At 43.0% G+C, this 144179-nt stretch overlaps 2 protein-coding genes across 8 annotated transcripts; one reads left to right on the top strand and one right to left on the bottom strand.

Annotated features, from left to right (window-relative positions):
• The first annotated feature begins 64399 nt into the window (after window positions 1-64399).
• POU3F2 (POU class 3 homeobox 2) lies at window positions 64400-84277 on the top strand. 4 transcript variants are annotated; one of them, XM_082217066.1, is made up of 2 exons: window positions 64400-65568; window positions 78081-78222. In XM_082217066.1, the coding sequence occupies exons 1-2, from the start codon at window positions 64513-64515 to the stop codon at window positions 78111-78113; spliced, it is 1089 nt and encodes a 362-aa protein (XP_082073192.1). In that variant the 5' UTR covers window positions 64400-64512; the 3' UTR covers window positions 78114-78222. The 4 variants fall into 4 exon arrangements, 3 of the variants coding, with proteins under 3 accessions (XP_082073192.1, XP_082073191.1, XP_082073190.1); XR_014218141.1 differs by lacking the exon at window positions 78081-78222 and adding an exon at window positions 83152-84277 and having other exon boundaries at window positions 64402-69419; XM_082217065.1 differs by lacking the exon at window positions 78081-78222 and adding an exon at window positions 83152-84277 and having other exon boundaries at window positions 64402-65568.
• Window positions 84278-95587: 11310 nt separating this feature from the next.
• On the bottom strand, window positions 95588-123954 carry FBXL4 (F-box and leucine rich repeat protein 4). Of its 4 annotated transcripts, none has more exons than XM_082216646.1 (8): window positions 123824-123954; window positions 119453-120053; window positions 117314-117671; window positions 114688-114932; window positions 109703-109916; window positions 105049-105120; window positions 103260-103572; window positions 95588-98155 (listed from the first exon to the last, which is right to left on the bottom strand). In XM_082216646.1, the coding sequence occupies exons 2-8, from the start codon at window positions 119941-119943 to the stop codon at window positions 97992-97994; spliced, it is 1857 nt and encodes a 618-aa protein (XP_082072772.1). In that variant the 5' UTR covers window positions 119944-120053; window positions 123824-123954; the 3' UTR covers window positions 95588-97991. The 4 variants fall into 4 exon arrangements, with proteins under 4 accessions (XP_082072772.1, XP_082072773.1, XP_082072775.1 ...); XM_082216647.1 differs by having other exon boundaries at window positions 123808-123920; XM_082216649.1 differs by lacking the exon at window positions 123824-123954 and adding an exon at window positions 123733-123751.
• Between the last annotated feature and the right edge of the window lie 20225 nt (window positions 123955-144179).

The raw sequence follows: 144179 nt of genomic DNA, 5'->3' as shown, positions 1-144179 counted from the left end.
TCATGTCCCTCACTCCAGGCTACATCAGATTATCTTGTCCTAGCTACATTTAAAAAAAAAAAGAGGGTACAACCAAGATAAAACTGAGCACACATAAGCCCAGTTGTTCATTACACTAGAAGGCAGGACTAGAACTAATGGACTGAAACTGCAGGGATGTTGATTTTGGCTAAATATTGGGAGAAACCTCAAACTATAAGGGCTATTTGACAGCAGAACACATCGCCTTGGATGGGCAGAAGCAAAGGGTGGGCGGTTAACTGGAAATCTCTGGAGATATTTAAGCAGAGGCTGGATGGTTATCTGTCAAGGATGCTGGAGCTGCATCCTGCACTGGAGATCCTCCATTGAGTGTTGACCAAGATGACTTCCAAGGTCCCTCCCTACTGTCAAGTTTTATTAAATCAATGGGTCTTAAAAGTGCAGTCCTATGCACATTTACTCAGAATTAAGTCCCACTGTGCTCAATAGTACTTCTTTCCAGGTAATTGTGGGCTGCCTCCTCAAGTGATTCATTGTGCACTTAAGTCCAATTAATTTCTATGGGGAAATAGCATGGTAGATTTATTTTTTACATATATAAATTCAATTTTTGTTTACCCTAGGTCAGCAATCTGTTCCAAGTGTGAGTACTCTGATGAATATACTGAGCTTCCCTACCTAGAATGGCTCTTTCCTTCATTTCAATCCAGAGAGATGTTCCATATGTGGCTTAGGTTCAAGGCATGGATTAGATCTCTCTTCCGCCATACATGGAAGAGATCTGCTTGCCCAGAAGTACATATGGCTCTCTAGACACGGCATTTACATCTAAAAGCAAAAATTATTTCTGTTATCCCTTGTAAAACCAGCCAATAAGCTAAACTCAGTTTTACAGAACTGAAACTATGCAGCCTAGCTCAAGACCCAGAATGCGAAAAACAAGACATGGTCACATACTTGTTTTCAGTTTTGGGACAAGTGTGCCAGGGAAATTGCTTCATTTTTCTCTGGTTGGCTTAATATCCTGTGGAACCCATAGTCACTGGCACCAGCTTAATATATCTTAACCTTAAAAAACTAATGCAGTTCCAATGGCATCAGACCAACGCAAGCAGGAGAATCATATACAATCACATGTATTTATTAATGTCTTAACTTACAGGTCAGTATAAATTTATTAAATGTGCAAATGCCTTGCACTTTCAGCAGGCTCCAGAAGTTTCCCTCAAACTCTCTTGGCTCTTACATCTGCTGCATCTAAAACTCCCCTATGTTTGTGTCAGGGAACTGACATCAGAGGAAAGGGAGGTGGTAGGGCTCCCAGAGGCTGGGAGAGAGTCAGCAGCTAAAGCAGGGACCAGCAGGGGGAGCGAGGGGTCTCTGGAGGAGGATCTCAGTAATGCTGAGAGAGACGCAGCAGCCAAGGCAGGAACCAGCAGGGGAGAGAAAGGGGTGAGAGGCACGTCCAGCGAAAACAGCGGGGAGGTGTCAGAAGCAACCGTAGGGAGACCCATACTTCGCCGGAAGCTGCCACGTCGTGAGTCCAGGAGACGCGTTTCCGTTAAGGAGCTTCATTGCTGGAAGCGCTTCCGCAGGCAGCCACTGTCAGACTCTACTAGTGACTAGAGCAGACATGTCTGAGGAGCTCTGTCACACACAGAGGTTTGTGGAGCCGCACAAACTCTGAGGGGGCACAATTTTAAGCACAAGCAGCTAATCATCCCCTCACAGCAGTCTGACAGTCTTTGTACGCTGCCTGTGCAGGAGAAAGCATCATGAGCAACCCAGCCGGAACCGGAGAGGCAGGGGTTGGAGCTGGTCCAAGCTTGGAAGAAAGGTATCAAGCTTTGGAGGTCCAACTGGCGCTGCAGACGGCGAGGCTCAAGGAGAGAAGGGCTCAGGATGCAGACAAGAAGGGGAGAACCACTCAGTTCCCCAGAAAGGTACCAGGATTGGTGCAGAAGTTTGGGGGGGACCCCAAGGATTACCATGCCTTTAGGACAGAGATGCAATATGCCCTTAATGTGCAGTTTGATGAGTTCCCTGATGAGGAATCGCGAGTTGCTTTCGTAATTGGGCATCTTGAGAAGGGGGCGCGAGACTGGGTTCGACCCCTGATGGCAACGCACAATGATATCCTAAAGGACACTATGAAGTTCTTTCGTGCAATGGATATCATGTTTTCCAGCGATATTGAGGAAGGGGTGGTGCGCAGACAGCTAATGGCTTGCAAGCAGGGAAGCCGATCTGTCCGTGAGTACTGGACTGAATTTACCATGCTGATTCACAGATTGGGGTGGGATTTATCGGCGGCACCCATTCAGATGCTATTTGAAGAAGGTCTTTCTTCGGCTGTGAAAGACGAGCTGTCCCGGAGCCCCAGGGCGGTGTCTATGGATCAGCTGACCAAATCTGCGCTGACCATTGGAGCGCGCCAGGAGGCAAGAGCCTTGGAGAGGCGGGAAGGGAGAGGGGAACGTTGGAAGGAGTTCCGCATTCCAGACATTCCTGAGCCAGCTTTCCCGCCGGCAGAGCCGATGGAAATCGGAACAGCGCGCGCGCGCGCAGTTTCAAAGCCCAGTGAGGGGGCTAAGAAGGAGGGAAAAGGAGCCCGGAAATGCTATCTCTGCCAACAGCCAGGCCACTTTGCCAGAGTCTGCCCCCAGAGGAAGGAATGGCAAGGGATGGTGGGAGCTGTTGAGGGGGGAGAGCAGGGAGAAACGGAGCAGGTAAAAGCCAACGCCTGGTTGCCACAGTCAGGGCACTGCAGCCAGGCCAAAGAGCAGTGAAAGTGCCCGTGCCAGAAGCTCCTCGACCTGCTCTAGTGATTGAAGTGTCGCTAGAGCTGCAAAATGGACACCCCCTAAAAATAAAGGCGCTGTTGGACTCAGGCAGCTCCTGCAATTTTATGAGCAAGGAGTTTGCTGCTGAACACCAGATACAGACGATCCCTTTAAGCAACCCCCTTCAGGTGACCACGATCGATGGCAGGGAACTGTTGGGAGGAGGAGTCAGCTTGCAGACCGTCCCAATGATAATGAGGGTGGCAAGGCACACAGAACTGATAGCGTTTAATGTGGCCACCTTGGGAGGCGCTCCCATTATTTTGGGAATGAGCTGGCTAGCCCTACATGATCCGCTGGTGGGCTGGCATCAAAGAGTGGTTTCCTTCGGTTCAGCACATTGCTTAGAACACTGCAGGGGGGAAAAGGGTTCAGCAGGGGCCCAAGCCACCCTGGCAGGGACTGAAGTAATGGAGAAGGTGAAGGTGCCACCACAGTATGCAGATCTCAGCGACGTGTTCAGCGAGAAGGAAGCTGACCAACTACCCCCGCATAGGCCCTTTGATTGCCAGATCAATTTACTCCCTGGAGCACAGCTTCCTGTAGGCAAGTTGTATGCCATGTCAGACAGGGAAATGCAGGAGTTGCGAGAGTTCATTGACAAGAACCTGAAGAGAGGCTTCATCAGAGAGTCCAAGGCAGCGGGGGGTAGCCCAGTGTTTTTTGTGGATAAAAAGCACACGGACAAGCCGAGACTTGTATGTGATTTCAGGCGGTTAAATGCAGTGACAGAGCCGGCGGCTTTTCCTATGCCCAGGATTGATGATATTTTGACCAGGGTGCGGAAGGGAAAGATTTTTACAAAGCTGGACCTAAGGGGGGCGTACAACCTGATACGTATAAGGAAAGGGGATGAATGGAAAACCACCATGTTCACCCCTTTGGGGGCATTTGAATACCTCGTGATGCCTTTTGGATTACAAACAGGCTCCGCGTGTTTTCAATCGTTCATGAACCACGTACTGGGGCCTTTGCTCTACAAGAATTGCGTGGCCTTCCTAGATGATGTGTTGGTGTATTCGGAGAATGAGGAGCAACATGTGAGAGACGTCAGAGAAGTGTTGAGCAGGCTGCAAGCCAACAGGCTGTGGGTGAAACTGGAGAAGTGTCAGTTTCATACCAAGGAGGTGGAATTCCTGGGGTACCGCTTGTCAGACAAGGGGTTGGCCATGGACCCCGGCAAGGTTCAAGCAGTGCTGGAATGGAAAACACCCAAAACCAAGAAGGATGTGCAGAGGTTCCTAGGGTTTGGAAACTTTTATCGTAAGTTCATCCGAAACTTCGCCCACCTGACGGCGCCCATCACGGACTGTCTCAGCAGTAAAAAGAAGTTTGTTTGGACGGCGGAGGCGGAGCGAGCGTTTGAGGAACTGAAAAGGGCCTTCGCCTCTGATGAACAACTTCTGCATGTGGATTTACAAAAAAAGCTGAGGGTTGAAACAGACGCATCTGACAGAGCCATAGGGGCGGTGCTTCTTCTGCAGCCGGGGAAGGAGGAGTCAGAGTGGCGACCGTGTGCCTTCTTTTCGCGAAAGCTGAACAAATCCGAGAGGAACTACAAGGTGTACGACCGGGAACTTCTTGCGATTCATGAGGCTTTCCGGAGATGGAGGCACCTGCTAATTGGTGCACAACATAAGGTGCAAGTGTGCACGGACCATAAGAATCTAGAGTATTGGAGAACTGCGCGAGTGCTCAACAAACGGCAGTTGAGATGGGCCCAGGAGTTCTCCAAATTTAACTTTGAGATTTGTTACGTGCCAGGCCCAGAGAACGTTAGGGCGGACGCTCTCTCACGCAAACCAGAATATTTGGAGGGGGAGGGAGCACCCGAAGAGACCCATGTCATTCCAGAGGACCGCTGGGTGTGTGGGGCGGCATTGGTGGGGCAAAGGGAACTGGTAGAGGGAACGGTGCAGGATGAATACGCCCAGGACAAACTCAGGGGTCTCAGGAGGGAGGGAGACAAACCCGGGGGTTTTGAGGAGAGAAACGGGGCGTTACAAGGGAGCGTTATATATACCTGAAGGGGAATTGAGGGAAAAGGTACTCAAGCAGCTGCACGATAGCCCCACAGCAGGGCATTTTGGGCAACACAAAACCATGTGGCTGGTTACCAGGGAATTCTGGTGGCCCAAGGTCAGGGAAGATGTGCGGGAGTATGTGAGAGGGTGTGACCAATGCCAACGAGCCAAGGGGGAGAGGCGGGCACCGGCAGGTTTATTAGAACCACTACCCACGCCGGAAAGACCATGGGAAGCAGTGGCAATAGATTTCATGACTGATCTGCCAAGGTCCAGAGGGAAAACAGCCATCATGGTTGTGGTAGACCTGTTAACCAAGATGGCCCACTTTATAGCCTGCTCACATGCGGTCACAGCGGAAGAAACCGCTAAATTGTTTGTGGAAAATGTGTTTAGGCTGCATGGCGCCCCCTTGAGGGTGGTTTCTGACCGAGGGAAACAATTTACTTCCAGGTTCTGGAGGAAGCTCATGAGCTTATTGCATGTAGAGGTGAATTTCTCAACTGCCCGTCATCCAGAAACCAACGGGCAGGCGGAAAGAGCTAATGGTGTCCTCCAGCAATATTTGAGGTGTTATGTGAATGACAGAGAGAATGATTGGGTGGAGAAGCTGGCGTTGGCAGAATTTGCCTACAACAATGCAGAGAACGTGTCCACGGGGATGAGCCCCTTTTTGGCTAATCACGGGTGTCATCCCCGAGCCTTCCCAGGGGGGGAAGGGGAGAACTGGAGCGTTCCAGCTGCAGAACAGTTCGTTGAAGAAATGGAAGCGATCCATCGCCAGCTCCAACTTAAACAGGGCTAAGGAGGAATATAAGAGGCAGGCAGACAAAACCAGAAGGGAAGGGGAAAGCATTAGGGTGGGGGACCAGGTGTGGCTGTCCACCCAAGGGTTACCATTCAAAGGGGGTTGTAAGAAGTTAAGACCCAAAAGGCTGGGCCCATTTGAAGTCACGCAGCAGGTCAACCCAGTGGCTTTCAGACTCCGGTTACCGAACCACATGAAGCTGCACCCAGTGTTCCACAGGTCGTTGCTGTCACCGTATAAAGGGGACAGAGAAGGGAGGGTCAATAGGGGACCAGCTATGGAGGAAAAAGAACACAGCTACCATGTAGCGGAGATTCTCGATTCCAGGTGGAAGGGAGATCAAGTAGAGTATTTGGTAATGTGGGAAGGGGAGCCGGAGTCGGAAAACACCTGGGTCATGGCAGAGGATGTAGATGACGAGGTTTTGATAGAAACTTTTCATCAGAGATTCCCTCGTAAACCTCAGCCAGTGGCGAGGTTCCGGAGGGAATACTTCGCCACCACCGACGAAGAAGAAGAGTTGGAGGGGTTCTCTGATTCCGAGGCGGAGGAGGATTCAGCGAGCCGGAACGAAGACCGATGGAGGGAAATGTTCGAGACGTCTGAAGATGAAGAGGATTCTTTTCGGGGTTTTAGCTCCTCACCGCCCAGAGGAGAGAGTAGGGGCGGGGGGGAAGGGGGCCCTGGAGGGGAGGTGGATGTCAGGGAACTGACATCAGAGGAAAGGGAGGTGGTAGGGCTCCCAGAGGCTGGGAGAGAGTCAGCAGCTAAAGCAGGGACCAGCAGGGGGAGCGAGGGGTCTCTGGAGGAGGATCTCAGTAATGCTGAGAGAGACGCAGCAGCCAAGGCAGGAACCAGCAGGGGAGAGAAAGGGGTGAGAGACACGTCCAGCGAAAACAGCGGGGAGGTGTCAGAAGCAACCGTAGGGAGACCCATACTTCGCCGGAAGCTGCCACGTCGTGAGTCCAGGAGACGCGTTTCCGTTAAGGAGCTTCTTTGCTGGAAGCGCTTCCGCAGGCAGCCACTGTCAGACTCTACTAGTGACTAGAGCAGACATGTCTGAGGAGCTCTGTCACACACAGAGGTTTGTGGAGCCGCACAAACTCTGAGGGGGCACAATTTTAAGCACAAGCAGCTAATCATCCTCTCACAGTTTGCTATTTCTTCCTGATCTTCATCTTTTCTCCTTTTGCCACGGAAGCCTCAACCTGTTTAATTAACAGTGATCTCAGTATGACCTTCTGCCATATGGGCAGTACTTGGTAGAATTTAACAAATAGGAATCAGCACTGATGGTGATGTCCTGGCCAATGAAATGAAAGATCTGGATGGATGCGGAATATTAACCTACATGTATTAAGTGCATGGAGGAGATGTGATGACAGATGTCACTGCTTTGCTAGCCTTATTCCTGGTATCAGTCACATCACTGACCCATCCCCTCAGTGTCAATGCATGAGGAACTCTATGTGCAAGCAGCTGCCTGCACACAGACTGCCATGAGTTCAGGACTAGCTTTTGATTGGGAGTCTCCACTCCCTGATAACCCATCCCCACTCCCCTTCCTGGAATCAACCCAGTGGTCATTGAATATAAAGATACCTTATGCCAGTTATACTGCTCCAGTGAACCATTTAGATCAGCATTTCACGCTCTGACTGACAGTAGAATTTAAGTATCATAGGCAGCGAGTTTTCCCAGCTCTGTAAGCCAAGATGCTTTCAAGTAGAAACATCAGGATCCGAGCAAAGCGATCATTCACTTCCAAAGCAAGTGTTCTACAACTAAGCTATGGCTTCTCCCTCAAGTAGTAGCTGATTTGTACTATAGTCTGATACAGTGGTACCTCGGGTTAAGTACTTAATTCATTCCGGAGGTCCGTACTTAACCTGAAACTGTTCTTAACCTGAAGCACCACTTTAGCTAATGGGGCCTCCTGCTGCTGCCGCGCTGCCGGAGCCCGATTTCTGTTCTTATCCTGAAGCAAAGTTCTTAACCTGAAGCACTATTTCTAGGTTAGCGGAGTATGTAACCTGAAGCGTATGTAACCTGAAGCGTATGTAACCCGAGGTACCACTGTATTTAAATGACATCCAGGAGCTTTGACATCAATTTGTGAGGGGATCTCAAATTTCAAACTTGCATGAGAAAATTCTGGCCTATTACTCATAGCTACCCAAGGTGTTATAATCTAACTTTCAATTGTGAGGGTTTAATTTGAAATGCCAAGCAAATGTCAAGTTCTGGTGTGTGGATTTCAGCTTTGGCTGAGCCTGTGTACGGGTTGAAATATTAGTCATGTGTTCAGTTTCAGCCAAAAAGAAAAAATTTGGCCATACATTCTGGTTCTGAATGGCAAATATTTCTAACAATATCTATGTAAAAATTTCGAAGTCATTTATCTGATATCATTCTTTTGATATTAGAAATTTTTCCACTATTTTAACTTGGAGGGTGTGGAAATTCTCAAATTCCCAAATTCTACATTCTCAAATGCAACATTTTGCCAAGAATGGAATCTATAGTTGACACAAGCCATGGTTTTTTTTGTGAGAAATGCCTGTAGCTCCAGAACTTCAGAATCCTCTCAGGGTTTATGAATAAATATAAGCCATAACATTTTTTTTAATGCTCTGAATACTCTCACCCCCCCCACTATATTGTTTTTAGGAAAGTATAGTGCATTTCATAATTTTTGAATTTTCTGTAATGTTGGATTAGATCATATTAGATAATTCAGAGTAGTGGTCTGTAGCATATTGTTTAAAGAAAAATCGTGTTTTAAAAACTTATTTATCCTTATATGGAATGAAGAGCAGCTTTGACATTCCTAGCAGACTACAGTGTTGTTTTCACTGCTGAGTGATTTCTCTATATTTCCCAAGTAAGAGTGAACATCAGAGGAAGTCTAAAATCCAATTGATTATCCACATAGTGGTTCTCATTCTATAATACACCTCTTTAGAATTATGTCACACTGTGGTTATATTTAGATCACAAAACCTAAGGACATATATCCCTTGAAGATGGATAAACAACCAGAATGGATGCCTTTTCGCAACAGGAAATCTTTAACACCAATTTTTTTAATGGAGAGGGAAGAAGGATCTAATGCAGATGATATTCCTCCAGGTCATCAAAGTAAAAGGTAAATAAATGTATCACAGAGGCAGAAAAGCAAAGCACAATGATTTAATCAAAAGATAAAGTATGACAGTCATCACACAGCAGTTCATCTTGTTTCATAGCTTCAGACAAATTTGAAACAGTAAAGACCAATTAGCTTGACTAGTGAGAAATTAATAAGGAGGAAATCAAGGTCATTCAAGACTAATTTTTCCTGATTGTTTCTCCTCATTTCACATCTAAAACTAGGGTGGTGTGGATGGGTGGATATGGGTGTTGCTGTAACCAAAATCCCACAGTACTTTTGAATTAAAATGTTCCTGCTTGGAGTAGAGATTTTGCTGAATGTGATAAAGTCCTGGAGGCCTTTTTTTTTTTTTTTTTGCATGTTTTCTTCTGTAAAAAGCTCCCTAGAAGTATAAAAGCATAGAAACAAAAACAAAACCAGCATGCAAGGAAAGGAATTGGCTAAACCCATTTCCCCATGCTTGCTAGTTTTATTTATGATAGAGACACCAACAAAAACAAACTAGCAGCTCCAGTTACAGGACAAAGGAGATAACCATGAGTTGTCCTATCTTTACTTGTCCAGCAATTTTCTGTCATTTTAATTATTTGTTTTATTTTTCAAGCAAAATGCACCCATGAATACACTGATGAAGGGGACTTAATCATCAGGAAGTTTGTACATGTAGCAGCAGAAGCATATTGCTATGCATTGTCTCTGAACTTGGCCTAGCCTGCCATTTCCATTCTGACCACCACTCAGAGCTGGCTCTACAATTAGGCAAAGTGACTTGGCCACCTCAGGCAGCATATGCTGACAACAACAACCCCTGACCATTCCCCTCTATTAGAGGCCAGAGCTATTTGTGTTACATGGCATGTCCTACCCACCCTTAAACTAGCCTGCTGCCTCGGGTGTTGTGGGAAATGCCACCGTATTACCAGTGGAATAGGGAAGGGATACCATCATCCTTCACCTCAAGTAGCAAAATGTCTTAAGCCAGCCCTGGCTCACTTTGGTAGCACTGTGGTAGTGTTAAGCCAAAGAGGAGTGTCTCCACACCATCGTTCTGCCCGGACACTGAGGTCCAGCGCCGAGGGCCTTCTGGTGGTTCCCTCGCTGCGAAAAGCCAAGTTATAGGGAACCAGGCAGAGGGCCTTCTTGATAGTGGCACCTGCCCCATGGAACACCCTCCCACCAGATGTCAACAAGAAAAACAACTACCAGACTTTTACAAGACATCTGAAGGCAGCCCTCTTTAGGGAAGCTTTTAATGTCTGACAGACTATTGTATTTTAATATTTTGTTGGAAGCCGCCCAGAGTGGCTGGGGAAACCCAGCCAGATGGGTGGGGTATACATAATTTTAAAAAATATTGTTATTACTATTATTAAAGACATCTTCCTGGGCTCTGTACTGAAGCATAGATTCAATGTGGATCATTGAAGTTATTGATATAAAATCTCTATTGTGACAAATGTTTGATTCTCCCCACCCCTCTTTTCTTTCTTGAGCTACTCCTTGGGCTGGAGAATGTCAGTCTTTCCCTAGAGAATATCCACTGTGGATCCAACCCAAAATATTTTAGTACTGTTTAAGGAATCAATGGGCTTAGTCTCTATTCCTTCCAGTCTCTTAGCCTTTATTTTCCTTCAACACCAATATGAACTAACAACAGAATTTCATTTAGCATAAAGTGTGCTGAAATTTCTCCAAAGAGGGGGGGAAATGTTGGAGAATTTTACTTTCCCCTTTCAGAATATGCAGGAACATGCCCCCCACCCCCACAATTTCACCACATACAAATAATGGGGAGACTTTTGAGGGGTCATTTTCATTATGTCTTACCTGCCTTCCCAGGCTCTCTGCAAAGCTAGAAGGGCAGCCAGTATAGAGTAGAATTTGGTGGTGGTCAGTCATCAGGACCTGGGACAGCTCACTGTGATTGCTAGACAGGCAACACTTAGAGATCATTCAACATTTAGTATGTGTGATGCAGCAGCACTAGCATCTTTTATAATCACAGGTAGTGGTGGTGGGATGACAATTATTTGGGTCACAGCAGTTGGGAGAGGGAGATTAGCTTTTCCCTCCCCAGCTGTGGTCCTGATGAACATGGTTTCTTTGAAGCTTTGTCAAAGTAGCGTTTCTTTTGCTCTGTTGCTAAGGAAGATTGTCACCAAGTGGGAATGTCAGCAGTAGAAGCTGGTCTGTTGGGGTGAATGGGGCACTGCCCCACCAATCTCAGTCTTACAACCAGTCAATGGGTGGCTGTGCCTCTCACTGGCTTTGGCTCCACCTACTGGTGGTCTCCCCGCCTTCCACCTCACCAGTCCCAAGGGTCACCAGTTACCACTGGTTGCTGAGCTTGCTGGGCACTACTGGGAATGACAATCAGTGAAGCAATACTTCTTTATTCTTTTCAATCCTCCACTTGTTCTCCAGTCCAGGCAATGAAGTGAAGTCATAAGAGGTCTTCAGAGAACTCTAAGCAGGACAGAGAAGAAATAGCGCAGTCACCTACCTATAAACTCTTCTGAAGCATCCCTTGTTCTGGACCTAAGAAAAAGGGCGAGAAAGAAATTCTGAGTGGAGGCAGAGTGAGTGTGTGCATTCATTCTTCCTGACATCTCCCAAAATTTGAAAAACAGGATCAGGAATGCATTTCCTTTCATTCTTCAATGGACAAACTCACCCCACAAGTCATTTTTTCCCCTTTCGTCTTCCAAATGGACTCTCTTGCTATTTCATAGCATCCTTTTTACATTTCCTGTTTTAGCCCTCTTTGCTCTTTTGCTAAAAATAAAATGAATTATGTTGGTGTTGCTGTAGTCATTTAGCAATATCCATTAATTGACTAACTCCTTCCCTCCTTCCCACTCTCCCGCTCCTGCTCCCTCTCTCCCTTTCTACAGGAACCTTTTTATCCTTGTAACAAACTCATGAGACACCTGAACTCAATACATTGCTAGTTGGCACTCTCACAATGCTTGCTTTGAATACTCACTTGTCCCAAAGTTCTAGCCTGGTCTAATTAAATAATAGCAATTATATTAATGATATGAGTTCTGAGCAAGATTTGATTTATTCTTTGTTCTTTCACTGCTGTTGACACAGTATGATTATCATCCAAGATTCACCTGTACCAGCTTTCCTTGCAATCAGACATTCCATATAATATACTAATCATGGGACCTTTCCACTCAGGATGCACCAATCTATTAGTTTCCTTTTCTAGCAATCTCTCATGTTTCTGGTCTTAAGGTATGTTTACCACATTTCTGCATCAGTTGGAGATTTTTTTCTTTCTTTCTAAAAAATCCCATGAAAGTTTGCCAGGATTCTAGTGCACATTTCTGTATGTAATGTGTCCTAATATGTTTGCAAGCAATTTTCCCTTCAATAATGCAGTAATGCATTTTTACATATAATTTCCCCTTAATATATGTATTACTGTATGCATTTTATGGTTGGCGAACTGCATCACAAAATTTGGAGTACAGTATTTTGCAGGATAGATGTGTTTCAGTCCATGTATTGGTTTGGGGAAGTGGAAATTGGGTTGGTTAAAATACAACTGAATTGAATTTATCCCTATTCCGACTTTCTACTCACTGGTTGACGGCATATATTAAAGGATAAAGCTTTTGCAAATGTGAAGGTGTGTGTGTTTTCAGCAGCTAGGATCTGACACCCTACCACATCCACGGGCATAGGTGCCAACTCCCTGTGGCCCTGGTCACCCGAGCACCTACAAAATTCCCCATAAAGGGGCTGGGCACCCACAAATTTCAGTGCCAGGGCCATGCACGCTGAATGGCACCCATTGCCCTGGGCACCCATGGTCACAGGGCCAATTTGGCACTCCTGTCGACAGCTGCATTTCTATAATATGCCTTGCAGACTGTCCATCAAGGATGACACATAGTCTGCAAGACAAGCTGACTTGTCCGCTGACCACTTTGAACCAGTTACAGATAGGTAGCCGTGTTGGTCTGCCATAGTCAAAAATAAAAAAATTCCTTCCAGTAGCACCTTAAAGACCAACTAAGTTAGTTCTTGGTATGAGCTTTCGTGTGCATGCACACTTCTTCAGATACACTGAAACAGAAGTTGCCAGATCCTTCTATATAGTGAGAAGGTGGGGAGGGGTATTACTCAGAAGGGTGGTGGGAATAGGAGATTGGCAGATAGCCCTTGCCTTTTCCTGTAAGACCTATTACAGTCGTTAAGAGTCGTCAACAGGCTCATCTCAGCTATCTGCCAATCTCCTATTCCCACCACCCTTCTGAGTAATACCCCTCCCCACCTTCTCACTATATAGAAGGATCTGGCACTTTGAACCAGTCTGGCTCCACAGAGCCTTAGAATAGCCCAGCCTCAGAGCTACATCTTCAGCCTAACACTTCTCATTGGAAAGGACCCTTCCTGGAGCAGACTATTCCATTTCCACAGTGGCCAGCTAGATGCCTGCTGTTTTCCTCCCTCCCTCCACATTGTTTGATAGACCCTGACAGACCCTGACAGTTGCAAATGTGATCCTTTCCTTATATTTTCACTTTACAGCAATCATGTTAAACCTTTCTTCGGGTGCCCATCAAAAATCTCACACCCTAATGTGCCACTGGTCAGGTAGATAAGCTTCCATGAGGATTCGGCTGAGTCTAGAACCAAATCGGGTTGATTCAGAAGAATCCAGGCATCAGTTGGGCTGAGGCAGCCACAGATTGCAATGGGTCAGGTTGCATGATCCAGGGCTGTTGAGGAGTGGAGTATAGGAAGGAGAGACAGGTGTGTGCAGGAAGAAGAGTAAAACATGGGTAGTGTCACCTCTTTTATTACACTCTCACCCATACTCTCTCACTTTGTGCCACCCCTTCTTTCTTTCTTTCTTTCTTTCTTTCTTTCTTTCTTTCTTCTCTCTCTCTCTCTCTCTCTCTCTCCTCTGTTCTGTTAACAAGTCCTTAACTTAAGGATTATTTCTCATGAGAAACAGCAGCCGCCTATGACTGAGAACCAGTTTAATCTTTCGTGGTTGGCTGTCGCTTAACAATGATGTTACCAGAATGTCACAAACTCTTTTTTTAGTCACAGTTTTGTTGCACTTTGCATATTAACCGATTAAATATAGTTTTGCTTCACAATATGAATTTGTACATGCCAGAACTATATCTGTCATAAAACAGACAAAGCAGCTGAGAAACTGCAAATGGGTGGCAGCAGACAGGGGTGGCAAAAGCTGGCTTTCATTTTTCTGTATATCCATATTTTTGTTTTTGTTTTTCATGGTTGGTGTTGGGTCCTTTATGTTTTCAAATATTTATACAGGAAAAGATTATATTGTAAAACATCTTGTCCTTCTAGAAAGTTGGTGCCTATTATTGGAATGATTATATAAATGGATAAATATTGTGCATTATTCCTCCTCCCTTTTTCTGCATGGATGTGAAATATCTATGTTATGTTGCTGAACTGTGTCAGAAGAAAACCTTGGCTGCCTTCTGTTGGAGAAACCCCCTCAAATGCCTTTGAAGTGACAACTAAACTGGGAAATATAACTGACTCACAGCCTTTAAGCGATCAAGAAGTGATCAAAGCTGTAACTCTGGAACTCAAAAAGAAAAACCCCAATGTACATGCTTAGGGAAATGAGCAAAGCTTACTGCCAGCTGATATTCAAGGAAACAGAGAACAGGAATTGTAATTATTATGGAACACATCTTTTTATGCAGTGGTCATAAAAGAAGGTGAACAACAGCCTCTCTCCCAACTTTTGTTTGGCAAAAACCACCATCAGATTCCATTCCCTGAATCACAAAATAGCTATGACTGTAGAACATCATTTGGGCAACCTTAATTTTCAGGTTGTGATTAGCTTTTCTACACAGAGTGCACCACTCTGGTCTTGTGTGATTGGTGCTTTCTCTGCAAACCTACACAGAGAATTATGTTTAGATGATACTGGACTTAATAGAGAACATGGGTGGCAAACAGTCACTGCGATGATTGATCTTTTCCAGATGTTGGTGAATTACTGAGCTGATGCTAAACAAAGACAGGAAACTGTCTCATGTTCAAATTCTAAAAAAGCAATTTTTCTATCATTAGACAATCCACTGCAGCTACATCCACAACCCATTCCAAATATTAATCTTCCTAATGTTTTGGAAGAACCATTGCTACAACTGCTGCTTTCTGATGCTATTATGCTTTGTGCAGGTGGTTATTGTAATCATAGCTGATATTCGTAATATTGCTCTTACTGCGTATATTGAAAAATATAGATAGGACACCCGCACCACCTCTTTCTCTTATGTCCTTCAGCATATTGACCACAGCTGACATTTCCTAAGAATTAAATCCTTCCTCAATAATGAGCTGAATATGTCGCTTTGAAGTGGTGCTTACTAGACCAGTACTGTGCCATATTGTGCCAGAAAAGTAGCTGTGTATCTTCCAGAAAAGTTCACATTGCCCTGATGGTCACAATAACCCTATGCAAAAGCTCCTTGCTTTCAGTGCAAGCTCAGAGGAATTAGCTTTGAACTGGTTTTCAACTGCAGACCTAAACTCTAGAATATGTGCAATAATAACTGAAGAGAGTGCTTCTGAGTATCTGCAGAGTGGCCTTTCCCTCGTACCACTAGGTAACTTCAACCATATTCCCACATTCACATTTGAGTTTTCAGGGTTCGAAGTTCTAGGCCAGCATCACTTCCTCCACAAACACACACTCTCACGCTGGAAGAAACAAAGCAGTGCTTAGGCTCAAAGTGCGCTCACACTAATCTTATGAGTGGTTCAGCCCAAGAAAAACTTTGATTGTACATGACATGGCACAAACCACTTTAGAAAGGGTTTTGTATGCAAAATTGCAGCTTGTCCTGATGATGAACCACACATATAAAGTGGTCACCCTACTCCCCCTCCCACCCTTACTTCTTACAAGGATGTTGTACTTTAAAGAGCTACGTGGCAGGTAATGAATTGGCAGGAATGGCTTTTGTCAGCATGGAGATGGTAGTGATAGTAAAAGTGACTTGTTGCAGGTTAAATTTCTCTTTAGCTGTTAAAAACAAAAGGCTGGGGGTGGACATTTTTAGCCCGGATTTAAGGCAACAGATTTGCCAGGTCCACAAGAGTTCTTCCTGCAGGCAGGTATGCACTGGCTTCTCCCCTGACAAATTAAATGTTTTATTGATGCTACAGGAGGATAAACCAGCAATATATTTATGGTCAGTGTTTTAGACACACACACAAACAAACACCCAAGATGATGCAAATGCAATCCTTATTATAACTTTGGTATCGCACTCTAAGTTTTTAATACTCTTTCATTATGGGAAAAGCATACACGCGTTAGCAGAGGAGAAGTGCACATTATTAAGGGAAGGAAGGATGAGCTTTACTGACAGACATCAACTTGCTATCTGCCACGGATATATACTACAGCATTAAAGTAAAAAGGCTTCAGGGCAGCAAAAGGATTTATCTAATCATGTGTTTTCTAGCGCTGTGCATTCTTTTTGCCAACATCGACTCTTGTGTACAGCCTAAGGGCCTAATCCTGTTCTCCTTGAAGTCAATAAGAAATTTGCTATTCACACTGATGAGTGAAGCAGCAGGCCCTGAAATACTGCTAACAGGCTGCATTCTTTCAACAGCGATCCAGGTTTGCTTGTATGGTGAGGTTTTTCTTTAACCTACAATTAGCTCAGGTTATTTCCTATAGTATTAAATATATAAAAAGCACATGCACACAGTCTATGTTTCTCTTTATTGTTTAGTCCAAAAATATATGCCTTTTCAGCCTCTATAGGGAGCTGAGTAATGAGGAAAATCAGGGTGATTTGGGGGTTCCCCCCCTCCCCAAGTCAAAGCACAGTCAGCAAATCCTCCCAAATCAGATCAAGACAAGCCACAGAGCATCCTTCCACTCTCTTTTTCTGTCCTTTAAATGCCAAATGGCTAACTTTTCTTAATCTCTGTGTTTCTCTGGGTCCACGGGCTTTAAAGAGAGACTGTACAATATGTTGTCTGTAAAGCACTGAAGAGCTCTGCTTTTTGTTGTTGTTAAGTCTCACTTCTTTACTTAGCCACTGTCCGGCAGTGGCATATCTCTCCTCCCTTGAATGAATATATCATCCTAGCAGCTACAACCAAAATTCACCCCTGGCCCCAAACATTTTCCCATCATTTATCCAGCCTGTCACACAGCTATGCTCCAAGTCTATCCACATGAAGTTTCTGTAGTCAGCTGACCACCAGGCTGAGTCACATGATACTCCAGATGTTCACCTAATAAAATGACAATCAAAATTCAAAACATAGCCTATTGTTTAAAAAAAATAATCTGATTTTAAACAATCTTTTTATTTTTTTTTAAAAAAATCTCTTACCAAATTTTATATACATCTACAACTATATAGAGAACCAGACCTTTGAGTCCTGTGACATTTATGGAACTAGTAGAAAACTTATAATGCTTTTGTGAGCAGAACTATAAGATCATGCAAAAGAAAAACACGGGGGGGGGGGAATATGAGCAATATTCATATAAGCAGGATCACATCTAGACAAGTATAAGCCACTGCAACATCAGAAGCAGAAACTGAACAGAAAAGAAGACTAACGACCTATAATAAAGAACATCATAAAATCCTTTTATGATCACCACTATTCCCCTCTTTAAAAAGCAAGCAACAGTAAAACATATTTTCATATATGAAAGTATATATATTATTCTCTCTGTGTTAAGTGCCATGTTCCATTAATTCAGTAGCAGGTGCAACTCAGAATCATTCTGAATATCAATCAAAACTAATGCCCATGTGATCAGTGAGAAGTAAGTACCATCTGATTTTGAAGCTAAAACATTTGAATCTTTCTCTTAAAGTTATAAAAGAAATGTTATAACTGGGGGTTTTCTCCTCCCCCTCCCCACCCTACCCATCAGGGTTCCTGCAAATCCAGGTATTTCAAAGTGACAAGTAAACTGGAGTTATTTTACTATTTAATTTATGCTGTGAAAGACTTGCATTCATGGGGATACAAGTCCCATTTTATAAGCATCTGAAGGTTATGGGTCAGTGAGCATTCTTGGGCTGTGCTGTTTCTCAGATGAAGTTTCAAGACAACCCCTATCTCTAATGATGGGTCAGGAGCAGGGAGGGGAGGAGGGGAGAGAATATCCCAAGGTTGTCCTGGATTCATGCCAGAAAGAAAAGAAAGGGGCCTTTGTGAATGGACATCTCAAGGCCAGGGGTAAACATGTTAGCTGATACTTAACACCCAAAGCCACTGCCAAAACCGTTAGACGCTGAGTAATCCATGCCAGTTCCTCTGGCCTTCAACTGCCCACGACAATAGGGACAATCTCCTCCACTTATGACACGCATTTCTCCAAAAACATCATCCCAGGAACTCCCAAATTAGCAGCTGCCTCGGAGTATAGAGACTCTGTTTTCATCAACAAAGGTGAACCGTGCAGCCTTTTCCTGCAGACAAGTTGTATCTTTTTGTTGTTGTTCACCTTTACAAGAATATTTATTCGTTTTTGATCATTTGCTTGTATCTATCACTCCTTCAGGAATTTAGCAAAGGAAGACAATACAAACCCGTACAATTCTAAAGAAAACTTGGCAGCTTGGCTTTCGCATGAAGCACATCTAATTTATGTCATGCATTTTGATGTGGCTTTCCCTCTTCCCTCCTGATTCTCTTCCCTGCTGTCCTCACCTGCTTTCTTCTCCTCAGCTTTGAAAAGAGACTTATGCGCCTGGAGCAACATCCACACAGGGCATGTGTGTAGTAATGCCAATCCAGGCTTCCCTACGGTGGAGTGCAGCAACGTGTCTGCTGCTTCAGCAGTACTCACTCACTTATAATGTCCCCTAGGAGTTGACTTACCCCAGGGTCCTATCTAATCACATACCTTCAGCCTCATCTTGGACTCTTCTTGCTGCCTTACTAGACAGTCCTTCCCGTTATATGCATTCTGCATGGACAAGCAGGTATTTTTCACTCTACCTAGGGATTTTATTTTATTTTCCTGCAGGGTCAAGACTAAGGTTATTATATCCCAAACCAGTGAGAGAGAAAGAGCACACACACACACACACACACACACACACACACACACACTGATAGCATCATTGCTGTTATGAGAATGGGTAAAGGCCATTCAACTGCATAAAGTTAATGACTTGGGCAAATTGGAATGACAATTTTATACCAGCTATGACAATCCTAGCCACATTACATTACGAGGATGGAGATGTATTCCAGTGTTTTGACGTAATGTCTATAACTGCTAGCATAAGTCCTGTTTCTCAGAAACACCGCTTTTGGGTTTTGTACCTGCGTTGTGAGGTTTGTGTGGCATTCACAGGAGAGGCCTGCTCAGCCCTTATTTGCTGCGTTTCACTCAAAGAGTTGCCGCGAATCTTGTTAATTTCCATCACATTCTTGTAGAGATCATATCCTGGCATCCTCTTTATAAGCTAACCAGGACTAATTCCTTTAATCACTGCTCATCAGTTTCCTAGTCCTGTTTTTGTTCTATTTGCTCACTGAATTCATTAATCCCCAATGTGCTGATGAAAATAGGTATTCCATATATGCAATAGGTATTCCATATAAACAATAGGTATTCCATGGGTCATGGTACCACCAAAACCCTGAGGCACCATGTAGAGGAACAGCAGAGGGGGACCCCCTTCAGAGGGTCATCTGCCTCCAATATGCTGTCACATTTCAGTCCATTTGTGATTATTTCTCTGAAGTCCCTAACATTCCCACTGGTTCTACACACTTAATCCATCAAGGGAGATCCACCCATATAAGCAGACAGTTTCATATATATTGGGAAAGGGCCCAGCTCACTTAAAATATAATACTGGTGCCTTTGGCATGCATTGGCAACTTAGGTGTGCATCTGGAAGCTGTAAAACAGGCAACTGCTTATTTAAAAAAAGGTGTGTCTCTTTGAGTTGTGTGGAATAAATTATGCTATGAAGTATTTAAAAAGTAGCCAGAGCAAAAGCTCTTAATATACGGGCATTTATCCACAATCTAATTGTGAATGTATCCAAGAGCAGGCCTTGAACTCTATATACGTCTCATGTCTCCTACTGAAGTAAATGGGATGTGAAAGCACTCGGCTCCCTTTGGATCATGCCTAGCATCTGCAGAGTTGAAAATTGGTTTCAGGGAAAGCCCTGAGAGAAGCCTGCATAGCAAGTTTACTGGATGTATTTGTTGTACTTTCCTGTTTCTGAAAAACTGGCATAGAGAGAGAGGAAACGGAGAAGTAGTTCTAAGCTCAGCTGGTGAGTGCCAACAGGATTTGGAGCTATAGCAGAGCTACTAAGAGACAAAAATTAAGGTAGTAGCCTGCTCATGGGAACCCTGATGTTTGAAATACAAAAAACGTACAAAGAAAACCTAAAGCAGCATTCCCTACAGAAAAAAATATAGCTCAGAATAAGAAAATATGAAGAGCTCTGTTAGATCAGACCAAAGAACTATCTAGTCCAGCACTCTTTCTCTACAGTGGCCAACTTGTCACACTGGGATAATATAGGCATCATGGCAAGCAGCCACAGAAAACCTTATCCTCCATGAATCTGTCTAATCACCTTTCAAAGATGTCCAAATTGGCAGCCATCACTGCATCTCATGGTAGTGAACTCTAGCTATACATTTTGTGAAAAAGTAATTCCTTTGTCTGTCCACAATCTCCCACTATTCAGTTTCTCCGAGTGACCCTAGATTCTAGTATTATGCATAATTTTATATATCTCTATCACATCCGCCTTACTTGTCTAGAAAAAGCACCCTGTTTCAGAGCCTACTTGTATTTCTGATGACTGAACAAAATCATGCAGCACTTGAAATTTGGACAGCGTAAAACTCAAACAAATGGGATCAAGACTGAATCACAAGAAATTAACTGCCTATAACCCAGCTGTCATGAACAACTGAATACGTATTGTACATACTGTAATATGTACATAAGTAAATATTGGCCCTATCTCCAAGAACATTTACTCCTAGGCACTGGCAGAGGAAGAGGAGTGCGGGGGGGAGCACACCACCCCCGGCAGCGCAATCCCAGTAGGGTGCCATCACGGCTTACCCCCCCCCCTGGCTGGGCGCCATGCCCCAGGATGCATGCCACGCCCCTGCGGACGCCATGCCACCCCCCACCCCCGGGGTGGATGGCAGCCATGCCCCTGCCTGCTCTCCGCCCCCCCCCCCAGTGCCAGAGCATGAAGCTCCACCACTGCTCCTAGGTAAAGACTTCTTACATCAATGGCATTTTCTTTCCAGCAAATGTCCTGCTCATTGGGTTATCAGCATAGCTGTCAACTTTTTCCTTTTCTTGCGAGGAATCCTATTCAGAATAAGGGAATTTCCCTTTAAAAAGGGAAAACGTTGACAGCTATGGTTATCAGGCAACAGTAGAGATTGTATGTACACCTTTTGCCAAATTAGTACTCAAATGAGAATTGTCCTGATAGGTCACTGATAAAAAATCAGGCCAGCTAGAAGTGATACAGTCCAAACAGGTCAGTTAGAAAATAAATTACTTAAGGTTTGTATCAAGGGTAGAAACAACCTTGGGTGTACAATAGGCGTCTAGAGTCATTTCAGTGATTTTCAGATAGCTATTCATAGTGATTCTGCACTACTTAGAGCAGAATTACTGTGGGAAAAGTGACTTTCACAGAAGAAGATTACACTAGCATAATAGTAGCAATTCAGACCAAGAAGTTTATTCACTCTTGTAATTGTAGTTGGAATGTTTATGAAGGCACTCACTTTCAGAAGAAATAAAGCAATTCTGTTTCACTAAAAAAAATTACAAGTAGTGTTTAATTTATTTTAAAAGAGAAAAGGGGTTGGGGCTAAGGCATCGCATCATCTGTCCTATAAGTCAAGCTTTCTGGGTCTACAGAGTATGGTTACTCAGTGGTGATTGACTGACCCTACTCAGGGTCTTCCTGGTTTGAGTAATTATTTTACATTTTCCATGGCTGAACTCAGCCATTAAAGTCTTGTGGCTGAACCCCAGTATACTGTCTCAGGGCTGAGCTCTTCCTAAAAAATAACTGATGCAAGCAGTCGCATATGATTTTATAGTACACTCCCCATTGTGTGCACATCATTTCATTGTCTGATACATGGCAATGTGATATATACTCTGAGTTAAATCAGGTCTTGGATAGGTGTGACCAAGCATGCTCAGCCCACGTAAGATCACAAACATTAAACAGTGGCAGAATGCTGTCCCCAATTGTCACTCTTTTCTGCTGCTACTATTATTGTTTGTTTGTTTGTTTGTTTGTTTGTCTGTCTGTCTGTCTGTCTGTCTGTTTTTACGAAACCACAACTTATTTATTGATTTTATAAATGTATGTGCTGCCTTTTAGGGCAAGAAACCCTCCCAAGGTGGCTTACAACAATTTTAAAAGCAAAGCAATCATTTAAATACAATTAAAATCAATCAAAATATTCAATTAAAATAATATCAAGAAGGCAGAGTGAGGGCAGAAAGCAATACCTTTTGTGGCAATCACACAGGGTCGTTGTCTATTGATCCCTGTGCCACCACCCAGGCCCTACATGGTACAATACTGAGTCCAGTCAGGGTTGAATTGGAACATAAACTTTTGTTTATTTATGGGAGTTTAACAAGTGTGTGGTTTCATAAACGGTATTGGTCAGTTACAATCATGGGGTGCATATCCAGACCTATAACTTCTGCTACCTGCTCTCACTCACTAAACCACCTCTCAGATATTTACTTGTCTTCCTAGCCCCTAACTATTCCTGACTCAGCTTATTTCGCTACACTAACTCAACCTACCCACAAACTCTATCCCAGTTCACTCCCACTCCAACCAACTACCCAACTCCCACCCAACTCAATGAACTCCTCCCTTTGCCCCTCCCAGAGCTGGTTTTATAGTCCCTCTGACTATAGTCCCCCTGGGTCCTGATTGGGTAACCTGTTTAACTATTTCACCTCCAGCACTCTCATATGTTAACGTCGCACCTTCACTCTGATTTTGCTTTAGATGTCATCATGTATTGCTGGGCTATTACTCCTGTCGCTCCTAACCATTGGCTAAGCAGTGTGGGAAGTGTGGGAGGTGTAGTCCAAAAACATATGGAGAGTGAAGACTAACGAACACCGATGGGTATGCTCAGAAGTGTAACTAATGATTCCAAAACAGAATAATTGAATATCTGTTCAGGATGTAGAGGAAAAGTTTATAATCTCTGGCTTTTATGCTTAATGATAGCAGTAGGCCAATTAGAATGGCATCGCAACAGAGTCTCCATAGTTCAAGGCCTTCATCCTAATTCAGTAAACCTCATACAACATAGTGCTGAAGCTACCAGCAGGACTTCATACACACACCAGCCTGTTTGAGCAGCGAGGACTTGCAATTGCAGCTGAAGTACTTTTAGCCCCACAATCATTTTTCACTTTATCCTAGCAATTCTCAGACAGAAGGGAGAAAGAGAAGCATAAAACTGGGAGTCTGCCATGCCTATAAAACTAATTAGTCACAGCTATTTTGTGGGATGCCAAAAGCAGGATAGTGCATCAGTGACTGTGATAACTGTTTCCCACCCTCCCAATTTCCTGACCACCTAGACCCAGTGTCCATGGAGGTCTGCCTTTGCTCTCTTCATTTCAGTCTACCAAAAAAACCCCAACTCTGGATACTCTTAAACTTAAAGCTTCAAAACTGGTTCCATTTTTATGTAAATCAAACACCAGTAAACATGGAGCATCCATTCTGAATTCAAAGTTTGCAGGGTGGGCAAAAACATATGCAGAGGACACCTAACTCTGCCTTTATAATTATAATCTATATCTATATCTATATCTATATCTATATCTATATCTATATCCTTCATTTTCATGTTGTTTACTGTATGAAAAGAACTGCAAAATGACAGGCTTTTTGTTTGGAATCACCCGCAATTATTGTAAAGGTGAAAGCAGATACTGCACATTTAACAAGGCTTTCCGTGTGAACTAATCACATTAGAATACATTAGTAAGAGTACACATTGTAGGTTTTCCGTTCCCCTGGAAAGGTCATCGTAGATTCTGGTTATATAGCTAAAGAGAGGAAATCATATTAGCAGAGTTATCCGGTGAGCAATTGCATGATAAGTTTCCTTTGATTTGCATTATCTGATTGTAACAGTCATTCTCCTTTTGCTAAATGGGTAGGAAAAGACCTCCAGTGACAATAGAAGGAAGTTCAAAGCCTTTGAGTTTTATTACAATGCACTCATTTTCTACAACTAGGCTAACGACTGTACAGTCCTGATGGGATGCTGGCATGCTTTCTATAAAATACTGAACACTCAGTGAAAGTTTCTCTTATTTTTGGCAAAAGTCAACAGGGTTTCTGCTTCTTCAAAGATATATCAACCCCCTGATGTGCCACAAAAAGAATGAGCTCACTTTCTCTATCCTCTCTCTGGAAATGATTCCTAACTGGAAGCCGCAATTGTAAGTTGTGTTTTCCTGTATAAAGAGGCGACTGGCCTATATCAGAGACTCAAAGAAATGCATTATGCCAGCCAAAAATCCAGTCTTTTTTAAAGATAGATTTTCAGTAAATTTATATATATATATAATATAATAACTTCCCTTAAAAAAAAAATCCATTAGCAACTCTCTGGCTTGTCATCCTTTCCTTGGTGGCGAATCCCATGCCAAGGATCTGTGGACAAAATGATCCAAAACTCACTGGTCAGTAAGGTGTCAATCAGCTCCTCCACACAGAGTGTCTTATGACTCAGGGCATATATATTCCAGTCATATTTATCAAGTAGTCATTATTCCTGTGAAAAGAAGTCCAGGGAACTGTGGTTCTCAGAGAGGCAAGAGATACCTAACAGACAATCTTCAGCATGCCCAAATTACAATACTCTGGATTCATTAGAAGAAACCATGATGGTTGCAATGCTATAAAACCAACCCAGGTTTAAAACGAGGGTGCTAATCTGTAGCTAAGGAAGGGGGAGAAACTCAATACAGATCTCATTTTGAGGGGAACCTAATTTCTGAAACAACACAAAAACCAAACCATATCCATGTTCCAAATGTCATACTTCTCCAGGTTTTGCAAAGCAATTCCCAGCCAAGTCATATGTACAAAAATGCATATACTGGGGTAAACATCATCCCCAAAAGAATCATATATCATGCATTATTTTAGGGGACATTGCTTTGTACAAATGTGTTTTTTAGGCAATACTGCATACAAACATATGTATAGGATAAAGCTGCACTAACATGCTGATAAGTTTTCATGGGGAATTTTTAAAATTAAAAATTTCACTTACCTGTGGCCCTCCAGACCTTGTGAGACTTCATCAGCCCCAGTCAGCATGGATAAGGGTCAAGGATTACTGGAGCTATGGTCCAATAACATATGGATGGCCACAAATTAGCCATCTCACCTTAAAGGGAGACCAGTGTGAGCATTTCAGTTTATAAAAATGGATGTTTGATAGAGTGTGCAAATTACAGATCAAACAACACAGAATATTGGTATATTTATAAAGCATTTCTATTCAAATTAACTTATCATTGAGCCTCAACATTCTGTCTCTCTCTTTCTCACACACACACAGAGAGAGAGAGAGAGAGAGAGAGAGAGAGAGAGAGACCATTTCAAAGTTATTGGCTGACAGTTTTCAGGACTAGCAATAACCATGTATTTTAAAAATCCTTTATGGGGTTCAACTTAATAAAATTACTGTCAGGCTTATTTTATGCTCAGCTGTAAATCTTGAACACTGAGACAAAATCAGAATTATCCACACACAGCAATAGTTTCCCCTTTCCTGCTAATTCCACATAAAACTAATTACTGCCACTTTCTGCTATTACTCTGGCGCAGTTCAACACCTCCTTTAATAAAGAATAGCCCTTCAACTGAACTTATAACATACACATAGAATATAATCAGACTTATTTCACCAGAGTTGTAAGTAAGGCAGTCTAAAGCAAAGGTTCCCAAACTTGGATCTGCAGACCACAAATGATCCAAGACCTTCCTTCAGGTGGGCCACGGTGTGTCCACATTAAAGATTCACGTTGTTTTTTAAATTGCAAATTTAATTGTTTCTTTTATTTCTTATATTGTATTTTATTGCATTGCAATTTGAATTCTAAGGTTAGGGTCCACCAGAATTCCAGTATTTCCAAAACCTCAGAACTTTTCCCAAGAGATGATGATAACTATGATTTTCATTATTGAAGGATTGTCTTGTCACCTTGTAGGACAAAGGCTTTGTGCTTTAGCCAGCTGTATAAGGAGAGGGGGAAAGGCTGAAGCTTTTCCTATCATTCTATTTCATTTGTTATTTGCAGGGCTTTTCTTCATCCAGAACTCACCAGAACTCAGTTGCAGCACCTCTTGAGTGGGTGCCATTGCTATTCTAAGAGAGGGAGGGAAGTGTTCATGGTGACTTCCGGCACCTCTTTTCATAGAAAAATCCCACCTACTCTCCAAGGAGCTTGAAGAAGTATACAGTATTATTTCACCACCCACCGCTATCTGTTTTAGCCTCACAATAATCCTGTGAAGTTCAGGTTCAGGTTCCTGAATCATGTTCAGGTTCAGTTGAGAAATAATGACTGAGCCCGGGTCACCCAGTGAGCTGCATGGCTATGTGGGGTTTTGAAACAGTCTCCCTGGTCCTAGCATAACACTCTAACCATCACACAATATTGCACTATAACTATACGTCTGTGCCAGGAAAATGTCTCCAGTCATTCAATCTGTTCGACTAACTTTAGGAGAGACAACAATATCCTGGTAGTGTATTACATATATGAGCTTCCTGGGGGTGCTCTTTGACCTGCAATGGTAAACACACACACAAATTGACCTGCAATGCTTTTTAAAAAAAACCATTAAAAAATAAATATCATAAGAATAAACAGTGGAGATTGTAAGTTTTGGCACTGTTGCCTCCCTTTGTCAATATTTTTAAGCAGGGGTGTAGAATCTGCAGTCCTCCAGATGTTGTTGGACACCAACTCCCATCACCTCCATTCAATGGAACTGATGACTGGAACTGTAGTCCAGCAACATCTGGAGGTCCACAAGGTCCCTGTCTCTGTAAGAATATATGACTGGTTTATATGACTTTTCTGCATGCCCACAGGTCCATGTGGCAACCATCATGTTTAACAACTGCTCAAATGTAGGAAGAGCTTCATTTGACCATAGGAAGAGTACCACACTACCAGCAGATGGACGGAAGTACATGTTACATATAGTTTTGTGGTTCTTTTTGCAAACTTATTTTGTCTTTTACATTCCACAGCTGTTGAGGCTTCAGCTTTACAGGGAAGAAGTCATGGGGCTTCTTAACCTTTTCCCTTCGCACCAATTTTCCACCCTAAATCCCCCCTCTCAGCTCAAGTTCCAAGTCTGTGGAGAAAAAAACAACAAGGAGCCAAGTGCAGGGGCTTAAGGAGAAGGATTAAGTGCTAATGCAATGTTTCCTGCTTTCTGCTTTGTAAGCTGCCTAGAGAATTTTATTGATAGGCGGCTATATATATGTATAAAATTCCTCTGAAATTGAAGCATTCTCCTGTAATACAATAGTGTAGTCTTGATGACAATCAGTGTACTACACATCAGATTGGAATTTCATCCACGCATATTATTGTGTCCCTCCTATTCCTTCATTGGAAGCTGCCTTATGCAGAATCAGACTTTTGGTCTATTTAGTTCAGTATTGTCTACAATGACTGACAGCATCTCTTATGGGCTTTTAGGCTGATGTTTTTCCCAACCCTACCTGAGCTATAGGTCCCTTCCCGTTAAACAGGAAGTTCAGGGTGGTGTTCTAGTCTCATGACAACCCTGTTGGGAGTGACTTACTGTGTCTTGAGAGAGAATTTGAATGTGGGTTTCCCATCCACACACAACATTCTTGAAAGAGGGAGATTTAAGGAGCAGGTCATGGGAGCCAGTGTGGTATAGCAATCAGACTATGAAGCTATGGTTAGGGAGGCCTGCACACAAAAGCCCTCTCAGCCTAAGCAGACAAAGCTCACTAGGTGCTCTTGGGGCAATCCCTTTCTCTCTGCCTTACCTACCTCACCAGGTACTATATCACTGGAATAAAAACAGGGTTAGCTCCTTCAGTTCCTTGGAGGGAGGGAAGAATACAAGTCTAATAAGTAAATAAACAAACTTGATTCCGAGATGAGCAAGTCCAGAATGGAGAAAAAGGAAAACAGATGAAACATTTACAGATAGGTAGCCGTGTTGGTCTGCCATAGTCAAAATAAAAAAATTCCTTCCAGTAGCACCTTAAAGACCAACTAAGTTAGTTCTTGCATGCACACGAAAGCTCATACCAAGAACTAACTTAGTTGGTCTTTAAGGTGCTACTAGATGAAACATTATTATCATACCCTCCAACATTTCTCTGATGAAAATAGGAATGTCCTAATGGAAAGTGGGACATTCTGGGATGAAATCAGAAACCAGGATAGTACCTGGAAAACAGGGGCACTTGGAAGGTTTGTACTTTTACACTTGCATCTGTTGTATTAGATGGCCATTCTGTTTGAATAAATAAAATGTTATACTTAATCTGACTCTACATTGTTAGAGTATATTCAATGGACCCAAAGAATGCTGAATAACTCAAAAAGAATGAATGCTTTAACTGGTGCTTGCAGCATATCATAAGGGGCCAGAACAGAACCAACAAAACAAATAAAAGAACCCTTGCATTTAATATTGTTTTAAATGTCATTATATGTGTGACAGTCTCCCTGTTCTGTGACTTCCAACAGCTTGAAACATTTTGACTGACACTATGAAAATAGTTTTCATTTCAGTATCATGTCAGGAGATAATGAAAATATTTTGCCATACTGATAATATACTGATTGCTATCTAATATCAAGCTAATGGAATTAGCTTTATTGATACAGAAGTATTGATTTGCTAAAATCTTACACGAGTGCATTTTCAAGACTGAAGCAGTATGGCAACTGAAGTGTTGGCGATAAATGGCTGGATGGCGGCTTTCATCAGATGAAGGATGCAAAACTGAATCCTTAGAGGAGATGTCTAAATCTGGGTAAATTGATAGATATTTAACTATGTTTCCATGTTACATATATTTGTTATAGCTGATTTGGCATGATTTATGTGATATGACACGTGTCACTATCACAACACAGTCATACCTTCGGTTACAGACGCTTTGGCTTGCGCGATTTCGGGTTGCGTGCAGAACCCGGAAGTACCAGAACGGGTTACTTCTGGGTTTCGGCACTTGTGCATGCACAGAAGCACCGAATCACAACCCACGCATGCACAGACGCAGCGCTGCAAGTTGCGAACGCTGCAGGTTGCGAACGTGCTTCCCACATGGATCACATTCGCAACCTGAGCATCCACTGTACACTTTTGGATGATTATCAGCTCTAAAATGAATTGCAGTCAAATGTTCTATATACTCTGCCAGTCTTGAACCAAAGACAAAGAATGGACCAGAACTAGGCTCATCATTTGAAGAAGCAAGGTAGATCTTCATTTCTGTTTGCCTGTATTAGTGTCATTGGCTCTCGCTTTCCAAACTATTTTTCTGCTGACTGGTCTTCTACCTGAGGATAGGTAGGTATTAGTATAAGTCTACTAATAGACTTCTGGATGAGTTGCAGTACATCTGCAAAGATTTCTGACTCCCCTTTAACAACGACAAGATTCTATATTAAACTGTTGAAACAAAGAAAGTGGAAGAGAGGCAGGAATCAGTTGTTTCCTTGTGAACTCAGTTCTGCCACTGAAAGCATTGCTATAGTACAATCTCTAATCTGTAGTAACTCAATTTGTCTGTGTGCGCAGGTTATCCCAGCACATGGGATGCAGTGAGTTCTTGACTCTGTCTCCCAAGTCATTGTTTTGCATCTGGTTTCAATGGGTAGACCTTGTGGTTCCAGGAAAAAAATTCTCACAAGTCTAAAGTCTGTCTACCCCTCCTCTAAGCAGACAGAAATGTGCTGCTTCATGTTTTGCCCTCCTGCCATATTTTATCAACTCGCTTTCTTCCCTCCATTCTGCTTTGCAGCCTTGGCTGGTGTCTAGACTCTGACCCCATACTTCCCATTCCTTGCCTGCTATTGATCTGCTCATACTCCTGCAGAGAAAGCTAATATTTTGCCTGTGATCATTTTATTGCAGTGAACTCCTTAGGTGATTATTATGGATAGAGCCTTTCGGATGATGCCTTGACAGAACTCAAATGATGGCCACCATTTATGTTAAAAGAAAGGGAGGTATTTGTACCACATTGTTGCAAGGAACAGACACTTCAGGAGTTGTTATCTACTGATGGATTTGTGAATCTACTGGCAGACACATTGAGGCTGCTTCCAGGTGACCCATTTATTGAAGATTCATCCTGACTTGTTTGCACAAAATTGGTGGAGAGGTTAGACATCTTTAGCTATTTACTGAGCATGCATCCTGATTCATTTCCAGGATTTCAACAAGCACATGCTGTCCCACACATTCCTGTGCATTTCCCCACCACTTTTCTTACTGCAAAAAGCCCGGCTTGGGGAAGGAAGTAGGTTTGTCACACAAGAGCTCCAAATCATCTTTAACTGCATGATTGCAAACTGAATTTGCCAGTATGTGATTGAATCCAACCCCCAAACAGCAACCCCCAAAAAGCATTTGTGTCTTCCAGGCCTTTTCATTATCAGGGTACTTTCTTCTCCATCACAGCCTTCTCACTAGCAACTCAAGTTCCTTCCCAAAAAATATGCTGCAAACTTGCTTCACTGAAGCACCCTGGGCTGCAGCAAAATATCCCTACATCTATACTATTTGTCATTTTGCATACTCTATTCCAGTGGCAAAACCTTAATATTCCTGTTTCAGAACTTGTTTTTTTCTAAAGCTCAAAATTCTGAAACCTTGGTAGTAACAGTCATTTTAAAATCACCATACATTTTATTATTCTATGTCACGTTTTCATCACTCTGAAATAATAGGAAATTCCTCGGTGCTGTATTTTGCTAAACCAGTGTGAATATAAGAATCTTCCAGTGCTTTCAGTGTTAATGATGTATGCTCCAGTCATAAAGGGCAACTGAAATGCTGGTGGAAGAGATGAATTTTCTTCCTCTAGACAGACATTTCAAGCAGCGAACCCCCCCCCCCCACTGTGATGCAGAAATATCCATGCAAAAGAACAGGCTGGCTTACGAGAGCATGATTACTATTCATCTTTATCCTGATTAGTTTTATATCAAAGGGTTGATTTAAAATCAAGAAAAGCAAGCTCAAATGTGGGGTTAATAATGAACATCTATTTCACGGTTTCAGTTATATGCAGAGATTTCAAATGGTTAAAAAGTTCCACTCAAATATGGAAATGCCATTTTGAACATAAAAGGGGGTGGTTAATATAAAAACAAACCGAAACCAGTGGAGAGGAAGTGTCACAAACACCCACCTTGCTAGCACTTCAGATAATATGCTGATTAATGGCCCTGATGGTATTAAGCCAAACCTCCTGCCATATTGTCTATAAAATAAGCTCAAGACAAAACTACAGATTCAAACAGCCATCGGCAGCTGGTGCCTACTAGATGGGGGTGGGTGCTACTAAGATGTCACGAGTGTGTGGCCAAGTTTTCTCTCAGTCCTCCTCCTTTGCACTTAAGCACTTAAGCACTGGGCTTTTGGACACTTAAGCACTGGGCTTTTGCAAACTTCACCTAACTAAACTTAATAATGTCTTGCTTTGGTTCACAAGGGGTCATTGATGTCACAATTGCTCCTCCACTGAGAGAAAAATTGTGTGGCTTCCACCGGCAGCTACTGAAACTAATAACCACTCCATTCTTCCCTTCTGCTGTCCGCCTGCAAAGAGTGTGCTTTGGTCTGTTTGGAGATATGGTCTTAAAAGGAAAGAACTCTGAGCATGCTCAGAACAGCTCCCGGGTCTTATCCAAAAGGCATTAGACCAGTTAGCATTAGATACATTTCGCTGCATTGAGATATTGACAACAGGAGGGAAGGAGAAGAGTGACGGGAAAGCATCTAAGACTCTTTCTACACTGAAAGGGATTGTGGAAGGATATGTGGACAGCTTTAAGGTTTTAAGTCCCACTCATTTCAGTGGAAGAGATTACTGTGCAACCTATACATGTGTATTCAGGAGTAAGCCCCATTGGGTTTAATGGGGCTTACTCCAAGGTAAGCATGTAAGATTGCAGCCCATGACTCACCCTTCAAATTGATGAGACTTAAAAATGCTTAAGTGCAGCTCTTTCATGTCCTATATTTTCAGAGAGTCGAGTTGAATTTTTGGAGTTAAACCAAATAAATATATATGTGCATTATGGTTATTTTTACCACATGCATATCTTTATGCTAATTTACACTGCATTTCATCTGTCAATTTTTGCCCTCTTGCCTAGCATTCTGGAATCCTTCTGTAGTTTTAACACTCCATTATAGACTTGGCAATATGGGATTGTTTTATATAATCGACACTAACAAATAGGATTTAATGGGCAATTTTAATCATCTTAAATTTTGTATTTTAAAAAAAAATTAAGGCCTAGAGAAATAAATAATTCACTCGCAAGAATGAAATATTGCCCTTAGTTAATGCAACCTATACCACACTTCATCTATTGGACTTACTGGCGGTAACACTATTCCATGTAAGAGATGGATAATGTAAGCCAGGGAGAGCCAATGTGGTATCTTCCAGATGTTGTGGACAACTCCCATCAGCCTCAACCAGCATGACTTGTAGTCCAAAACATCTGAGGCTCCATGTTGACTACCCGATGTAAGCAGTAGCCTGGAACTCCAAGCACACAGATGTGCATAGTTGTGAAGCCATGCATAATGACTTGCTCTGATGCAGCTCTGGGCCTGTCGCAACCTTGGCAAGTAGACAAAAATCTGTCCATGTAGGCTGTACTGCTTGACATGACTTTTGCAAAGCCATTTAAATGGATCATTACTACATAGCATGCTCATATTATTGTGCCAGTGGAAAGGGTTTGGCTGGCCAGAATACTTCATGCTTCATCTAGTACTTGTCCCACCTTATTCCACATTCTGGCTGGAGCTAATAAGGAGTTGTAGATCAAAACACCTGGTTAAAGAGGTTAACAACGCCAAAGCAGAGTGCCAGAGTGGTGCGTGCTCTAGTTATCTCCCGCTTGGGCTACTGCAATGCGTTCTACGTGGGGCTACCTTTGAAGGTGACTCAGAAACTGCAATTAATCCAGAATGTGGCAGCTACACTGGTGACTGGGAGTGGCTGCCGAGACCATATAACACCGGTCCTGAAAGATCTTAATTGGCTCCCAGTACGTTTCTGAGCACAATTCAAAGTGTTGGTGCTGACCTTTGAAGCCCTAAATGGCCTCAGCCCAATATACCTGAAGGAGCATCTCCACCCCCATCGTTCAGCCTCCCGGACACTGAGGTCCAGTGCCAAAGGCCTTTTGGTGGTTCCCTCACTGCGAGAAGTGAGGTTACAGGGAACCAGGCAGAGGGCCTTCTCGGTAGTGGCGCCTGCCCTGTGGAATGCCCTCCCAGCAGATGTCAAGGCAATAAGCAACTATTTTACTTTTAAAAGACAACTGAAGGCGGCCCTGTTTAGGGAAGCTTTTAATGTTTGATGCTGTATTGTTTTTAATATTCAGCTCAGGGCAGCATACATTTAATTTGCATATATATATATTAATGTGAATAAATATATATATATAATGTTGATATACGGTGTGTATATATAATATATATATATTATATATATATATATATATATATATATATATATATATATATATATATATATATATATATATTTGCTTTCGTAGATTTTCACGGGTACAGGAATGCAGGTTTTGGTGTCTTCGGGTGTCTTCCCGTGTAAGAGTCGGGGTGTCTGGGCGACGTTTCGACGAGGTCTCACTCGTCATCTTCAGGCTGGTGCTTTCGGCTTCTTGTTACTGGAACAGAGCAGAATCTGGTGTTTGAGTTCCTATAAATACTGTTGAGGGGTGTGGTGTATAGCCTCCAACGTTCTGGGCAGAGAGGAAGTTCCTAGATTAGTGTGCCTTTTCTTCTTTTGTTCCTTAATTACTTGAGGGATATCTTGAGTGATTTCATCCTGCTGCTGCCAGGATTTCGGTTTCAGCTCTCCAGACGGCTAGACGGATGCTGCACCCCCCTGCAATCCCTACACAGATCTGGCTGGCACAAGGCACAAAACCACAGCTCGCCCCTATACACGAAGCCAAGCCAGAGCACAACTAAATGCAGCACAGCCATCTTCTCAGAAAAACTCTTCACAAGCTCAAGAGGTCAAGACACGAAAGCTTTAGCAACTAATCTACACTTAATGACCCACCCAGTGGTATTCAGAATATCACTCATGAAATCACTCAAGATATCCCTCAAGTAATTAAGGAACAAAAGAAGAAAAGGCACACTAATCTAGGAACTTCCTCTCTGCCCAGAACGTTGGAGGCTATACACCACACCCCTCAACAGTATTTATAGGAACTCAAACACCAGATTCTGCTCTGTTCCAGTAACAAGAAGCCGAAAGCACCAGCCTGAAGATGACGAGTGAGACCTCGTCGAAACGTCGCCCAGACACCCCGACTCTTACACGGGAAGACACCCGAAGACACCAAAATATATATATATATATATATATATATATATATATATATATATATATATATATGGTTCATTTCATTTCAAGTAGTGAGTTGTTCTTGGAGGCATCATTTCAGGGGTCCCCCTTCCTCCTTAGGTGACTTCTAGCGCTGTTCAGCATGAGTGGAACAGACTTCCAATGGCAAAATTGGGATTCCCCATCCTCTCCTATCCCTACAGTCACTGGCACATGCCAAAATCTGACCAATTAATTACCTGCAAAGTACAGTTTCTACAGGAACATGGAATGATGCCAGATTGCTCCCCATGCTACATTCAATACAGCATGCATACAGTCATTTGAAGCCATTTCTGAATTAATTGTGGCCTGGGTAACAGAATTACTTTGTGAGAATAATGGTTTCTGCATTTAAAAATCTGAGAACTTGGGGAAAGCCTTAGAATTTGGTGGGATGTTTTGCTGGCAAGATTCTGTCATGGACAAGCTGGGTAGATATATTTGCCTATGAGCCAGGCCCAAATCGCCTGTATAAAAGCTAAAGGCAGCTGAAAAAAGAGAAAAACAATTTCATCTTAGAATTAAAAACTACACACATCATCAACAATAAAGCATGATCAATATTTCTAAAATACCTAGGTATGCTGTCCAATTGCATTGCCGTTTTTTATAGCATCTGGCTGTTGGTTTGTTTTAGCATGGTTCAGAATACAAGGTAAAGGTAAAGGACGCTTGACCATTAGGTCCAGTCATGACCGACTGTGGGGTTTTGGTGCTCATCTCGCTTTTTTGGTCGAGATAGCCGGCGTACAGCTTCCGGATCATGTGGCCAGCATGACTAAGCTGCTTCTGGTGAACCAGAGCAGCGCACAGAAACACCGTTTACCTTCCCGCCGGAGTGGTACCTATTTATCTACTTGCACTTTGACGTGCTTTCGAACTGCTAGGTTGGCAAGAAGCTGGGACCGAGCAACGGGAGCTCACCCCGTTGCGGGGATTCAAACCGCCGGCCTTCTGATCAGGAAGTCCTAGGCTCTGTGGTTTAACCCACAGCACCACCCGCGTCCCTCAGAATACAAAACACAAAGCAATAAGAGTCAGAACCTAGGATTCTCAAATCACATACTTTCAGAAACAGGACAGCAATAGTCTGGAACTAGCATGAACAATGGCTGGGATTCAACAAATGAGTCCCATCAATTGATGCCCTGTGCAGGGACTTCCACTTGCACAACAGATGTATCCCCTGTTTCCTCCAACCATATTCCCCATCCCCTTTGAAATCACCTTGGGGGTAGGAAGAACTCCAGAACAACACACAGGGAGAGACGAAGGTGAATTGTTCTGCCTGGCATGCCCTGGTAGAATGCCTCCCAAAATGCTTGCCCTGGTGGAATTCCTCCCAATGCTTCAGCAAAAATAAGGCTATACAATCACAGAAGCAAAGAGTGACCCACTGAGAATGCAAAACACAAAATAGTCCCCACAAAAGACCCAGCAGGATAACACCTTTGTACAGTGCCTAAATGTTTGTTTTTGCATTCTGGTGTGCATCAATGTCTGGTCTCAGTCATGGTAGGACACAGGTGGACAACCTGCAGCCCAGGAGCCCAAATTTATGCAGTTCCAATGTCTCCTTAGGCTGCTCAGTTTTTCTGTCCCATTAGAGATCCTGTCTGTTTTGTCCTTATTCAAAATTTAAAAGAACCACCTAAATGAAAGAAAATATCCACACGCTAACACATATTCTGCTCTGGCTAATGCAAGTTGGCAGGGCTTTAGAAGCTGCAGAATATCCATCACTTTACTTCCCTACCCTATTTATTTGGGCACATTGTCCAATAACAACTTAGTTTTCAACAGGATTTTATTCTTAATGGTTGTGTTTTGCTTTTGTATGCTGCCTAGAAGGCTTGATAGTAAAAGTAGGAAAATAAATATTTTAAATTTTTAAAAAATGTATTTTGTTAAACTTGTGCTTTTAAAAAAATCACATGATGTGGCTCAAAAATGACACATGCAAACAACACAAGGATAAAAAATGGCAATTATCCAGATTTCCTCTCTTGGGGAAAGATTTCACAAACATGAATTGAAAGACAAAGTTTGTATGTACAATTTTTCTCTTCAGAATCCACCTGGGAGTAGATGGTAGCTCCAGAAGCGTGAAGTTTATCAGAAGACTTATAAAAGATCCCATGCTCGGTAATACTCAAAGAAAAGAGAGTCCAAGGTGGATGGGAGTTTCATAAAGGTGAAATATTGAAGGCACAAATGCAGACAATTCCAGCAAGAAAGGAAAGTGGGAGGCATCTAAAGAAACCAGTGTGGCTACATAGGGAGCTTACAGGTGAGCTGAGATTTTAAAAGGACATTTATAAGAAAAAAAAGAAAGGGGAAATCATGAAGGAAGAGTATGCACAAGTAGCCAACGATTGCAGGGAGAAGGTCAGGTGGACCAAAGCTCAGAATAAATTCAGGCTTTCAAAAGAAGTTAAAAATACAGTAGTACCTCGGGTTACAGACGCTTCAGGTTACAGACTCCGCTAACCCAGAAATAGTACCTCAGGTTAAGAACTTTACCTCAGGATGAGAACAGAAATCGTGCACCAATGGCGTGGTGGCAGAGGGAGGCCCCATTAGCTAAAATGGTACCTCAGGTTAAGAACAGTTTCAGGTTAAGAAGGGACCTCCAGAATGAATTAAGTTCTTAACCCGAGGTACCACTGTAATTTTTAAAAGGTTTATTTGACTATATTTGAAGCAAGAAGAAGAACAAGCAAGTAGTAGGTCCTCTGCATGCAGAAGACGGAGAAATGCTATTGGGTGACAGAGGAGGTGGGACTACTCAACTTGCCTGAGTCTTCACCCAACAGGAGTGTAGGACTTGAACAAATGGCTTCAAGTTACAATAAAGGAGATTCCAGCTAAACATCAGTAGACCTTCCTGACGGTAAGAGCTGTTCAACTGTGGAATGGATTCCCTCAGATGGTGATGGGCTCTTCTTCACTGGAGGTTTTTAACCAAGGTTTGGATGACCATCTGTCCTGAATGCGTTAGTTGAGATTCCTGCATTGCAGAGCGTTGGACTTGATGGCCCTCAGGGCCTCTCCCAACTCTACAGTTCTATGATTCTATTAAAAAGGATATATAGAGATATCAGGTATATACAACATAGAAGAATATAAAGGAGTGGAACTAAACATCATAAGCCTTCTAAGTTTACACTTACTTGGGAGAAAGAACCACTGAACTCAACAGGGCTTACTTCTGAGAGGACATGCCTAAGTTTCTACAGTGTGCCTTATTTGGCATCATATTCTCTGTAGCCTGCTTTGGTCATTAAAAACATGATGCCATTTTGTTTTTAAGGGGCTTGGCAAACCCAGTATATATGCTCCTTTCCAATTCTAGTCCTTTTTAACATGTAGGAAAGTTCAACTGACTTTCGAAGAATTACATCCAAGGAACTGTGCTTAGGATCACAACCTAATACTCAGACACAGAAGGTTGGCAGGTCAGGTCCCTGAACTGCTATGATGCAAAAACTAGCCCTGTGATAGATTTTCAGTAATGTGCCTGTTAAGTTTTAAGCTGATTCTCACTGTATTTATATGCTTTTTCCCTTGAGTATGATAAACAGGTTAGCAATTAACTTTAGCTTTATGACCTCTAACAGGATAACTAGTTTTCTAATTGTATTTAGTGACAGTGGATATTAGAGGGTAATGTGGTATGGAAATTATAATCACTACAGATTACTCTAGCCTTATAGAAAACCAGATGCTTTCTGCAGAAACTTAAACAGCAAGTATCTCCAACTACTGTGATTTTTGTTCCTTATACAGATGGCTTTCAGTATCTCTTGCCACTCTAGATTATGTTTACAGTGGTGCCCCGCAAGACGAATGCCTCGCAAGACGGAAAACTCGCTAGACGAAAGAGTTTTCGGTTTTGGAGGTGCTTCGCAAAAAGAATTTCCTATGGGTTTGCTTCACAAGACGACAATGTCTTGCGAGTTCCTGCTGGTTTTTTTCCTCCCCCCCCCCTTTTTCTAAGCCGCTAAGCTGCTTATCAGCTGATCCAATCAGCAGATAAGCCGCTAAAAGCCGCTAAAAGCCGCTAATAGCGCTAATCCGTCAATGGGCTTGCTTCGCAAGACGAAAAAACCGCTAGACGAAGAGAATCACAGAACGGATTCTTTTCGTCTTGCGAGGCACCACTGTATTCAAGTAACTTGCTACTTGTAGGATGAACAAAGAGAGACTATAACAGGAGGCCTCAGCAAACCAAAGTTGTGGTCCTTTTTCTATTTATATATGATCCAAATATATTGCCCATACAACTTGCTAACAGATGATCTCATGAGTTTTCAGACAGATGTAGCTCTTGGGTGTATATGCAAGGTGCGTGGACAGCTATTTAGAAATATGTATTTTCACATGTATGATCAAACACTCCAAGACCGATATATTGTTACAAAATATTATATTAAAAAATCCAGGTGTCTGGGGTCCTGGTAAGCTATGGCAACAAAAATCCCCTGACTCCATAAAAGCAAATCCTTTTTTATTGTGGCAACGTATCAGAAAATGCATGAAAGCTATGGATGTAGGCATCAGAAATACAGAAAAAGAACAGCAATGTTAAAGAAAAGAGATCAAAATTACAATAGAAATGATGGTGGAACCACAGAGGTATTAGACTATTATTGAAGAAAAGGATTATTTGGAATAGATTTAAAGTTGGGCTGTGCACCAACAAGAAGATTTTGTTTGGAACCTAATTTGGAGATTTATATAATAGCCAGTTCTTTTCAGACCAATTCACAGGCTTTCAGTTCAGCACAGGGGTCAAAGTCAACTTCATTTCTCCATGTTCATTCATTACTAACAAATAAAAAATGACTATATCTTTCCTTTTAACAAAAGTGGATGAAATTTGCAGGCATAATAAACCCTCCAGAGAGGATAAAAACCTGCCTAATTACAGGCAAATAACTGTAAGGGCTTTGTGTTAGATACCATTACTATTATTATTATTATTATTACTACTACTACTACTATTGAATTGCCTTTTTTTTTAGATTTTTGACTGGAATTGGATAAATTGTTCAGTTGAAAGCTGTTTTCCTGCAAGATTTTGGGAGGGGTGAAAAAGGAATAATGTAATTGCTCCTAACGCAGGGTGTGTGGGCAATTGGTCTTGAAATTGCACACAATGAAGAGTCACCCCTGGTCTGTACAAATAGGTCTAAGGGCTTTGGGCTATCCATCTTTAAAGTTGCTGTTGCGGGGACTTCCGGGGTCGACGCGATCTGGGAATGGCGGATTCCCTCCGAGCTCCGGAGGGAATCGGCTCAGCAGGGGACGGGTCTTTGCCGTGCCGGCGACACGGGGACCCTTAAAACCGCAGGCGCGGAATGCCTGCGGACTGAAGACTCGGCGGGTGCCTTAAACGCCCCCCCTGATTCGCGAAGAGCCTTTTTAAAGGCTGCGGAGGGGATACGGGGGGTGGCGCGGCACTGAGAGTCCATCGCTACCTCTGCTGAGCGAAGCCGCGAGCCATGACCGGAGAGCGCTGACTTCCTTCCTTGAAATTCGGCTGAAAAAACAACCCGTGAGTAATTTGGACTTGGCTTTTAAGAAATTTATCCACTGAATTTGAGACGATCGGGGGATGCGCTAAAAGGAAGTCCGCACCCCCTACCTTGCAGACGATCTAGAGCAACGAAAAAAGAACTAAGCTGGAGTGCCTACCCTGTAAAGGGTGAGTTTTAAAAAAAGACAGTAACTTCCAAGATTTGGAAATTTCGAGCAGGAGAGAGAAGCGTTGGATGTTTTATGTTCTGATGTAAACAACCCCCCCTCCCGGGCCCGGGAGCGTCCTGCTTTGGAGCTGGTTTAAGAAGTGCAGAGTTTGACAGCTGTCAAAGCTGTCAAACGGACTGTTAATAGTGGAAAATTGCTACCTAAGTTACCTCTGGATTAAAAAGAGTTACAATTGATCTAAAATTGTTGGAAATAAAGAAACAATAACAAGACAGAGGACTGTTGGGGAAAAGAATATTAAGTAACCAGATTCCCTCTAGAGGGAATTCTGTGGAATTACAATGGCTGTGGATGGAAAGATACTGGGAGAAATCGAAAGGATGTTTTATTTGGTTGGAATCTTACAAGAGCAGACTACGGCTATGAGTGAACAATTGATGACCTTGACTTCTGAAACAGGTAGTCCTGCTGAATGTAAAGAGGACCTCAATGAGAAAGAATCCACAGCTGAACCAGAAATGATAATAAAAGCAGAGGAGAAGACAAAACAAGAAAGAGAAGAAGTGATGTGGGAAAATACTGAGCAGAAGCTGACGCCTGCGGAATACAAACAAGGAGACTATTGGAGTAAATCTACTATAAATCCACGAAAGATCCAGAAGACGAAAGTGGAGGCCCTGGGAGTCTATGAAATTAAGGAATTTAAAATAAAGAAATATAATTGGGGCCTCCACATAGACTCTGATTTTGATTACCTTCAAGATTCATGCCTTGTGGAAACTCTTCAGCAGCTGTTTGCAAATATGGGAAGAGACTTTGGATTGATGGTGAAAGAACTCTTTCGAGATGTGACGACTGACATAAAGGGTTACCAACAAGACCGGCGGAGAGGGACTGAAAGAGACTGGAGGGCCTCGGACGTGAGGAACCCGGGCTAAGAACTGTTATTTTGGACATGCTTTGGGAAGGGACGCAAACCGGGGATGGGAGGGAGGGAAAAATTAAGTTTTAACAACACTCATGATTATGGGATTTGGTTAAAAAGATCATTATTCAAGACAAAATGGGAAATCGATGGAAGGGAATTGAGGTCCAACTTAGAAAAAATTAATTTTGTTTGCCTTTATAAAAGGACTAATATTAGGATAGGGAAATGCCAATTTGCTGACATAAATTTGGAAATGGGGATGCAAGGGAGGGGGTAGGGGGAAGTCAATGACCAGGGTTAGGAAATAATATTTGCGGGAAAGTATATATGTTTGCTGTTGTTTTTCTTTTTTTCTTTGTTTATGTGTTTATCTGTTTTTTGTGTTCTTGTTTTTGTCTATATAAAATGTGAAAACCCAATAAAAAAAAAAAATTTAAAAAAAAAAAAATAAAGTTGCTGTTGCGGTGGGAAGAGAGACCTAAAAGGTGTTTGCTTTCTGAGTAAAAGCATTCCTTATTATTGCAGAACTACTCCTTCTGAAAAGAGCTGGTGAAACAACTCCCTCTGATTACAAGCTAGACCGATCAATTGCAACAGTCCCTCTCCCCACTCTGAAGTTTGCTCTTCTTTTATCACCATCCTATTCTGAATTTATAGCGATATGGTAAGCTTAGAGGCATTACTTTCACTTTCAGCAGATGCTGTCTGCAGCATTTTTTGATATCTGAATCACTAAGGTTGCTACAAAGTATTTAACTTTGTATTCAACTCGTGCCACATATTAGAAACCCCACTTCACCTCTGACAAACCAAAATACCTCTGAGAACTCCTGCTTTGCTTTGGGATTCAGGATTTGTCTGACTCTGGTGTATACCTCTAAAGTAAAGCTCATTCAACTAGATCTTCTTTGTTGTCCACAGCAAATAAATTAAGAATCTGGCCCAACATTTGTCGCAATTCTGATTCACAAAATTTGACATTACATGATTATTACAAAGGGGTTCGGTAGATGGCTCTTCAGAAAGATAAATAACAGAAATGCTCCTTGTTAACAGATAGCGGGTTGGATTCCCATACTCCCCAAACTGCTTCTTCAGAGGCCTGGGGGTGGGTGGACTTCTGAACAATGTGTGATGTAGCACAGAGGGGCTCTCAAGAAATTCTTAAGAATCACTTGTGAGCTTCCATCAATTGACTTCTCATAAGATACATGTCACTGATTTCAGTTAGACACAAGCACAACTAACTTCCAGCATGAATCCAACGCTATGTGTTCTACTCAAGCATAAGATGAATTATTACACCATTACTGGACCCATAAATGACTCCTGATTCTTAGGGGGTGCTGGGGCAACAGCTGTCCTCATTCAAGCTACTTCAATATTTATAATATATTCAGCCTTTCTTGGCGCAATATTAATTGTTGCCTTGCTACAGAGTTTTGTTTAGTTTTGTTTTTGCTTTTGAAAATGCAGGGTATATAGAGCCCAGAAAAAGTATAGAGAAATGTGGGTCTGTGGTGTTTAGCCCTTAGCCATGTGGAAACTTTTTCTTTCTCAAGAAGAAAACACATATGACAATTTATTATCTTCTGAAAAAGTAAAATGTAATGAAAATCTGAATGATATGAGTGCTGGTCTCCTACAGGTTTTAGAGAGTTTAAGGTAGTGCCTTCTTTATGTCCTGCATCTGGGGATACTGACATGTCAATGCATGGCAGCCTGATAATGGGTTCCACCCAGTTTGTGAATAATCCGCAAAACCTTGCTGTTGTTTCCGTCCCACCTGAGCTAATTTGTAGCATGGTACATCTTGGTTGGCCTACCACAAATGGAAGTCAAGCGTGTCATGCACTTTTCACTTCACTTCACCAACATAATTGCAAGAAATTTGCCACTATCTACTTTTTACTTTTGCGACCTGAATTATTTAAGCCAAGTGGAGCAAGACACTGTTGAAAAGAGATAACCTCCACATGTCATACCATAATTCCTTCTTGGTGGTTGTCCTAACTGGAACAGTGTGTGTGTGTGTGTGTGTGTGTGTGTGTGTGTGTGTGTGTTCTGGGACAGCTTTTTTCCTACCATTATCTACGAAATGTGAAAATCTGATCTTATCGGTTTTAGTGATAAGATTGGTATGATGATGCTTTGTTATTTTTTTATGTTATTTATTGTAAACCCCTCAGATAACTATGCTAATGAGCAGCCCATAAATTGAATGAATAAGAGCTCCAAATTTCCACTGGCTTCATAATGAGAAATATCATTTCCTTGCCACTGAAAGACATTGTTCCTGCTATTTCCTGAAATGCTGATTTTTTGATTAATTTTGAGCATAGGAACGATGGTTTTATACAACTGTGCATTTGATGCTTTGCATACTTTGTATGCCTTGCATACAATTTATAACACTGTACACTGCATTCTTCCAAACCACCAAAATAACTGGAAATTTAACAAATATATATTTCCTTGAATGAATTGCAGCACGTTCAAATAATGACATGCCAAGCAATCTAGAGTCAGAGAGCCTTCTGCATAACAGGAATGCAGAGGTGCTCTAGGCATGCTTCCCCCACCCCCACCAGCACACACAAACACTGTGGTCCTCATGGAGTGAAACAGCTGTTTCAGTTGCTTTACATCATCTAGATCAGATTCCATTATACTACAGAATCTGAGTAATTTTTGTAGAACCACGTTGCTGGATAGTTAAGTTGCATTTAATGGATCTGGGTAGATCTGTGACAGCTTCACCATGCAACCAGCCTGCAATTCTACCCCACACTACTTTACAGCACTGTTGTAAATGTGAGTGGCAATCTGAGCTGGACACATGATGAAGCAACCACACAGCTGCTCTCATCACAATGACGAACTCTGGGCCAGGAACAAAAGAGTGGCTGGAAGAGGCCAACATGCTTAAAATTGTTCCCAAACATATTGTTAAGTAATAGGGTGCCTATCATACACACCAACTCTAGGGTGCTGAGGAGTACTGGTAATTAATTAGAAGAAATCTAAGGGTCTGAAGGACAGGAGGAGCCGGCTTGGTGTTAAAGAGGAATCATGTGCTGATTTGAAACTTAACCCCCAGGCATACATAAACAATGTGTTGTTTATTGCAGAAATTGGAAGATTTCTAATTGATTTCTACCGTCCTACTCACATGCACGTAGTTCCAGTGCTATAAATGGGGAGAGGTGATTAATTGATCAAAATCAGCACTTTCACAAAGGACACAAATATCCTCAACAACATCTTTGAATGAATGCTATTTTAGAGCTATTTTATTCACTTTTGTATTTTGGATGCTTTGCTTTAGCAATTTCCATTTTATGGACCAACAAAAGCAGAGGACAAAGGCAGGATTCCATAGCATAACTCCTATGAGTCTCATGGACCTCAGTGACAAACTTCTTAGTAAATATGGTCAGGATTTCTGTGTATATTCTGTTATCTACGGTGTGTGGTCCCAAATACTACTTGGAACTAAAGATCCACTGAAGTCAATAGGGTTGAACCCCAATCTAAAACTGGAAACCTGGAAATTTTAAAGGGGAACCAGCTCATCCCTGTGAATGAGAGTTTCCCTAATGCCCTCTGTTAATTTCATTAATTTTCTTGCCCTGCAGGAACTGCTTATACATTACATTATAGCTGCTCCTGCTCTGTGCTTGATCCTGACTGGATGGTGGGTCTGGTTTTAGCAGACCGTAAAAAGGCACATGACCCTTCTTACAACAATGCTTCCTTGACTGAGGTACTTTAATATCCTGATGTCCCACAATGGACCATCACTGCCTCTCACCTTAGCTTTCAATGTTACAATAGCCCTCTATGGTATTAAGAATCCATTCCTTTTGTATTTTTTACTTGGGAATAAGCCTGACAGAACAAAATTGAATTTCTCCTGCATAGTGATGCATAGGGTTATACTTGAAACAAATGCCTTGAGCATGCAGTTTTATATGTGGCAAGGAGTTCAATGCACACCAAAAGAAAAAGAAAAAACCAAGGACTTTGCCATGGTTGGTGTTTTACACTGGAAGTCAAGGGCTGTTTTTCTAGACTAAGGCAGAAGTTGGATATTAACAGTGCAACCTTGTGCATGGTTACTCAGAACTATGTTAATAAGGCGTACTTCCCAGCAAGAGTCCATAGAACTGCAGCCAAAGGTTGGGCAGGTAGGTAGAGTTAAATTTTAATATTGATATAAGAGAACTTTATGGGATATAGTTATCATGCCTATTTGCTTAGTGATAGTTTATCCATACCTGCTTACCTTCTGAACAGCTTCTTCCTTACATAAAGACCACTACAGCAGTGTGTTGTTAGATATAAAGGGAAGAAGTAGCAGGCAGTTTTGAGAAATCAATGGAAAGTGCAGTTCATAAGACTCACAGCTCAGTCCTCTATGTGTCTGCTCAGAAGTACCACCCTCTGAGCTCAATGGGGCTCATTCGCAGTTGAGTGGGTATACAATTGCAGCCTGGTTGAGTGACAGCAGGGGTTGGAAAGCTGTGGCCATCCAGATAGTTTGCAACCCCCATCAGCCCTAGCGAGCAGAGTCAATATTCAGGGGTGATGGGAGCTGTAGTCCATCAACATGTAGAGGGTCACACGTTTCCTATCCATGAACTACAGAACTGAGCCTGGTCTTCTTTGCTCCAGAGGAATCTTAGTAGTAGTAGTAGTAGTAGTAGTAGTAGTGGGACTGCCTTGAAGTAAGAGGATTGTGAGTAATATGCTCTACCTCTGGGACTCATTTTGAGACATGAGGTCTCAAATGGGGTACAGCAGGGACCTGTGGCCCCCCAGATGTTTCTGGAGTCCAGTCCCCATCAACATAGTCAACAGGATAATGAGAGCTGGAGCAACAGCATGGTGGGAGCATAAGTTTCCCACCCCTGAAGACAGTGTACATGGAGTGAGACTAGGTGTTCCTTTAAACATGTGGCAGTGCTCATGTTTCAAAGATGGCTTGTGCAATAGCATCATGTTAATGCGCTTGCTTATTTCATATTTTCAACTACAATATTCCAGAGTTTCTGTACAAATGGAAACTGAAGAGGAACCAACCAATCCTACAAAATGTTATTCACCTGAGAAATCCCTACCCTCCTGGGAGCGCTTTTCACCTTCGAGGCAAATTACTCCAGCGAGCATCAAACCAAAAGGCTGGAGAGTTATCAGTGCAGATCAGATGAAACCTAAGACGTGGCAGAAATACCAGCAAGTGTTATATGCGTCTTTGAAAATAAATTATAGTGAAGATATAAGGGTGGAATCAGATGATTGGAGAATGGCACTTTATAAAGGGGGGAGAGACACACAGCTGTCCTTCACATGCGATGATGAGCTTTACCTTAGCAGTTATTTTGTCTAAGGGACATCCAAACCTTTGTTGATTACCTAACAATGTGATCCTATGGACTCTTACCTGGGACAAAGCCCTATTGAATACAATGGTTATCCTTTCCAACAAATTTGCATAGGATTGCATGGTCTGCGTGGTTAGTGTTTTATGAATAGGATACTTTCGGTACAATGTTCAGCATAACTACAGTGGTACCTCGGGTTACATATGCTTCAGGTTACATACGCTTCAGGTTACACACTCCACTAACCCAGAAATAGTGCTTCAGATTAAGAACTTTGCTTCAGGATAAGAACAGAAATCGGGCTCCGGCGGCGCTACAGCAGCAGGAGGCCCCATTAGCTAAAGTGGTGCTTCAGGTTAAGAACAGTTTCAGGTTAAGTACGGACCTCCGGAACGAATTAAGTTCTTAACCCGAGGTACCACTGTACTAGGAAGTCAGGCCCACAATGGTGCTTACTCCCAGGAAAATGGATACAAGATTGCACTCTCGTTGTCAGTAAGCGACGTAAAGATCGATATATGAAGAGTCTCTGACGGGCACTGGGGGAGGGGAATGGGGGCGGGGCAGTCTACCTTATGCGTGAAAGCAGTTATCTGCCTCCCCGCCCCTCCATGATGCCTATAGCTAAAGCTGCGGTCCTGTATCTCACCATGAACAAGTAACTGGCATTTACTCCAGAGAAAGCATTTCTAAGATCGGGCTTAACCGCCGGCGAAAAGTTTGGTTTCTCGTTTGTATTTCGATGCTCAAACCACAAGTACGACAGGGAAGTAAACTCTACAGCGGATGCGCACAGGAAACGCGCTCTTAAGCCTCGAGTGTATCCGACTTCACGGCAAGGTTCCCTGTAATAAATCAAAGCAGCAGCGCTAGCTAGCGGGAGGCGCCATAACCCGCTGCACACAATGGGTGCCTGCCTCGCCTGGGAAGACGAGCTGAACCGCGCAGGCAGAAGAGGAGAAATGGCCTCTTGGAAATCCACAGTGCCCTTGCCCATCTCCATTCTACGCGCGCCTAGACATCAGCAAGTAGTCCCGCTGACCGTGCGAGACGCACTTAATTCACCAGCAGCGCAGAGTCTGCGCAGCGCCCGAAGCCACGTGGGTGAAGAAAACGAGGACCCGCCCAGAGAAGCTGCTTTCGAGGAAGCCTGAAGTCCATTGGCTGGGAGGGCACATGGCGCGGGGGCGTCCAAATGGAGCTGCCGTAGGAACTCCTTCCTGTGGCGATCAAACCTCGGCAGTGTCCGCAAACCAGGCAGCCGCGTCTCCAACATGCGCCCTGCTGCCTGTGCTTTCTATCCAGCACCTCGCGCTCTGTAACGTGGGATGGGAGGTGGGAATGGACCGCACCACTGTTTACTCCGAGTGGAGGAAGGAATCACATTTTTGAATGTTCTCCTAGTTGAGACCCCAGCCAGGAAAGGACTAGGCTAGACTCTTTCCTCCTGATAAGGAGGTCTACACGTGCACCATATAGGTGAAGTGTTGTTACTTGCAGGGCGCTTTTTTTTCACCTGAGAAGTGTTCAAAAGTACGATTTCCCATTCCCACCTGCTGTACACTTCACCTATATGGTGCACGTGTAGACCCAACCTCAAATGTTTTCTAAGCCCCTGACTTAGTTTTCCTTGTTTTGGGGCTCCCCCGCCCACCGTGCCAGTAGGTCTTAGTGAAGAAGACAGCTACAGCCAAATTCATTCAGAGGGCATCTTTTTGTACCAGAATGCCCCATGCTTGGAAAAGTTCACGCCATCATTAACAGCACAGTCCTTGCCCTCGCTTCCTCAAAAGTAAACTCCTCTGAAGGAGGGGTTCCTAGGCAAATACCTAGCGGGTTGCGCTGTTTAACTTTCTTTTTTAGACAAAACGTGGTTGCCCATTCTGCGGAAGTCTTAAAAGCTAGGGGGAAAACCTATGCAGTCTTTCTTGTGAGTAGGTCCCGTGGTTTAAATGCGTGTTGAACAGCAAGGAATAAGTAGGTTTTCCTAAGGAGGAATGCCACTTAAATCACAGCTTTCCCGGAGAGACCAGCTTGGACTGATTTATGCTTGCAGTGCAGATCTACGACGGTGGCAACATACTCCGTGTTTCCCAGCAAGCATTGCAGCTACACTGTTGTTTCTCGAGCTTCCTTCTGCTTTCCCCAGCATCTGCCTAGTATCTCTGTGCACGTGTGTCCTTAGGTCCTGACCTGAGTCCACCTCACTCCTTTCCTCTGTTTCTCATTGTTTTCACCCAAAGTACCGTACACGCTGAAACTATTCACTTCGTCCACACGCTCATGCCCCCCGCCCCGCGTTTATGATCTTTTAATTATTTTTATTTGTGATTCTTGCTGCTGCTGCAGGAATCAAATTCTCACGAAGGAGGCATAACAAAATATTTTCAATAAAATGCTCTTCCCCTGCAAGCATTGCTCTCTCATCACGCCTTTCCCTTCACATCCATTGCTTAGCCTGGAAGTATTCGATCTTTGTGTGGTGGTAAATCCCAGTTGGAGTCCCCAGAGGGAAGAGAGGCAAGTCCTTCCTCAGCCAAGTAGCTGACCACCTGCCCACTCCACTCCACATGCTGGACCCTTCTCCACTTTTTTGAAAAAGTGCTTTTCAGAGAGGTTGTCCTCCAAGAAATACACTTTGTCGCCCCCCAATATTTTTGTGCTGCCCCCACTGAGACCCACAGACTTCAGTTCTGCTTACACCAGCCCAAATTATGCATGTATAGGATGATCATCTCTTACTCTGTCTACCTATTCACCGAGGAATTCAAACAGCGAAATACTCATGCATAGTAACTGTATATGTTGCCCTGTGCACTGTAAAAACCTGTAACTGTGATGCTTACCACAATCTGGTGTTCTCCATATGTTTTTTGGCTACAACATGTTTCAGGCCCAGCCAGTTTCGCCAAAGATCAGGAATGGTGACCCAAACCATCTGGTGGGTACCAGGTTAGGTAAGGCACCATTACCCTGTTTACAACTAGTTTAGCTATCACAACCGATTCCTCCAAGAAATCCTGGAATCTGTTGTGTGACCAGAGTGCAAAACTCTAGACATCTCATGGACAGAAGACCTTCACAGAAGAAGAGTGGGAAACCTTTAGCAGTGTATATGCATAGGGCAAAGTCCAGACATCAAGCACATCCAGGTACCCCCAAGTGTTGGAATGTGAATAGATGCTAGCAGGTGATACATTTATTAGATATTATCCTTCCTTTCTCACATTTGTGACTTCAACAGAGTGCCACCCATTTGCAACTTAAAAGGAAGCTCAGATAGGCTAGTTTTAACCTTTTCATTTAAGTAATCCAGGATGCTTTAAGGTAGACTGGATTCTCCTAGTATTTCCCCCCCCCCCTTTCTCCCCCTTAAAACAACAATTACACAAACAGTCATATAAAAGGTAAAAATGACATTTACCCACTAAGAATACTTGTTGAAGAGTAACAGATACAGCAGGTTTGCTGTATTTTGTGATTTTGTTACAAAGACATACTTAGGTCTAGCTTAACAGGAAGTTTGAGCGTGGGAGCTCGGACTTAGCAAATGTTCTCACATTGCTGGCAGAGTGAAAGAGATGGGAAGAGGAAGAGAGTGTGCCCAGGCAGGTAGGAGAATTTATATGGCTACTCCCTCCCCTGTCAAAGTACAGTGGCAATGTCTCTTAGAGAGTTCTCTCTAGCAAGTTTACAGGAAAGCTGTGAGCTTCAGCTCCTATCATGTGCCTACCTAGCAAAATTGTTGGTTTGACTGCACTTTATTTTCCTATACGAAGTCGAGGGGGGCCTGCTGAAACAAACCAAAGGCCAACCAGATGTCCCCACAGGCAGGGCAAGAAGACAACAGCCCTCTGCCCTTGTTGCTCCCCAAGAACTGGCGTCATTCAGCAGCGTACCACCTCTGAACCTGGATGGTATTTTTGTTTTATTGCATTTCTCTCCCGCCTCTCCTCCAAGCAGCGCAAGGCGGTCTTCCTCCCCGTGTTGTTTTCCTCACAACAACCTTGTGAGTGAGGTTAGGCTGAGAGACTGCGACTGGCCCAAGGTCACCCGAGTGAGTTTCACCGCAGAAGTGGGGGTTTCAAGCCTGGCCGGGTCCTAATCCAGCACTCCCTATAAGCCAGCACCCTATAACCACAATGGCTCCCGCGATTCAGAGCAAGTGGTAGGCTTCTTCTCCATGGATTTACTGAGCCTCTTTTCAAGCCGTCTGAACTTGTGGCCATATTCACTGCATTTCCCGCCCCCCCCCCCAAAAAAAAAAAACGGTGTGGAGAGAGGGAACGTGGAATCGGAGAAGGGGCTGAGGTATAAACTTCCGACCAGCCCCTATCACTCAGCTAAGCTACCCTAATCAGGTAGTTGTGGAAATAATACGACGGGGCTAAATTAAGCGCCTGCTCCTTGGGCTCTCTGGAGGCGCAGTCCCTGGGAAGCGGGGCTGACTCTGGCCTGCGCAAACCCCTCTTCGCTGTCCGCGGAGCCCACGTGACAGGGCAGCCCCCCCCCCGCTACGAAGCCCTGGGAAACTCCGCACCTGTTGTCCTGCGCGAGCGCGCGAACCCACGTGGTCTTTCCCGCCTTCCCTGAGGACGAGGCTGCTGTCCCTTTCGCTACCAAAGCTGAAGGCAGGCACAGCGCGGTCCCTAAAACTCGTCCATGACAGCCTGCGTGCCGAAGCTTTGTTAGAAAGGTTTGGGTTAAAAAAAACATGTATAAGTAGCATATAATGCTCTCAGGACGTAGCTTGAAGGAGCGTTAGGCAGCAACCTCGCTAAAGGCGAGAGATAGATATAAAGTATGTTTTCTAGAGGAGAACTGGGTCAAAGGGTCAAATAGGTCCATTGAATGCTGAGTGTGGAGTAACCCCAACGAAAGTCTTGCTGCGTTTCCCCCGGAGTTCCCCTGGTGTTGTCTTGTCTGGAGTGAAGGAGTCACGAACTTAGGAGAGCGGGCTGGGCCATGAGGACTAGAAACCTTCCCCCGAACTGAAGGAGTTAAAAACACAAGAGGGCGAGTCGCTTGGAGTTGGGTGTGTGAGAGAGATTCCCGTCATTCCTCCCCCCCCCCCACACACACACACAAGCGCCTTCTCCTTCCTGCCCCCAAATCTTTGTCTCCCCAAAGTTGAGGGCCTCGCCATTCAAAGAGTGCGCGCGCGCTTTGTCACGTGATCGATTATGCGGGGCGGGGCTTATCTCCCCCCCACCACCACCAATATGTTATTCAATATTCCCAATATAATCGCGTCGCCACAGCGCTTGGCAAAATCAGTGGTGGCCTGTGCCTCCGAGACTTTGGCGACTGACTGGAGGGGAAACTCCGTCTGGAGGAGCTGAGAGTTCTGCGCGCGTTGTTCAAACCGCCTGAGGGCAGAGAGAGAGAGGGAGAGAGGGAGCGAGAGAGAGGCGGGGCGGTGCAGGGCAAGGAGCGTGTCTCAATCGCCACCGCTGCGAAAGGCCGGCAAGATTGTCTGCGGGTTTTATGAGCGGGCTGGCAGAGGGGAGGTCGCCGTCCTGCCGGATTCTTTGAAGTGTCATTGTAAATAAACTGTTTGCGGAGCAGCCCGGGAGGGATGGGGTTTGCTCCGCGTCTCTGCCCCCGTAGACAGTTTGTGTGTCCCCGAGGAGTAGAATGGAGCTGGGGAGGGGAGGGAAAGAGGAGGAGGGCCCGAGATATTCGGCTGTCCGGTAAGCCTGAACCTGACAACTTGCTCCCTGCGAGAGCCGTTTCTTAAAGAAGGGGAGAGACTCTCGGCACCTAGTGGAGTGATTTGGTACTGGGAAGCGAGCCTTCTGCGTTTTGATTATTACCTTGGGCTGGCAGCTTGCATCTGCTAATTTGCCAGGCACTTGCAGTGGAATTGCTTAAAGAAATCCAGCTGTAGGAACAGGTTGACCCGAGAGTATTCCCTGGACTCCCGTTCCCTGCCGCGCGCCCACTCCCCGCCCCCACCGCCCACCACCACAAACTCCGGAAGAAGCAAAGGAAGGCAGCCTGGGGACTGCTAGAGCTTGCCAAGGCTCAGAGGAAAGAACAGCATGCCCACACCCCTCCCTGATTCATTCTGCCTGCTTGTTTCTTTTGGGTGGGGTGTCTTTTTTCCCTAACACCAAAATCTGGGAAAGGAAATTGTTTGATGTACTAGAAGATGTTATCTAATTAGGGCGTAAGAAATTTAATCTTTCCAGCAAGCAGGTCATATAATTAATGTTAATTTAACGCTCAGATTCTCAGTCATTAATTTTTATTCTCTTAAATGTAGTTTGGCAAGGCCCCCTGATCCATAGCAATGGATTTTACTGGATGTAAGAGCACAACTTGGTCTTTGGAGTGTATTACCGCAGACCTCCCTATCCCAATAACAAGATCACATCATGTATGCATTATTAAGCCATGTAATTGAATGGTCCATAGTTTGCATATCAGACTATTAAAATAATGTGTTTTGCTTTTCTCCCAACACGTAATGATACAGCCTCTGCGAATATTGGGTGATTCTGATAATTATCACCAAATTACTACAAATGTTCTCTTCATTAAGATGATTTCTTTCAAGCGTTTTTATTAAAATGTGAATAATGCATTAAATGACGGCCTGTAAAAATCCCCCCCACCCTCTGTACCAATAACATTCGTCAACTGCCGTTGGAAAACTACACAGACTAGATGCATGCGCGCGCCCGCATACACGTGTACACACACACCGCATTGGATAAGATAATGACTGTCCAGTATAATTAATTAAGAGTTATTTATTTCTCGTTTCAAGTGCCTCGGGTTTCTAGCTATAAAGTTTCACATCTACAGAATTCTAAACCTTGTCGGGTTTAGATCTCACAGAGCAGATGAAGGGGAGGGGGGAGCAAGTTATGACAGACCCATCCTCCTTTTTCGGGGGAGGATAGACAGACAGACAGATCCATTTGAAAACATACTGACCTCTTTTCTTTAATTCTCCTGGGGAGGGGGTGACATATAGGGAGAGGGAAGCTACCAAAACAAAAAACGCACGCCATTAAAACAAACTGCTGGAAGGACCAGAACAGATTCTCAGTGAACTAATTCCCAATTAACTAAGTAACTAACTTTCTTGTCACCTCGAACCACGCGCTTCACTAAAAAATCTTGAGCCAAGAACCTTCATTATATTGCCTTCTCCCTCCTCGCTATTTTTCGAAGCTGAATAGCAAGGCAAGAACTACAGAAAGGGAAGAAGGAAAGAAAAGAACCCATCTCTGCAAAATAAGAGTCTCTTATTTAAAAAAAAAAAAAAACCTGTAAAGAGCTCTGCTGCTCTCCCGCTCTCATCCTTACCCCAGAAGAAAAGGATTGCTGGGTTGTGTCATTGTTGTTTTCCTTAATTAGATAATAAAAAGACAAAGAGGTATGCCTCTGGAACAGAGACAGTACAAGTTCGGGAGAGGAAGAGGAAGTTTCTATGGCATCTACTGTTGTCTGCCCAGAGGTAGCGCTCTCTACCTTGCATCTGGCAACACAATCCCTAGTATATTTTCAAAGAAGTAAGTCTCGCTGAGTTCCACGGAACTCAGACAAGATCGATATAGTAATATTGCTTCCAAGTAGACAGTTAATAGTGCGTTTCGTTTGGTGGCTTGGAGTCAGAATGAAGGTTGAAACAAGGCTTTATTTATTTGTTGCAGAGGACAACGCCAGTCCACTTTGATATATACTTGACGCAAAGCGGATGATAGCCTCGACCTCTAAAACTAGTCGGTGGTGATGCTGCAATCCTATGCCCATTTTATTGGGAATAAGCCCCCTGGGTCTTCCTTCTGAGTTGACATGCATAGGATTGCGTTGGCGTGACCAGCTTTAACCAGGTTGTGGGTTTATTTAGCTGGTTTAGACTGAAAACATCTTGGGAGGGTGACTTATCCTCGCCGCTGGCCGGGTTCCTGCTTCTCCCTAATCCTGACCTGCGCCCTCTCCTCCATCTCTAGTTTGAGGACACGGACCCCTCTTGGGTCAGTGCTGGCGCTTTTATTTTGGTTGGGACTATGTTGTGGGGGGCGGGTGGACTCCCTCTCACAGAAGCTGGGGAGAGCTGAGCGAGGCGAACTGTGTGTGCTCTTCTGTTTGGTTTTGCGTCCTCACTATAGCAACCAACAGTGGGCTGACAAAAATGCACCCTCTCTGGACAATGGGCCGGCCTCCGTGTTTGCCTCCCTTCCCTTCGTCGGCGTCCTCCTCCTCCTCCTCTTCCAAATCCTAGCAAAGAAGAAACACACTCCCCCCCCCCGCCTCCGCTCAGTCCCCGAGCCATTTTAACAATCTTCACAGCGCTCCTGAAACAGAGCAGGGGAGGAAGGGGGGTGTTCCTAATTTAACAGGCTGTCTCTCTCTCATCATCTTCAACACACCCACTACCTGAGATGCACACCCGTGGCAAAGTACCCGCGAGTAACACACTCAGGCAATGTACAGTTGGCTTTTGCGGCGATTTGCAACCTCGACCCTTCGTTACACTGAACGGGCTCCAAACGTGCTTAAGGCTGCAATCCTAATCAGTACTGAAAAGTAACTTCGAGAAGCCACGCTTAGAATCGCAGTGCGCAGACCAGATGAGGCTGGTTCCTCCTGTAATACCCAGCAGGGTAAAGTCAGTTTATCCGGTTCTAGTTATCTGTACTTGACAAGACTTCAAGTAGGCCACTGGCCCAGTCACTGAGTTTTGCGTTTATATGGAAAGCACAAGGGCCGCAGTCCTGTTACCATTTAAAAACTTGGGCGCTGCAAGAGGATCAGAGCCGTCCCCTCCTTTTAACGTGACATGATTTACGCATCGGTCTCTGTTTTGTTTGGTTCACAAAGGAGATCGAGGGGGCACATGCCATAAAAAAGCCAGAGAGAGCGCGAGAGGAGAAATAAATGACGCCCACCACCGAGTTCATTGGAACTGTCTTCGCAGTGAGCGTGTTTAGGGCTGTCTGGGCTGCCACTGTCCACTAAAAGCTTTGAGTGAGGTAGCCCTGTCTTGGCTTTTGCATTTAACTTCTGCTGCACTATCACAGTAGTGCGGTGGGTTGCATTTCTGTTCAAGATTTTGCCCCACTCCCAAGAAAAGAGTAGCCAGCATCTTCTTTTTGAATTCCTAACATCATCATTATCGTTATTATACGGCCAAATATGCTTATTATACGGCCAAATATGCGTAAGTTTCAGTGCCGCTGGCTTTGGGCCTTCCTCGTCCTTCCCCTCACCCCCCTTCCAAGCATAACCTGACCAAGCCCCGGTTCTTTTCTGGGGAGGAATCCTATCACCACTAGCATGGAATCCACTGCTTTCTCCTTTCCCCTTGGATAAAGTGAAGCACAGGAAGACAGAACAAGTCACTTGAGTGCTGCTTTATTTTGTCTCTCTGCGCGTCTTCGTCCTTCCCCCAACTCGCCATTCACGGAAACATAAGAACATGTAACCTGTTCAAGGAAGAATAATTTCCCTGAGTCATGTAGAATAAGAAAGAAATCCTTTCTGAGCTGCATGTATCCCCCCCCCCTCCTCCTTTAATCCTCTCTTAGGAAAATAACAACTTCTTTAGTTGTCAGGGGGAAGCCGGCATGATGGAATAGTCTCCCCCACACCCACCCACACCACCACACATCGCACACGATCAGGAGTGGAAAGGAGGATGTCCTAAATACAATACATAAAGTTTTTATACTATAACCTTTTAAAAGTGCATGTGCAGCGGGGTAGATTTCGCAAATGCCTTGGGTAGACTCTGCTAATGGCAGAATATACTGAGATCTGCTTTGGTCAGAAGTATTTGGGATACATCCAGTAATTTTAGGGACAGACGCAATCTATAACATTCCAAATTTTAGGGAAAGTTTCCGCGGGTAATTTAAGGGCCACAGGTAATTTGAAATAAGATTCATGAAACCCGAAGATGGATGTGTGAGGCATACATCTTCAAACAGTCTGTTAAAAAAGAATAAGGTTTCTCGTGAAAATCTTCCTACACCAGCTTAAACAGAAGCTTTGAGTGATCCTTGCAGTCCCTCTATAGCTTATTCACCTACTTGCCTGCCAAAAGAAATCCCCTTTAACTCACATTGTTAAAAGGGAGAGGGAAGAGTCACTTTAACAACAAAGCCTTTGGAAACGACATCGCATACAAATAAACTCTTCTCCACCAATAAATAGCATCTTGTCTTCTGTCTGAAATTTCAGTACAAACAAGCGACATTAGTTCTGAGTACAGGATTCGCCTCCCAGCCTGATGGAAATTGTCCCCCTTCATTTCCCCCCTTCCCTTCGCTCCCCCCCCCCCCAAGGCCTCATATTCACTACTCCAAATTTAGCAGCATTCCTTTGATAAATTACTCAAAGTAATCCCTGAAACAGCTAAAGTCTGACTGGTTGACGTTCTGTTAGAAGTGTTCGTAGTGGTATCTGCCTATAAAATATTCACTTGCGGACTACAAAGGGTGGATCATTTTTAATGACAAGATTCAGAACCGGAGGATGAAGCAGGGATGGGGTGAGGAGGGTGGGGAAAAGAGACTAATATCCTGGAATTCAAATCACTAATTTCAAGTACTGAACGCAGAACATTCTATCCTGCTTGTTTGAAACAGCGAGGCAGATAAAATTTGGCAGTCAGCTTAGGAGTTGTCAGCGGAATACTAGTTGGAGGAGGGAAAGTGATAAATCTTCAGCGTTCCCCCTCTCAAACTTTTCATGGGCTGGGTGGGAGGGGAAGAATCCTTCTCTTTTCTTTCTTATGGGGATATCGATACTGTGGCAAGTAAGTTGGCCTTTTTGTCTGAGGGAGGGAGAAGCCTGTTCAAATGGTGAGCGTGGGAAGTGTGACCGCGCGCAATCAGAGTTATCAATTTCTGTCCATTCTGTTTAGGCTTCTTAGTTAAATCATGTGTTTGTTACAGCCACCCGAAGGAGCCCCGACTTGAAAGTGTAGCTTTTCAGTCATCTTATAAATGCATCCCTGAGGCTGCAGCTCTTGCGGCTTGAAGGCAGATTTCATTAAAACAGCCCAGCTGCCTCTTTGTGCCAGATCGGATTCTTCAAGCGATCACTTGTGAAGCCCCGGCTTCGGAGAGGGGCGCTTTTTTTCCCCTTCCCCCTTCCTTCCTCCTCTTCACCCCCCCTCCGCCCCCCGCGTTTCTTTTTCTGGTCCTTCTGCGTAGGCCCTTAAAAGTTGAAGTTTCATTCATGTGTTGTTGGGGTCTCTCGCTCTCCACTAAATCAGGCTCATTCGAGCCCCAGTGGAAAAAGCTCCGCCAAAGCGCAGGATTGAATGGTTCCTCGTATCGAAAGGTTAAAAGGGAACAAGATCAAAACAGCCCAGGCTCACAATAGTTACATTAAATGTGTCCTAGGCTAGCACATGTGCGTGCACACATCTCCAGGCTCGGCCTTTGAATTGGAGGGGGGAGGGGAGAAGGGAGAGGAGGGGAGGGAGGGGAGGGAGGAGCAGCAGCAGCAGTTCCTGTGTGCGTCCATCCGTACTGGGCTGTATTACAGCTTCTTCACACCTTAAGCCCATGGTATGGGCGCTATGTCCATGTATTTTAGGATCAAGGGGTAAAAGCGGCAGGACAAGGGGCGTGGGAGAGTGGGGAGGTCGCACGATCCTATGCAGGTTCGAATGGGCGCTAGTCCTACGGACTTCAGTGGGGCTTAGTCGCCAAGCAAGTAGGCACAGAATTTCATACATTTCCCCCTAAGAGGCATGTGTCAGCTGCAAAGTTTTCATTTCTATGCATTAGTGGAAGGAAAGGGCTGTGAGAAGGGGGGAAGGGTTGAGGGGGCAGCCTGCCTCAATATGGAAGACTTTTTAAGATGGTAAGGTCTAACTGGATCAATGCAATCTGTGTGTTGCTTAGGAAATTGCACTGCCTGAACCCAAGTGGATTGCTGTTTTTGTTTTCTGTTAGTCCAGAAGTACAATTAAAGTTTTCATGGCATTTATCTGTGACCAGCAGATGAATCGATAAAGCTTAACAAACTCATTGTTGGTGTCCTGTTGGGATGGTTGACAAGTGAGAAGGGGAACCGTGTTGGATCCCAATCTGTTAGTGGGTGCCTATACCACCACAAAATCTTGCTCGAAATGTCTCGAGTGTTTTCTGTTTGTTTGTTTGTTTGTTTGTTTGTTTGTTTGGTAGGTTGTTTGGTTGTTTTAAATCATTTTGTATCCTGTGTCTTCCTTCTCCCTGCAAGAGAAATCTAGGGTTTGCTGTGAGAGATTCAGTGTTTGCCCACTTAACCAATGGGAGATTTCACAGCCCCAGCTGACAACAGGAGCCTGAAATCCACACAAGGTCCACCTCTGGAACTGCTTTGATTTTGATCCTGCGCTCCCGGTAGGATCAGCCCCTGGAGCCCACCTTTGAACGGGACCTTCTACGCGCGCAGACACACACATACCATTCGACGTCGTCCCCCTCTCTATCTTTCTGTGTATATCCTTTTTTCCCCCTCCTATGGAGAATATTCTCAGGGAGCTATACTGGAATGAAGGAGATATCAAGGAGGCCTGTCAGTTCAAAGCTTTTTAAGGTTTGTTTGAAAATCCTCTTCCCGTCAAAGTAAGCAGCCCTAGTATTTGAACAGCTGCTTTGAACAGTGATGGGCGGGAAGGAGAAGAAGGACTGAGCTGAATGAAGAAAGAAAGAAAGAAAGAAAGAAAGAAAGAAAGAAAGAAAGAAAGAAAGGGGAAAGGGAGAGAGAGAGAGAGAGAGAGAGAGAGAAACCCATTGCAGCGTCTCTGCCCAAGACATCGCCTCACCTTCAACCTGCTTTTCTGTGGGCAGAGAAAAGGAAAGAAAGGCTCCGGGGACCTCTAATCCATCCAGGGTCAGCGCAGAGACAAAAGGGACAGGCACATGAATGTCTCTTTCACACTCCCAGCGCGTGGACCCAAACCGCTTCCAAGGACCCGCTTGGCCCGTTCCGAACTGAACGACGGAGTCTCCGGTTCTTGAAACCGCCCCCTGCCCGCCGCCCGCGCTCTGTGCTCCCTCGGCTGCTGCGCCCTCCCCCGCCCTGCAGTCAGACAACCGAAGCTCCTTTGCTGCTTCCAGCGGCGGCGGCGGCTTCTTCCTCCGCGGACACAGAGAGAGGGAGGGAGGGAGAGGAAGAAGCGAGAGAAGGATGCTTATAAGAAACAATATTCATGACCGGGATAAGCAGAATGATGGAGACGGGGAGGCGGGACTTCTGCTTCTGGCGCCTCCCGAATTTCACCCACTTGCGCTCATCTGAGCACTTCCCCGCTGGGGAAATTCATAGAAGATGTTGATTTCGTCGGTGTACTGTAGGGTGGGGGGAGGCAGGAAGGGGCTAAGAGGGGATAACGATGCATGAAGGAAAAGGAAACTAACCTTTTTGTTCCCCCGCCCCCCTTTTTTAGGGCAACATACTCTTGTTTTATTTATTTATTTTTACCATTCCGTGTTAAGCTGCTCTTTCTAACGTGTGTATGTGTGTGTGGCACGCAGTGGCCTCGTCCAAGGATTTGCAGCACCTGCGCTGTTCCAGGAGGGACGGGGGAGTTAAGCCTGACAATTTAGTCGTCCTGTCCTGGGACGAAAACAGAATCCTGTTGCCTGAGCATCCCAGCTTGCCCGGCTTCCTAACAGCAACAGCTGCCTCTTTGCTTCCAACGCAGACAAATGTGCACACGCACGCGACTGACTTCCCTCCTCCTCAGCGGGAAGAGGAGGACTAATTTCACGTGGCTAGTTAAAGTGTTGACCGGGAATAGAAGGAGGGGTGCCGCTGGCCGCTTTCCACTAATGCCAGGGGTGGGTTGGCCTGTTGGGAGATCTCTCTATTCAAGTAGACTGTCAGAGAACTCGGTGGGAGATGCGCCTAATAAGAGGCCATGGAAGGAGAAACTCACCCCCACACCTTCTTGGCTTTCAACCCTGAAAGAAATCCTTGCAAACACCAGGCAGAACTGAGAAGAGTGCTTCCCTATTCCAAAACTCCTTTAATTGTGCAAACACCCTTTGCTTGTTTCCACTGACTTTCAGTGGTTCAAGACTGCACATCGTGTTCACTTAAAAGCACTTCAGTATGGTGTTTGGGAGGGATACTAGCCCAATTGCGTTGTTCTTGTATGTTGTTCACAGCGTCCAGCTGCTTTGGGCTGATGAGAAACAGTACATAAGTGTTAACAAAGTAAACTGGGGCGAGCTGTGGGAGGGGGAGAACTTCGGTGTATTCTTGTTAACCCCCCCCCCTAAACTATACGGTCAAATTCTACCGCAGCTCCGAACTATTGCTCCTAAAACAGCAAGGAGCGTTAAGGTTGCCTAAAAGGCTATGGCATAAACTTTCCTGTGCTAGATTCCACTTCATCAGATGCATAGAGTACAACCCTAAATTGGCAGGCAGCTATACACACACTGGAGTGGGGCGAGATATGCCCCCGATCCAGGATGAAAGTGGTCCAGGAAACCTTATGCTATAATAAATCTGCTGCAGCGTAATCCTATACATGTCCAGTCTGAATGCCCTTCAGTTCAGTTGGACTTAATCTCAGGTGAGCGTGTAGACGACAGCAGCCTGGTTAATCTGGTTGTTGATGCAACACAGACTGCTATTCTGTGGAAAGGCTGCGGTGAAAGTTATGGCATTGTATAGATATGATTGCATTAAATTTGTTCGAAGAAAACCAAACGTTTGCAATCCTGAAAAGTCTCGAGTAAAGACTTTCCCCCATATAACTTGCATATAAAGACGCCAACCTTCGTAAGTTCTTTTCTTCCCCTTTCTTAGAATCTAGCAAAGTGGCCAGGCCAGGCCACAGCCGCGATGTGCACCCCTTACAACATGGGTAGGCAGACTAAGGCCCGGGGGGGGGGCAGATCCGGTCCAATCGCCTACTAAATCCGGTCCGCAGACGGTCCGGGAAACAGCATGAGTAGAATGAGTAGAATCAACATGAGTATTTAAAACGCATCTCTGGGTTATTTGTGGGGCCTGCCTGGTGTTACATGAGTAGAATGTGTGCTTTTATTTAAAATGCATTTCTGGGTTATTTGTGGGGCATAGGAATTCGTTCATTTCCCCCAAAAAAATATAGTCCGCCCCCCACAAGGTCTGAGGGACAGTGGACTGGCCCCCTGCTGAAAAAATTTGCTCACTCCTGCAACAAGCTAACCCATTGAGTAATTTATGTACGTTGACTTGTATAAGGTGACTTACCTAAGACATACATAAATTGAAGGAGACTTGCACACTTCCTCGAAAGTGTGAGACGTTCCACAGTGGAACAGACTCTCAGGAGAGGTGGCGGGCTCTCCTTCCTTGAATGTTTTTAAGCAAAGGTTGGATGACCATCCCGTCATTTATGTTCGAGCTGAGATTCTTGCATTAAAGGAGGTTGGACTAGATGACACTTGGGGTCCCTTCCCACTCTACAATTTTATGATTCAATGTGCCATTGACACAAAGTATGACTGACTGGCTTCCAAGTGAACTGGCAGCTAGTTGGTCTGAAAGTACTGAAGCCTTCCTACAACCCTTGCTGTGTCCAGAACCTCTCTCTTCCTGTCCGTGTGCATCCTGTTTGTGGAACCTCTTGCTTGCGTGTGCAGACGCCTCTCTCACGCAGAGAAATGTTTCCAGCCAAATAGCCTTCGCTAGGATAATGAATCATGAAAAGAAAAACCTTATGAGAAAAGCTACTTCTCTCTAGTGATGCTAGTAAATCTCCTCCCCTTCCTGCCCTGGTGTGGTATTTCGGGTAAGAGTGTACATTGAGTCCATTCTCTGACCTGGTTGAGTTTGGTCGTAGCACAGCAAAGCTCTGGCTTCTCAAACTGGGGTTCTATCTTGGAGTTCCAGCGAAGTCTGGTGCCAAGTGCCCCGTATTTTAAGGCGAAACCCAGCGTGGTCACAGAACACCACGTATGGTTCTGTCGTTGCTAAACATTCCGGCCCCTTAGACCTCAGCTCAGAAGCAGCAGCATAGCTTTAGCAAAATGCTTTTGCAAATGTTGGCAAGGATGTTATTTACTCTTAAGAGAACCACACTGGAGGATGGGCCAATCAGCATCACGATGCATCTAAAGTTGTGGGGCCACACATAGGCTTAAGACCTACATCGATGGACTTATGGGATTTTGTTTTGTTTCCATAAATGTGCTTAACTGGGGAGGGGGCGATAGCGGGGGTTGTCCCATTCCCTCTCGCCTTTTCGTAAGCTCCTGCCCGAACAACAGAAAGAAAGAAAGGAAAGAGAAAAGTTGCAGGTCTGTAAACATACTGCTGATCCCCAGGGAGTGAGAGCCTCGGCGATTCTGCGAACAATAGCAGTTGGCTTTGCCTCCGCGATTTGCAAAGTGTTAAGCCTTGAAATTCTTAGCGAATCCTAGTTTTGTTCTCAGGCAGCACCTGCTACTGGGACAGTTTGGGGACTTGACAGAGCCTCTCTCCCGAGGAAGCAGCAGCAGCATACAGCCCTCCCCTCCTCGCCCCTTTCGCCATGCAGTCATCTTTCTTTTCCAGCCATTGTGGAGAAGGGAGCAGCAGGTTTATCTCGGATTACTGAGCGCAAACACAAGGAGAAGCGCAAGCGGGGGGGGGGGGGAGAGAGAGAGACACGTTTGGGAGAGAAGAGATATTGAAAACTTGAAGCCCCTTCACTGGCTGCAATTCTATAAATGCACTTCTTTAGGACCAGGTCCCACTGATACCAGTGGGGCTTACTGTAAACATGTAAACATGCGCGCATGGAGGGAGCGAGGCCGTCCCTCTCCTTCTGATGATGTAGACTGAGTAACTGGAAAGCAAGAGTCCCTGCAAAGTTGGCAGGCTGATATTTTCAAGTTTAATATATAAAGTTGCCCTTTCCTGCTAAACAGTATCTGGGAAATGTTGGGAGTCGGTCTACGGACGTGACGAAGCGGTGCGTGCGTGTGTGTGTGTGTGTGTGTGTGGATGCACCCGGTCCGCCTGCCAGCCAAGTCAAGAAAGGCATTGGACGGGAGTTTACAGAGGAGGCTCCCGCAACGAAGCCTGCGATTCTGGCAGGGCGTGATTCGGCCGATCCCGTCCAGTCTGCTGCTTGCCGCTTCCTTCAAAGAATACCTTCCCCTGAAAGGACGAGTCCTCCTTTGTAGCCTGGCAGACGGGGGCGGAGTGAGGGGGAAGGGAGGGCGCGGGTTGGGATGCGGAACGAAAGAGCGAAGCCGTCCTGCGCCTGAAAAGAACCCAACCAAGTTTCGGAAACAATGCGAGCAACAGGAGAGCATCCCCACCAGTAGCCTTAACCACGGCGCGCCTAGGGTCAGTTTGTGACCTACTTGCTTTTCCAGTAAACATAGACAAAGGTGGTTTTCCTATGTGTCTTCTTCTTGTTGCAGTTGTTCTTGCTGTTTTACAGAGGAGGTGAGCATCATCGGGTCTCACACACAGCCCCCGTTATCCGGACTCAGCCCATGTGGCTACAAGCAGAGGAGCTACACTTTTCATCATCATCATCATTATTATTCCCTTTCTTCCGTGTGTGTGTTTGTGTCTCTTCCCTGCCCCCGCCGCCACTTCTTTTCTGTTCCTTCCCCCTTCCTTCCTTCCCTCTCTCCCTGCTCCGAGTTTGATTACAAAGCGAGCGAGAGGGAGGCTGTGCGGGGGGCGTGGTGTCAGCGCCAGGGCCGGGGCCAATGGGAGGCTCCCCCTGTGCCGGTTGCTAGAGGTCTCCACGTAAATCAAAGCGCAGGGAGCCAATGGGGGCCGGAGGGAGGGAGGAGCGGGGACGCGTGCCTTTGCAGTGGGCTCTGCCAAGCGGACTTGCGGGGGAAGCGAGCGGCGAGAGGAGCCCGAGGCGAAAAAGTAGCTGTCAAATGCGCGGCTCCTTTAAGCGGAGCCCTCAGTCCGGCTCGGAGAGTCATGGCGACCACAGCGTCTAACCACTACAGCCTGCTCACCTCCAGCTCGCCCATGGTGCACGCCGAGCCGCCGGGGAGCATGCAGCCGGGCGCCGGCTACAGGGACGCCCAGGCGCTGGTGCAGGCGGACTACGCGCTGCAGAGCAACGGGCACCCGCTCAGCCACGCTCACCAGTGGATCACGGCGCTGTCCCACGGCGGCGGCGGAGGGGGAGGCGGCGGAGGAGGAGGAGGCGGCGGCGGCGGCGGCGGAGGGGACTCGCCCTGGTCCACCAGCCCGCTGGGCCAGCAGGACATCAAGCCCTCGGTGGTGCAGGCCAGCGGCCGGGGGGACGAGCTGCAGCAGCAGCATCACCAGCAGCAGCAGCAGCAGCAGCAAGGCAGACCGCCGCACCTGGTGCACCACGCCGGGAGCCACCACGCCGCCGTGGCCGCGGCCGTGGCGTGGAGGACTGGCGGCGCGGCTCACCTGCCGCCCGGCATGGCCGCGTCCAACGGCGGCGGCCAGGGCGGGCTCCTGTACTCGCAGCCGCCGGGCTTCACGGTCAACGGCATGCTGGGCTCCGGGCAGCCGAGCATGCACCACCACGGCCTGCGGGACGCCCACGAGGAGCCGCAGCAGCAGCAGCAGCAGCCCCCTCACCACCCCGACCACCTCTCCCAGCAGCAGCCGCAGCAGCAGCACCCGCACGGGCAGCCGCAGCAGCAGCAGCAGCACCACCACCCGCACCACCACCACGAGGCGCACTCGGACGAGGACACGCCGACCTCGGACGACCTGGAGCAGTTCGCCAAGCAGTTCAAGCAGCGGCGGATCAAACTGGGATTTACCCAAGCGGACGTGGGCTTGGCCTTGGGCACGCTCTACGGCAACGTCTTCTCGCAGACGACGATCTGCAGGTTCGAGGCCCTGCAGCTGAGCTTCAAGAACATGTGCAAGTTGAAGCCTTTGTTGAACAAGTGGCTGGAGGAGGCGGACTCGTCGTCGGGCAGCCCCACCAGCATAGACAAGATCGCGGCGCAGGGGCGCAAGCGGAAAAAGCGCACCTCCATCGAGGTGAGCGTCAAGGGCGCCCTCGAGAGCCATTTCCTCAAGTGCCCCAAGCCTTCCGCCCAGGAGATCACCTCGCTGGCGGACAGCCTCCAGCTCGAGAAAGAGGTGGTCCGCGTGTGGTTTTGTAACAGGAGACAGAAAGAGAAACGCATGACTCCCCCGGGAGGGACTCTGCCGGGAGCCGAGGACGTGTATGGGGCCAGCAGGGACACGCCGCCGCCACACCACGGGGTACAGACTCCTGTGCAGTGAACTCCGCCGTCGGCGGGGGAGGAGGAGCAGGGGGGAACTGGGGGGGCCGAGCCTGGCCCCTTCCCTCGAACCCCTTACTCCTCCAACTCTTTCGATTGTTTTCTCCCTATTCCCCTTTAAAAAAAAGCAGACAAAACAAAAAAAGGAAGGAAGGCGAATGCACTGAACTATCCTTGAAACGGTAGCAAAGTGTGTAATGAATGGTGTGTTTCTGACCTTTACAGGCGAATAACCAGGCAATGAAGTGCAGTGAGTATATGGATGTGTGTGTCAGAGAAGCGAGTGCATGTTTGCCCCTTCCACCTCTCCTCCGCTCTCTCTTTCTCTCTCTCTCTCTTCCTTGCATCCAGGCGCAGGCAGATAAGAGAGACGCCCCATTGCAAATGTCAAGGCGCTGCACAAAACCTTCCCCCCTCTGGGTATAGGCGAAAGCCGGCCGGCCTTTTGTAGCAGGGGGCCTTGCCCGTTAAATACTTGGTGGGGTCTTCGCCAAAGGCGCCTAGAAGGAAAGCAGGGACGATGATGCTTCGATGCTCTGCAGCACGCTTTGGCTGGGGGTGGGGGGCGCGGATACAAAGGCAAATGTGGTAGGCAGGTGTCATTAGAAGGGTTATGCCGTTCTTGGAGAGAGAGAGAGAGAGAGAGAGAGAGAGAGAGGAGAAACCGTCTGAATTTGCACTGCAAGGAAACAGAAGTTTACAGATCTCTCCCTTTCCTGCCTCTGTCTGGAGGTGACTTGCATTTTGCTCTCTGTGTGTATGTGTTTGCTGGCCAGCGGTGGGACAATGTACAAAAATCCGTGTAAGCCTTTGCCTTTCCTCTTTGTGTTGTTGGACGCGAAGTTTTGGAGTCAGCCTTCGGCGGAGGTCATGTTTAATTTGCTTTTTCTGCCATCATTAACCTCCGGAGTGGGGGAAGCTGGGCTCTCCTTAGGGTTAAGTAGATCTTGAGGGGAAGCGTTAAGAAAAGGACAGAGACGAGAAGGAGGTGGGGGAAGAAACAACTGCCACTTCCCACACAGAGAAATGTGGCTGTGGATATGTATTCCCCCCCCCCCCCAGCTGCAAGGCAAGGTAGGTGTTTGTGTGAATGAGTGAGTGAAACGGAGAAGGGGGCAGGACTGGGGGAAGGGACGTGAAGAATTAGAAACTCGCAGAAATAAGATTATAAGTGTGTGTGTGTGTGTGTGTGAGAGAGAGAGAGAGAGAGAGAGAGAGAGAGAGAGAGAGAGAGAGAGAGAGACCCATTCATGCTTTTCCAGCAGAAAGTGGCACTTTGAAAGAAACTAACAAGTTTTTGTTTTTTTTGAGGGGTGGAGTGTCAGATGGGAGAAAGAGAGAGAAAGAGAGACTAATGCTTAGCTTCACAGATCCTGTACAGAAAGTTCTCTGTATGTCTTGTCCAGCGCTGCTCTGCCCTATGCTGACATCTGCTTTTAAATTTGGAATGGGGTGGGGGTAGAAATTCAGCTCAAGAACATTCATTCTGATCCTTAAGATCGTCACTTGGAAGTAAGTTCCACTGATCTAAGCAAAGGTGCTCAAGGTTGCAGCTCTGGGCTGTGATCTTGAGATGCATCATTTCCATTTGGGAGAAGATAACACTCAGTTCCAAGAGTGACACCCACTTTAGGTGGGACTTGCTTTCACATCATCTGCTGAAAAAAATCAGGATTGAATGTAAGCGGTCTAAGAACTGCAGTCCCATTCATCTCAATGGGAGGTTTCCAACTTACTTCAGCAAAGATGTGGGATTGTATGAAGTACGCTCTGGACAAGAGAGTGGAGGAATTTTAAGCAACGATTAAACCCATCGAAATCAGTGAGGTTAAGACTAAGAAGGTAGCCAGGATTTCCCCCATTGTAATCAATGGGACTTATTTCCAAGTAAATGTTTCTATGGGGATTGCTTTAAAAATCCAAGTACTGTACTTGGTTTTCAGTGGTCAGTATGTGGGAGTTGTGGCCACATGCAGCTGGGTGAATTTCTCTTTAAGGTTTCTTCTCTCATTTTAGATGCATCCCACGTCCTTTCTTGAGACTTCAGCATAACATGTGGCATGAAAAGGACCGGTTTAACTTTGTCGGCCTTTTCTCTTTTCTCCAAAGGGAGCCAAATGAAGGGAAAACAAAGCAACCAAAATGCCATTTTTCAATTTGTCTTTTTCCTGTCCCCTTTGTGTTAGTCATTTAATAGCTGCATTTTGCTTGGTAAAAAATGGTTAACTTTCCAAAAAGCAAAAGGCTCTAGAGAGGGAAGACAGGAAGGGGAAGTTGAAATTGTATATTATATTCTATATTGGGGCAAAGGGGGAGGGGGTAACCCATGAAACTGTGAGAGTGACATATTCATATTTTGAAACATCTACTCAGCACAAAAAGGGGGTGGTCTGTATAACTTTTAAAAAAATAATATTTACAAAGTTTGCCTAGTGGAGTGTTTGAGAATTCTGAGGCCAATGAAATATTCTCTCAGAGAAACTTGCAGATAAACATTGGAGGAAGTAGGTGGGATTTAATAATACTATATTCTTCAACTGTTTTTCTAAGCGCCAGTGTCTGGCATCAGATTTTTTTTTCCTCCCCACTTCCCCTTGAGAAGACAAATACAGCTTTCTGAGAAGCCTATTCATTGGGCCTTTATTCTATTTTTGCAACAGTGTCCCCCCCCCCCTTAAAAAAACTATATGGACACTGGTTTCTCTTTAATGGTATTGAGCTGCTGTCGATTACTGTATGGGGACAAACTTCTTTAAAAATATTCAGGTTGGGGCAGTGGAAGTGGCAAAATGGGGGGGGGCAGTGACACTTATTAATATCTGGGTAAGGTCAAAAGAAGGAGTTTGGAGGAAGCAGATCCTCTAAACCCTCCAATAAGTTTACTTAAAATTTTAAAACAAAGTTACCACACAAACCTTACCACTCTGTATATATGTTTAATATTTGTCCTTTGAAATGCAGAAATAGTTTAAATGTTTTCTTTGTCTATTTTTCTTTTTTTCTTTTTTTTTAATGCTACCCAGGGAAATATTTTCATATCATTTTTAAGTGGGCTGCCTCAATGTATATTTATTTCTTTTAAAGCAAACAGGTTCTGGAAACTGTTTTTTCTGTAGCTTTAAATGAGTAGGTGAACAAACAAACAAAATCTATATGGGATGTAATATTTTTTTTTTTTTGGTTCAGTCTCTTTAAAGAAATACTTTGTTTTTTGGTACATTTGGATGTGCTTGTGGGGAAAAATAAAAGCGCAGAGATCCTTATATATTTATGTTAAAGTAATATTTTATTATCTACATAAAACAGAAATACACAAGACCTTTATAGTTTGTTCGAGTTATTGGCATATCTTTTATTTCCCTTTTTTAAAAAAACAAAAAAGAAATAGTACTGAGAGTGGCGACATAGGTCTTTGGAAATGGGAAATATGTGGGAAGAAATAGAATCTAGCCTTTCTATTGCCTTGCATTCTCTGTCCTTCCTTCTTACTCCATGACATTTTGGAATAAAATGTATGCCTAATCTATTGACAGATTTCGCTGGTATAATTCTGGCAGCTGGTAGAGTGCAGGAGGAATGTGGGCCGGGAAGGAACACTGTTAGGTAGGCACAATTGTCTTTCCAAGGTTCGGCCTTTAATGCTGGAAGCCACCGCAGTGTGTATATTTTGATGCTGTGGGAACCAGTTTCTATTGGAACGCGTGTGCGAAGAAATATATAGCTGGTTGGAGGCTACACAAAATCTAAGCATCTACATGTTCTCATTGTCAGTCGCTGGGCTGGGGTTTTCGATGCAGCGTGTGCCGCTTTGGGCTGCGATCATAAGCTCTCACACTTACTTGGCAGTAAAAAGTTCCATTCAAACCACCAAGACTATATTAAGTTGAAGGGCAAACCACTTTCTCTAGAGTAGGCTGGTTGATATCCCATTGCAGTCCATGGGATTCACTGCAGCACTAACGCCACGGGATAACCGGTGGATGGATAACTGTAGCCCAACGCCTAAGTGTTTTGTTTTTAAAGGAACAGGGCATTATTACTATTTTTAATCAAGCTCTTTTAACGCTAAACATGCGGTTGTTTATCTTGGACTTCCTTAGTCAGTCTCGCTTAGCCATGTGCATTTTGTCTCCTTCCAAATCAAAGTTTTGTCAGGTAGATTGCCAGTTCTTCTTTAGACATTTGAAAGGCTTCCGTGGGCTATGCGACGCTTTCGTTCTTTCAAGTAACAAATAAACTATTCTTTGGAGTAATTTCTACGCTGCAGTGTAGGTTCTACAATAGAGATGCAGCCAGATCCCCAACTGAGGAACAGCTCAGCTGAAGTGCTAGAATCTAACTGGACCCGCGGCCCTAAAGGTTGTCTCTTGGAGGTGAGTTCCTTTGAAATCAATGGAACTTTACCCTCAGGAAAGTGAATACAGGAACTGGAAGTTTAGTTCCAATGGAACCTGGGCTTTCCAACTAAGACTGGATAGACTGCACGCCAGCTCAAATCAAATTGCTTTCGCCCAAGCTGGGTGTGGTTCAGATTGCTAATGTGTGTGCACACGAACAACATTATAGGGGGCGGCTATAATCCCGCTATACATTTCTGTGGAGCTTCTGTTTAGGTCCTTGTGGACATGACTAGGTTATTGGGTGCTACGCCCGTCAATAGCACATTTCCTATTTTTCCCATAGATGTGGGGTGGCATCTTCAGCGTTAGCATGTTTTGGATACTAACACCTTCTTGCCTAGTTTCTTGGCTTTTTAGAAGAAAACTCCACCAACGCCACAGCCACTCCGCCCTAAGTCTTCCCACCACCGCCTTTCCCCTTTTAACGATAGTTTCCAGGCTTATTAGATTTAATCATCTTTTCTAACTCCTAGTCAATATTACACGCGTCCCAAACAGATTCAGCTAAATGATCTTATCAATAGTCTGGAAACGAAGTGACAGAAAGAAGGAGTGTTCTGTGACCGCAGATATGCTGATGGGTAAAATGTTTAAGCTGGGTATAGATTGAATGTCCCTTGGTCAATAGCTCGCTGAATTGTCTGTATTTTTTTTAATAGTGGAGGGGGGTGGGTTGTTTGAGGAGTGGAAAGCTGGGCAGCATCTGCCCTCTGCAGGACATTTCAATGGTCTTGGAAATGGAATCTTTTGCTTCTTCCCCCTGCGCGCGCGCGCCACCCGAGTTTGTGCGTGCGTTTGGAGTGGTGGTGGGATCACGTGCGCGACGCTTGGTTGGGCCAGGTGTGATTTTTAGTTGAGCGCCTGGCTTTCATATCTGAAAGGATTAGTTTGGAAAGAAGCCTTTCCATTCCTCCCCCGCTAAAGAATTTGAGCCTTCTGCCTATATTGATAGAACTGCTGGGTGATGGTTACAGCGTTGGGACAGAGAGAAACTACTTTGGGAGAGGAGCTCACCCAGGGCGCTTCAACCAAGGATTTAGCATTAGGGATATTGAGGAGCATATCTTTAATCGAGGAGGAGGAAACTGGTCAGGTACCGTCGAGGTTCCCTTTCACCGTCACCTTGTATTAACTGTCAACAAGGGAAGTCCTGTTGTTACTTTCTGCTTTTGTGCTCCCCCCTCCCCTCTTAACAGACTGTCACCAAGGTTTTGTGGAAAGAGGAGCTGGTGTTCCAATAATAGCAATAAATACCAGGAGAGCGGTGGGAAGTATTGGGTGCTAGTCAAGGTGTGAGCGACGCTTCTGAACAGCTTCTGAGCGTCTCTAGACAATAGCAAAATAAGGGCATGCCCTCATCTCTTGCAGGAATTGACAGAGATGCGAGGATGTTAGATCTGGTATCAAACTGTGGACGAGAAGGCCCAGTGCTTGGGATTGAAATCCTAATTTCAAAAGTGGCTTGAGAGAGAGGAAGAGAGTTTATCTGAATAAAGAGAGGCATGGGGAAGTTGCAGTGATAACAATCTTTTCTACAAACAATAATAGTTGGAAATCGATTCATTCTTTGACGGAGCTTCAGTTTGGCTTCAATGCCTTGCCTAATAAGGAGGTACTAGGAGTAGAGGCGAACAGGAGATGTATTTATATTTTGCTTTCTTTTCTTTTGGATAGCAGAAAAGAGGGGATGTTTTCCCAGTGTTTCTTTTATTCTAGTGTTTTTAGTTGTTCAAATGAGAAACTTTTCCGTCAGGATGGTCTTTCTTTCTTTTCTTTCCTTCTTTCCTTCCTTCTTTCCTTCTCTCTTTCTCTAAGTTCCACGGTTGATGTTTACATTTTCTGGCCCATGTGATAAATGCATATGTAAACGTTGCTGATTTTTTTTTTAAGAGGTTTTTTCCCACGAGGCCTTTGTATGGAGGCAGCCTGTTTCTGACTACTGACCACCTCGATCCACAAACTAATTAAGTCAATTTCCTTGCTTGTCATTCCATGCGGATTTCAGCTTCCTTGCCGTCAAAAATACTCCCACTTCATTTGCTTGCGATCCGGAGTCGAAAGCAACGCGGGCGCTTACCGCTGCTTGCCTCCTGCCCCCTCTCCCATTTGCTGATTCTGACTTACCTATAAATCCTGGAAGGCAAGAATATTGGCAATAATTTGGCACAACTTGAGAATAATAATAATAATAATAATAATAATAATAATAATACCAACAAAAAAGGCTCACCGTTTCTAAACTTCCTAGCCTGACTTGAATTTTTCAGCTAAATCCTATTGGATTTGCTCCGACCTCTCTGAATGTACAAGAGAACAGAAAGGCCGTCTCACAGACAAATAGAAACCCGCCTCTTTTCTTAAACTTTATTCAGTGTCTTTCAATACAATTCCCCACCCCGCTCGGATCTTAGACTTGCTTCTTTGGAAGTACGAGCCACAGAGCTCCAGGGTTTTACTTCCTGGTAGGTATGCTTAGGATTGCAGCCTTTTACCCACCTGGTAAAAGTAGAAAGGTTACGCGGTATAGATACGGATCTTGAAACTGGGAAAGATTGCAGGAAGTGAACGAGGGGATTTTGGAGCGAGGGTGTAACTTTCACTTGTCAAATGTGGAGACACCAAAGCGTTAACGAAAGTGATAAGTGAGAGTTAGCAGGTGTGTATGCTACATTATGTGTACCATACAACAGTAAGTTAACTGCATATTACTGGAGAAATCAACTTCCTTGTAAAATATCCTTTATGAATGCAGAATTTTATATTTTTATTTTAAAGTTTTAAACAGGATACTGTAATTATGTCTCAAGCGATGACAAATCACCCAGGCAAGGAGAATGCCATGGCATTTCAGTATAAAGGCTGCAGTCAAATCCATATTTTTCTGGATATAAGTCCCATTGAGATCAATAGGTCCTACTTCGTGTGAAGCGCCCTGAGATCTTGGATGAAGGGCGGTATATAAATCTAATAATTAAATAAAAAATAAAACCCTTAGGATTGCACTGAAATGAACATAATTTGCAATTAAATGCAGGCTTGAGGAAGATAGAGGCTTCTCATTCCTGGGCAGGTGACAATGGCCGCATTTTAGTTTGTTTCTCAATCCCTAGATTGTGTTCGAATTTTTAAGACTACACTCCTTACTTGAGTGTAAGCCCCATTGAACGCAGTAGGGCTTTACTTCTAGGCAAAATGCATAGTATCGGGCAGAAATACTACAATCACATGCAAATTCTATGAAATTCAGGTTTAAGATGCAGGATTTAAAATCCCATGAATGAAATAAATCTCACTGAACTCAGTAGGAGTCATTTACAAATAAACATGCGTAGGATCGTGCTGAAAAGCACATTTTTATTGGAAACAAAGTTCTGTGGTGAGAGTTGATACAGTTGAGAGAATAATATGCTTCAGACAGAATTAAGCAGCTGGATCAAACGCCAGCAGAATAGCACTCGGCTGCTTGTGAACCAGCTTGAAGGTCGAATACACACACACACACACACACACGTGCAGATGTTTATGTTTAAAAACCCACAATCACCCTGTCTGTAGCACACTTTAAAAAAAATACTTTAGCTTGACAGCTTATTCTTTATATGATTTTAAAAAATATGCTTGATACTTAAGTATCAAGAAACCGTTAAAAAAAATTAAATTCCTATTAATGTAACTGGCGATTCAACCCACTTTTCCAGGGAAAGTCCCATTACAGTAAACAGGGCTTGGATCGAAGCCACAGCTGGAAAAGAAAGGGTTTTTTTAAATCAATGGAATTTCTGTCTAATTTAGAACTGGAATATTAGTGTAAATAACATTAAAGTCTATTGGCCGTTTATTTGTTATGTTACATTCCAGCTCAGTGCTGGCTCGGCCACAAATCAGCAAACCATGGTGATTTCCATACACTCTGGGTATCTTAGAACGATAAAGGTCGATTTGCAACAGCTTCTTTTGCTTATATTGGCATCCTTGCAGGATTCACCTATCCTTACGGAACTCCTAGGTCTTTCAGAATGGTTATATTTTATCATCTGACACCCTGTTCTCCACTTGCAATGGGGGGGGGGGAGAGCAACAACAAACCATTGAATTGCAAAGGGAATTTCTTTCAGCAAATGCGTGTCTGATATCTGGAGTTTTAGCTAGCTTCATATGGTACCACATTTGAGTAATGTGTTTTGCCAAAGCGAAAAGCTGAAACATAAAACCATAGGGAGAAATAAGTGAGCAAAGAAATTATGCTTTAAAAAAAGAAAAGAAAAGCGGAATAGCTGAAAGGACCGTGAAGGAGACCTCTAAAGGGGACCTCTTAAGATGTCATGGCCTCCTTTCTTTCTCCCGAGTGGGAATAGTTTTTGAACACTGTCTCTAAACTAGTTCCTCATCGTAGTCTAACTAGCAGTTCTGAACAGGGAAGACGTTGTTGAGCTCCCAACGAGTTTATTAATGGCATCGCCAACAAACAAAACACCTCTGCTCTTGTGTATGAGACCACCATAGGCACCTTAATGTCTCTAGTTAGTAGTACTATGCAAACATATTTCGAATTTAACTTGAATGTCAGTCAATGAAGACTTGGCGAGTGGAAATGGGTCTTTCAAAAAGACTTTCAGAACACTTTTCTGCAAAGCTGTTAAAACTCAAGAGCGGGCATTCAGACAACTGACGACCCATAAACTTACTGGGAAGTAAAATTATTAACGTAATAAACGTATTGCTCTAATATGGGATTTGGAATTCTACTAGAAAGCGAGTCTCGTGGATTCTTACGGACATGACTGCTAAGTAAACACTCTTTGAATTGCTACTCCTCTGAATCCATTTCTGGGTGGTAGACATCCAAATATTTTGCCTTGACTGCTGGACTTAGCAGGATACCAGCAAAAGGGGTGGGAGTTATAGGTCGTCCCACAGATCTCGGTAGGTGAATACAGAGGACCAACTTAAAAATCACGCCATTAATGCGTTTTGGACCAGTGGTCCTTACTGTCGAGTAGGCATGCTTAGGACTGCAGTCTTGAGCGCCAAGAATGTGCACGATAACCGTGTTGTCGTCCTTATCACTGCTTTTGCGCCAACCCCGAGGAACTGGCTAGATCTAAAACTGCACTGAATCATGCGAAGGGTGGTTGCCAGGATCTAGGACCAAGGGAGAGACAAGTGTAGGCATCGCTGGCCTTTTGTTGCCGGAAAGAAATTGTCTCCTAAATTCCTAATGCAACGTCCGCCTGCCAGTGACTCGACGATCGAGTCTGGTCTTGTTGCCAGTTTACTGCGAAGCCAGTCCCATGTTATTCAGTGGCATTTACTCCCCAGAAAGTGTGCACCCGATTGCAGATCTTTCTTTTATCCCCCTCGCGCCCCTGCCAAGAGAACAGACCCATTCTGGCCCAGCCTCTCCCCACCCTCCACGCTTGGTTTCCAAGTCTAGCCGGCCCAAGGAACTTCTAAGCGAAAGTTTTCGGCAGCCCGTCTCATTCATTAATTGCCCGTCCCTGCTCGCTTCATTCATGGCTCCTCCAGTCATTCATTGCCAAGTCCACGGAGGCACCAGCTCCTTGGTCAGTAGGGGAGACGCACAAACAAGGATGGTGCTATTTATTTCCCTCCGCCTGTGGATTTCGAAGACATTCAAGCAGGCACAATCATTAAACTAATTTGTATTTGATTGTTTGGGCGGACGAGGGTGAGTTTTATTACACTAAAGCATTCAAGCACGCACGCACCGCTGATTAGCAGTATACATTAAATAAAGTTGTTTGTACACATTGTCTTACCACATATAGGCAGCCTTATTATTCTAATTACTCTAATTAGGGCATTGCAATGGTTTCGATTTGATTTGAGGAGGCATGGATTCGTGCTAGTCCTTTTGGAAAAAAGGAAAACGCTCTCTGTGAGCAGGTTCTCTCACTATTTCCATTAACGCCTTCAAAATGCATCACATTATGGGCCAAATTCATAAAGAACCTTAGGAGACATCAGAATACAGTAGAATGTTTAAGGATACGGAGTCTAGACTCAAGAGAGATAGTATGTGCGTGTCCCATCCCTCTGCATTATTATTATTATTATTATTATTATTATTATTATTATTATTTCAACCAACCTCCATACCAACAATCTGCAGCTTCTCCTACCTGCTCCCCTCCCCAAGGTCTCTCCTCTCCTCTCAGCTATTGTAACGCTCACTTTAGAAAGAGCTATCTTAAGTATATATATTTCTGGAAATCTGTTTCATAAGCTTGAAATGAATGTGATTATTATCTGATATCAGTTCATCAAACGTGTTACATCTATAGGGGACTTATAATTAATTTCTTAATCCTGTTTGAGACTTCTCCCTGCCCATGCATCTCTCCCCCCCCACACAAAAAAGCCAACAGCCGAGTCTGGGGAAGAGATTTTACATTTTAAAAATATATTTCTTCTTTCCCTGTTTTTCTTTTTTAAATGAGCAGCGCTGAAAAATGTCTTTGCGGAAGAGGCATGAATTTGTTGTCTAACTAACCAGCCGAATACAGGGTTCTCTTAAAACAGGACTGTTGCGAAGCTTATACTTCTCATTTAGCAGAAACATTCTTTCCTTCTGTGTTCGTCTGTCTTTTTCCCTAAGAAATCCGGCTGATTCTTACATCCACCTCCACCTTGGGGGAACTGGACTGAAAGAAGCGCTTGCGGTTAGGCGAGTAAAACTGTTCTCCTTAGCTCGCCTGTGCTTCCAACAGTTCTTAAAACTGTGGATTTGGAAGGATCTTGTAGATGTGTTTTTCATACCCAGACTTTAGCTAACTCTCTGTCCCTTAATACATCGCCTCTCTACAGTGGAGCAAAGGGAGAGAGTTCCTGATTGACTTTTGCTGATCACCCAGTTGCTCATGTGTCTTACAAGCGGGCCCACTCCCCTCACCCCCATCCCTTCTTCCATCAGCTGGGAAGCCTAATGAAAAACTGACACACACACCCCCCCCCCACTTTCGCTGATTGTACCTAAAGGTGAGGGATAAACGGCCGTGAGTGTGAGTGTGTGTGTGCCTGCGTGTGTTTAATGCACACCAGGAAAAACCACCCGCCTAACCTCCTTTGTGAGGCTTTGGCTGAGGAGGAGAAGGCGTGTGGAGGCGGCTGGAGGCTTGAGTTCTCTGAGTTCTCCCTTTCAAGCTCGCTCGGGCCTGCTTTGGGTTTACTCTGCAGCTCTTGGTTGCTTTGAAAACCAGGTGGACCCTCCACGGTTTGAGAAGCTCAAGCCACATGCTCTCAGCTTCTCGTCCACCCCCCACCCTCCCCATTCATCCCACCGGGCCCACAAAGAGGGAGCGGAGGGAGACAGAGGGGAGGGTTTGCGCTGAAAGGGGTCCAGAGGCTTCCAGCGCCAGGAAAAAAGGGGTGGGAGGCGGGATGGCCTTGTAGAAGTCGCTGCAGCCCAGCCGAGGGGAAGAGGACGGCCAAGGCGAGGCCCCGGGTTGCAGGGAAGGGAGAATTCGGCTGGGGTGGCTTGCCCGTCTGGCGGCTACTTTCCAGAGGAGATCAAATATTCCTCCAGCGAGCGGGAGAGCGCCTGGAAAGGACGAGGGCGGGAGGAAGGGGCGGGTGGGAGGCTTTGAGCCAGCCAAATGCCCCTCTCTGCCATAACCATTCTCTGCGTCCCTGGATTTATCCTTCCCTGGGGAGTTCATTGTACAACACAGCCCGCCTGCCCTTCTCGCATGAATCTGTTTTGTAACAAAGTCTCCCCAGCGAGTGTATTAGAGAATAAAGCCTCTCTTCCCTCCCCCCCCACCCCGTCCCTGCCCTCTTTCTCCCCAACCCCCTCCCCATCCTTTTGATTCACGCCCCCCTCCCCTCTTTCCCTTCACTACAGCATCTGTTCTGGGAGCGCTCTTCTCGTCCTTAACTGCAGGGAAATAAAAGAGTGGAACTCGGGCGCCCCACAGCGGACACGAGCGTAACTTGCTGTAACAAACAGAGGCAGCGGCCGAGAGGGCGGGGGGGAGAGAATATATACATATAAAAAAAAATCTAGGCGTCTAACCTCCCGCGCCTTGTCCATTTCGGAAATAAACTTGCCGATTAGGATATGTCGGTTTGAATAATCGCTTTTCAAGACAAACCCGCTCATGTCTGAAGCCAGCCTGTAGCAGAAAGGTTAAAAGGAGAAGAAACATGAGGAGGTTTTAAAAAAGAAGAAGGGGGGAGGGGGAGAGCGTCTTCCTCCCGTCATCACCTCCTCTTGTTTATTTCTTGCTTCTCTCCACAGATCTGGAACAGATCGGGGATTTCTGTTGTTGTTTTAAGGCCATATGCATCCTCCATAGTTCACATTGCAACGGGGCAGGATATTGGTTCAGTGAGTCCCTTGGTTTCATTTGAATTGCCTATAAATCTGGTATAATTTTAAAATACAGCCAGCAAGGTCAAAGGTTGCTTTTGTTTTGTTTTTAAGTCCAGATTCAAAATGCTTTCATAGATGTAGTAGCTCTTAGCTTCTTTTTGTTTTCGACTTTGCATTCCCATACATTTGTAATTCAAAATCGTGACATTGGCTGGAAGGTATATTCGTTTTCAAAACAGATCTCTTCTGATTTTCATCCCTATAGCTTTCTGCAGTGGGTGTTAGGATCTGGGCCAAAGTCTTCCAGTGGAAGCCTTCGCAATGCAGTGCCTTTTCCTTCTTCTTTCTTTCAAACTGGGTCTCATTTGTATCTAGAAATACTCTCGAATCTGAAAGCTCCCCACCCCCTTAACAACAAGAGAAAACCCTGTGCTGGATTGGACCAAGAGTTCAGCACGGCAAGCATCCTCTTTGCAGCATGGACCAGACAGATACTTCCAGAATTGCCATCCCCCCACCACCACCCCAAAACCTAAACTATTACTGTTGCTGGGTGCCTGCAAATGGTATTATTCAGAGGTATACTGGCTCTAAACAGGAATGTTCCCTTTAGTTATCCTAACTAATAGCTGTTGAAACTGTTGACAGTCTTTTCCTGGATAGGAAAGCTACCTAAGCCAGAGGTCATCACTACATATTGTGGCAGCAGATTCCATAAGTTAATTATGCATTTGTTCAAGGTAGATATAGAAATTGTCTGCAGTTATTCAGTGGTGAGGGCAATGTACCTCAACTCATATTCTGGATCACTTTTATACACTTTTAATTTTATTTTATTACTTAATATGTCCCAGCATCGAGCCCTGCCACACATTGGTGGGCCGTGCAATGTATTTGTGCCTGCAACAGAAAACAATCATTTCCCCAACAGCTGTTAGGGTTTCAGTCCTACATATGCTGACCATTTAATACAACAGGACTTGTTTTGAAATAATTTATTATAGACCACTTAGAGTTTTCACCTACAGTCAAGCGGTAGATCAATTTTGTTAAATACAACATAAAACCAAAAACCAAAAACAGAGTAAGGATAGATAAGATTGCACAGCTCTTTGTTTAATGGCTGCATGTGTTAATGACTCAAGACAACCTTTGTCAGCTGGGCTCTTTCCAGATGTTTTGGACCACGAATCCAATCAGCCCCTGCCAGCATAGTCATGCTGGCAGGGGCTGGTGGAAGTTGTATAAAACATTTGGAGGGCACCAGACTGGCTACTTTAAGAGGCAATATAGGAAAATGTGCAAAAGCCTTTATAGTAATGTTCAGGCTTTCATGGGACCATTTTACACATCACCAAATGCCCACATAGAAGTCTAATTCAGATCCTATTTTTGAAGTATGATGCATGATCCTATGTGCCCTAAGAAGCCATAGCTGGCAGTCAGTTGTGCTTCAGCTTGTACACACAATGCCTGCATGCAGTTATTTCTACATGTGCTATGATTCACCTATCAGGGTTGTACAATTTCCTGTATGGATGCTGATTCCATGTAGGGATTTTGTAGTTTACTTAAATAATTTATATCCCATTTTTTTAATGCTGAAGTTTAACCAAGGCAGATATGTCTGAACCTGACAGCAGATATGCCCTACGAAAGCACAATGTACTCACAATGTAAGGCAGAAACATACACAGCAGATGTGTGTCTATTTCTAAAGAGAGCGCACTTGCAGATAACTTTTTTACAGGTAGTCAGACAGACCAACCCTTGAAATCACACATACATTAAGCACCGAAAGCTGTGCGGTGCAGGCAGGTGTGGGAATTCTCCTATGCCTTGTGTTACCTATTAGGCAGTTTGTCCCAATCTTCTAAACCAGCAGTGGGAGAAGTTACTATTCATCCAAGTTTGCATATCACATAGTGTGCACAGTAGATAGGTGAGTTTGCTGTCTGCAGCGGAGTCAGGAAGAGTATTGGTGTTGGGTTATTCCGCAATCAGTGTTCCTGATGCATGAATCAGAGCTCAAGCCAGTTTCCCAGCATGTATTTCCCATTCTTCTTAGCCTCTGCATACCTCCACAAAGCAGCTTCTGGTATTCTAGCTGCCACAACCTCACTCACCTGCTCTGCAATGATAAAAAAGTTAAAGGGACCCCTGACCATTAAGTCCAGTTGCCGACAACTCTGGGGTTGCAGCGCTCATCTTGCTTTACAGGCCGAGGGAGCCGCCGTTTGTCCGCTTCCGCAAACAGTTTTTCCAGGTCATGTGGCCAGCATGACTAAGCCGCTTCTGGCACAATGGAGCACTGACACCAGAGCAGTGCACAGAAATGCCTCTTACCTTCCTGCCTATTAATCTACTTGCACTTTTGGCATGCTTTCAAACTGCTAGGTTGGCAGGAGCTGGGACTGAGCAACGGGAGCTCACCATGTCGCGGAGATTTGAACCGCCGACCTTTTGATCTGCAAGCCCAAGGCTCAGTGGTATAGACCACAGCACCACCCACATCTCTGCAATGATACCTGTCCACAAAGTTGATACCTGGGGATCAGCAGAGGCTGAAACAATCAAGTCCCCAAAATAGGAGCTGTGTGTGCCTGTCCCACAGTAGCTATTTCTATCATTTTACAGCTCCCAAAAATCCTGCCCTGATCCTCATCCAGCAAAAGAACTGTTGTAGTGACTTTCCAGTTGGTGTAGCTTAAAAGGAATATTGTAGGCTTTGAGATACGTTGATGCTCCTTTGGCATATGAGACTGAGTTGTCGCCTTAGGGAGGTTGATGTAGTATATGAACAGCAGCTGTCTAGGTTTCAACTTAAATAAGAATTTTCAAGTGGCATGTCCCTATGTTGATATTTATAGTCTAATCTATTTTTTAAATCCAAGTTTGCTCTCATTTCCATGATGAGGCATTTGCTGCACTGATATTCACTTATCTTGGATCGTGCATGCTTTGTTCCACTACTTCTTTTCGGAGGGATATTCTAATTCCACCATCCTTGAAAATTGCTACAATCTCTATCAAGATTCAGTACAGTTCAAATGAGAGCTGTAGTAATCAGAATCCAAGGCTGCAATCCTGCGCACACTTACTTTAAAGAAAACCCCACTAGACATACTGGAACTTTCTTCAGAATAAATATGCCTAGGATTGCACAGCAAGCCTCCCAGATTCAACAAAGATCACAAATGGTTGCATCAGAAACAGCTCCAGGTTCTTGAAAAAGACTTCACACATTAATTGTGTGTGTGTCCTCCTATTTTACTGTTCTCCATATCACTGATGATGACTTCACTGTGTTATGCAATCTGTGTTTAGAAATACATTAAGAATGGAAGAGTTCACAGGATGAAAAGGTGGGGATGTTACCCAGATAATTTAGGATTCAGAATTGGCGTGAAACAGATTTTCTAAGACCAGAAACACCCGTTTCAAGTTGTGATGCTTATCCTTCTTGTCTTGATAATCAGGAATGTGCCCAGAAATGTTGACTTTGTTTTCAGGACTGGCGAAATGTAGCTCTCTTATCACCTATGCTGTCTTCTTCATATGCGTATGAACACGCTCAGACACAAACTCGGGGCCAGGAGAAATCATTTTTTAAAAAAAAAAAAAAAAACAGTGTTTAAGTCTGCCCTCTTGAAAAAAATGTTTTTAAACAATGTCTGTTATATCTGAGATACAGTACGACAGCAGTAGATTGGAACCCTACCCAGCTCACCAAATAGCACACACTATGTGTATGTCTGTCTGCACCCTTCAAAGTAATGGGCACGTTCTTCACCTGTACCGTTTTTTTCTTTAGAGAATCTTTACGTAAACCATATATGGTCTAAGGAGAACCAAGCCTTTTCTGACTTTAGCCATTTTCTCTGGGTAGTTCCCATTTTATCCCAGTAATGTACACATTATGCACATATTGGATGTTACTTATTCACATTCATCTAGCAGCTGCAGCATGATGGATAAGAGCATAAACGATAAGCAAAGATGCCTTCTGTTCAAGACACAGCTTCAGAGTTGTCTTAGGCAAATTGCTGTGATTCAGACTCAGCTCACCATCAGTAAAACAGAGATGAAAATGCTGGCCCGAGTATTTTCATCTTGTGGTGGCGATTATTTAAATAATTTATTTTTTATTATTTTTATTTTTATTAATAAATTATATCACGCTCTACATTTTTTCAACACGGCTTACACAACACAATATGAAGTACATTCAGCATTTTGGGTATAAGCATAGAAGTATAATGCATGTGTGTATCAGTGTGCACACACATATATACACACACAAGTGTTTCCAATACAGGCACATGCTCAAATCTACATGACTAAACATGCACCTAATTGCTGCTGTTCTTATACCATTCGTCCTAGGAATGGGCTCACGGATTTCAGAGGGATACTTTGGTGTAAGTGGTTTGATGACTGCGTACCTAGCCAGCCAGTATGTCTGTCTTTCTCTTGATGGGGTACATGTTTTGGTTTTCTTTTTAAAAAACAAACCTCTCACAAACATGCTCTTTGTTGGAAATCTTTGGCAGCATATGAAGGTTCAGAGGCAGCCTGTGTTTCTTCCTTCTTGTTACAGGAAGAAGACTGGGGAGATGCTCTTCCCCTCCCTTCCAACCACCCCCTGACAACGTTGCTTCAAAGCTGCCTTTAATTACGGAACAACTTGCTTGATAGTCGGATAGAAGAATGCGGCCTTCCCTTCACAAGGCATCCAAATTCCACATGCTCCCCTATCTATTCAAGTAGCCCTAATGGGCTTTAGCTTTCTCATAATATTATTATTATTATTATTCTCTCTGGGGTGGTTCTGGATTATGTGGGGTTTTTGCTCACCACATCATGTCTTTATCTCTCTCTCTCTTTCTCTTTCATTGTTGTTACTGCTGGTAGTGGTGGTGTACAGTTTTCTCCATGGAGTGAATCATTCCTGTTTAAGACCCAGTAGGGGGAAATGCTGCTCATAAAGCAGGATCGCTATCATTTCTGGCTCTTCTTTCCTAAAGCTCTTATAACAAGAACTTGGCAGGAATGCACTTTCAGCTAAGAACTATTAAACAGTTAAGCAGCCAGCACCTAACGAAATCTTCCACAAAGAAGACAAACTACCAGCAGACATCTAAACAATTTTTAATACTTTAAAATACATTTCCTTGAACAATCGCAAGTTGGTGACACCTAGAAAACACATGGGCTCCTCCAAATACCTCCCCCCGCCCCGAAGAATCCAATTGAATTATGTGGAGCTGCCCTAAAGTAATTGCTCAAAGGGCTATGACCCATTCAATTCTCAAAGTGTTTCCTATGTTCACTGAGCTTATGTGTACAAATCACCTTCTCTTTTCTTTTTTTGCCTGGTTGCTGCAGAAAGAGGCAAGGGCACATCTGCCACCATGTAGCTGCAAGCCTGTTTCTAAAGCAGTGTCAGTAGGCAAAGGTGATTCGCTAGAGGCTAAACTGTGGCCGGCCTCTGAAGTTGGGGACAACTTTTTCGAGATAATAAATTTCCATGGAAATGTATGGTGTGCTCTGAAACTGCTCTGGATTAACCAGTATAAGTGTTCAAGGTGATGCCATCTGTCCTGAAGGAGGCATCGGAAAATGTGAAATGTATAATGGCCAAAAAGATGCCGACTCTTCTTCTTCTTTTTAATGGGACCCTCTTGAACTTCAGAAATTTGTCCAATAAAAAGATATCACCTTTTTTTATGGTATCACTTATTCTTGATATGGATCAACATGCTATCTTACACACACGTGAAAGACTGTTCTAGAATCCATATAAGCCTTGGGTGGCAAAGAAATGTTACAGGCGGGCCTAATCATGTGCTAAGACCAGCGCAAATATTAGCATAAACTGCGCCATATGGAAGAGTTTGATGATTGCTTCACCGTAGGGTAAGTAGAGTCCTTAGGTTTGTACTACACAGCAATTTACATCTCAGTTTAGTTGTGCCAAATGTTTCTATAACACATTTAGCCTTAATCCTCCCACAAAGGGGAGGACATGCAAACTAGGTAGATGAAACAACCGCCTTTCAGTTAGCGAACATTGTCCCTCGACCTGTTAGGAATGTTCCTCCTGAAATGTAGTTCTTCTATCCATTGTCAACAGCAGGTATACTCACCCTTTTCAGACCTCGAACCCACTTTCAACCAGGACATGTATTTAGGAACCCATTTCTTAATCTTTTACCACATACTTGCATGACAATACCCCTCCTGCTGCTGTGACCCACCAGTTGAAGACCAGTGCTCTACGGCATCCTATGATATGAGCTGTAATAGTGCTATATTACTTACACTCTCTCTTTTCCCTTAACAACATGAGAAACTGACACTTGAAGTAAGCAATGACCTAATTTATGTCTAGGTTCTTTTACATCACTCCTATAATCAAGCAAGCAGTTTCTGCTCCAAGTGCAGTACGACTACAGCTACAGCATCTCCTAGCATTCCACCTAGGAGGTGGAAACAGATTTGTCTCATATCCCCACCATGGTCATTGTTTCCCAGCAAGGACTTAGTCTTTCGGAAGCACCTAAGGATGTGTGTGTGTGCGCGCGCACACAAGTCAATAAAAAGTTAAATGCCAAGTGTTGTGTACTTTCTATTAGACACAGTACATTCACACGCGCAAAGGGGGAAGATACAAATTTCTGCATTAAGGATAGTCAACTTCAGAGTACTGTAATAATAAATTGTGGTCATTAGGAAAATGCACAGATACAGTATTCTTTTTTTTTGCTTACGTTGTTCTGTAAGAGGCCATGTACTTGAATTGTACTATACAAATAATATTTTTTGACATCTCTGATATATAAAACCTTCAAACTCTGCAACCAGAAACTGAAATGATAAAATCATGATTAATTGCACTGATCACATCATTATTATTTGGTGGTATTCAACCAACTCAGAGCAGATGCTCTCCTGTGGTACACACCCACTGAAACATCACTGTGGTGGGGGACCATCCCTGCAAGAAAGGTAATATTCACACCTTTCATTTGTGCAAATTTATTCAGTTTTAAGATACCTTTTTGCATCAAAAGAGGCTTGTGAAAAATATAGATTAACTAATTGAAAGAAACAGTACGTCTGAATCAGGGCTGACATTGTATGTACAATGCTAAAACAAACAAGCAAATAAACAAATAAACAAACAAAAACAGCACATGGAGCACACTGAACACACACTAAACTGTAGTGTGTACACAAATGATGCCATGGACATATACATAGATTGCTAGGTCCCCTTCAATTTTGTGGGCTAGATTCAATCACCCTGTACTTGGGTATTTTCTAACTATAATCAATGTAACTGCATCAGTTTAAGTGACTTTTGTTCCCGCTATTCATGCAGTATTAAACACTGGACAGAAATGTTTTATTCTTCTCAGTTCCATTTGTATCTTTCCCTTTTGGCAGAATCATACCCACACCCCAAAAAACCCCATAGTAAATATAAATTTGTTTTCTTCCCAACACAGAAAAGGAACATACAAATATACCTCCAAATATTCCCCCCCCAAGATACAATTCATTATATTGTATAATTTGCATTGCAGAAACACTAATTGTCCTTACCATTCTACTATGATTTTAAGGATATCAGAGACGTGATCTTGCCTGAGTAACACACTCAGAGACATAGGTTGATATTGCATAAAAACTACCCCCATTGGAAACAATAGAAACAGGACAATACATTTTAGATTATCTTTGAAAAGATGTTGGCCTGAGGCCAAATACTGAGAAAAAAGCACACAAGCCAAGCTCAACATGATTGTAGCACATTAGCAATTAAAATTTTGTTTTAAAATGCCTCCTTTGACATAAAACAAAACAATGCAAAGCTTAACTTTAAACTGCTCCTGAAATTCTTTGAATAATTAATGGAAGCAGGTGCATTAAGTCTTATTGTGGACTTGCAAGCTATGATGGATTCACCATTTCTTTCTAGTTAATAAGTAACTTGGTTGCCTTTGCTGTCTGGGAAAGTGCATAAGAAACTGACTGTTAACCACAGGTTGAATGCAAGTGTCTGGCTACCTAGGTAAAAGTATGCACCAACCATAAGATTTGGTTCAGATCCACATTTGATGCTTTGTAAAACCACCTGATTTGGCCCAGAACAATTCAGAGGCTCCTCAGTTTCCCCTAGGTGTCCAAGTCCGTTTCATCCACGTTTTTTGTTTCTTTATTTTTTCTTTATTTGTTTTAGCATTGTACATACAATGTCAGCCCTGATTCAGACGTACTGTTTCTTTCAATTAGTTAATCTATATTTTTCACAAGCCTCTTTTGATGCAAAAATGTATCTTAAAACTGAATAACGTCCATGCCGATGCCGCTCCCTCTTCACAGGTTCTGGACCTAGTGACTTCCATGACAACACTAGGGCTCTCCCAGTTTGTTTTGGGCCCCACTCATCAAGCAGGCCACACGCTGGATATGATCTTTGGGGCTGGCATAGATGTGATCATGCTCCCCCCTGTGGAAGTGCCATAGTCTGATCACTACGCTCTGAAAGCCAAGATTGACTTCCCGCTCCTCCCCTGCTCGGGTGGCGAACCTATTTGGGCTCGTCCACGAAAACAGATGGATCCTGATAGATTCCGACAAGTCTTGCGGGACCCTGCTCCTCCTGGCGACTCATTAGATGACCTTGTTGAGGACTGGAATAACCGGCTCTTGGCAGCCATTGATGAGATCGCGCCTAAGCGCCCTCTGCGACCCCGTCGAAACCGGGCCCCTTGGTTTACTGAGGAGCTCCGGAAAATGAAGCGGGATCTCAGACGGCTAGAGCGAGTATGGCGACGGACTCATGACGGAACCTCAAGAACATCTTATAGGACGCTTATGAAAGCCTATGAGATGGCTATGAAAGCTGCTAAGAAATCTTACTTTGCAGCTTCCATTGCATCCGCTAGCTCTCGCCCGGCACAACTTTTTAGAATAATTAGGTCAATAACGTCCTTAGGAGGACAACCAAATTTAAGCACAAATTTGACCCACAGCTGTGAGGCATTCGCGAGCTTTTTTTGAGAAAGTCCTGTTGCTCCGCCGTGACCTCCCTGCCAATTTAGATACAGTGACTGAACTGGAGGCCCCTCAACTGACATCAGGTCCAGTGTTGGACCATTTTGATCGGATACTCCCTGCTGATGTGGATAGATTCCTCCAAGTTAGTAGGCCCACCACCTGCCTCCTTGATCCATGCCCATCTTGGCTGATTAGGGAGTGTCCAGATGTTGCGCGGACCCCCCTGTTTGAAATTTTCAATTTGTCCCTTGACACGGGGACATTCCCAGGGGAACTGAAGGAAGCAGTAGTGTGTCCACTCTTAAAGAAAACTTAATTAGATCCCTTAGACCTATCCAATTACCGCCCAGTTTCAAATCTTCCATATCTGGGTAAGGTAATTGAGAGAGCGGTTGCTGAACAGCTTGGTAGGTTTCTGGAGGAAACATCGGCTTTAGATCCATTTCAGTCCGGTTTCCGTCCTGGTTTTGGGACCGAGACGGCTCTGGTTGCCCTAACAGATGATCTCCGTAGACAACTGGATCGAGGCGGGTCAGGACTGCTGATCCTTTTAGATTTGTCAGCAGCCTTTGACATGGTTGATCATGATCTTCTGAACCACCGCCTCGCAGACGAGGGGATACAGGGCACAGCCCGTAACTGGCTGTGCTCTTTTATCTCTGGTCGGGGACAGAGGGTGGCACTAGGGAGGGAAATGTCGTCGTGCTATTCCTTGGTGTGTGGAGTGCCACAGGGCGCAATTCTCTCCCCGATGCTTTTTAACATCTTTATGCGCCCTCTTGCCCAGGTTATCCGGAGCTTTGGGCTGGGCTGTCACCAATATGCCGATGACACTCAGCTCTATCTGCTGATGGATGGCCACACCGACTCGGCCCTGAACACACTGACCAGATGCTTGGAAGCTGTGGCTGGATGGTTTTGTGGGAGCCGATTGAAACTAAATCCTTCGAAGACAGAGGTCCTACGGCTGGGTCGGGATGGCATGGGGATGAGGGACCAACTCCCTTCTCTTGCGGGGGCCCAATTAGTGCCATTGCCTTCTGTTAAGAGTTTGGGTGTAATCCTTGACGCCTCCCTTTACATAGAGGCGCAAGCTACAGCAACAGCCAAGGTGACATTTTTCCACCTTCGCCGCATCAAGCAGTTGGTCCCTTACCTTTCCCGCCCCAACCTGGCCACAGTGATCCATGCGACGGTCATCTCCAGGCTTGACTACTGTAATTCGCTCTACGCGGGGCTGCCCTTGAAGCTGACCCAGAAACTCCAGAGAGTGCAGAATGCTGCAGCGAGGCTCCTCACAGGGTCTCTGCCATGGGAGCATATTCACCATTAGGAAGAACTTCCTGACAGTAAGAGCTGTTCGACGGTGGAATTTGCTGCCAAGGAGTGTGGTGGAGTCTCCTACTTTGGAGGTCTTTAAGCAGAGGCTTGACAACCATATGTCAGGAGTGCTCTGATGGTGTTTCCTGCTTGGCAGGGGGTTGGACTCGATGGCCCTTGTGGTCTCTTCCAACTCTATGATTCTATGATTCTATGATTCTATGATTCTATGATTCTATGATTCAGTGCTTTTCAAACTGCACTGGCTCCCGGTAGAGTACAGGGTCAGATTTAAGGTGCTGCTTTTGACCTTTAAAGCCCTTCACAGCCTAGGACTCTCATACCTACGGGACCACCTCTCCCGGTATGCCCCACGGAAAGCCTCAAGGTCCATAAATAGCAACACCCTAGTGGTCCCGGGCCCTAAGGAAGTTAGATTGTCTTCAACCAGAGCCAGGGCCTTTTCAACTCTGGCTCCAGCCTGGTGGAACGCTCTGCCTCATGAGACCAGGGCCCTGCAGGATCTGATTTCTTTCCGCAGGGCCTGTAAGACAGAGTTGTTCTGCCTGGCCTTTGGCTTGGAGCCAATTTGATTCCCTCCCTCCCTTTCTTTTTTCCTTTCCTTCTCCTCCTGCGATGAGGCTAAATTTTAATATTTTAATATTTCAATATTTTAATGTTGTATTTTAATTTTGTTTTTAAGTTGTAATCATTCAACTTGTTTTTATTATTGCTTGTAAGCGGCTCTGAGCCCGGCCTTGGCTGGGGAGGGCGGGGTATAAATAAAATTATTATTATTATTATTATTATTATTATTATTATTATTATTATTATTATTATCATCCCAACCCACATTTATTATTGGGATATCAAAAATTAGCTATAACCTTTCCCTTTTTACAGAAATGGATGAAATTTGCAGGTAAAGTAGACTCTCAATGGTTGATAGAGCCATTTTAAAAGTTTTTCTTTTTAAAGGAAACATATAAAATTTAGATTTAGTGGCAGAATAGATGAAATTTGAAGGCAAGGATGCACATTCTGAGGGTATGAATCCTGTTAAATCTCAGAACGAGAGATACAGTGGTTTTCCTGCAAGGGCAGCCATTACCATTTTAGGATGAGAACTACTTAAATCTCTCCTAGTGTATCATGGGTAAGTGTATCATGCAAATGTGAGAGAGGTACCCCTAGGAAAACCTGCCAAATGCAAATAGCTCTGGGGTCTTTGTGCTAGACACCTTTAAGGTTGATTTTGGAAAGGGAAGAATTAAGGGATCCACTTTCCAAGTAAAATAATTCATTCTACTTACAGGCTAACCACAGCCCATTGGTTGGATCTGATCTAGCAAGCTGCAGGAAGTGGCCTTTCAGCCCCCTGGAACTTTATCTCTTGATCTGATCAGAAGATAAAGTGATTTTATCACTTTAGAGAGTGATTGCTAAAGAACAGACAACATACTTTCTTTGTCAATCGCATTGCTGAAATACTGCTTGTGTGTTTGTGCGAATGTATGTGCGCCTGCATGTCTGCGTATGTGATAAATATGTGCTTGTGTTCTGTTTGATGTAGCGAATCTATGTGTATGTGTGTATGGTTTGTATGACTATTCTGTGTGTGCATACACAGTTGCACTGCGACGTGGGTCTTGAAGGGATGGCTGAATATCCAGCTACCCTGGATTACAGGCAGGGCCAGTCCAAGACCTGAGGCGAACCACCCACCAGGGAAGAAGGGGTGAGTGAAGATCTACACCAGGAACCCAACACTACATTTGGAGCAAGGGTGGAAGGAGACCAGCAGCCAAGAGACCGCTGTAGAGAGAGTATGGGGGTGAGGCTACTAAGGAGGAGGCGGATCTAGCCTCCAATGAGCACATCACAGCCATTGCTGACACTGCAGTGATGGCGGCAGCAGCAAGTGATGAATTCATTGGAGTTGGATCTGCCGTCCCTGTGGATCCTGCTGCCTGAGGTGGTCTTCTCACTTTGCCTCATGGGAGGGCTGGGAGGGCTGGCCTTGATTACACGATTGACCTGCGAGTCACAGAAGAGGTCTTCCTAGGTGCTCTCTTCCCTCTCTGGTGTTTGCTTGCCCTTCTCCCATCAAACCCCCCCCCCCTTGTTCAGTAGTGTTATGGCCAGATTAGAGATACTCTCTTTGCTTTCAGAATACACTTGTATTCTGTATTAAATAAAATGCCTGAATTGCCAAGGTGTCATGAAATACTTCAGGGGTCCCTACTTCAATTCAACACATACCTAATTTTCTCACAAAGCATCTGACTTTTTAATTTTTTAAAAAGAAAGCCTTAGTTCAATATTTCATTTTCTTCTCTCATACCCAGCAAATCACCCAGGGGTAGAAAAGGTATTACCAATGGATATAAGAGTCTTGGACAGGCTCTTTGCATAGGGAGAGAGGGCTGTGTTGAGCATCACTCTAGAGACCTCATTTCCAGGCCTCCCTCATTGTTAGGATATGACCTAACAATAATAATAAAATGGAGTTGTTTGAGTTTTCTCATCATCTTTAACAAAATAAAATTGCCTACCCCCTTAATTTTTTAAAGAATATATTAGTAATAATGATTTTATAGGCTGTGTGCAAACCACAACAGCCATTACATCTAACTTTTGCAAGTACTTCACCACTGGCTTTTTCTTCAAAGGAATCCTTAAGCTATCTTGGCTATTTCCATATTCTGCTTCACAAACTCTCTTTGAAGGAGTGTGTGTGTGTGTGTGTGTGTGTGTGTGTGTGTGTGTGCGCGCGCGCATAACACAAACCAGCAACTAATAAAAAGGCATTATGTAATAGCAATTAAGTTCAAACCATTCTGTAATCACAATTCTGCACCACAGTTTGGCTTTATGAAGTGTTTCTAAAAACATGAAAGAGGGGCTAGTGAACAGAGGCACACTATTTATTCTGATCTGCACACTAAGTACTTCACAATAAATCCAGTCAAAAGAGAAAGATGAATTAACTTAGCAAAAGAAACCCACCCCAAACCAGCCAGTCAGAATAATATTTCAATAGCTATCTTATACAAGCAGCAGAGAGACCAAAATGGTGAAACAATTAGTAATGAAACTGAAACATCTACAATATAGATACCTATAATTTCCTAGGGAATATTAAAAAAAAATGTTCTTAGTGCTGCATTTACAGGCACTTTCCCATGTTACTTATCTCAATTAAAAAAATTGAAACCCACAATCAAATAAAAATATAGATTTTAATCATTTCCCCCCAAGCTGATCAGCAGGCAGGAAAACTAATACTGCTTTAAAACTTGAACACTGAAATACATTCTTGCTTAGAAACTATTCCAAAATAAATTTTATTTTCTTCAGTCTTTCCATAGAAATGGCCACAACCCAACTCAGAAGTAAACATATTTTAAGCCTCTCAAATTAAACGGCTCAAGAGTGCTTAACTTTGAATTTAATTGTGGCTATCAATTGCATGAAACAAAATTTCTGTTCAATTTCACTTTTCCACTCATTGATATCAACTCTGCTTTTTAGCCCTTAAATGTGCACTTAACATGTTTTTTGTTATTACTGTTCTTTTGTGTTTTATGTAATACAAGCCCTTGCAATGCTAATGATTCTGATGATAGTTTTAACATTTTCCAGCTTCTAATATGCAAAAAATGCCACAAATAGAATCATATAACATAAAGAACCCAACCTTTACCTGAAGAACAAATATTCTATCCAAACTTTTGTTGTTGTTGAAAACTCCTTTGTTGCTCTCTCCCCCAAACTTCAGTAATGACCAAAGGTCCTGGGAAAGTGATGCAGAAACCCACACTTTAAGATTGAAGACACATTGGAATGAGTTCACAGGAGAGCAGCAATATGGTACCAGTGTTTCTGTTAAGCGCACTTCAAAACAAAGTGTGCTCCAACATTGCCATTTTTATTTTGAAGGAAAAGCTGCCAATTAATAGCTGCTGCTGGTGAGTTGTGATCACGCAGTAAGCCATAAATAGTAATTTCTCTGCCTTTCTCCTGCCTTGCAGCTGAGGCTGGAAAAGTGGGTGGCAGAGGGACACCCAAACTGCATTCCCATGGCAGTTAATTCCATTTTCATGATATTTCCCTGTTAATTTCTGCATTGTATTTGATCTTTCTTTCTCTCCCATCTCCCATCCATCTTGGGATATACGCCTCTTCAAGTTCTCTCCATTGCTTTCTGTTGTGTTAGTTTGAGCTTCCACATGATATAAAAGTCACTTCCGGAACTATAGTGAGCTTTAGTGGGCCTGTAGTGAAATACAGCACAAGTTTAGCACTCATTTCAATTATTATTTGCAAACGGATTTGTTTTTTGTTTTCTGGAAGCAAAGAACACAAAAATGAGCACTAAACATCCACTGTTCCAGAAGTAGCTTTCATATCACATGTGAAAGCTCATACAGTGGTACCTCGGGTTAAGTACTTAATTCGTTCTGGAGGTCCGTTCTTAACCTGAAACTGTTCTTAACCTGAAGCACCAATTTAGCTAATGGGGCCGCGCGATTTCTGTTCTCATCCTGAAGCAAAGTTCTTAACCTGAGGTACTATTTCTGGGTTAGTGGAGTCTGTAACCTGAAGCGTATGTAACCCAAGGTACCACGGTATATAATGCATAACTTAACAGCTAGAGAAAAGTTGTGAAAATGGAATAAACAGTCATGTGAGTGCAGCCGCAGTCAAGAAGCCTAACCTCCCGAGGCATATCGTCTGAGGTCTACCATTTCTGGTGATGGGGGATAGAGAATCATGTAAGCAAGAAAAATACAGTAGCTGCTCCTACGTCCTGTCCCTTATTCGTGGAATGCCTTTCCCTTGTGTCTGTGGCATTTGGGCTTCCTCAAAACAGGGATGAGGAACTTCTGATCCAGGGGCCAAATGCAGTCTTCAGACTTCTCCCGTCCCCTCTCCAAGCCATGTCTCTCACTAGCCCTTCTCCAGTCCCTCACAGAGTGCTTTCGCCCAGGTGAACTGTGTTCCTGAACCATAAATAATGCCTCTTGCTTGCATGGATAGAGAAATGAAAAATGTGTGGGTAGAAACTTCTGACTTACCGTAGACTACATTTCCGCCACATATAACTACGGTAAGAGTCACTTCCATTGTTCCACACACTTTCACTCCTGACTCTGTCCACCTCTGTATGTGGTTCCTGAAAGGCAATGTGGCCATCCAGCTGAAGAATGTTCTCCATCCAGCTTTAGAGACATTTGTCCACCTCTGTATGTGGTTCCTGAAAGGTTCTTTGAAGGCAATGTGGCCATCCAGCTGAAGAATGTTCTCCATCCAGCTTTAGAGACATTTGTCCTTTTTAGGAAGAGGTTCAAGGCCAAGCGCACCGCTTAAGCCCCAAAGCACTCATCTAACTTTTTGGGATAATAAATGGTGTATACTAATAAAGCTGTTCCCTGCTATGTACTGTATGTCATAAAACGTTTTAAAAATATATATTTTTATGAAGGTTTTCTCCATTTGGTGAAAATAGGTGAAGATCTGCAATGGGCATTCTCATCTAAAAACATATTGCTGTGTGGGAAATGGATATAACATGAGGATTTGGGGAAGGATCCAGGAAAAATATATGCTGTGGTAGCACTCTGTCTAAACCTTTAGTTTTCAGACCAGTAAAAAGATAACTAATTTATTTTTTCTTCAATTCTTGCGGTTCTTATTCCATATTGGTGTGGTTGTACTTCTTTCAAAAATTACCAATCTTGTATTTCTGTAAGCATTAGTGTTCAAATTTACAGGAAAAAAATATTCTTTACAAACACCATATTTTACTTTAAGACCTAATGTTTTTTCATTTCAAAAAATCCATCTAAAGCACTAGATCTTTTATATGGGATAGGACCAAACTGAAAATACACGAACACTCCACCACCACTATCTACTCTCCAACACTCTGAAGCAAAACATTATCCTCAATGGATGCAGAATACTTTTTCCTTTCTTTTTAGAGTTAAAAGAATATGGACAAATTAGTCTTTGAAAAAACCTAAGAGTGATAGAAGGGATGCTGCCTAATAATCAATCAATCAATCAATCAATCAATCAATCAATCAACAGTTCAACTGTGTTGTAAAATTCCTCTAGGCTATGCTTATAAATGTTATCTTAGATGGATGGCTTCCATGGGTGTAGCCAGGATTTCTGTGCTAGCAATTTGAGTTGTAAAAACCTACACTTAGAAGAGCACAGATGTGAAAGCCAATGTAGGATCTAATTTGAACCTCAAGTCACCTCCAGACAACCTGTTTATTCATCCTAGTTTGCTTGCACAAAGTTTATGCAGAGGTTAGACTGAATCTAGTCTTTGCTGTGAAATCATTCTGATTTGTTTGAGGACCAGTTATGTGACAAGCATCATCATACACTTTCATTGCATTTCCTTGTCACTTTTCAAGCTACAAAATGTCAGATTATTGTTATTTTTTACAGTGGATAAATTGCACTAGGGCAACAGAGCCTTTTAATCCACTTTAGCTTCACAAAGTTCCCTTGAGCAAAATGGTGGCAGTCTAGTGGCACCCTTAGTCTTCTCTGAACATTCCAGTTAATGCCAGTCTACGAATCATTTGAACGGTACCAGTGAATATTATCTGACAAGGCTGCGGAAGTCTGAATAAAGAGTTTAATTTGTTCTTGGACAAGTCTTGCGTTCCTAGTCTAATTTTCATGAAGAAAATAATCCAATGTCTTTAGACATATTACTGATTGTAAAAACAGAAGGCACACGTTTTAAACACTATAGTGATAACAATATTTAAACAAAACTGTGTTTGTCTAACTGCAAAGAAAACATAAACATGCATATCCTGAACTACATAAAACAAGGCTTATTTTAGAAGGTTAACATCTGCAAATATACAGAGTCCAAAGAAACACTCTTCTGTCACAGGTATGTACATATATAATTCTTAATTACACTGGATATAATTTATAAAGTTACATTTTTAAAAATGCAAAATAAAAATATCTTTACAGAACAACTTTAGGATAGCTATCGGTCAGCAAAGTACAATGTTTTAAAGCCTGGTTCACACATGCATGGCATATTTATTGTATCCACGTGTGACTATATATGTTGGTAAATCAACACATGAAGGAACTTTAATATGAGCTGCATAGCACGTAAAAAAGCCAGCGGCGATTTCCATGATTGTGGCAACAAATTCTCCAGCTACCATGATCACAAAGAATGCTGTAGTTATCTCTATATACCTCTTGGATATCAGTAACATTCCTCTATAGGCAGGTACACATGATTGTGTACACACATACTTGACCTCACAATGGGGTTGGGGGAAGAGACACAACCAAGGATTTCATCAGCTAAGCAATCCTGCTATCTCCATTTCCCTAAAAGAAATGGTGATCTCTGTGTAGGAGTGCAGACCAACACACACTTAGCATTTTCTGCAGGCTTGTAGAAAAGTTTCAGGAAAAGTGGTAGAAATGAACAAAGTGGTTCCACCTGCCCATTTTTAGTAAAAATAGTTGAGTAAAAATATGAGCCTTAATGTATGACTGAACTGACAGTTGAGATTTATTTCTGGTTGAAATCATGTCCTTCTCCAAGAGTCCCTCCTTTTTCAGTTTAAATTTCAGTGGGTTTTTGGGTACTATTCACGGCTGCGGAAGACTTCTTGGAATAGAAATTCTGTTGTCTTATTTCTATAAGAAGCAACATCAGCAGAATAAGCATGCAATCCAGAGAAACTTACACATGCTAAAGACTCATTAAAATAAGAGATACAACTATTTTATACCATCTCACACTTACTGATTTCAGTTCTGGTTTAAATCATTGTTTTAACTGTGTAGTATGTTTTACAAATTTTGTTTTTTTTGTAATGGCTTCAGCTACACTAATAAATCATATTCATATGCTTCCAAAAATTGGCTTACTCCAACAGAATAATCCTACCAAGGAAGGAACCTTTGCTTCCAATCACATGGGACTCTATAACATGAAGTGCCCCCCCCACTTTGCAATAAATCCAAATGAGATGTGCTTGCTGGATGCATAAAACATGCAGAAATTGAAAAAACCCGAGGTTGAATCTGTGCACGGGGTTTCTCCTTTGTCTCCTCTTAAATTGTAATCTTTTATTATCATTGTTTCAATCATAATCTATCAGATTAATACTTGTGTTTTTAAACTTGGAAGTCTTTGTCTAATTGAAAGGGATTCTTATATAGCTACAGATATAGTTTAATTGTACATCTGAAAATCAGATAGGTAAATGTAGGATTGACAATTAGTGATGGGTCAACTTCTCCTGGCTTGCTTTGTATCTACTTTGTCTTTCAAAGTCTTTTCTTCTGCACCATCACTGGTTCCCCCATCCTTAGGCTCAACTTAGTAGCGTAAGTGGAGAGAGAAACCATCAATGAGGAAGGCTGGCAACAGCCCGATGCTTAAGTTGCTAGGATTCCTAAAAGCAAGAGACACCCATAGAACTTGTATCATGTAATGCAGCGTCTTTAGTGTCTGTCAGCTCTTTGATTAACTAAGAAGGTCATAGATTTTTATGTGTAACTAAAAGTTTAGTTTATTAGGGTGCAATCCTACAGTCCCTGGGGACCATAGAACTTTCTTGTAGCAAGAATGAAGGTAGAAGCAATGAGCGACAACTTAAAAGACTAATGCTAAAACTTAAAAATTGAGGTCTCTCTTTTATTTCTTGCTTAGTTTTTGCTACAAGCTTATTTCACTGTTAAAATGCAAGCAGTCTTGAATGATCCATAATATGCATTTAAATGTATGCCACCTTATATTCACATGATTCTTTCTAGTTCAAATATGGAGGTCCACTTGTGAAGTACAGTAACTGGAAACTGTACACGGAATAATGGCTTATCACATTTTAAATCTTTGATTTGACGTTTAACCTTCATGTCAAGAAGAGTTAACTTTTCCCCATTATTCACAGAATATTTTTCTGTGAAAAAAGTCAGCACAAATTCACAGGAAACGGAATTGTCAAATCAATTCCATATAGCAGCATATGAAGTGAGTCACTGAGTGAAACTCTTCTTGATGAGCACATTAGGAAAATTGGCATTCAGTTCTAGGACAACTCTATTATCAATTTGTGAACAGAAGGACACGTCAAGTAAGGAAAGATCTTTGCAAGACTCCAGCAATTTTCTTAAAGAAGCAGGGCTCACCATTCTTGTGCCTAGAAAAGAAAGGGAGGGGACAAAAAGGAAAAGAAACCAGTTGAAAGTTACATCAATAAACAGAGTACAATGTGCTATTGGGAAGGTGAGGAAGTACAATGTTTATTGTCAGTAAAAAGATTTCATTTTAATGGGGCTTTCCCTTATCCAAATCAATAGTATAAACTGAAGCCTCTCTGACATCCAAACACAGGCATAAAGGGCAGTGTGGCATAGTGAACCCAGAAGACTTTGTTCACCCCTGAAACTCACTGGATGGTCTTTATAAGGTTGCCGTAATGATAAATGGGCTACTCATCTTCTTTGAGAAAGGTAGAATAAAATGTGTGATGGTGGGGAATTAGCAGAAAGTCACATAATAGTCATTAGTTTCACACTAACTGCCTCCTTTCCTATTATCCTCTCTGACACATACTGGAAAACCAGTTCTATGTACCGTACTCGCTAAGTCTTCTATCAGTAAAATGGCCCAGTTGAGACTAGCCCAAAGCACTAACTACAGAAATCAAAACACACTCTGCACAATCTTTGCAGTGTGCAGAAATGTGGTTTAATTAAAACAAAAGCATGCCTTGTCAATCTGTGTTCCATCCACAACTCCCCAGATGCACCCGCTGTGTTCTTGTGAATATTTAGAGAGGGACATCACTTAGAAAACAGGTCAGAAGAAATCATACATCATATACTTTCCTCCAAGCTTCATGGCATTAACCATCAAAAGGTATTAATATAACATTTCACAGGGCTCATTCTGAATTTTTGATAGTTGCTGTCATTGGGCTACCCACCCACAATTAGTTTTAAATAATCACAGATAAAAACAGTCATTTTTTTCCTTGTACAAATTATTTGATACAGGCATGCTAAGGTGTGCTTAAGACCACCTTGTTGCCAACAAGCAGAATTTCATTCCTTTGCTTTATTTACCATGTGTATATCTATTCAAAAATCTGAACAGTGGGTTGTATTTGGCTAAGTCCTATTCAGAGTAGACCCACAGAAATGAAGAAACCTTAGTCATGCCCATTAACTTCCAATAGGTTTACACAGGAGTAGGACTAGAGTTGTTTACTACCCGGTGGGGAAAGAAGTTAGAACAAGTACGGTATCTTCAGATTGTTCTCTAAAATGTTCTTGGAATCCGACAGCTCCCAAGACAGGGACTACTGCATTGAAATGGTGGTGGAAGGGTTAAAGAGTGGCCTGGGAGTTCTGTGGAGACCTTTGGAAGGGAAGCTCTTAGAAATTCAGGCGCAAGATGCCTTTCTGGAGAGGGGGCTATGTTTTTAATGTGCTGCTTATTTCTGTACAGAAACTGAGTAACTGCATTTCGAAACTGTCAAGGAAAGCTGATGATTTTGACAGCCATGAAGGGGACAGTTGGAGCTTTTGGCATTCTAGGAAGATGTGGGAGGTTTTTTTTTTGGGGGGGGGGGTTACAGCATGTATGAGGTAGTGAAATATTCTTGTACAAGGGGGAAACACATTGTTATTCCTCCTTTCATGCCCGGGTGGTTTTACATATTTGAAAATAGAGCTTTTAAATTTGTGTGAACTTACCTAGAATTACAGATTTTAATTCAACGAGTTTGGATAGCAACTGATGTATTGTGCATACAGATGGCTTAAACCCACCACATTCTTCTAAGCTGTACTTTATTGCTGCCTCGCTGCAGTCAAAATATCAAAAGGGAGTTTGTTTTTCTGGAGCATGTTCTTTGCCCTTATTTAAGCATAATCCACACATATGCTGCAGTTTATGTGATCACACAATGGCACTGCATATGGTGCCCTGCAGGCAAGGAACAAAAGTATGTATTCCACTTTCACATATTACCCATTTTCATACTTTAATCAGTCCACTAAACCTGGCATTTCTTTGTGGATCGAAGAAAAACAACATCATCCAACAGGTTGACCAAGTTGCAGACTTGCAAATACGTAAGTCCTTTTAGTTGTGCCTCTCAAATTCAGTAACTGCGCTGATTCCTGAATCAAAATTTCTACAGTAGAGAAACTAAACATTTTGCTGTGGCAACTTTCTCTGTTCTTAATTTTTTTGTTATTAGTGCCAACAAGAGAGCTAGATGGGAAAGGGGGCAAAACTAACTTTCCAAAAGAAGGGATTAAACTTCTCCCTATGGAAGAGATTGCAGAGATTTAGGCAGAGACTGAGCTCAAGAAGGAAGTACATACAGGTGTGGGAGATGGGAGTGCATTGCAGCAGTCAAAAGTAGTGAAGGCAAGTCTATCTGCATTTTTATGGATTCAGTTATTGTTGTAAGACATCTTCAGCCTTGAATAATTTGGAATTTAAAATTTAAAAAATACTTATATCCCATGCCTGCCTCCCAAGCACCTCAGTAGTAGTAGAACCAGCTTGCAGCACACATTTTAAGATAATAATAATAATAATAATAATAATAATAATAATAATAATAAATTTTATTTATATCCCGCCCTCCCCAGCCGAAGCTGGGCTCAGGGCGGCTAACAACAATCAAATGGTTCAGCATTGTAAAACATTCATTATAAAATTAATTAAATCAAATTAAAATCAAATTAATGGCAACCATCAAGCAAAGTTTTGTGCAGATAGCCAGAGGAGGGGGTCAGGCTGCGCCCTGACAAAAGGCCTGGTGGAACAGCTCTGTCTTGCAGGCCCTGCGGAAGGATGTCAGGTCCTGCAGGGCCCTAGTCTCTTGTGACAGAGCGTTCCACCAGATTGGAGCCGCGGCCGAGAAGGCCCTGGCTCTAGTTGAGGCCAGCCTAACCTCTCTGAGGCCTGGGATCTTTAGGGTGTTTTTATTTGCAGACCGTAAATTTCTCTGTGGGACATACCAGGAGAGGCGGTCCCGTAGGTACGAGGGTCCTAGGCCGTATAGGGCTTTAAAGGTTAAAACCAGCACCTTAAACCTGATCCTGTACTCCACCGGGAGCCAGTGCAGCTGGTACAGCACCGGATGGATATGATCTCGCAGCGAAGACCCCATAAGGAGTCTCGCCGCGGCATTCTGCACCCGCTGGAGTTTCTGGGTCAGTCTCAAGGGCAGCCCCACGTAGAGCGAGTTACAATAATCCAGTCTGGAGGTGACCGTCGCATGGATCACAGTGGCTAGGTCAGGACGAGAGAGATAAGGGGCCAACTGCTTAGCTTGGCGGAGATGAAAAAATGCCGCCTTTGTTATAGCTGTAATCTGCGCCTCCATAGAGAGGGAGGTATCGAAGATTACACCCAAACTCTTAACGGACGGTGCTGGCACTAATTGCACCCCCGCAAGAGACGGGAGTTGCCCCCTCGATCCCATATCGCTCCGTCCCAGCCAGAGGACCTCTGTCTTCGAAGGGTTTAATTTCAACCGGCTCCCACATAGCCATCCAGCCACAGCTTCCAGACATCTGGTCAGTGTATCTGGGGCCGAGTCAGGATGGCCAAGATGAATAAAAACAATATGTTAAAGCATAAGATTTACCATGGGACACAGGTGGCACTGTGGGTTAAACCACAGAGCCTAGGGCTTGCTGATCAGAAGGTTGGCGGTTCAAATCCCCGCGATGGGGTGAGCTCCCGTTGCTTGGTCCCTGCTCGTTTCCGTGTGCTGCTCTGGTTCGCCAGAAGCAGCTTAGTCATGCTGGTCACATGACCCGGAAGCTGTACGCCGGCTTCCTCGGCCTGTAAAGTGAGATGAGTGCCGCCGCAACCCCAGAGTCGGTCACGACTGGACCTAATGGTCAGGGGTCCCTTTATCTTTACCTAAGATTTACCACACAGCTTAGAAAACACCCAAAGCATCACTAATCCAACAAACCATATCCGTTCTAAAAAGTAAGGTCTTGACTGATCTCCTGAAATGTGCAAAAGAGTCCTTTCTTTGGAAACAAAATTTCAAATCCATATTCTATTGGAATACTAAACAGCATGACTAAATAGAAAAATGCCTCAGGCTTCGATCCTAAACACACACTTGAACACAATGGGACTTATTTCTGAGGAAACACAAAGAACTGGGGAGGCTTTATTAACCACTGCCATGGAAAAAATGGTGGAAGTGCATATTTTAACTTTATACAAGGGGTTTGGTGTATTGTTTTCTTTTGCTGTATGAAAGTTTGAGATCAATCCATCCGTATAGATGGGCTTCTGTAACACCAGCAAAGATGGAAGAATCCTGCTGTCTATGCAGTCACACAGCATGACACTTGTGTAAATGAACAACGCCCTTCTTACCACATTACACTGGAGCAGCATTTTTTCTAGGCCTGGAATACCCAGAACTAGTGCTTTGATTTTATGTGTCAATGAATTAGCTTCTTTTGGCTTCCTCTTTACATGCCACAAACACAGGAACATTCATATGAACTATTTAGTATGGATATTTCAAGACTGTGTATCAGAACACAAAGCTTTCCATTATTATTATTTTACTTTTGGCTAAGATAGTTAACATGATGTGTAACCTGTAAAAACAACTCCTTTTTAACCTTCATGAAAAAGCTTTCATTTTGACTAGCAAAAGCTTTCTACGGTTTTAAGCTGTAGTTTAAGTTTTAAGCTTTTGGGGCTGGGGGGGGAGACAGTCTCTTATACCAATTGCAATAGGAAATGAAAAATTATGCTGATTTCTTTTTCAAAAAATAAAAATTTGGTTTCTTTTTGAAGAAAGAAGCCCAACAGAGCACTCTATTATGTGCTCTGCAAGAAACTGTTTGATCATAAGGTTCACACTTTATAAATATATCCTGTCACACGCTATTCAAATTCCAAGAGCTTTTGAAAACCGGCAATTGAAGTTAAAACATTTTCAGGAAATCATCAGAAAACTAGTCCCTTTAGCAGCAAAGGATAAACGATTAAACAAATTTGCTGCCTGCTTCACAATCCAGTAAATCAAAGAATCTGGAATTAAACTGGTCTAACCCCATAATCCATTACGCTTTGAACCCGTGAGAGCATTCTCACGGAAACTTTTTATATGTGAATCATGAACCCAGTATTTACTTTCAAGACCACATATTCTTTTATACAACACATACAGTTTATCTTCTGCTGTTGATACAACCAATCGATTTAAAGAAGATCCAAGTGTTTTTATGGCTACTCACCCAAAATATCAAGCTGCCGGAGATTAGTACAATTTGCAGCAAGTTCATCTATGTCAGAGTCACACACAGACCTGTTGGCTGTCAGAAAGAGCTTTTGCAAGTTTGGGAGTTTACGCGCAAGGTGCGCAAAGCAGCCGGTGCTGCTCTGAAGGGTTGGGCACCAGCCAAGATCCAGCTCCTCCAACAGTGGACAGCCAGAAGCTAGCTCTGCTATTCCTTTTTCAGTAATGTTTTTACATCGCCATAAATCCAGCGTACGAAGTTTTTTGCACTTGGCTCCCATCATGCTAGCTATTGTGTCATAGTCTTCAATCTGTGAAGAAATAACACTCATTTGAAGGATACTGGTATTTATACCCTCAATCCTGCATTTAAAATTATGAACCTGTTAGTTGCAGGTTGGACACAAGTACCATAAATTTCAAGCGTGTTTATAAGCAAATTGTCTTTAGTACCCATATGCAGCCTGCAAACATTATTCTGTGCAACATCACACACTTCAGGTCTCCTAAATAGGGATGGCCAGTTTGCCAAGAGGTCCTGGGTGGCTCCCAGGGACACCCTCACCTTCATTTTGTGACTATTTGGGATACACCATGTGGTAAATTCTGTATTGAAGCAATTCCATACACAATGGGAACACAATGTTTAAAAACCTGTTTCATGGCAGAGTATATGGGTGGCAACCATCTTGATAATGTCACTTAGGCTATGAGTCAGTCATGAGTGGCACCATGAATATTCTTCAACTATAGAGGATTATTACTCAAATGAAACTATATGTTTTATTACTCTGCCACAAAATTAAGCATGCTCCTATTTTTAAACTGCTTTGCTTTAAGTGCTATGCTTTTTAATGGGTTTGTTTTATATATATAATATTTTAATGGGATATATATATTGCATTTTTAATGTTTTGACAGAATTGTTTTATTGTGTATTTGAATTAAGTGTAGACACTTTATAATTGATTTTATACTTGCAAACTGCTTAGAAGCCATTTTGGCATGGAAGTGGTATATAAATCCATGAATAGTAGTAATAATACAATGTCTGTTCTGCAGAAGAATTGTGATACATAGGAGCAGGGAAGCTGCAGATCACGGACCAATCACCGATAACACTGTATAGTTATTTCCTATACTTTTTTTGGGGGGTGGGGAGTACTTGCAAAACGCAGTCATGGCTGCTGCAATCTGGCTGTGTGTGACACTGGAAAGCAGAGGGCGAAACAGGGTTGGGATGTAAACTATATAATGTCCACTCCACTCCACACACAAAATGGTTTTCCATGGCAGATTTCGGCTTCTGCAGTGCAATCTGATGAATAATTATAATTTGAGCTTGGGGGGGGGGGAAATATACAACTCAAAAACATATGCAGTCCAGCTCATAATCCTAAAGATGCATAAGTAGAAGGAAATGGACGTTTAAAAATCTGGAAGCTATATATTTGAATATACACATGCACGTGACAAGTGACATCATCGTATGGGAAACACCACAACAGGGATTTCCATGACTTGAACTAAATACATAAATTAATTCTACCCACCTATGACTATACACAGGAGGATTTCTGCAATTCCTACAAAGTAGCCCAAGTGATGAAACAGAAGCTTGGCAGATGGACAGATGTAAATTCAAGCAAACATTTATTTTATCCTTTTATAAGAAGTGCATAGGTATTAGATGAAAGGATGAAAACAGGCGGTTAGATTTTTCTGCAAGTGAGCCGGGAAGTCTAAACTCTGATAACATACACTGAGCCTGGACTTTTAAAACTTACCATTACACAGCTACCCAGGCTGAGGTGCTGAAGATCTGAACAGAAGTTCAGAATGCTGAGCAGTGCTGTTTGCTGCCATTAGGGAACACATCAGAAGCAAATATAGAAAGCAAACACAAAGAGAAAGGGTCAATTAGACATTAAAGGCTGTCACCACTTTCCCTGAAATTCAGCTCAAAACCTAGGTAACAGACACCACAAATGCCATTTAATGAGTCCCCAGATGCTCTAACCATTGATTGGCTTAGAGTCAAGGTAATCATTACAAGCCTTTATATAATAAGTCACTCTGGATGTGGTTTTGCATGCCCTGAAGACACCTTTATTCCCATGACCTATCAGTTCCTTTCCCTTAGGAAAGCTCTTAGAAGTCTGGCAAATTCAAACAACAAGCAAGGCCACACCAAAAACACAGAGGGCTGGTGACATCCCAGAAAAGTACAGCATCTCTGACATTCACTGATCGGCTGCAGCCTGATGGAACTGCCAATAGAGTCACACAGCATCAGGACCGAGCTGGTGACTTTAATGTCACAGGATGTTCTTGCTGACAAGGGTACTGACAATCATCGAGCTCCTGTCACTAGCAACATACAGATGGAAACAAATACAACGTGCACTTTACAGTCATGTTGCTGCTATTTTAAACATACTTATGGTGAGGTGCCACATCATTAAAACACACCAGAATATCAGATGCACCTTGCGAAATGGCAATTTTTTTTGAGGTTGCAGTAAGCATTACAACTTTAGGCATATAATACACATCTCACACAAAATAATCACAAACACATATTCTAAATTAGTAGTCCAAGTTGTCCTGAGACGTAGTTTTCTGTATTTCGTATCTTAGTCTGAAGTGTGATATTTAGTTTAGAAATAGGCGTCACAGGAAAATAAACTGGGGACCAACATAATTAAATAAAAATTCTGAATGATTTACTTCTACTAGAGTAAAAACATTAAAAATGTTATATTTTAATGTAACGTAATAAGTTTGGTGTATTTCTTTGAGGCTTGAAAAAGACTTTTTCAGGATTCTTACTTAAGGGGAAAAAATGCATAAATACATATCACAGTAACGCATTGATGAATAGTGAGTAAGTCTTATCCAATCACTAATTATCTGCCTGCAATGTCAGATTAATGTAACAATTGGCAATATTGTGCAAAAGTTAGTTACTATTAAAATGTAACCACCACAGTGGTTGATACATTTAATGTTAGTAAACTGCTAAATAACTTTTAATATTTCTGTAAGCAAATACTGATTTTCAGTATTTAAACATATGTTTGATAACCTCTTTAGTACTGTAGTCTTTTTTTTTTGCAAAAATTTTATTAGTTTTTACAATATCAACGACAAAGAAAAACACAAAACAAACAAAACATAACAAACATAAATCATATCCTTATTGAAAATAACAGTTATTTACTTTGTAGAATGACTTCCTCATTTCCCCTTAGTTGAATTTCATTGCATATCCTTATAACGGTTTTCCAAATTAGTACTGTAGTCTTTATGGACAATTGATTATTATCAATTATTAAAGGCAGAAATGAGTTCTAATCAGGCTTACTTTAATATACAGACATGATGACTCAATAGGTTTAGTCTTCAAAGGAATATTTCTACAACATAAGGGGAGATGGAGAAAAGAATGGAAAGGGCAAAGTGCAGCTTTCACAATGCTGCACAACTCCATTTATTTAATGGTGAAAGAAAATGAAAGCCAGACTAATCAAATATAGTTGGACATGCCTTATTCTACTGAAGTATTTATCAAGCTTTCGTAACACACGCCCCCCTTAGCCAACCAAAAAAAAAAATTCCCATGTTCCTCCTCAAACCTGGCTCCTGTAATAATTTTATTTGAATTTTCAAATGGAGTGATATGTTGTGACTTTCACATTTTTACTTGTATTGTGCGTATTGTTTGAAAACACTCATGCCACCCTCCTGCCCCGCCCCCCGTTCTAGTGGTGATATACTGGGATTATCATAAATATAGCTTTTTGCACTTCAGGATGTTTGCTTATTGCTTGCAGGTGTTTTACAGTATTTTTCCATTCTTGGTTTTGCCTACCTCATAGCAACTGTCACAACTGCATTGGGCATTGGGACAATCCTTTGTCTTGGATGGAGGGGAGGTCGTAGTCTCTGCCTGCCCCTCCAAGCATATCCTGTTCAAGTGATCCAGGGAGAGTGGCCATGTCCACTTGCCCTGGCGTGGCCAAGGGAATTCCCCCCAGATGGCGGTCCCCGCAGGCGTCACCCTATTTGATATAATTCTTAGGAAGCCCCTGCCTGGAGTGACCTACGTGCCAAACCTCTTTCATCTGCGTTAAATACAGTTGTGGCCTGTTTCGATCCAAACCAGTCTATGTGGTCCTTTATTTGTCTGCGGGTTGGGGACTGGGGAGCACAATGCCTGGACATGCAATTGAAATGAAAATAAACAAGTTGTATGATTCTATTTAAACAGGGCCACTTTAAGACATATTTAGAAGTGAGTTTTTTGGTGCAAATTAGGACAAAATGTACTGTGCTTTGGGGGGGGGGAAATTACATGTATGTTCGGAAAACTGAAAGAAGTATTTTGTTGCTTCAGGCAACTTTTATACTACGGGGGATATACAGTGGTACCTCGGGTTACATACGCTTCAGGTTACAGACTCCGCTAACCCAGAAATAGTGCTTCAGGTTAAGAACTTTGCTTCAGGATGAGAACAGAAATCGTGCTCCGGCAGCGTGGTGGCAGCAGGAGGCCCCATTAGCTAAAGTGGTGCTTCAGATTAAGAACAGTTTCAGGTTAAGTACGGACCTCCGGAACGAATTAAGTACTTAACCTGAGGTACCACTGTACCACTTTTTTTGGGTGCAGCAAGAAGGACTTTAAAGGTGGCAGGGAGAAGATGAGTATGTACCCAGATTCCAGATTCCTTAAGATACTAGATTGCAAATAGATTGCAAATCTATTCCCCATTAAACACTGTTCAATGCCAGTTCTAAGATGTTACCATGTTGTACAAAATATATAATTATACAAACAGGTTTGCAACAAGTTCTAAATTATAATTCCTATTATGTACATTCAAATGCAACAACAGCATAAAAAAGTTTGAAATGGTCGGGTAGTTAGTTACACAACATATGAATTGATACTTTATTTTTAAAAACATGACATCCTGATGCTTTTGAATGTAAAAGCACTAGAATCATAGATTTGATAGGTTCATCAAGATATCATGTTGGCTCCAACACAGAAGTGGAAACAGAAAATCAAGATAAGAATCAAATCAAGATAACATACATATACAAGCCAAAATAATGATGTGTATTGTCAAGTTACTATGAACAAAGTACTTTTATTGTCCATTGTGCACCTCAAATGCATCAATGCCAACAAATTCTGGAAGTATGCTGTGAATGCATATTCAATGAATAAAGGATTAAAGAGTCAGCAAATACTAAGACCACCAGCACAAAACTCTTTTGAGTATAACTGCAGTCTTAATTTAGTATAACTTAAAGATTAGATGACTGAAGCAAAATTATAACTTGTAATAAGTGCTTTCAAAAAGTAAGAATATTTAAGTTGTAATTATTTATAATTAGAAAATTTATTACATCTTGGTTTTGTACACAGTTGGTTGCATTTCATGAAGGGAAACTACCACTGGATTGTTTAAGCAGAAGGCTAGGTCTCTTCTAAAAGGCATTTTCAAATGGTAAAATTGTTCCACTATTGGCCCAACACAGAGATAACTAGCCATGTGCATTGAATAAACATGGGGTGACGTAGGTTTGCAATAAAACTGGCTGCAATTGCAGCCAATAATTTGAGCCTGAAAATGAAACATGTGTACGTGTGAATCTTCTGTCTGCACATACTTTAATAACCCATAGACTACAACAGGTGTATTTTCCATTGGCAGCAAGGAAGGTATTTACGCTTGCAGAACGCAAGCTGTCATTACATCTGTGTGTAAGTAACTCCCAAAACAGATCAGGAAAAAATTATTTTACTAACCTTTGGTTAGTAACAGAAAGATGTGCTATTGCTGAAGTTGAAACTTTGAACAAAATTATTGTGACTGATGCTTTGGCAGTCACTGACTCAGGATGGAGGAAACTTATGGCATTCCCCCCCCCCCAACTTTCGCTTAGATAACTCTCAGGACATCATAGTAGCAATCAGCATTCCAGGAGAGAGCAAGTTAAGTTACACATGATAGAATGGATGGTATTGAATTCCCACCAGACACATTAAAAATCCTGAGGGATTAGGGAGCAGAGAAATGCAGTAAACTAGGAATATATCTATACTAGCAGATCCAAGCTGTATTTATTAGCTACAGTCTTAAGTTCGAAATCCAGTGATGGCTGTCAACCAACAGAACTGACACTGTTGATAGAACAAATTTCGCTTTGTGTTCCCTCAAAATCTGCTCTGGAGCATTGAGGGATCCTTGGGACAGATCTGGGAGGGAGGAGGGGAAATCCTATGTGTGATACTGGATTGCTGGATACTGCCCTAAGATATATATTTTTCCTGAATATTTCAAACATGAGTACTTCACAGAAGTTACACTCTAGTCTGTTTCTGAGGCTTAAGTCTTATCATCACTGATAAAAGAAGAAAAACTTTACCTCTACTTTCGTTCGGTAGAGAATTAGACGTGTAAGGTTGCACAATTTGGCAATGTGACTGAAAGCCTGAGGTGGTAGCTTATCACAGGAGGAGAGATTTAATTCTTGAAGATTCAGACACGTCTCAGCAATGACCTCCAAGCAAGCCTCATTGAGGAAATGACTACAAGACAACTCCAGGCGCACTAGTTCTGAACCACAAACCTTCAAGAATCTGTAAAAAGCACATTGTCACGTGGGTTAATTCAACAAGAAAAGAAGTGTCTTTTCTTACAGTAGTTTAAATTGGGGGGGGGGGGACCACCTGGATAAAACCCAGTTATTTCTCTTGCCATGTCTTAGAAGCTCAAGAACAATGCTATGCATGCCTAATAAGAAGCCTTATTGGTACAGTGGTACCTCAGGTTACATACGCTTCAGGTTACATATGCTTCAGGTTACAGACTCCGCTAACCCAGAAATAGTACCTTGGGTTAAGAACTTTGCTTCAGGATGAGAACAGAAATGGTGCTCCAGCGGCGCAGTGACAGCGGGAGGCCCCATTAGCTAAAGTGGTGCTTCAGGTTAAGAACAGTTTCAGGTTAAGTACGGACCTCCGGAACAAATTAAGTACTTAACCCAAGGTACCACTGTAAAGCAACAGCTTAAACACAGAACTGAGGGGGGAGCATAATCAACACCAGGGACCAAGAGAAAGCACTTTAACCAGCCAAGAGAAGTTTCCTCACAGCTACAAGAAGGAAAATTCTACCATGGAAGCATCATGATACACCTAAACCAGAAAGCTAGAGCCCATTTTGTAAATTACAAAATTGGTTCTCAGAAATGCTGCAATGTGTGCATACTGTGGGAATTCAACTGTAGCTTCTGATGTACGTACAGTCAAGCCTCGGTTCTCGAATGGCTCCGTTTTCAAATGTTTCGGCTCCTGAATGCTGAAAACCCAGAAGTAAATACTCCGGTTTTCGAACGTCTTTTGGAACCCGAACGTCCGACGTGGCTTCCGCGTGAGTACAAGAAACTCTTGCAACCAATCAGAAGCCGCGCCTCGGTTGTCGAACGTTTTGGAAGTCGAACGGTCTTCCTGAACGCATTACGTTCGACAGCCGGGGTTTGACGACTGTATATGCAAATAACCACACAGACATGTAATCATGACACATTACAGGTCACTGGGTTCATGCTTGGGATTTAAGTTAATTTCTACACCGAAATGTCTCTTCTGAAAGCATTTTGTAACTTGTGAAGCAGTTATTTGTGTTCCAAAGGTTTCCCATATATCCTCACAGCATAGCATGTGCCCTAAGCCTAAATGCACTGATATGCTTGCCGCTGCGAGGGACAGTAGTGTCAGGGAGACCCGAACAGCATGCACACCATACATTTAAAGCATTCCCCTCAAGAATCCTGGGAACCGTAGTTTTTAAAAATGTATTTTGGGAATTGTAGTTCTGTGAGAGGTAAGCTACAGTTCCCAGGGTGTTTTGGAGGAAAATGTGCCTTAAAATATGGTGTGTACACAACCCGGGAAACAAGAGAATGATGATGGCAGAAACTACTGTCTCTAGATTAAATGTGACACACCAAGAAGACAGTAAGGAAGGGACAGTGTCGGGATAAGTGAGTACAGGCACAAGGCACATCTAAGCTTATTTGCAGACCAGATCACATTCACAAAGTCCAATAGAGTAAAAGCAAACTTTCTTAGGATCTGTATTTATTACTGAACTTATTCTAATGCAGTTTTCCATTGATCAGAAGAAGAATCCTCTAGAAGTGCTACCATAGATTTTGTTTCATTAAATATTATTAGTATCAATTATACCATGCAATTGAAATTTTGAAACACATCAAGCCTTAGAATTTTGGCATCACATTATTTCATACACATTTTACGTACATAAGAAGCATACTGTAGAGGCTAATTTTTGTAACATTATTGTACTGTGAAATTTAAGACCATAAGACACCAAGCCAACTTTATTCAAGTAATGTGAACATCCTAGACAAATTCTTACATAAGCATTCCTTTAATTTTCACTCCCCCCAAAAAACCCCAACACAGAATAAATGTAAATAAATTTGTTTCATTGTCTTCACGATTTACAATGTTCCATGCAATAAAGCGATTGAAATCTCAACTTTTGAAGTATAATTTCTTTAAAATATAATTTCTTGCTCCCAAAAGACTCAAATATTTTGCAGCAGCACAAACTTTATCCTGCTACAACTGACATTAGCAAGCAGGGTTAAAAACTCTGCTGCTCTTCTGATGCCAAATCAGAATTATCCGTATGTAATATGATTATGCGCACCATTCTCTCAATTCACATGCCATTCTTTCACTGACAGAGCAATATAAAATTATTCAAATATATATTACTAAATTTGATTTATTGTCCCAATCAGTATTTCCCAAACTCCCTTTTTAGCTCAAGCACAGAAGTTTAGCAAACTTAGTAATTCTCAAAAGTAAAACATGATGACATTCTTATATAGCCCTAAGGAGATGGACATTATCAATAAGTTAAATTACCTTCAGCTTTGCCTCAGGATGTTCACATGCCTGAAGCATTCTGTCCTCTCATGGTAATATATCCTTTGCTTGTCAGATTTCTTAGATCACTATTCTAATTTGTTCTATTTCCTTGGAGTTAATACATATTCTACCAATACTCAACATTTTCAGAAATATAAACAAATAGCTAGCTACCTATAACTTTAAAGGACTATAAACATAATCTAAAGTTTGGCCCCCAAAGGATAGAGATACTAGGCAAATCTACCTCTTGGATTTTTTCTACCTAAAAACTAAAATCCTAGACAACTTACTCATGGGTCCACAAGCATCAATATACTGTAATAGGATGGGCTGAGGATTGCAGCCTAACAGTGTTCAAGCAATGGGCTGGATCTAGGCTAACCACAAGAGGAGCTCTGCCCATATAGGACCCTGAAGGACCAGGTGCGCAGCCTGGGAGTCATTTTGGACTCACAGCTGTCCATGGAGGCACAGGTCAAATCCGTGTCCAGGGCAGCTGTTTACCAGCTCCATCTGGTACACAGGCTGAGACCCTATCTGCCTGCGGACTGCCTCGCCAGAGTGGTGCATGCTCTGGTTATCTCCTGCTTGGACTACTGCAATGCGCTCTACGTCGGGCTACCTTTGAAGGTGAGCCGGAAACTACAACTAATCCAGAACGCGGTAGCCAGACTGGTGATTGGGAGCGGCTGCCGAGACCATATAACACCAGTCTTGAAAGACCTACATTGGCTCCCAGTACGTTTCCGAGCACAATTCTAAGTGTTGGTGCTGACCTTTAAAGCCCTAAACGGCCTCCGTCCAGTATATCTGAAGGAGTGTCTCCACCCCTATCATTCTACCCGGACACTGAGGTCCAGCACCAAGGGCCTTCTGGCGGTTCCCTCACTGCGAGAAACCAGGCAGAGGGCCTTCTCGGTAGTGGCGCCCTCCCTGTGGAACTCCCTCCCACCAGATGTCAAAGAGAACAACAACTACCAGACTTTTAGAAGACATCTGAAGGCAGCCCTGTTTAGGGAAGCTTTTAATGTTTGATGTATTACAGTATTTTAATATATATTTTTTGAAGCCGCCCAGAGTGGCTGGGGAAGCCTAGCCAGATGGGCGGGGTATAAATAATAAATTATAATATTATTATTATTATTATTATTATTATTATTATTATTATTATTATTTAGCCCTTGAAAACCTGGACCAGCAGGCTGAGGGACCTTCAGAAACCATATGGGAGGTGATGTGGGGAACTTCAGGGGAAAGGGAGAGGGAATTGCTTCTGCTCCCTTCTCCCACTGAGTCCTTCCACGTGTCTTTCATTTGCAAAAGGTAGGTCTACATCCAGCCCAATAACTTCTCGATGGACAATTACTTTTTTAAAAAAATATGTCTGACATAAAATTTGCTAATATTAAAAAAATTGGTTAAAAATAGCAAACCACACTTTTAAATCAGTACCATACAAACAATTGTAGCCCAGTCTTTCATGAGTTCCAGAATTTCCATTCTCCACTAAGCATCAAATAATATTTTTCTGCTCTGTCTATAAGCATCTCGGGTCATCATAATTCCTTAACCTGACTTCCCAATCTAGTAGAGAATCTCCACGGGCGCGAGGTTACTACTATTATTGAACTGACCATGAGGACGTTGTATAAATGATGTTGAATATCTGTAAATAAAGCGAGTAATAAAGTATATGAATCAAAACTAATACGCAAGCCAGTATTTCGCTTGACTGGGTTAAAGGTTGGGAACTCAAGTTCTGCTGTCCTGGCTAGTTTGCATATCACAAAATCAAAAGGCTGAGCAAGATTAAAACCCACCCAAACCCTGGCACTAATATGTGGAACTGCAACATCCTGGAACTCTTCTCGCTAGCTTCTCTGTTACTGCTAACCTTTCAGAAATGACATTATGTTCCCAATTCTTCAGTGAAGCCTACCTTCTGTAACCCAATAAACATTCCTCATTTCTCTCAGATAGGTCATTATTGCCATGATATAGGGATCCATAAACACAGCAGTGGCAAGTCACAGGCCTCGCTGCTTTAGTTATGGGCCCACTTACATCTCTACCATTGTCAAATACGGCTTTAGTGGCCAACTGTTTGGCAGGTGGAAGGGAAATGGTATGGGATACAATGGCAAGACTGCAGAGAATTAGGCTGAACTTACCCTCAACCTTCACTCCAAGAAGAGAGCAACACTGCCTCTGACACACACAAATGCCAGTTGTTAGAAATGTAGTTATGTGTCAAATTCCATTCCCTTCTGCCGCTGCAAATCCATGTGTGGAAACCCATACCTGAGTTTGAATTACTGTTGCTGGATTAGGGCAATGTGAAAAAGAAACAAGAGAACGTTTCTGTCCTACCTGAAAGGGGTGGGAAGCAGGGGTATGGGGATGATTCTCAAATATTTAGTACATCATGATTCAGAGCACTGACCTGCTAAAAGCAGATAGAGAAATGGTTCCTCTGTTTCCAGTCCAAGATAAATTCAGCCACTGGACAAGGATACAGCGAGACTGTAGGTATTCTAGAGCTGTGTCGTTTATTCTTGCCCAATAAGGTTGCAAACTGAGGTGAATGTACTGCAGAGGATCACAGCAGTGCTGATAAAGTAGCTTACATGTCTGCGATAGTCTACACAGATCTGGGACTGCAAGGTGACTCAAAATCAACTGGATAAGCTGAATTGAAAACACAGAAAAGAACATCACACCACTGTCCTTAAAATTACAATTTCCACTGCATTTGATAATATATCCCATTAGTTCACTGATTTTTAAAAACTGAATACACTTAAGGAGAAAAACATTTTCTGTTCCTAGTCATTTTTCTATTTAGTGCTTCTTTTGTTCCTCTCTACCTTGCTTTTTAAAATACTTTACATAATTAAACTTCATTTTAAAAAAAACACCTGCTTTTCTCTCTTTACGGATTTTTAAAACCATGCATTAACATAACAGAAGGTATTTCTGCTTTCAAGATTAAAAAACAACATCAGTTGAGTCTCTCTCTCTCTCTCTCTCTCTCTCTCACACACACACACACACACACACACAGCTTGCCCAACACAAACATACAAAATCAGCTATTTCATTATTTGGCATGATTATGTTCTTTTTAAGTTCCATTAATTTCTATCAGAGAGTGAAGCACATTGTTAACTCCCTTCCATCGAACTTAATGGGGCTTGATTGTGTCCACCAAAAATGCCCTGAGATCTTAGGATTTTCAGAATTTCAGACTGACTTATTTTACAATGACACCACAATACCAATAGCTGTGCTGGTGATGGAGTAGGAATCAAGTCAGTCCTGTGCAAAAGGCAAGTTTTCTTCCATACTATGTGTTATTGTGGTTCATGTAAATTGCACTGTTAGTATTTTTTGTTTGTTACAAAAATAGGATGAGGCTGAAATGCTTTGTATGCTGTTATTTGTGAGCCCACACATCAGCTAGTCAAAGAAGTACAAAGTGAATTTTCAGACTGTTAAATTGACGACATTCCTTGCCATTGCAGTGAAAATTGTAAAGGAAGGTTTAAAAGGAAAATAGTGTTCTTTTAAAGAGAACAAAATTATGCTTCTCATATTTCTCTACTATAACATGGTTAATAAGGATATGAAAAACTCAATAATGTCCCCTTAACTAATTTCATTTTTAATGTATCTGATAATCTACACATCACTAACTCTGCATTAGAGATAAAAAAATCTTTTAACATGTCAGTATCAACACCAGAAAAGTTAATCCCACTTTAGACTAAAATTACACTTCATGATACCTGAAATGAAAAGGGTATAATGAAATGTCAGTAAGATTATGACATTAAGATGTAACTGAAGTACTTTTTTTGCTTTTGATTAAACAAAGATAACAGCTTCCAAGCCTACAGGCTAATAGCCATTAATCATTACTACTTTAGAGTCTGGTGTCTTGTCAGAAATTTGCTGTGTGTGTGTGTGTGCGCGCGCGTGCGCGCCCTAGCATAAAGCACAATTTGATACTATAATGAATAAGTGAGGAGACATGATGTGTTCAGAACGACTCCCAGAATGCTGTTGAATATCCGCTTTTAAAAACTAATCCTATAACATGCAGAGTCTCTTTCAAACCACTGTGGTTATTATGCATTACTGAAGAAAAATGGCAGCTGTTTGTTTCTGACAGCTTTTCGTTAAAAAGTCAGTTTACATAAAAGAAAAGAACTGTGGAGGGAATTTTGAAATATTTCTAAGACTTGTTTAAAAAAAGGAAGAAATTGAAGAGGAATAATAGTTCCCAAAGTGAGACTGGTGTTATAGCCTTAACAAATGGAAGGATTTAGAGCAAGCGGCCCAAGGGGGTCATTTAACTGGCCCACAAGCTGCCCCCGAACCGAGTCGCTCGTTGGCGAGCCCCCGCCGCTGTGCTAAACCAGAAATCACATCTGCACATGTGCAGGCGCCAAAAACGAGTCTGCGCACAATCCGGCCATGGAGAGATCTCTGTTGGAGTGAACCGGCCCAGGCAAGGTAAGCCTCAGTGACACCTGATTTAGAGAGACTACCTTTTCTCTTTACAAGAGGGGAAAATATACATCCCCTTGATTTGGTTTAGTATGAATATCTATCAATCAGTTTCCTCCATAATCAATACTATACAACAAACATTGTATACAACAAACATTGTATTTGAATAATTTCAAAAATTATTTTGCACAGTATAACCAGCAATGATAAACTATGCTTGCAAAGGTTATTTTCCGTAACAGATTAAAAGAAGAAAGCTATTTTCATGGGGGGGGGGGAGTCCCATTAAAAACAGAATTTCAGCTAGCTTTTCGTTGGATTTTGGTATTTTTACGAAATATTATTTGGATTTGTTTAATACCACTTTGAGAAGAACTCGTGGTTTATTTAAAACACATCAAGAAAATGGGATTTTGTTTTTAAAAAGCATGGGCAGATTCCAAAGGACTGTGAGTGAAGCCGTTACTAATCATGGATATGAACCTATCTTGAACCCTTGTATCCTAATTGGTTATGGCAATTCTGCTTTAAAGTAAGAATCCCCACTCCTTTACCTCATAAGGCAATTTATCAAAGTATCCATTAGTTGTCCATTCCTTGAAGGCAGCCGCACTAAACTGCTTATTAAGGATGTCCACGCTGCAGCTGTCTTGCTCTCCATCTTCACCATCATCATCATCATCATCCAGATCATTCATATCAATCAATGAAGTATTAAGAGAAAGCACAGGCCTCTCTCTCAAACCATGTAGTACTACTGCATCCAACTCGGTGTAGTAATCCAGTAGAGAACTATTCACTTCTAGACGAATTAGGTTTGTAGGAAAGTTTATCCGTTTGATACTAGGTGCAAACCGACGTGCCTGAGGTGAATTTACCTTGGTGGGTGGCTCTGACCAAAGGATTTCCCATCTACAAAAATAAAAGTATACATGTAACACCATTATTAAGACAAAAAAAAATTAGTATTGGTAATGAAATTAAGTTCAAGTTGATAAAAAATACAGCATGAAGAACACTAAAAGGGGGCTGATATAAAATACTTAACTCTCATAAAACTTAATAAATATCTCACAAAATAAAAAGGTTAGATAATATACTAACATTATTCACTGACTCCGATGTTGATTTCTTCTTAATATAGCACAATTTACACAGGTTTAGGAGGGAAACCTGAGAATGCACAATGAACATGCATTTCAGTAAGTGAACAATTAAAGGGGCTATTAAAAAAAATGCAGGTAATTGCAGATGAAGTGATAACCAACATATGTGTTTATGTGAGTATTTTTCCAGACAGTGGCTGTACAGACAGCACACATTTTATGGCAGAAGATTTTTCTGAGCCTTGATGCGGAAGAAATGTTCTCCTTGGGATGCCAACTAGTACATGCCCAGTTTATGCAATCCAATATTTTGGAAATAAAGCTTTAAAGATATTGTGGTGTTGTCGAAATAGCTCAAAAAGATGGAATTCTGAATCCATTTCAAGAGCTATTTTGTCCAAGGACTGGCTTTATAATGAAGAAACCATTGGTAGTCCACTATGGTAACACACAAATGCCCACCATTACGTTGAGAAGATTATGTTGAATTCCAAAGTTCTTCTGCCTTGAGATCTATGGATGAAGGATGGTGTTCAAATTTAATAAATAATGATGAATAATAACATGTGATGCAATATTGTCATTCTTAAAAGCTACTGTTCAGCTCCTTGTCAGCTATAGCAGCAGAGACGTTTTTACAGCACAACAACTATAGGTCACATGCTGAATATATTGAGATGCCACCTAAGACAGATTACAGGGCTGCCATTGCCTAATTCTACCCTGGCCCCAAAAGCTATTTGGGATAATGGCTATATGGAAGCTCCACGTTCAGATATGGTATGGCACACTGAATATCATTTGCTGGAAAAGTTTATTGCCTTAAAGACTTGATGGTGGGCTTTATGGAGGCAACTGGTTAGTCACTGGGGAAATAAAGAAGAGGGAGTAGGTGAATCTTCCTACAGAGTTCTTATAATCTTCAGGACCTGCTGAAGACCAGCCAAGGAAGGGTTTGCATCCTCTGTGCCTCCAACCCCACACCTTGTTGGCGGGTCTCAGCATCATTGGACCCTGTATGAAACATGTCTACATACATATTGCTTTAAAAAAACAACCCTTCAAAGAATGGTGACTAAACAACAACTTTGTCTGGATACCCATTCGGACATTTGGAGGGCATATGTTGCACTGTGTGTGTAAATTAAGATTGATGTACTGATGTTTATTGTATTGTGAATATGAGCTGATTGTTTTCTTTTCTTCCCCCACTCTCTTTGTGTTGTGTTCCCCCCACTCTTTCATTAATAAATTTGCATATACAGTGGTACCTCGGGTTAAGAACTTAATTCATTCTGGAGGTCCGTTCTTAACCTGAAACTGTTCTTAACCTGAAGCACCACTTTAGCTAATGGTGCCTCCCGCTGCTGCCACACCACTGGAGCATGATTTCTGTTCTCATCCTGAAGCAAAGTTCTTAACCCGAGGTACTATTTCTGGGTTAGCAGAGTCTGTAACCTGAAGCGTTTGTAACCTGAAGCATCTGTAAGCCGAGGTACCACTGTGTGTGTGTGTGTGTGTGTGTGTGTGTGTGTGTGTCACATCTCATATCAAGGAAATGAAAAGTAAATTAATAAGATGAATTACCTTACTTCGGCAGGCAGCGTTTGGGAATGAGGACTTGCAGAACATGCCAAAATCCTAACGACAGCACCAGGGTGATAGGTTTCCAGGACATGTATTGCTGTGGGATAAACTGGTTCATCAAAAGCAAGCTCTACATAGTCGTGACTATGGAAATTGGGTGGTGTCCTTGTGAAAGGTGACCGTGCGCTAGGACAGACTTCCCACCATGTTCCATAAGTTCGAAATACAGCAGTCTGCGTGAAGTCACCAAAGCTAGGGTACACATTAGGAGTTCCAGCCAAATTCCCCATGGTGTATGATATGCTGTTTTCACTACCATAATGGGAACTGAAATCCAACACTTCTTTGGCATATTGGACCACTTCGACATTGATAGGTAAGGCTCTATTTGATTCAATAGCTCTCCGATTGTTCATAGGTTCTCCCCTTGTAGCTGTCCTGGCTCGGCGTCGAAGGCAAATGTAGTAAAACATGCTCAGAACTGTTAACATGGGAAATGCTGGTGATATCCAGATAGCTATTATCAAGTTGCTAAAGGTCAGGGATCCTCAAGAGACATGCATTGCTTCTTTGTGGGACGTTTGGAAAAACCAACAGGCACCTAAATCAAAACAAAAACAAAGCACAGTTAATATGAAAACTATTCAAGAAACAAAATTGATTTTACTAGTTTTAGTTGGCTAGCCTTAAGTTGCCACTGCAACATTTGAGAAAAACAAGTTAGTAAAAGTTTCATAAAAATATTATTGTCTAACAAAATGTCTCATATTGCCTTAAAAACAAAGCTTGCAGACAAATCTTAGTTTTCACTTCATTTTTTGCAGTAGTAATTAATTTCAGAATCATAACCTTTGACGCTGTACTCAAAATAACATCATTTTGCATGAAAAGGCAGCATCACCGAACATGGACAGGTTATATAGATATGCTGCCCTGCAATCTCACACCTCATTCACCATATGGAGTAGCAGATCACTGTGGTCCAAATGACAGTAGGCTACATTGATCAAATCTGCCAAAAGCATGAATAAAATCCCCAAAATTAGAGATGCTATAATTGTTGCAGTAAATGCTAACAGGCTTCATGGCAAGCTACATCTGCTGAAATCCCCCTTCTATGTAACTATTAAAAGGTACAGAAACCCCATCCTCTTTTTATTTATGTCTGACTCTAGAAATAACTATTCTCCACACATTATTGAATTAAAGCAAGCAAGTCTATTGTTCCACATGAATCTCTTTGCTAATATAAATGTCTTATATTAGAAATCAGCATCTTTTGAGGTAAGAAGAATGGAGCTGACCAAATACACCCTACTGATGGCATTAGTTAACATGCTCTGCAAGAGTTCCTTTCATGGGTAACTTTAATTTTGAAAGCATCTTCTGTGCTAACCAGATCTTGCAGTGCATTCCCAATGTCACACACCACGTTTTGACACACGAGGTGTATATTTTTAGGATTCACCTTAATTTTGTAATTGTCAGTTTTTAAAAGCTCTTTTCAATATTGTGTTTTCATATTGTAGTCCACCTTGGGACCTTAGGGTGAAGTGTGGGTTGTTAGAAGAAGCAGAAGGAGGAGAGGAAGAAGAATTTGCATCTGAAAGCAGGCAAAGTATATAAATATGAGATGCACAGAATGGAGGCCATACTGAACAAATATATCAAGTTGTCACACATTTCAAACACCCAATAGAGTCACACTTAGTAAATCAAAACCTAGAAAAAATTAAAAAAACACTTTATAAATTCAATATACAATAAATTTAATTAAAATTTTGTACCCCAAAATAAAAGTATAAAAGATAAATGAATAAAAATTGCTTTGCCATTGCCCAGAAATATTAACTTAAAGCAATGTTAATATAATTGAAGCACTTAAAAAAGATAATTTATACATATTAGTTTCAAATACATAATTACTATATTAACATAAGGAGGGAATGAAGCTACATTTTAATAAAAAGAACAAAAAGTTATCTGTTCAAAGTGCCTTAGTAATCCCAGAATTGTATTAACCTTGACAAATATACTTATGTACAGACTTATGAGCCAAGATGACCCCCAAATTAATCTTCTTGTCTCTGCTCTTAGCTGTTTATCTTCAGTGGCAAAGAGAAGTGCCTATAACCTGTTGAATCTGCAACAGGGATGATGAAATACTTCTTAAAATAGATGCAGTATTTGTGTAACAGACATTTACTCGAACATGTACAACACAAACCTAAGTGTTGCCTGCATTTCAAAGGCAAACTATTTATTTTGCTGGAAAACAAAGCCAAGAAGGTAAAGATAGCTTAATTCATTTCAACGCTATAAATTTTTAAAAGATATTTAATCTATCTTCTCAGAGAGAACTTTTTTTGTTTTGACAGCTCCAGAATGACGAGTAAAACTCCACTGTTCTACAGATTTATCTGTTCATGCTCAAGAACATAATATGAGCCCACAGCACCCAAAACCTCTGTAGTTCAGGGTATTTTCTGTTTTCACAGTAGCCAAGCAAAACCCCGGTGCAAACTTCACAATCCAGACATGAGTGCAAGAGAACTCTCCCATCCGATATCCAGCAACTGGGATGCTTGCACTCCATTCAGTAGCTGAGCAGAGATTTCACCAGTGCCAACAGTCTACTCCATCATCTTCTGCTTCAAACTAGATGCTTTATTTATTTTACGTAACATACATCATGCAAAGCAGTACACTTGCCAGCAACCCACTCTGCTGGAGGGCCACTTCTACTAGGAAATGTCAAAGCCTCCAAAATGACTCCCACAAATGTCTCTTTTTTACACCTTGTTTTCCCCTCCGGAACATGCTATAGAGAAAGTGAGTTGGACATCGCCCAAGAGTTCAGATTCAACCCAGTGGATGTTATTTGATTACTTGTAATAAGGTATGGTATAGTGGTTAAGGTGTCAGACTGTAACCTGTGATACTCGAGTTCAAAACCCCAATTCAGTTATAAAACTCAGTGGCTGACTTTGGGACAGTCACTGTCTCTCAGCCGAACCAGGTTGACGGGGTTGTTGCGAGGATCAAATAAGAAGAGCCTGAACTTCCCGTTTCCCCTTATAAATTCCCCTATCAATCTAAATTAAAGGCTACTAAATCCTCACTATATCTGTTTCCCCCCCCCCCCGTCCTGAGACATTAGTTTCTTCTCAATTTTAACAATTCAAAACATTCCTGTATGTTCAGGTCCTGTAGAATTGTCCCTAACATGTGTCATTTGCACAACTTCAACCTCTTCTTCATAGACCATTTACCATGTCTTTGTTCTCCACACCATACAAAATAACTGCTGAAATTATCTTCCTCCCGCCACTTTGTCACTGCCTTTTCCACTTCTCTCCATTGGTATCCTCTCACCCCCTGCATTCATTCCAAACCTCATCAAATTCAAGGCTTTGCACAACCATCTCACTCACGCTACTGCAGGGTGGGGCAGGTTTTCAGGCTTCTTGGATCTACAGTAGTTTGGGTTTGTTGGTTGTTGTTGTTTACTAGAAATTCAACCAGTAAAGTGCAAATGGCACACCATTAGAATTAAAGAACAGAGTGTCTTTTGAGCACATCTGGAAACTAAGGGCTCATTTACAGTATCAGAATTGAATAAAGCGAACAGTCCTTTTAACACAAAGTCCACTCCTGGCTACCTTATGTTTTCTTCACTACAGAAGCCTAATGAAAACCTTCCTGCTGTTGCCAAATGTCAAGTAGGTAACCTTTGGTGATCTACTATAAATCACCACCCCTAAACGCTGCCTGTAGATCCCGACCTGCTTCTCACCACTCCTACTCTATTGCTTTCCCGGAAGCCGGTTTTATTACTAGCCTAACCTCTCCCTCTCACACACACTTGCAGCTCAATAATAATAATAAAGCACTGCCACATCATTTAAAGTAAACGCAGGAATGACCTCCAATAGGGAAAAACTACACGCAATTTTTAAATCATGAGGACTCAAGGGTAGGCCTTATTGAAAACCTAATCACAAGGTAGTTTTGGAGACACGTGTTAACAATCACAAATAACTTATTCCTTCGCCAAGACCTTGTCCGCTGTGGAATTAAAAAGAGCTCCTACGCAAAAGGGATTTATTCCGCCAAGGGAAAAACACTGCATTATTTGCAAAAGAAAGGGGGGGAGGGGGACTCTGCCATCCGTTGGCCTTTTCTCAAGTCTTCTGATGCGGCCAGAGATAAGACAACTAGTGGCCTCGAAGCCCTCGCCCCTGGCTTCCAAAACCCCCATGCAAGCTACCAGGGCAGACCTCTGAGCAACAGGGGGCGGCCGCCAGGTGCTGGCTCCAGCATCGCCCTCGGCCAGAAAGAAAAAGGCCGCCCACCCATTTTCATGCTTACTGTTCAGATAATCTTCGCTCCGCTGCCCGAGCCAGCTCTGGGCAGCGGGACGCGTTCGCGACCGGCGCCGAAGCTACCGCCGCCATCTTTGAAGCTGGCGGGCGCAGCTCACGCGACGCGCCATGACGCCGGGAGGGGCTCCAGGGGGGCGGGGCTTCGCTCGCTCGCTCGCTCCTCCTCCCTGCTCAGTTTGTCTGCTGATAGCGAGAGGCCGGCTGGGTTTCGTTTGCAGCGCTCTCCCAAGCAGCGTTTCTTCAACGTTTTGTGACTGGTCTTGCCGTGGCAATGCCCACCCATCCTTTTCTAGGAGATTTAAGCTTTTCGCTTGGGCTTTTATCGCCTTTTCTGGGCTGCTTTCGGGATAGTTTGCCCTTGCTCTCCAATCCTGCACAATCCAAATATTGGATTTCATAACTACATTAAGCAGCCATTCAACTATTTCCCCAGCTACGCTTCATGTTGCATTGCCACTGCAATTTATTTTGAAATCCACATTTTGTGCGATCTTCGGTTCCGTGCCTCCAGGCCTCAGAAGGCATCCTGCTCTTTTTGACTGCCCATACCCAGAGCCTTGATTCATCCTTAGCTGTGGATAATGTTGATATCAGCAACGGCGCAACCGTAAAAAAGGATTGAATTATATAAAGCAACCTGACACAAAACAGAGACCAAACGGGCCTAGCATTTAGAGAGGGAAAATAGGCACTATTTCTGACCGGCAAGGGACGCTGCCCACGTGCCAACGGCCTGACAACATTTGCAGCTTGACACAAGGCTTTATGCCAGGTACAAAACTAGTGGTAGAACTTTGCAGCAGCAGCAGCAGGAGGAGGCCCCATTAGCTAAAGTGGTACCTCAGGTTAAGAACAGTTTCAGGTTAAGAACGGACCTCCGGAACAAATTAAGTACTTAACCCAAGGTACCACTGTATCTGGTGTGCATAGATACACCTCGATTGTGCCATGCATCCACAAGATTCAGCAAAAACAACTCTCTAGTCATAAAGGCTGCCTTTGAATTATCACCAACTAATGATATGCCCACTGCTATGACGCAAAAGGTAAATATGAAAGTCTCTCTCATAGAGCCCAGGGAAACGAAGTGTGTCACTGAACAAAGTGTAATACAAAGATGAGCCCGCTGGATCAGGCCATTGGTCCATCCAGTCCAGCATCCTGGTGGCCAACCAGATGCCCATGGGAAGCCTGGAAGCTGGACCTTAGTGCAGCAACACGCTGCCCACCTCTAATTCCCAGCAACTGGTATTCAGAGACATAATGCTTCTGGCAGTGGATGCAGAATATAGCCATCCTGGCTCCTAGCTGTTGTATAGTTCTTATCACCTTTTTCTTCCTAAAATTCCTGTGAAGTAGGTGAGACTTTGAGACAGTTACCTGTACAAACCCATTCAGAAAGATTCACAGGTGAGTAGGAATTCTGGATTTAGGCCTAATTGATCCCAAACCAACATTTAAACCAGTGGACCATGCTAGCTTTACTCACAGTATTTGCAGGGGGGGGGTATTGTGTGATTTGTGTTTTTATCTTGTATTTTTATACAAGATAAGCCGCCCTGAGATCTTCAAATGAAGGGTGGCATACAAATTTAATAAATAATAAATAAATGCTATTTTTATATGGACTTTGATTTTCTTATTCGTCAATCACCTGAAACAGAAGGGACAATTGTAAGTAGAAAGGAGAAATCCTTCAAATACCCCTCAGACTAATTCCTCGAGTCAAGCTCCTCATCCATGCATCATTTAGATGTTTTAGATTACAAGTCTCACCAGCCCTGGCTAACATGGTAGTCCAAAACATCTAAAACCTGGGAAGACTACCTTAAACAATCTAAAACTGTAGTCAACGTGAAGATATTAATGCCAGACTTTTTATTATTCTAAAATGTTCCAGGAACAGCATCCAAATTTACATAGCCATTTATTTCTATGGTAGGTGGAATTCATGCTAATTGTACATTAATTCCTGGGATGAATAATTGAGATATCAGACGCAACACCTCAAAAACAAAACAAAAAAACCACCCCTTAAATCTTGTTTAGTACTCAAAGTAACAAGTTCTAAGCCATGAGTTAATCAAGAAAACTATACATAGGTCTTCATTAGCATACCAGGAATCAATCCACAAATGATAAAATCACAGAACATGCAGACTTAATGGTGCATAATTCAATCATGCTTAACTCGTTCTGAACACATCAGTATCTTCAGGTTTCATAGAAATGGTAATTTTGTAGATGGGGTATAACAATCATCTGCCTCAGGGAAAACATTCCATATACTTATGTTTTGAGAAGGTTTGTTTTAATTTTCCTGATATTTATAGGGTATGAGTGGATGTGTACATTCATTCCATAGGAGCCAACTTCCAGGGGCTGTGTGTTGTCAAAAATAGTAATTGTGGAGTGCCCACACCAATATATATCAGGACCACAGCAAATCATACACTCAAGCAAAGGGGACAGTGTCCTCTGTGAGATGCCACTGGATCCTGTCTAGCACAGGTGTTAATTTTGAGTAAGTAACATTACCATTGGGATCAAATATCTTCTGATCATAAAGATACATGAGATAGGGCACCCCAACAATTAATTTAGGATTTGGGGACATATAAACTTCTGAGTTCATGGATACATGAACTTTCTCTCTTAGGGTTTGGAACTTCTGAGCAGTACAGAACTGGAAACTAGTAACCAACTTCAGCATCGTTATAGATTCCTGTTTGATTGAGTTTAACTTTTATCCCAATCAAATCATTATAAACCCATTAACTAAGAGACCGAGTTATTAATCTTGTCTGGAGTAATAGGTCTTTAAATGTTCATTTCTTCTTGTCACTGGTTTTGATTTGGTATATACTAATGAACTGCAATTAGGGCTATTAATAACGCTTATTACTTAGCCTTACTTGGTTCTTAGTCCAAGATTAAGCAGCTGCCTTCGTAAAACCATTAAACGTGTTCTGTCCTTATACAATATATATCCCCAACCTTCCTTTCAAAAGCGTAATACTGAAGGAGCAAGAAAGGCAACTTGGCTCCCCTATAGCTTTTTGGTCTGGTTAGGTGCTCCTCTCTGGCTGCTGCTTGGGAAATGAGCCTTTTGCTCATCTTCCCTTCCTCCCCTAGAGGAGTCACAGGGCTTGCTCATTAGAGCTATGGGGTGATGTAGGCAGCCACTCGCTCACATCTCCCACTTCTGGCTTCTCCAGCTTTGTTGAAGCAACATCCCAGAAGGGGTCTGGCACTCAGATGCTCTGGGCTCTGAAGCCATCTCCGGCCAAGCACATCTTCTACCCTTCTTCTCAACCCCCATGGAGGAGCATCAATGGCAGACAGCTTGGCCAGCTTGCTTGCGTCTTCCTTCAACACTCAGGGAGCTCAGGTTCCCTGAGAGATATGGAGCTGAAGGAGAAAGCCAAAGTGTGACTGGGCTATCTTAGCTGTGGTAATAGTTGGTGTGTGCAGAAACGTTAACAGCACAAGATCCAGAATTAGAATTATAAGATTTCTGGACATTTGGAAGCTGTGGTTGTTGGTGTTGGTGCAGGGAGGGAGGGAACCTTAGGCCTCTCCCCAGGTTACAGGTGTTTTTGCCTGGCTGGAAGGTGTCCTTTTCACTTTTCAGTACAGTGGTACCTCAGGTTAAGTACTTAATTTGTTCCGGAGGTCCGTTCTTAACCTGAAACTGTACTTAACCTGAAGCACCACTTTAGCTAATGGGGCCTCCTGCCGCCGCCGCGCCGCCGGAGCCCGATTTCTGTTCTTATCCTTAAGCAAAGTTCTTAACCTGAAGCACTATTTCTGGGTTAGCAGAGTGTGTAACCTGAAGCGTATGTAACCCGAGGTACCACTGTACACACTTTTGGGTATGCAGAAGCTCTTGTTATCTGGGTACAGCCAGGAAAAAGGCTGTGATGAGGGGACTGAAGGCAGGCAAGCTTTCATAGGTTCTCCTCAGTTCCACATGGTAGGATTCACAACACCTTTCACATGAGCTCCATCAGGAAGATTTTGGGCCTGACATGGCAGGACAGAGTCTCAGACAAAGATGTGCTCTCATTCCCAGCATGTTTGCACTCCTGTTTCAGTGACATCCACACTGGCTTGGTCATGTGCACAGAATGGAAGGTGGCAGGATCCCCAAGGATCTGCTCTGTGGGGAGCTAGATTCAGGCACCAGACCCACTGGCAGACCAACTCTGCCTTACAAAGAAGAAACATGACATGAAGGCTGGCAACATTAACTCCACCGTATGAGAATCCCTTGCAGACGCCCGCAGTCAGGTTGTGTATCCACCACAGTGACCAGAGGAGGAGATAGCTGGGTGCTGTTGCTGAAAGGCTCTCCGTACAGTTTTCAGCAGTGTCCAACCCTCCCCTCCCCATCTTTCTCACTCTGTTTCCTGTCTCCTTGAAAGCAGAAGCAGATTTGTGTCTTCACTCACTTTGCTCTCCAGGGGTAGCCATAGAATTTTTCCTCTTGGTCAGTGGATCCCAGAAGCTCTGAGTTTTTCAGAGTTTCAGGAGATGGCAACACTAGCTTCTGAGTCAATACAAATATTTATTATTTATTTATGGATTGTAAAAATTAATTTATACAATTAAGTAATAACACTGTGCAGGTCCTGACTGTTTTTCTTTCTTTCTTGGGCCTTGATAGAAATAACAGTTCCCCACCTCTGCATTAACCCATCAGCTAAATATTTTGATGTATTAAGTGCAGCCTCACTAACTTCATGGCAATTCCGTTTTTTCCAGCTTTGTTTCCTTCATAAGGCAGGCAAAAGGAGGTCCAGGCTCTTATCTGCTGTGTCACATTTGCTAAAATGGTTCATGTTACTTAGCGTTGAAAATTGCCAAGTCTGACATGGCAAAGAGCTATTTTAAGCTGCAATACACACAAGCATTGACGTATACAACTGAAGCATAACTCTACACCCTATGTCCTTCTGTCAGGTCTCATCAGAGGAAAGGTTTCAGGGCTGAGACTGCGTAGAGCAGGCTGTCTGAGAGGAACAGAGGCAGAAATATAATGCAAAAGATGCAGGTGTCGGGTTCCAGAGCAGCAAACAAGGCTTAGAGGGGTCAGATCAGAGAGTCAGAACCAGGCATACACCAAGATCCTAGGCAGCAGTCAAGAAAAAGGAAGCAGAGGCTTAGCGTCATCATTCTAGAGACAATGTACTCAGACAGGAGCAAGTTTTACAGTTAGAGCTTAGTGGACAAGAAGGTCATCTGACAATGGTCCAGGAGAACTGTAGCCTAAGTAGCATCCTTGAACTGCAGATGCTATCCCACTCTATTGGATAGGCTTGCAGAAAAACCAGAGCTCTGTTGGTACCAGGAGGTAAAGTGCTAGAACATGATTACTGGAAGATGTGGTTTGAATCACACATGACATCCACACCCTCCAAATCTTTCCCTTTTAGGAAAGAAAAAAAAAGCTAGCCTCAGTGAGCTAGAATGGCCAATAAGAAGCCATAGCAGGAGGCAGGACGGGATTTACCGTTTTTCATAGCGATGGTATGCCAAGCAAGGGCTGGGAAGACACACAAGAGCAGTGACACAAACGGCATCTGTTTTGGCAATGTCTTTGACAAGGGAGTCAGCCACATGTAACATGGCACCAGCAGAGGAGCTTTTAGGCCAAATCCTGTATGCTTCATAAATGAAGTGCTGAACTGGCTGCAAGGGCCTTAATCTTCACACATGGGAGCCTTAGCCTTGCTTGAAAAAGCAATTTCACCTTGAGATAATATGAGTTGCATTAGACTTTAATTTGAATGTTTATTTTTATTCTATTTCTTTCCCACCCTTTCTCCCAAAGGAGCATATTTTTATTCTGACTTTATCAGTTCTATACTAGTTAGCTCTTCCACCATTAAATAGCAACTTCACAGCGACAGAATGCAAGTAGGTCACTCGGAGCCACTGGGAGGGGAAAAAATCCAATATTTTGCACTGTAGTTTGCGTGATGTGTGTGTGCACGCACTGTGATAAAAACATTTTGTCCTTCCTGTCACTTGATGTACAATATATTTTTAGTTCCTTAGGAGTGGAGTTGTTTGCGTCTATTTTGATTGTAACTCCCTACTTTGTAGGCCCTACTTTGGCATTAGATCACCCTGCAAGGGGTTAAGTTCTGCCTCAGAAATGTGGGCTGTTTGATATGAAAACCATCATTGTTTGATATGTCAAATAAAACATTTGTCAATCAAGAGTCTTTAAGCACTGGGCTATGTGACATTTACTCTTTTATACACCGACAAAGTCCCTGGTGGCCTGCCTTTTTTCCTCTCATTTAAATAGTAGTAGGAGAACAAATCATACTTCAGGGCAAGTTGATAACTGCCAGTCACGATTCCTGCCTTGTTTACTATAATGAGGAGGGTAATAAATGCATCTGACCATTTCAGCTGGCATTTGCATAGATGAATGATTTGTCCAGTCAGTTGCTCTCTTGTGATTTGGGCCTCTTTGTCAGCACAAAGAGCATTCAGTCTCTTTGGAATTTGCAGCCGCCAAGCTCTCATTAGTAAACATCCTTTGCCATGAATGATTCAAATAATTACCCCTGAAATAATAAACTGTTTCACAAAAAACATTTTATTTGATGGCTCCAAAACATCAACTTTTCTGAATTGTTGACATTCAAATCAGCCAGAAAGCTTTATTGTTTGGCAACAATGACCCACTTGTAAAAGGCTGGCCATTGTTTTACCACCAGTAGACCTTTCAACTTGGCCCACTATCAAATGGGGTCCTTCAGTCCACCAGCCAAACACTCTGGGTAATCAGAGGGCATGCACCAGATGGAGCTGCAGTAAACTGTGTGCTCGGGCTCCAAACAAATTTTCGTGCAATTTGCTTCTGATGTTGTAAGCACCAAAATGCCAAGCTAATTAGCAGCAGCAACAACTTCTTGTCTGTTTACACCTCGAATATGGGCCTTTGTTTACACTGAGCAACCGCTGCGTATGCTGCCTTCTGTAATGGTATTCGATGGGTATAATTAGATGCCATTTGATATAGTTTGCTTGAGTTCAAACAAATGAGCAAGCAACAATTATACCTTGTTATAATCTTTGCTAGTCCATGGCAATGGTATAATAGCAGCACGCTATCAGTTCCTGTTACCATCTTTTTAACATCCACTCTGCCGCACGTAATTTTGAAAGTGTTATTAAGCTGAAGCTTCTTTAGGTGGCGAGAGAGTATTCATGAACTTGCCTAACCCTTCATTATTGTGTGTAAATGTAAGTGTGAAAATACCTGAAATGTACCAGAAGGACTGCTTAATCAGGACAAAACAGGATGGTGTTAATTTAAGTCTTCCGCAGCTGTGAGGAAAAGCATTAAGCAAAGAAAGGGCAAGGATTTCTCTGTCATGTCGTACATTTCCTCTTTGCTTTGCAATCTGGCTGTATTCAATGTGTCAGCAATTACAAGAGCGATTACTCTTTTTAAAAAACTTAAATTTATAACATGGCCTTCACCAAAAAGTTCCAGAGCAGAAATACAAAGCAAAAATTTAGAAATCATATAGTAAAACCAAAACATTATAAAATTCCAGCACAAACAAATGGCAATGGCAGTAGATTACTAAAGCAACCAATATATCGAAACTTCATTGATCTACTCAGGTATGCTGATTTTTACATATTACTGTTATTATTAAACAGAAATTATTGTGCAAATGGAGAACAAGATAAAGAAAGAAGAGCAGGGCCAGTCCTACCATTAGGCAGAAAGTGATGGCTGATTAGGAAGCTGATGGTTTTGGATGTCATGAAAGCTCAGCAAATCCATACCTTCCATTTATTGTTGCATTTTTACTTCCATGGAGTAAAAATGTTAAAAGGTACCTGTAACATTTTCTACCTCAGATGGCAAAATGACTTGTTCAGCTTTGGGTGCACCAGAGCTAGATCTGATATGGGCATAACCACAAAATACTGAGAGTCATGTTTGCTCAGTGAAAAAAATATTGTAAGTCCTGGAAAATAAGAGATACTACATTGTAAAAAATACATATGTCGATCCCATAGAGCAATGGCAGGGGCACTGTGAATTTACAATGATCTCACAAATGACATTATTGGTATTGTGGGCCAAGCTACATATTGCCCTGAGAAATCCAGGACTTATCTTCAAATGGGTTCCCCCCCACACAAAAATTTCAGCCTTGGGAAAGGGATGCTAATTTAATCTGGAAAGCAGCAACCAACACTATATTTCCAATCTATATTTCTTCAACACCTATTTGCTCCATGATCAAGTCCCTGTGTTACATACACACACAAATAAACACACAGCAAATAGCAGCTCGTTGGGGATAATTTAGGTCAGGAAAATTGTGCAGGGGAAAACTGGTTTAATTGCACTCACCCCTGCACCACTTTCCTGATCAAATTATCAGACTTGTCTTTCTCACAGCTGAGACTCAGAAGGAAAGTATCAGTTGCAGAGCTCTAGGTGTAACATGCAGTATGAGTCTGAGGGAACTGTTCAAAACAACCATAGCAAAAGTGATAATCAATCCCAGTAAAGGGTGGGGAAATGCAATATCAATACTTTCCCCCTACAGTCAAAGGAATAAAGCTCAATCTAATATCTTCCCTTTAACTCTTAAAAAAACCCCACCAAAAAACATTGTCTTTTCTAACTCTTTGTCAGTGCCAAGTCTATTTTTCATTTAATTCTTTGGCTTGTCAAGACCAACATCAGGAGGAGATGAAAAATCCCATTAATAGTTCAGATTTGGCAGATATATATTTTAAATGTCTCATCCAATTTGGTGTTTGTGAAATTATGTGACAAATAGAACTGGCTGCGCCTCTCAGTGCTCAGACTATACAACTGACGGCGAGCCTCAAAATATGCAAGGCTTTTCATATGAACAAATGTGACAGTCCAGGGACACTTTGTGAGGACAGGTTGGACTTCAGAAAGTCAATGAGCAAGCAAGATGGCATGGTCCAATGGAGTCCAGCGCAGAAGTGGACTAACAAAGGAAACTGGGAAGATGGTTTATTCACTTGTTGTTGTTTAGTCGTTTAGTCATGTCCGACTCTTCGTGACCCCATGGACCAGAGCACGCCAGGCACTTCTGTCTTCCACTGCCTCCCGCAGTTTGGTCAGACTCATGTTTGTAGCTTCGAGAACACCGTCCAACCATCTCGTCCTCTGTCGTCCCCTTCTCCTTGTGCCCTCCATCTTTCCCAACATCAGGGTCTTTTCCAGGGAGTCTTCTCATCTCAAGAGGTGGCCAAAGTATTGAAGTCTCAGCTTCAGGATCTGTCCTTCCAGTGAGCACTCAGGGCTGATTTCCTGAAGAATGGATACGTTTGATCTTCTTGCAGTCCATGGGACTCTCAAGAGTCTCCTCCAGCACCACAATTCAAAAGCGTCAATTCTTCGGCAATCATCCTTCTTGATGGCCCAGCTCTCACTTCCATACATCACTACTGGGAAAACCATGGCTTTAACTATACAGACCTTCGTTGGCAAGGTGATGTCTCTGCTTTTTAAGATACTGTCTATGTTTGCCATCGCCTTTCTTCCAAGGAGCAGGCGTCTCTTAATTTATTTTTTTATTCACTTACTATCAACCTAACAATAGATGAATCTTCATAGTACATGTGATGTGATTTAGGAAGAATGGTTTGACATGCATGTGAAGACAAGGGGCATGTGGTCTCCATGCAGACAATCAGACACAGGACTAGGTATGCAGTACTGCCAATACCTGCACCCACCCTCCCCAACACACTGCCATCACATTCTATACTGTAGAAGGGAACCTTTTATGCAACCAGCCATCAAGACCACATGAGCTCAGGCAGACACACAGCGTGACCATGAGGAGGGTCCACCTGGAGCAAAACTGATGTACAGGGAGCACTGTGAAGATGGACGTCCTCTGGGGAGATCTATGCTGGGTATGCATATCAATGTGGGTTGTGTACATGTTCCAGTGGCTGGGTAATCTGCAGCATAGGGAGCTGCTAGGTTCTGAAATGCTGTGCTTGTTGTGAGATGGGATTGGTCAATGTGCCTTCCAGCCCTTAAGGCTTGCCCTTGTGAAAGAACCTCAGTAACAGCTGTGGAACTCCACACATTCAGAGATACCTTGGAATGCCAAAGGTTATGCTGGAGTTTGGGGGCCTGGAGCGCATTTCTACTTCAGAGCCCCTGCAAAGAGGGATGGATACTCACCGCAGTTTAAACGTAAGCTGGGTTTTTGTTGCTAAGACTAGAATGGAGAGTCAAAGCCAATAATCCTCCACCAAATGTTATCCTGGCAAATTATTATATATGTCAGGCAATGTACTTGTGAACCAAAGTTGATGTACCCCCAAAGTGGAATTAAGCAGTGCAAAAGTTCTACATGCTGACACTTGAAAGAAATAACTACACAACATGTCTCTGTGCAAGCAAAACAACTTTTACATCATGGCCCATAGCATCTTGATCTTCACATAATACCTTTAAGGAATGACTTTGCAGCATTTCTGGGCAAGAGGGATGGAGAGAGAAGAGCACAGTCATGAAGATGGCAGATGCCAAACTGCAGGTGTCAGTTAAGGCAAATAAAATATACATACCAGCAGTGATGCTTTGGGTGTAAACAATATTGCCCCCAAACTGATCTGTCAGGAGGCCAGTCTTTGCAATTCAAAGATTTTGGGACAGGGACTGCCTTTGAACAGGAGGTAGCATTTCTTAACCATGTACCATTGCTGCCTCCACTGCAGAATAAAATGGAATTCTCCTCACACAGCCCAGGTGTCATCTTCCTCCTTGTACTTTTGAAGGGCCACTGTTGCTTTACTGCATTTTTAGTAGCCTTCCCCCAAACACAAACCATGACCCAAAGCGACTTACAAGATCATACAGACATTAAAGCCAGCTATAAAAAAACAAACCAAGATCAAAAACCTAAAAACACATCCATAGTATATATAAAAAAGGAGAGTCTACAACAACAAACCGCCACGAAAGATGGGCCAAAAGCTTGCGTAAAAAGAAAAGCTCTTGCCTAAAAATTGTTGATTTGGCACCAGGCATGCCTCCATGAGTAGGGTATTCTACAAGTGGGGATCCACCAATGAAAAGGCCCATTCTTGTGCTGAAACCCCTCACACTCCCTCAGAGGGGGCACACAGAGGACGGTGTCAGGTGAGAAGTTCCAGGTTCATGTTGGCTCATGTGGGGAAAGGTGGGCCTTGAGTTATTTGGATCCTGAACCACATAAGGCTGTATAGTGCAAAACCAGCAAAATCAGGTGCTGTGCCGTTGTGCACGTGAAAGTGTTTTGCACTAGTGCAAAGCTGGTATCTTTCATGAATTTCTGTCATTGAATTTCATTTGAAACTATCCGTCTTGTTGGAACGGTGGTAGGCTATTCTCTAAAATCCACTCCAAAAAGTTGATATAGACCAACTTCTTCAGTTACTGGGCCAATTAATATCACGATCAAACTTTATATTTACTTTATGTATCCTGTGCCAAGATTTTATTTTATTTTACAATAATTTTTATTAGTTTCCAATTACAAAAATCCAAAATACACCTCATTATATCCATATGAAATCACAATACAAAATCAAATATCAATTAATCAAATATCCAATGTGCCAAGCTTTTTAACACATGACTTACCTTAAGGCAACAGTTTTCAGTCAGTGCTTCTTATATGTAGGGGTAATATTTGCAATACAAACAGTTAATTAATATATACTAATTAACTGCATTAACTAAACCACAGAGCCTAGGGCTTGCCGATCAGAAGGTTGGCGGTTCGAATCCCCGCGACGGGGTGAACTCCCGTTGCTCAGTCCCAGCTCCTGCCAACCTAGCAGTTCGAAAGCACGTCAAAGTGCAAGTAGATAAATAGGTACCGCCCCAGCGGGAAGGTAAACGGCGTTTCCGTGTGCTGCTCTGGTTCACCAGAAGTGGCTTAGTCATGCTGGCCACATGACCCGGAAGCTGTACGCTGGCTCCCTCATCCAATAAAGCAAGATGCGCGCCACAACCCCAGAGTCGTCCGCAACTGGACCTAACGGTCAGGGGTCCCTTTACCTTTACCTAATATATATATATATATATATATATATATATATATATATATATATATATTTATAAAACCACCGCTAACGTTTACAAAAAGTGGGATGCAATGATATCCTCTGCAGTATCTGATATTCATATTTTCTGTCTGCATTGATTTTATATGTTCAGTAGCCCTCCCAGCCTATCCCCATCTTGTCCCATGTCTAGTTAATATGCAATGTCAGGGCAATACATGACACATCAGATTAGTAAAATGTGAGCAAGTCTATGTGTTTGCCTAGTGTTTAATAACTTACACCTAGTGTAATAACTTAAACTCTAAACTTACCATTGAATCGTTGACATCCAGTGCTTAGTTGTTCAGTCATTCAAAATATGGCTCCACCATCTTCCATGGTTTTCTGGACATGCTTCCTTCTATTCAGTAGGAAAATGGGTTAAATGGGATATTTCAAAAAGCAAAATAGAGCAACAGGACATTACTCCTACATATTCCAGACTTTCAGATGCCGCTCATATTTTCATGAATGAAAGGCCTTTTGGTTATTTTTCATAATGGAAAAAAATTCTTCTGAGAAGTTTAAAGGCCACAAAGGAAGTACAGATAACAGTCAACACTGGATGTACAATAAAATAAGTTTTTTGTTATTAGGACACTGTGCAAAATATCTAAACAGTGCTCATGTATATTTGCAGAACTTATATTGCCTGTTCTTAGCCATGTCAAGGATTACAGTAATAAACAATTATATGCAGTGCCCAAAATGAGCTGGGGGAGGAAGTAATTGGGGTAGTTTTGAAAGAAGTGGAATGGTTTCAAGGTGGGAAGAAAGAAGGCAGATAGGCCAGACACAGCTATCTAAGCTTGAAAAGAAGGCTGACGGTTATAGATTCACCTACGAAACAGCTGTATGGCATACCACCCCATACTGAACACTGCTTAAATGAATATACAGAAAAAGCTTTATTATTAACAACCACTTCTATTTCAGTGTGGTGCATGGCACCCAGAAGAAACCCAAGATCCTATTGTTTTATTTCCTTTACTTTCCTTCCCCACACCATCCTCACATGTGCTCCAGATGGTTGGGAGGATACCCAGAACAAGTGTAGGGTTGCACAGGTGGAGGATGAGAATATTTCACTGCACAAGGAGAAACCCTTGCACTGATGGAACATTCACCTTGAATACAACTCTTCATAGTTACTGTAACTGGGGAAGGGCTGTAGCTCAGTGGTAGAACACCTGCCTTTGCATGCAGAAGTTCCCAGGTTCAATCCCCGGTAGCTCCAGGAACGTGTGGGAGAGAATCCTACCTGAAATCCTGGCCTTCTTTCTTCCCACCTTGAAGCCATTCCACTTCTTTCAAAACCACCCTCTGATGCTAATAGTTCATCTCTTATGAAAAATAGCTGGTGGGAAAATACTCTAAATCTTATCCTTAGCACGTTTCTTTGAAAGTAAGTGTCGCTGAGCGCACACAAATCTCCTGGGGAATGCCCTTCTGGTTGAAGAAAGACAAAGGTGCCGTTAAGCCCAAGGGTTAGCATGATATTACCTAAGTCTTTCTTCAACAGTACAGATTATTTTGCCATGAGTTTGGCCATCTTAATTTATATGGCCAGGCCCATCACTATGATGATATGCCTAAAGTGGTACCTCACAGTAGTTAGAGACAAAGTAATATTAGGGGCAATTCATGCCCTTCTTGTGGGCTTCACATAGATATCTGGTTGGCCAATGTGGAAAACATGATACTGGATGAATAAGGTTTTTGTCTAATAAAGTGGGGATCTTGAGATTCTCCTAGCCTGGTCTACTCAGAAGAAAGTCCCATGGAGCTACCTCCTAGGTAAATGGCATTAGGATTGCAGCCTCATGGATCTCACCAGAACTTACTTCCGAGCCAATATGCATAGGATTGTGCTGTAAAATGCCAGCAGGGCCCTGCAAGGGGTTTGTGAGGATACTGTTTGGATTTAAAAAGAATGTCAAGAGAGTTTAGCTGGAATCTGCTGAAACTAGGATGTATTCAAGTGTGTTCAGCTGCCTAAATTTCTTTGCTTGTATTTAATGCTCACTCAAGGTGAAATCCATCCTTAAGCAAAAAACCAACATGAGCTGTATGCTGTGGCTTTATTTATTTATGTTCCACTTAAGACCATTTACTGCCTTGTAGTTATGCAGTTCAATTCTGCCACAATATGTTAAAGTCCACTTCTTTGTTTCAAAGGCTTCTAAGTAGATTTTGGACCTCTGAATGCATCTCCATTATTTCAAATGCTTAAAAAGAGAACGTTGTCCACTTGCATGTAAATAGAATGCTAAATGACCAAAAAGTCTTCTTGCTAATATTTATCCAACCCCAACCAATATCTAAATGCTCTTTAACATACTTTGTAGATATCAACCATTATCTTGCACACCACCCCAATCTTTGAGCAGGGTCAGATTCCAGGGGCTCCAGGAGCTTATCCAAGGTTTGTGTTTGGAAGGAGGGACAGGAGACTGTGATGGCTTTATGGTTTGTTTACACATATCTACAACCCGAGCCTACAATGAATAGATTCACAGCATTGGCACCCCCAAAAGTGTCTTATTTCTCCCATAGCTGCAGTCTTGGATTCAAACAGAAACCAAACATTGCTTTCAAATGTTGCTCTGACTCTCTCTCCAACTTGCTGCCCCACCTCTAGGTCACAACATTCCCCCAAACCTTCTACTCTAAACTCTGGCTTTATCTGTGGAGGGAAGGGGCCCTACCCATTTGCCATCCAGCACTGAGCCCCTTAATCCCCATTAAGTTATCACCTCACCAGAAAGCTAGCCTGGCTATTCCAAGAACTAGAAGCCTTGATTTAATTCTGACACTTGCTGGATCCAGGGTTTAGAAGGGTCTGGTACCCAGCTTAAAAACCCAAACTTATAGCACTAATTTCACTAGGAAGTTAGGTAAATAAGTACAGTGGTACCTCAGGTTACATACGCTTCAGGTTACATACGCTTCAGGTTACAGACTCCGCAAACCCAGAAATAGTGCTTCAGGTTAAGAACTTTGCTTCAGGATGAGAACAGAAATTGCGCTCTGGTGGCGTGGCGGCAATGGGAGGCCCCATTAGCTAAAGTGGTGCTTCAGGTTAAGAACAGTTTCAGGTTAAGTACGGACCTCCGGAATGAATTAAGTACTTAACCCGAGGTACCACTGTAGGTTATATTTTCTTTTCCCACCTTTCTTTGGTTAAGTAGCACTCAAGTTTGCTGATGTGCTATTTTACAGTCCATAATATATACATGCTCTGTTGTGGCTAATGCATAGAACACTTAAAAATTCATAGTAGATCAAGTACTATAGTGAGAACGAACAACATAATATTAATGTGGGAGGATGTTCAGACAATAAACTGTATGATCTCACTGTCTGGAGCAGACATGGAGGCAGGCCAACTTTATGAACTGGAACAAAGATTCAAGGATTTGTGCAAATGTCTCTTTTGAACCCACCATTGCCAAAGTCAGTAGGAACTGCATCACTTTACCTTGTTCTTGAATGATGGAACACTATTATACGAACAACATTTTGAGATCATTAAGCCCAAATTGTTACAAAAACCTCAAGTTGCATTCAATATTTTGAATGCAATTCAGGGCACAATATGGGGGGGGTGATATCCCTAAGAATGGTGGGGAAATTGCCAGTATTTATTTTGCCTGCCACTTGATTCATATAAAACACAATAGTATATTCCCTGTTAGGTTTTAAATGGATTTGAAGTTTCAGTCCAATAACTGAAGCATAGAGGAGAAATTGTATTTAATTATTTCAATTATGTATAGCCCACTTTTCCATTGTAGGAACAATGCACTGAGGGCAGATCCACACCATACATTTAAAGCACATCCAAGCATATTTAAAGCACATGACTATTCCCAAAGAATCCAGGGAACTTTAGTTTGTTCAGGGTGCTGGAAATTGTGGGGAGAAATGATTGTCCCCAGGATTTTTAAGGGGAAGCCATGTGTTTTAATTGTGCTTTAAATGTTTCGTGTGGAAGTGACAGTGAAATGTAAGCATTGGTTTTTGAGGCATTGGCTAGTCTGAGGGCATGCCCCTTCTCCAACAGCCCCCCAGATCTTCTGGGCACCTCCTACCCTGACCTACCAGTAGGCTGAATACAGGAATCTCCCAGCCCTGGGGAAATTGTTCAGTCCCTGTGCTTATAGCATTCAGACAAGTGGCTAAACTCATCATCCATGGGGCTTACTTCTCTACCTCCTGCTCTGTCCCACTAGCCAAGTCTTGAGGGTTATTATATGCAAATGACTACTGAGATGTAGAAATGTTAGGTCCAATAACGGTGAAAAACATGCCTATTCTCCGGTTACTCAGGAGGATGTGAAAGAAATCCAAGAGAGCAATGAGCCTCAGTCTTGGGTTACCATATGTTGTTGGTAGAACACACTGCTCACCAGTGCAGAAAAAGGCTACAAATCTGACACAGCGCCAGGCAATGGCCAGAAATCCCGGCCTCACACTGTGAGGCTTTGCCCACAAGTCCAGCAATGTCCAAGAAGCTCTCTAGGAGCACAGGACACTGAGGCAGTGGAAAGTGCTGCCTCCCCTTCCAACCACTGCAGCCATTCCCTCTGCCTCACAGACAGCATCACAATTGGCGGTTCCCTTTATCTACCACTGAGCTTTGACCCCAGCGCTACATGTAGCGGCGAATGGCATCAGTGCAAACACTTGCAGCAGGTGAAAGGTCTGATTATGGGAGCTGATCAGATCTGTGCCCTTCTTGAATTGTGTAAGAAGTCCCTGTAGCTGTTGCTGCACAAATCCATACAGCAGGCTGCCTATGTATTTTGGTTTGTTGCTATGCAAAACTATACAACATTCAAAAGAACGCAACTCTTTTTTGGGGTACTTCTTCTACTGTTTGCCTCACTTCGCTTCATGATACATGGCGCTGTGAGGCACAGATTTATTTCTGTCTCTGTAATCTGAAGGATCAGGAAGGGAGCAAAGGCCAGAGCGCTAGTATTGGGTGAAAAATGCATAACTCTATTAAAGTTACTGGAGCATCACACATAACATGAGCAGAAAATCTGGGCAGGATATTCATTGAAATTCTCTTGATAAACCACATTACCAGTGAAGTTATTGAAATATATTAGGGTACACACTACGGGGGGGGGCAGGGGGGAACCGACTCAACACAGTGTTACATATTAAAAAGTTAGAACAACATTCTCAGTAGTCTTAGTGTTACTCAGAATAGGATTTTCTTATGGAAAGATTGCCACCTGACTCAATCAGCATGTGTTGAAAATTCAAGATGACATTTTAAATTCAGCTGCAAACCAGGCAGAACATAAATATAAAGCTGTTACATATAAATATGAGCCATTTAAAATAAGTCCAAGTGGAAAAACCCAAGTAGAATCTGACCATAAGAAACACACACACACACACACACACACACACACACACACACATATATATATATATATATATATATATATATGCTGCGTGAGCAGCTTAGGGAACCACCCACTAACCGTGTCTCAGTTTATCTGTATTGAGCTTCAGTTTATTGGCTCTCATCTAGTCCATTGCCAAGACAGTGGTCCAGTACATCCACTGCTACACCTGCAAATGTAAAGGAGCTGTGTGTCATCAGCATATTGCTGACATCATAATCCAAAACTCCAGATGACCCCACTCAGCCGTTTCATGTAGATGTTACATGCATGGGGGATAAAATTGAACCCTGAGGAACCCCACATTGAAGGCTCCTAAGCACCACGCTCTGGAACTACCACCCAAATAGCACCAGAACCACCGCAAAATGGTGTCACCCACTCTCAACTCAGAAAGCCACTCCAGAAGGATACCGTGGTTGATGGTATAGAAAGCCCTTGCATCTCTCCTAATAGAGGTCATCAAACAGGTGGATCAAAACAGCTTCTGTGCCAAAACTGGGCCTTAACCCCTATTGAAATGGATCTAGAAAATCAGTTTCCTCCAAGAGCACATGGATCTGGTCCACAACCACCCACTCAAGAAACTTGCTCAAGAAAGGGAGGTTGGCCACTTGCTAGTGATTACTTAGATTTTCCGAATCCAGGGAGGGTTTTCTGAGGAGTGGTGTTACCACTGCCTCCTTCAAGCAGGCAGGGACCAACCTACTGTTGCAAGAAGGCATTAATCACCTCTCTGGCCTAGCCAGCTGTCCCTTCCCTGCTGGTTTCTATTACCCAAGAGGGGCAAGAGTCCAGAGCGCAAGTGGTCACCTTGACTGATCCAAGCACATCCTCATCCTCAAGCCTTATTAACTGAAACTTATCCAACATAACAGGACTAGACAGTGCTCTAGACACCTCTTGAGATTCATCTGCTGTAACAGTAGCATCAAGGTCCCCGCAAATGCAAGTGATTTCATCCTCAAAATGCTTTGCAGACGTGCATTACGCTCTGTGCCAGTTGGGTCTGCATAAGCTCTACATCCCGTTTCTTATTGTTTCACACAGATCTCACATTCTCCATCAAGGCTACATTTTCACTGCAGGCATTTCACATCTTCAAATAAATCAAACTGCAACATTTTGTATCAAAAAATGCAAAGTTTCACCCAGATGGGGAAGCATTTGTTCCTCTCGTGACTACTTTGTGGAACATCATTGTGGAAGCGTCACTGGCATGTATTAGACTTTGCGACATCGTTAATGATGGCTGCCACAACTTCTCTGTACACAACTGCACTATTTTATGAACGGGAGGTTCTGTGAAGTCTCTGGAGTCTTCTACTCTAGAAGGCCAGTGTAAGAGCACTTCATACAGTAATATCTTTCTAAAATACCAAACACCAGAATAGCTACCCCTTTCCTATGGCTGTGACCTGCCTTTTTATGAACCTTAAAAAAAACAAAAAAACTTTATTTTATATTTAGATGCAGTGTTTTCTTGGTAGCTCCTGCAGGAGAGTACAAAGCTTGTCATTTTTTAAAAGGGGAGGGCAGCAGCAAAGCTTCCATTCTCTATCCATCTATTCCTTGTATGTGACTGATGGGAGATACTGGGACCGAACTGACACATTACGCTTAGTTGTACTATTCAAACTGCATATTTAGAACTATGAAGGTTTTCTCCAGACTGGCAGATAACACTAGAGAGGTTTGCAGTTTCATGAAGGAGGTCAGCTTTTTCCTTCTCTTGCAAGTGATACACGAGTCAACAAACAGATGTGAACTTGCCAAGTTTAAGGTTATTTTATTCCAAGTTTAAGGTTATAAAGTCCTAAACAACTCATGACCAGGATACATAAAAGACCACCTTTTTCCCATTCAGTCACTGAAGTCAACAGAAGAAGACTTCTGCCAGGAACAGGTGCCAGGAGCAGGGCAGCAGGACATCACATGGCATCAGTGTAGTTAACTCTTTATTCAAGGAAAGAAGTTGACTCAGAAAGCCAGGCCTAGTGAGCACTGCAAATTGTCTCAGTAGAGCTTGCCCCTATGAAGCAGTTGTGGAGACTGAAGGACGCCACCTTCCCACCGTTGTCTAAGTCTCCTCCCCTAGGTTCTTCCCAAGCAATATGAGGCTCCGTTGCCGTGCGTGTCTTTGCTCCCTCCCACTTCATACCTCTTCTGTTTCTGGGTGACTGGGGGTGGGGAGGGGAGCTGGTCGCAGCAGCAGGAGGAGAAACCCTGGCTTCTTCAGCAGCCTGACTGATCTCAGCCTCTTGCCCCCCCCCATCCTCCACTTCTGTCTCTGCTTCTGGACTACTCTCTGTCACAGACTCTTCCTGCTCACTAAAGCTTGTTACCTCTTCAGCTTCCAACTCCTCCTCCTCCCAGTCTGCTCCCTCTTCTCCCTCTGACCACTCATCATTGTCCTACCACCAATCCCAGGCTCTGAGCTTTCTTCCTTTGGGGCTCCTTGGCCTCCGGCCAGCCCATGCATGAAACCTTCTTAGTAGTGGTGCATGCTTGTGGTCACATGGGTAGCAGCTTCAGGGTTATAGTGGTGTCTTTGTAAAACACTTATCCCCTAGGTATTAAACAGGCATTGACTGTTTCTGTTGTATTTTATGCTATTGTTATATTTCATCTATTGTATACCACAGTGATCTTTTTAAAAGAGAGAAAATAGTTTTATAAATTTCAGAAAGAAGAAATATTTTTATTTGGACAGGAATTTGACGAGAGCTGTTTCTCAAAAACCACCATGCTGTTACTTATCCCCTGAAGATATAA

This window comes from Podarcis vaucheri (assembly GCF_965113315.1).
Source record: "Podarcis vaucheri genome assembly, chromosome: 3".
Taxonomy (NCBI): domain Eukaryota; kingdom Metazoa; phylum Chordata; class Lepidosauria; order Squamata; family Lacertidae; genus Podarcis; species Podarcis vaucheri.
This window is presented reverse-complemented; position numbering and strand designations above follow the sequence as displayed.

Excerpts from the sequence above, each read along its gene's own strand:
- FBXL4 (XM_082216646.1), bottom strand. The coding sequence starts at position 119,943 with ATGTTAACAGTTCTGAGCATGTTTTACTACATTTGCCTTCGACGCCGA. Across the intron at positions 105,121-109,702 it reads TCTACCGAACGAAAGTAGAG|CAAACAGCACTGCTCAGCAT; the intron begins GTAAAGTTTTTC and ends CCCTAATGGCAG. Across the intron at positions 103,573-105,048 it reads GCCTGGGTAGCTGTGTAATG|ATTGAAGACTATGACACAAT; the intron begins GTAAGTTTTAAA and ends ATTTCTTCACAG.
- POU3F2 (XM_082217064.1), top strand. The coding sequence starts at position 64,513 with ATGGCGACCACAGCGTCTAACCACTACAGCCTGCTCACCTCCAGCTCG. Across the intron at positions 65,797-83,151 it reads CGCCGCCGCCACACCACGGG|GAAGAAGACTGGGGAGATGC; the intron begins GTACAGACTCCT and ends TTCTTGTTACAG.